General features: G+C 44.6%; 2 protein-coding genes and 1 long non-coding RNA gene across 3 annotated transcripts; 2 read left to right on the top strand and 1 right to left on the bottom strand.

Annotated features, from left to right (window-relative positions):
- Positions 1 to 25,229: 25,229 nt before the first annotated feature.
- Spats1 (spermatogenesis associated serine rich 1) lies at positions 25,230 to 49,308 on the top strand. The gene is made up of 9 exons (XM_048445232.3): positions 25,230 to 25,420; positions 25,718 to 25,852; positions 32,201 to 32,348; positions 34,230 to 34,372; positions 37,430 to 37,591; positions 40,477 to 40,597; positions 41,904 to 41,966; positions 46,268 to 46,383; positions 46,618 to 49,308. The coding sequence occupies exons 1-9, from the start codon at positions 25,405 to 25,407 to the stop codon at positions 46,644 to 46,646; spliced, it is 933 nt and encodes a 310-aa protein (XP_048301189.2). The 5' UTR covers positions 25,230 to 25,404; the 3' UTR covers positions 46,647 to 49,308.
- Positions 49,309 to 52,581: 3,273 nt separating this feature from the next.
- Positions 52,582 to 59,776, bottom strand: LOC125407597 (uncharacterized). Its single transcript, XR_015735433.1, has 2 exons — positions 59,300 to 59,776; positions 52,582 to 57,100 (listed from the first exon to the last, which is right to left on the bottom strand). It is a non-coding gene; the product is annotated as an uncharacterized LOC125407597 (long non-coding RNA).
- Positions 59,777 to 60,008: 232 nt separating this feature from the next.
- On the top strand, positions 60,009 to 98,073 carry Cdc5l (cell division cycle 5 like). The gene is made up of 16 exons (XM_048445228.3): positions 60,009 to 60,194; positions 63,323 to 63,426; positions 64,924 to 65,085; positions 65,620 to 65,747; positions 67,543 to 67,642; positions 71,906 to 72,124; positions 75,491 to 75,635; positions 76,650 to 76,838; positions 77,840 to 77,988; positions 79,077 to 79,239; positions 80,167 to 80,331; positions 82,847 to 82,927; positions 83,232 to 83,474; positions 86,315 to 86,512; positions 96,758 to 96,970; positions 97,648 to 98,073. The coding sequence occupies exons 1-16, from the start codon at positions 60,150 to 60,152 to the stop codon at positions 97,750 to 97,752; spliced, it is 2,409 nt and encodes an 802-aa protein (XP_048301185.1). The 5' UTR covers positions 60,009 to 60,149; the 3' UTR covers positions 97,753 to 98,073.
- The last annotated feature ends 46,106 nt before the right edge of the window (positions 98,074 to 144,179 follow it).

Raw genomic sequence — 144,179 nt, forward strand, 5'->3', positions numbered from 1 at the left:
GAGAGCCCTGATTGTCTTGGAACTCACTCTGTAGCCCAGACTGGCCTCAAACTCACGGAGATCCACCTTTTTCTGCCTCCCAAGTACTAGGATTAAAGGTGTGCGCCACCATGCCCAGCATCATGTATCATAATAATGTGGGCATACGTTTGCTGCCGAGTGAGTCTAGCAGTCAAAGGATAACTTGCAAGAGTCAGTTCTCTCCTCCCGCTATGTGGGGTTCAGGTATCAGATTGTCAGGGTTGGCAGCACGCACCCTTACCCCCCGGGCCGTTTCCCCAGACCGGGGTCTTGTGATTTCTAGCAGGTTTTCGAGGATGCTGTTGCTGTCTTCTAGACTCCACCTTAAACAACAAGGGTAAAGCAGGGGGTTTGAGTCTAGACACAGGTCTATTTGGGGCCTAATATTTGGATGAGTCTAGGTTATCTTTTCTCTTGGGAATCATGTTCCATGCTTTTTCTGAGCAGCTGGGTGGAGCCCAGAGCTAGTCCTATGGTTGTGCTTGCCTGATAACTCTTTTTCTCCCGTTGCTTAGAGACAGAAAGATGTAGCTGGCAGCCCTGCAGAGGAAAGGCAAGGCATGAGACACTCTGTGCAGCTGACCAGGAGGAACCACCAGGGATTGGGAGCTCAGGAGTAGTGGACCCCCCCAAAGGTCAAGCATCTAATGCTACAGATATCCTTAGGGTTAAAAAGTTTAAATGATTATATAATTGCATGTATAATATCCTCAGTTTTGCCACCTAGCCTGAAAAACCTGGACCTTTTAAAAGTTACTCAGTTAACTATTAACAGTGAGTTAAAAGAAAATAAATAAAAGTTTCTCAGTCTGTCACGCCAGGCGGTAGTGGCACATGCCTTTAATCCAGTCCTCGGAGGATCTCTGTAAATTCTAGGCCAACCTGGTCTACATAGTGAGTTCTAGGTCAGCTAGGAATACATAGTGAGACCCTGTCTCAAAAACAAAACAAGCCAAAATAAAACAAACAAAAATAATTTAGACATCATGTAGAAACTCAAGCAAACCAAATGTATACAGCTTAATATTTAGAAAGTCAATGTCTTCGGCTGGGATATAGCACACAGGTTGGAGAGATGGCTCAGCAGTTAAGAGCACTGGTTGCTCTTCCAGAGGTCCTGAGTTTAATTCCCAGCACCCACATGGCAGCTCACAATCTGATGCCTTCTTCTGGGCTGCAGGCACACATAAGACAAAGCACCTATATACATTAAAAATTAAATCCAGTATCGTGGGCTGGGGTAGCACACAGGGAGAGCGTGTGCCGAGTATCTATGAGGCCTTGGGCTTGGTTCTCCAGCTTGCAAACAAAATAAAAATAAACAAAAATCCCTCACATAAAATAAATCAGGATTTCTCTCTGCATCTTGGATGTGGAATAGAACTTGGCAGTTACCCTGGGGGCTTTCTGTGTCTTTGCCTCAACCCCAAGCCACTTTCCTCCTCCCAAAGGCACCCAACACCCTGACACTCCTAGTTGTTACTACTTTGTAGTAATAATACTTGGTCCTTTATTAGCATATGCTAATTGTACAAAATAATGTGCTTCATTATGACATTTTGATACATGTATATCATGGACCTTCATATTCACATTCAGTCTGCACTTTTTTTGAGACGAGGTCTCAGGTAGTGCAGACTGCTAGTGCTCCCACTTTGCCATGTAGCTGTGTATGACTTTGAACTACTGATCTTGCCTTGTTTCCTGAGTGCTGGGATTATAGGCGCAAGCCACCATGCCTGGCTTATGTTAGGGATGGAACCAGGGTCTTGTGCATGTTAGGCAAATACTTTACCAAAGAAGCTACAACCTCCATCCCTGGTTTGTTTATCCCTTATCAGTCAGATGTGCATTTTTTAACTCTTATAATATCCCGTCATCCCCTCATATTTTTAAACAGGGTCCTATTATGCCCGAGATGGTCTCAAACTCTTCTCATTCTAATTTTATTTTATTTTTTTTTAAAATATTTATTTATTTACTTATTATGTATACAATATTCTGTCTGCAGACCAGAAGAGGGCACCAGATCTTATTACAGGTGGTTGTGAGCCACCATGTGGTTGCTGGGAATTGAACTCAGGACCTTTAGAAGAGCAGGCAATGCTCTTAACCGCTGAGCCATCTCTCCAGCCCTCATTCTAATTTTATATATATAACTTTCATATAGATTTCTCATTCTAACTTTATGAATATGTATATGACTGCATGTATGTGGTGCCTGGGGAGGCCAGGAGAGGTTGTTGGACCTCTTGGAACTGGTCCTGAGCCACCATCTATGGGCTGGGAACAAACCAAACCTGGGTCCTCTGCTAGACCAGTGAATGCTCTTAACCACCGAGTTGCCTCTCCAGTCTAGATCTCAAACTCCTTTTGTGTTTGTTTGTTTTGTTGTGTTTTTTTTTTTCCAAGACGGTGTAGCCCTTTGTAGACCAGGCTGGCCTTGAACTCAGAAATCTGCCTGCCTCTGCCTCCTGAGTGCTGAGATTAAAGGTGTGCGCCACCACTGCTGGTCTCTAGATCTCAACTCTTGCTCTGAAGTGGTCCTTGCTGCTCAGTCCCTCTAGCATTCCTGGGATTGTTGGCCTGGAACACCACAGCCGGCCTGATGATTTAGTGTGAGTTATGTCTTTCCATCCAGGGGCTTCTGCTTCATCCTCTTCCTCCTAGGAACACCCGCGCAGAGCCAGGCACGTCTGAGCTGCGCTATTTTTCAGTCTGCGTGTTTGTTGACTGTATTCAGCATTCAGTTGATGTTCCTGTCTTCTCTGTTCCATGCAAATTAGCACTTGGCTGTGGAGATCTCTTAGGTGCAGGTTTGGGTCCCTTGGGGAAGACTAAAGATACTTTTTGTTTTGCTTTTGAATGTGTGTCATGCGTGTGTGTACATTAACATTGTGTATACCTGTCTGTGGAGGCTTGAGGCTGACCTTGGGAATCTTTTTTTTTTTTTCTTTTTCTCTTTTTGTTTTTTTTGAGAAAAGCTTTCTTTGCGAAATGGTCTTGGCTGTCCTGGAACTCGCTCTGTAGAGCAGACTGGCCTCGAACTCACAGAGATCCGTCTGCCTCTGCCTCCCGAGTGCTGGGATTGAAGGCATGTGCCACCACTGCCTGGCTGGGAATCTTGCTCTATTGTTCTTCACCCTATTCTTTGAGGCAGGGTTTCCCACTTGAATCAGGGCTCACTGAAATGACGAGTCTGGCTAAATAGCTTGCTCTGGGGAACTCTACCCTTTGAGTCCTGGAATTCCAGGTGGGCTACCACCCCTGCCTGGTATTTATGTGGGTACTGGAGCTTCCAACTCTGGTCCTTATACTTGCTCAGTGTGCATTTTACTGACTCATTTCCACAGTCCCCTGTAGATGCTCTTATCCCAAACAGGGCATGCAGACGTGGATGTCTGTCTTCGTGTCCCCTTATGGACATCCATAGCATCCTGCCTGTTCCAATTAATTTGCTAGAAGTGGCAACATGACCAATTCTAGCTCTTTATCCTCACTGCTGTCGTTCAGCTGGAGTCTTGTTATGAGGAGACTCTTCCCCTGACCTGCTGGCCAGCCAGTCGCGTAGTCAACATAGAAAAGGGCAAATGTTTTGTTTCTCTCTTTGTGTGGCAGTCAGAAGATGGTGTCAGGAGTTGGGCCTTATTTGAAAACAGGCCTCTTCTTTACTGCTGCACATGCAAGCTAGCTGGCCCACAAACTTCAGGGGATGCTCCTGTCTGTCTCCCGTCTCCATGTAAGAGTGCTGTGATTACAGATGTGCCCAGCTGCATCTGGTTAAATGTGGGTTCCGGAGGTCTAAGTGCTCACACTTGTGTGGCAAGTGTTTTATCCTTGGGCCATTTCCCCAACACCCTGGGTCCTTATGAATGATTAGTAATCTAGTCGAATTATTACTACTGTTGGTTTCAATTAGTAGTAGATTAAAAAAAAAAACTCTGTTATCCTGATACTTTTTTTTACTTTTGTGTGTGTGTGTGTGTTTAATGAGATGGATCTCTTGTTGCTCAGGTTGGCCTCCAGCTGACTGTGTAGCTGAGGCTGTCCTTGAACTCTTGGTCTTCATGCCTCTATATCCCATGTACTAGGATTACAGGAGCTTGGGTATTTTTCTATATTTCTTGTCTTAGACCTGGAATCAGCCACTTCTAAGAGTCCCAGGCTCAAATGTTCTTTGTTTCTTCCTTTCCCTCCCCCTACCCCTCTTTTCAGTTTTTCTTTCTTTCTTTTATAATTTATTTTTATTTTACATACATTGGTATTTTGCCTGCATGCATGTCTGTATGAATGCATTGCATCCCTTGGAACAGGAGTTACAGACAGTTGTGAGCTGACATGTGGGTGCTGGTAACTGAACCCAGGTCCTCTGGAAGACCAGCCAGTGCTCTTAACCACTGAGCCATCTCTCCAGTCCCTCTTTTTTGTTTTTTTCAAGATAGGGTTACTCTGTGTATCCCTGGTTGTCCTGGAATTTGCTCTATAGAACAGGCTGGCCTTGAATTCAGAGATTCCCATCTGCCTCTGCCTCTGAGTGCTGGGATTAAAAGTGTGTGCCACCACCGCCCAGCTCAAAATGCTATTTCAAAACTATAATTTAAACTGGGATTGCTGATACACACCCACAATCCTAGTTAGTACATAGGAGGTAGAGATCAGAGGGTTGCCTTAACTTGAGGCCAACCTTACTTATGAGTTCCAGACTGGTCTGGACTACATGGTTATAGTCTATCTTGAAATCACAGTAAAGTGAAATAAAAATAAAGTAACACAGACAGAGGGGATGCTTTCCAATACTGTGTTGGCTGCTTTTAAATTTCTATTTTATTTTATTATCAGTTTCTTTTATATTTTAGAGTGTTCTGCTCAGTACAAGCAAGCCTGCATGCTGCTTTCTTCCAGAGAAATGGGCATACTCCTTGAGGGAAGTCTGGGAGAAAGTCATTCTGTTGTAGCATTATGAACAGACATGCAAAAGTGAAGAAAAGCGTGCTGCTGATGCGGTGGGCGCAGCCACTGCGTGCTAAGGCAAGCATCTTTGCGCCTGCTGTGTAGTGGGGACAACGGCTTCTGGACTGGGAAGGGGTGGGGCTAGGCTTCCTCTGGAAGATTTTTTATAGGTATTTTTTTTTTGCGTGTATGTATGTATCTGTGCATACGTGTGTAGAATGCATACACATGGGGTCCAGAGGTTGACATCTGTGTCTTTCTCAGTTGTTTTCCACCGTTTGTTTTGCAGACAGGGCCTCTCACTGGATCTGGACAGTCTGGCTACACTGGCACCGGCTTTTACAAAGTCTGGATCTTGTGATTGCATGGCAAACGTTTTACAAGCTGTGCCGTCTCTCCTGCCCTGCTTCTGTAGCTTCCCGGTTTGTAAACCTGGCAATTGCTTTCTTGTTCCAAATTAGGTGAAGCACAAGAACAAAGAATCAGAAGCAGCGTTTGTTTACTCATTTCCCAAGAAAGTTAATCATCAGATTCCTCCCCCTTTACAGATATCTGGCTGGGCCCCTTTCCCGAAGGTGGGATTTGGGGTATGAAAAGAGCTACACTTTGGAACACATGCTACTGCAGAAAGTATCATGAGATGCCTGTGGCTTCTGACACTCAGATGGGCTCATCTCTCCAGGACCTGATGTCCCTGTCGCTTCCTTCTTTGTCCCTTAAGCTGTCATGACTGGAGGCAGTCGCTACGGTTTTGATTTAGAAAGCTCTCTCATAAAAAAAAATATTTAATAAATCAGAACACAGGGTTCCATTATCCCATCTTGAAACGGGGCCGCTGTCTGTCTGTTAGGACGTCTGGAGAGCAGAAATGTAAACACAGAATTGAAGATCTCACCAAAGTGCAGTTTAATTTGCTATCAGCTTACCCCATTACCCTTCGAGACGTCATTAAAAATGCATTCAGGATGTGAGCGAGATGGGGCATATCAAAATACAAGTTGATTTTAATTGGCGGTGGCACTCCATTTCCCTGGCCCTTCAGCTTCCAGTGGCTTCCAGCCATCTGGGACACAACCCAGAGCGGAACAGGAGCATGGAGAAAGGGCCTCCCAGCACTGGTAAGTGCCGCCATAGCCTAGGAGGCCCCGCTCCAGGGGGCCGTCGTCACTTGGGACCTGGGACTCAGCAGAGGACGTGTGTTCCTAACAACAGCTGCTTTTTACCCAGCACCTGGGGTGTGTCAGGTGTGTGTTTTTCTTCCCCTCCCTGCTAGGTAAGTTCTCCATCACTGAGTGTGCAGACCCAGTCTCTGGTGACGTGCTTTTCATGTAGTAGCCTCTCACGCTAAGCTGTCAGTAACCACCTTTTACAGATGAGAGTGGTTGAGTGATGTGTTTAATAACATGCAGGCCACAAGTGGTAGAGAAGGGATTTGAACTTAACGGCCTGGCTAACATACACACTGTTAACTCTCTCTTTCTTTGTGTGTGCAATACACGCAATTCCAAAAGCCCATGTATCCTCGATGCTAATTCTCAGAGGGTCACTTGAAAGCCCACTCTTCACAGTAAAGACTTTATCGAAGACCATGGCGGTTGAATTTTTTTTGCTGCCAGGCACAGGCAGGTAGCTTTGAGTTGTCCCTTGATGGGATCAGAAACAATCTGTTCCAGGTCATACAAACTCTGTCTGCCTTCTGTTCCTCGTAGGCGGAGACACAGACCTACAGGTTGGCTCGATGGGAAGGGCCACATCTGGCCGTGTCATAGAAAAAGGATGGAAAGACCTGCGTCTCTGACCCTGCTCAGTCCCAGACTGTATTGCTATGGGTGGGGTGAGAAGAATAGCCTTTCTTGTCTGAATCGTCTAAGACTCTATCCGTGCAGCCAGATTTGCAAATTGGTGGAAGCACTCACTGTAGGTGGCAAAAGACAGATTAGGATATGTTTGCCCCATTTTGGAAGCAAGCCAGAAAAATATTTAAAGCAAGTTAGAGCAAGTGCAGTCTCCCATGGAGTTCTAAGGATCGGCAGGGGCACCTCAATGATTCAGACACGTCCTTGGAAAATTCTTCAATGACAGCGGAAGAGGGAGGGCTGGATTCTATTTGGTTGAGAGGATTAAGAATATACTTAAGTTTTTTCTGAAAAGCCACTGACAATGACACTGGGACTTGTTTCCTCTGCATATACTGGATTTTTGGGATCCAGTCTGTTCGGATACTCACCTTCCGGGACCTGGAAGGAGCGGGGAGGAACTTGAACTTCCCACAGGGCTGGAAGCCCTGACTGCTCTTAGGGATGGAGAGGGAGGAGAAGGGGGAGGGGGGGAGTGGGAGGGTGTTGGGAGGAGGGGCGGAAATGGAAACTTTCATAATTTAATAAACTTTGAAAAATAATAGAAAAAAAAGAATATACTTAAGTTTTATTCAGTTCTGCAGATGTGTGAAGTGACTACTGTATGCTCAGCAAGGCTGATGAAGTCCATGCCCCTAGGGAGCTGTGCATGCGTGTATGTGCGTGCGTGTGTGCGTGTGTATGCATGTGCGTGTGTGTGTGGTGTTCCAGGAAAATGCGGTGGAGAACAATTGATTCCAAAGATTTGGACTGCAATGCGCCTGGTTTATCTCAAGCTCACATTAAAGACGATGCTGGACACATTATTGTCTCTGAGGGCACCAGTGTCCACCCACTGAGCTTTACAGAACCTATCCACAGTTTTGTCTGCCTGTAGCTCTGGGAAGCAGGTGGAGAAACAGGCCCGGGCCAGGACCCTGGCACAAGGTGACCGCACTCAGGTCAAGCCAGACCCTTACCTTGGTTGTAGAGAACGCAGCCAAAGAATGAGCATGCAAGTGGAGATGAACAGAGGTCAGTGATTGTGGAGCACACAGTGTGACTCTGATCTGGGGTCCAAGCTGCTCCTTGTGGGCAGCTGGTAGAGTATGAATGAAGCCCTGGGCTGGATCTCCAGCACCCCCTGAAGCAGATGTGATGGTACGCACCTGTAATCCCTGCACTTGGGTGGCAGACACAGATCTGTGCATCCCTTTCTCTGTCATAGCCAGGAGGATCAGAAGTCCAAAGTTGGGCTGGAGAGATGGCTCAGTGGTTAAGAGCACTGACTGCTCTTCCAGAGGACCCCGGTTCAATTCCCAGCACCCACATGGCAGCTCACAACTGTCTGAAGATCCAGTTCCAGGGGATCTGACACCTTCACACCAATGCATATAAAATAAAATTAAATAAACCGTAAAAAATATTTTAAAAAAAAGAAGTGCAAAGTTATTCTCAGCTATATAGTTACATAGGCTATGTTAGGCTAACCTGGGCTATGTTAGACCTGATATTGAAGAAAAAGAAGATTCTGGTGGCATTCAAACTTCTGTGCTGGGCCTCGGGGAGCTTCTTTGCTAGGTGATACAGAAATTCTCTTAAATAAAGTCTTGTTTCTGTTCTACAGAAGGGAAGCCAGAGGGCTCCACTGTCTAGAGAAATATACGCGGCCACAGAAACTTCCATCTTGTGTTCCTCAGTTTCCCTTTTGTTCCAAGGTCCTCCCACCTGGAGGTAGATTCTTGCAGACTTAAGGTGTCCGTATGGCTCTTGGTTGGTAGGTGTCTCCTCCAGCGGCTCTCTGGGCAGCAGAAGATCATTCATCTCTACTTTCTTCCTCCATCCTTTTTAAAAAGACAAGGTGGGCTGGAGAGATGGCTCAAAGGCTAAGTACACTGATTATTCTTCCAGAGGTCCTGAGTTCAATTCCCGGCAACCACATGGTGGCTCATAACCATCTGTGAAGAAATCTGGTGCCCTCTTCTGTCCTGCAGGCACACATGCAGACAGAACACTGTAAACAAAATAAATAAATAAATCTAAAAAAAATTTAAAAAATTAAAAAAATTAAAAGACAAAGTCTCATGTTCGAAACCAGGGCTTCCTTCTCTCCTCTCCTCTCCCTCCCTTTCTTCCCCCCTCCATCCCTTCCTTTCTTTTAAGTGGCCTGGAACTCACTATATAGACCAGGCTGGCCTCAACTCAGAGCTTCCCTCGCCTCTGTGTCACCTGAGGGCTGGGATTAAAGGCGAGCGCCACCATGTCCAGTGGTACTGAAGTTTCTATGTTGGCAAAAATGACTCTGAATTTCTGATCCTTCCTGCTTCCTGCTGTCAAGTCTGGGACTACAGTATGCACCCTCAAATCCAGTTTCCTCCCTCATCCTTAGGAAGTGGTAAGGGGGGGGGGGGCTCGGGGGACAGAGACACTCAGACAGCCGTGCCTGCAGTGACAGGAGATAGATGCCAAGTTAAAAACCCTGGCTGTCAGGCCTGTGGATGATGATGTTGCCCTTCCACCAGCAGGGGCCGCAGGGAATGATAAATTGAAGGTATTAAATGGCACTTGGGAAGCTGGAAAAAAACAGAAAAGCCAGAAATGAATTACTTTGGAACAGTCTCGCGGAGACATCGATGCCTGCAAGACACTTGACATTTTCTCTCCTTCAGACGCTGAACTCAGGAAGAGTCTGGATGCTGGCAGCTGGGAAGAAGGAGGTGAAACAGGGAAAGGCGAGAACAGCGTCAGCTCAGCCAGGCGAGCGCTTTCCCGCAGAGCTGGCTTTCCTGGAGTCTCAGGCGACCTCACCGTACCTCTCTGTAGTCTTCAGAGATAAGAGCTGAGCTGATTTGGACCGAGCTTTAAGTCAAAGCCAAATCCAGCAGCGGATGGTCATGAGCTTAAAACCTGTCTATAGTTTTATTTTCAGGAAAATTGCTTTCCTTTATATAAAATAATGTAAATACACATGCATGTACATACGCATGTACACACAGATGTACATACACATGTGTGCACGTATCCACTTGGCTTTCTCTTTTATTTTTCACAGTGCTAGGAATGGAACCTGAGCTTTCCGTTGCCAAGTAAACATTTTTGTTTGTTTGTTTGTTTGGTTGGTTTGTTTGTTTGTTGTTTTTTTTGTTTTTCGAGACAGAGTTTCTCTGTAGTTTTAGATCCTGTCCTGGAGCCTGCCGCCAAGACTAATGACTTGAGATGTCCCCTGACACCCGTGATAGAAGGAAAGAATTGACCCCTTCAAGTTGTCCTCTGTAGACCAGGCTGGCCTCGAACTCACAGAGATCTGCCTGCCTCTGCATCCCGAGTGCTAGGACTAAAGGCGTGCGCCACCACTGCCCACTGCCAAGTAACCATTCTAATGGTAAGTTACATCCCCCGCCCTCATTTGACTTAAATTCTTTTTAGGCTTTAAACATTTATTTATTTGTGTGTGTGTGTGTGTGTGAAAGAGATGTGTGGAGATCAGAGGACACCTTGAAGGGGTCAATTCCTTCCTTTTACCATGGGTGTCAGGGAACATCCCAGGCTGTGTGTCTTGGCAGCAGGTGTCTTTCTTTACCTGCCGAGATATCTTGAAGGCCCTAATTTGACTTTCAATAAAAAAATTTTTTCAGAATTACTTTTCATGCAAAACTTTGTGAGCAGATTTAAAAATTTATTCTACAACATAGTAAATAACATAGCAAGATGAAAACCCTTGTATATGGCCAAAATTAAAATCTAACTTCTCTGCATGAGAAATCCTGCAGTTTATCCCCAGGGAACTGACATGGTTCTCCTTGATATAATAAGTATATTGGTAAGTATATTGAGCCATCAATATTTAGTATATTATATCCAGTACTTGGATTTTTTAAATCTATTTTTCCTCCACAATAAGTATACTCAATTCCTGATGTTCATAAACATCATATAGAAAATTAAATTCCTAACATGGTCCCCAGGGCCCGGAGAGGGCCAAGCCCTGCCTTTCCCGCCTCTGATTCCTATACAGTCAGCTTCCCTTTCTTCTTAGAGCTTAGTTCTTCTCCTCATCCCCAGGTTTCTTTCTCTGTCCTGTAAGCAAGGCCGGCAGGGCTGGGAAGATGCTTAATTGGTAAAGTGCTTGCTGCCTACACATGAGGCCAGAGTGCAGCGCTACAGTACCCACATGAGAAGCAGGGCACGGGTGTGTGTGTGCTTGTATCTCACTGCTGGGTAGGGAGTGGGGACAGAGATGGGAGGATCCTTGGGGCTTGCTGACTGCCAGCTTAGCCATAAGAAAATGGCAGGGCCTGGGGAGGTCGGCCGGTGGATGAGCCACTTGCTGTGGTGAGGACCAGAGTTCAGATCTTCAGAACCTACGTGAAAGTCAGGGAGCCTGGACCTTCCTGCAAGCCCAGCAGTGGGAGGCACGGTGGGGCGGGGATTCGGCGGTGGAGGGTGGTGTGGGGGATTCCTCGGACAAGGTGACTAACAAGACTAACAAGAGCAGCAGGAGACCCTGCTTCGATAAAATGGAGGGCAGTTGAAGAAGACATGGAACAGCAGCTTCAGGCTTCCACAGGTACACACAGGCCTATCTATGCACTCAACACATGCAAGCACAGTGTAACATGCACCCCCACACACCTACACACGCTCGAGCATGTACACATACTCGCTCCAAAGAGAGTGAACACACTAACACACACACATATAGTGATGCCCATGTCAGCGAGAGCATGTCTCAAAGGCATAAGGCAGAAATTGAGAGAGGAAGGCCTCCATCTTCCTCTGGCTTCTCCAGACCTATGCATGGGCACCCCGCCACCCCCACCCCAGTTGCCACCAAAGTATAATGTGCCTACATGGACCCTTGGGTGGATTTCCTAGTGATCACGAACTTTTAAAGCTAAAATTATTTATGTATTATTTTCACTTTTTTTTTTTGAGACAAGGCTTCTGGTTAGTCTAAAAAACTGACTACTTAGACTAGGCTGGCCCTGAACTTTATTGATCCTCCTACCTTTTGAGTGCTGGGATTATAAGCATTGGCCATCACTTCCAACATTATTGGAACTACTACTACTATTATTATTATTAAGACTTTGTTATTTTGAGGGACAGTTTCAAATAGGCCAGGCTGACCTTGAACTCTATGTACCTGAACCAAATCATCCCAGAACCTCTGAGTGCTGGGGTTGTCCGATTTATGAAGTGTACTGGTATTGAACCTAGGGCTTTGTGCTTTTTGTTTGTTTTTGCAAGACAGGGCTTCTCTGTGTAGCCCTGACTGTCCTGGAACTTGCTTTGTAGACCAGGTTGGCCTTGAACTCACAGAGATCCACCAGCCTATGCCTCCTGAGTGCTAATATTAAAGGTGTGCACCACCACACACCTGGCTTAAAATTGAAACTGTGTACTTGTGCGTCTGTGTGCATGCAGACGTGAATGCTGGTGATCAAAGAAGCCCGCAGAGGGCATCAGATCCCCTGGAACTGGAGTTGTAGGCTGTAGTTTCAGGTGAGCTACCTCACCGGGGTGCTGGGAACCAAACTCAGTTCTCTCCAAGAACAGCAAGTGCTCTTAACTCTTGGCCCATCATCTCTCCAGCCCCCATTTGATCACTTTAAAATGTCCACTCACATTATCACTGTCACCCTTTTCCATCTCCACACCGAGGCTCTGTGCCCTCTGAACACGCCCCAGTCCCTGACAGCCACTAGTCCATTTTCTGTCTCTTTCAGCGTGGCTGTTACCCTGAACACCAGGCACCACACAGCTCTGGTTTCTTTATCTTTGGTGTAAGCTAATTAGTGTTCAGCTGTGTGATGCCAGTCCGCAGCCAGCCGTGGCGCCTTCATGGCCGTTCCTGTGGATTTTTCTCTCATTACCTGTCACCACTGGGAGAAGCTGCTGTCCACTAGTATTCAGACGCCCACCATGGTCCCTAGCATGTGTAATAGGAACTGCCAACTTCATAGCGAACTTTCTGCTGGTTATAGCAGTGAGCGGACAGCGTGGGGTGGGGTGCAGGTGGGGCCGCTCAGTGAGGACGGAATCTCAGGCACGAAAGCTGTTTGGAGCTGCTGCATCTGCAGGGATGGTTTCGGAGTCTTTCAGAGTCTTTGTTTTTGTCACCTGCTCTGGAAGATCTCTCTCTCTCTCTCTCTCTCTCTCTCTCTCTCTCTCTCTCTCTCTCTGCCACAGCATGTATATCAAAGGCAGCTGACAACTGTCTGGAGCATTTTCTTTCCTTCCACCATATAGGGTTCTGGCAATCGAACTCCAGTTATCAGGCATCTTTACTGCTTAACCATCTCGTTGGCCCTTCTCTGAAAGATTTCTTTCCAGATTGGTAGGCCTTCTACCCAAACATGTGCTTAGGAAAAAAATAAGTGTTGGGGGCTGGAGAGATGGCTCAGTGGTTAAGAGTGATTACTGCTCATACAGAGGGCCACAGTTCAGTTCCCAGCACCACATTGTGTGTGTGTGTGTGTGTATGTGTGTGTGTGTGTGAGAGAGAGAGAGAGAGAGAGAGAGAGAGAGATGCATATGTGTGATTAGGCCAGAAGAGGGTGCCAGATCAGATCACAGGGAGCTGGAGTTACAGATGGTTGTAAGTGTGTGTGTGTGTGTACACACACACACAGACACAGAGAAGCATGCATGCACACTAAATAAAATAACTCTTACCTTAAAAATTAACGTTGAGGGTTGGAGAGATGGCTCAGAGGTTAAGAGCACTGACTGTTTTTTCTGAGGTCCTGAGTTCAATTCCCAGCAGCCACATGGTGGCTCACAGCCATCAGTAATGAGGTCTGATGCCCTTTTCTGGCCAGCAAGCATACAGCAGACAGAACACTGTATACATAATAAATAAATAAATAAATCTTAAAAACAAACAAACAAACAAAACTAATGTCAAATAGGCCGGCCTCTTTCTCTTTTGCCCTCTCTAGCCTACATCTGAAGTCGGTTCTGCTGGTCAGGATCGCTGTGACTTTCCCTGGTTCACGTCTTCATGTGGATGATGCGGCACATCTGATTTGAGGCTTTCCTGGGAGATGAAGAAGCGGAATAAACTCCGAGGAGACCTAAGTGTGTGCGGAGAATGTGTTCCTGTCTGTTCCAGAGCACAGGAGTCTTGACGATGCTGGCTCTGAAGTACTTATTACCCCAAAGCCCTGCAGAGGGAGCCATGCAGCAGTCATGAATGTGGACCCTAAGTTCCTTCCTGGGAGTTGCAGAAGGCAGAAGAGGGGGAGGCTTTTCTCTTTTTGCACACTGACAAGAACCTGTTACTCGCCCGGACAAACTTGGGGTGCTCTGCTGAGAAGGGAAATCTCACTGAATTACCATTGTTAACTCGTTACGTGAGAGCTGGACAGCTGCTCTCCAGGTCACGTGACCTTTGCATGTTCTCCTGCTTGTGAATGTGCAGCAGCCATGGGGACACATACTGCTCCACACGGTATCTGTTGCCCCCAGCAACCTAAGGAGCTCCTTTGTCCTTTAGAGTCCTTCACTCAGGTAAAGCTGGACCCTTTACCAAAAAAGAATTTCAAGGTGAGCCAATACGAACCAGGCGTTTATTGAAAGACCTTTAAAAACGGGGCTTAATGGAAAGAGGAGCTTGGAGCAAGAGTGGGGCGCCCCTGAGAGCTGGGGTGGGCTTCTTGAAAGTGTCACGCGCTGCTGTCTTCACAATAACAGCAGACACAGTTCTGGTGAGCTTTGAAACTATTATCTCCAGAGGGTTATTAAGGAGTCTGTGTACACAGTATGGCTCCTGACGGTGTGATGGATAGGGCAACAGGCTCGGACGGATGTCTTCACTCTGCTCAAAAGCTAACAGCCTTGTTTGTGGGATACTCAGAGAACTCTGCTAAGGAGGGAGGCCACACTTGAGACTGTACACACTCGGGCTTTGCTCCTGATTTGTGGGTTTTTTTCTTTTCGGGACGGGGTTTCTCTGTGGCTTTGGAGCCTGTCCTGAAACTAGCTCTTGTAGACCAGGCTGGCCTCGAACTCACAAAGTTCTGCCTGCCTCTGCCTCCCGAGTGCTGGGATTAAAGGCGTGCACCACCACCGCCCAGGCGATTGATTTGTGGTTATTTATACATTCTTAAAAAGATACTGCTATACCAGGAATGATGGCACATTCCTTTAATCCCAGCACTCCGGAGGCAGAGGCAGGTGGATCTCTGAGTTCGAGGCCAGCCTGGTCTACAGAGCGAGTTCCAGGACAGCAAGGGCTACACAGAGAAATCCTGTCTCAAAAATAAAACAAACAAACATAAAACATCAAAAAGTCCCTTTGACTGGAAAGATGGTTTTTAACTGGAGTTTTTTTCTCCCACCCTCCGGTTCCTGAATAACCACTCTGAGGCTTAATAGTAATTACAAGCTGTTAGGCCGATGGCTTAGGCTTCTTACTGGCTTGCTCTACATATAAATTAACCCATTTCTAAGAATCTGTGTGTCACCATGTGCCCTGTGACTTACTGGTAATACTCTGGCCTCTTACTTCTCCAGTGGCTGCTAGCATCCCTCTGACTCCGCCTTCTCTCTCTCTCTCTCTCTCTCTCTCTCTCTCTCTCTCTCTCTCTCTCCCTCTCTCTGAATTTCCTGGATAGCTCTATTCTGCCCTGCCATAGGCCAAAGCAGCTTCCTTTTTAACCAATGGTAATAAAACACATTCACAGCTTTGAGAGGGGCCTCCTCTGTAGCCATGGCTCAGTGGTTCTAAGTGCTTATTGCTCTTCCAGAGGACAGGAGTTCTGTTCCAAGCATCCATATGGGGATGGGGATTGAGAAATGGCTCACAATTGCCTGTAGCTCCAGTGCCAGGGGATCTGGTGCCCCGTTTGGACTCTTATGAGTGCAGACACACACATGCACTTGCACATATAATGAATTGATTAAACAATGAAGACACACTGTCTCTATGTCACAGCAAATGTTGCTGGAGTCGATTTCCAGCCTGTGAGAGGCTTCATCCAGACTCCTTTCCCCTTCCCATAGCCCCTTAATTTTCTTTTTTTCTGCCCTGTCAGATGGGATTTATGTTCTCAACTCCCCAACTTGGTCTCTTCTCGTGTGACTCTGAGTAACAGCCTAGAGGGAAGTGACGATGTGCCATTTTCAGAAAGTTGAATCACTAGGCATTCTGTTTCGCTCACCTTCTGCCCCTGCCATCCGACATGAGTATACCCTTCCTTGGGCGGCTGATGTTCCCAGGAGAATGAACAAATCCAGGGAGCAATCCTGAATCTGAGCTGCGCCCAGCATCCAGGCTGCCATTAGCCCATTGGTCTTTACTGTCTCCAGACTCAGGAATGGGAAATTTTTTTGCTTGCTGTCGTAGGCAGTTGAGTTTGGGAATATTTGTTATGCAACATCATTGTGGTCAGAGCTGACTAATACACAGAAAAAGTGAGAGGGTAAGTGAAGTCGATGCTGGTCTGGGAAGCAAACAGGAAGTGGTGGCTGATGCTGCAGCTCCTTCAGGGGCTAAGCAGCAGGGACAGGGCACCATCATTTGTGAACACGGCACCTGTCTGGTGTCTTTGACCAGTATTGCCAATATCAGAGGTTTCCAAAGAGGGGAAGTTTGATTCCTATGATGGTCCAGATTTCTCCTTAAAGATAACAGAGAGGAGGAGATGCTGGTTTTTCTCTGCTTAGGCATTGAACATAAACAAAAGTCTAATGTAATGGGCTGCAGCCTAGTCTGGGCTCATCAGCGCAGCCCCATTTTGTTCCCTCAGTGTCTCATTCTCAGGGAAACCGTCTACTCTTACGTTTGTGTAGGAGAAGGTGGAGTTGGCCCTGGGGGCTGGACTGCAGAGGTCAGCAGGCCATCCCATCCTACCACCAGCGTGGGCTGTGGGCACAGTCTCTTACACTATTCTTACGTGTGTAGAAGAAGGTGGAGTTGGCCCTGGGATTGGCCCACAGAGCTTGGCAGGGCATCCCATCCTACCACCAGTGTGGGCTGTGGGCACAGTCTCTTACGCTCTTTCTGGGCACGCTTATGCACAGACACGTCACTGCACTCGTGTCTGGGACCTTCAGTCACAGCCCAGACTGGAGCAGTTTTAACTGGACTGATGCCTTCACGCTAGCGTGTTGCTTCTCCTCTCTTGAGCTTCGCACGGGTTCAGCTTTGCACTCTTTAGGTTGAGGCTATCCCACACTGAGGTCCCTGTCCAGCCCACTTTGCATTTTTTTTCTCAGCGTCTGTGTGCAGAAACCCACCTGTCCTAAGAAGGAATGTTCCTCACCTCCTCTGTAAAGCCAACGCAAAGCTCAGCAGAGAGGCAAAAGGGCTGGATTAGGGAGTTTTCTCTTTACTGTGACACAATATCTGACAAGAGGTGACTTTTAAAGAGGAGGGATTTATTTTAGATACAGGCTGAAGGGATTTCATCTGCCATGGCAGGGGAAGACATGATGTCAGTGTGGCAGGCTGAGACAATACAAAGGTCCCTCCATCTTGTATTCTTGCAGAGGCCATACTAAGTTTAACTAGGATTTGATCTCCTTGATGGGAAGCCCCGTGGAAAATTTCCCACCTCTGTTCTATGAGCATGAGATCAAGATGCCCCATCTAATTCGTCTTAGCTTCTGCTAAACTGCTTGTTTGTGCAAGCCTCTCCATGCAGCTGCTGAGCGAGATGCCAGGATGTGGTTTTTGTTTTGTTTTGTTTTGCCTTAAAAAAAAAACTCCTCACTCTTTTGTGGCATAATCTTTTTGTACACTGTGAAGATAAGCCACTTGAATTGGTTTAATAAAAAGCTGAATGGCCAATAGCTATGCAGGATTTTTGGGGTAGAGAGGACACTGGGAAGAAGAAAGGGAGATGACAGGGGATGCAGAGAGCAAGTAGGAGGGGCAAAATGGAGATGAAGTAATAGAGCCATGAGGCAGAGAGTAAGTGAATAGAAATGGGTTGATTTAAGTTATAAGAACCAGTTAGAAACAAGCCTAAACTATCAGCTCCGCTTTCATAATTAATAAGAAGTCTCTGTGTCACTGGGGAGCTGATGATTCCACTGAAAAAGTCTAACTACAAATGGCATTCAATATGGGGGCTTGAATTTCCAAACATAGGACTTGAGAAAGCAAAAGAAAAAAATAAATAAATAAAATAAAAAAATAAAAAAATTCTGGCCGGGTGGTTGTGGCACACTTTTAATCCCAGCCCTCAGGAGACAGAGGCAGGTGGATCTCTGTGAGTTTGAGGCCAATCTGGTCCACAAGAGCTAGCTCCAGGACAGGCTCCAAAGCTACAGAAAAACCCTGTCTTGAAAATCAAACAAACAAAAAATTCTGGACAAACAGCCAGGTGTAACTTTTAATCCTGCAGTCTCTCAGGTGGTCTGGTGCTCGGCAGCTGCCTGTGGGCTGGAGCCAGCTGACAGCGCCGGGTGCTAAGCTAAGCTGTGTGGCGGTTTAAGTCTCACTTATACAGACAGAAAAGGTTACAGATATGTAGTAAAGACAGATCCAGATTGGAAAAAATAAACCTCTAAAAGGTTAAAAAAAATGTGCGTAGGCTTAAAAAAAGGAAAGAAAATGGGTGTAGACAGACATAGAGAAAATAGTTTATAAATAATAGCATAAAGTCTTTCAAGAGAAAATTAAGCAATATAAAAAGGATAAGGCACGTAGAGATGGGAAATACACGGGGAGTCTGCATCCTGTGTGGTGTTGTATTAACTTTAATTTTTTTGATTGCTGTTGAGTGAACAGTAGCTGCTGAGATACACTGGATTATGAAGACTACTAAATTAAACCAACTTACATATTTTTTTAAAAAATGTCTTAACTTCAAAATAGAAGTTAAAAAAATGTTATTTTGGGGAAGAAGCTGTGCTTTTGTTTTCTCCAGAAACTAAAGGCTGTGGATTCACTGAAGGTTGATAGAGATCAGATTTGATTGGGAGAGACCCCCTAAAATTCCTGGCTACAGACATAAAGAAATAAACCTAGAAAAACTACAAGACAGGTAACATATGTTTTACCTGCTCAAACATAGAACAAAAAAGTAATCTTTGGCTGGCTGTGTACAACTCACAGTCCATGCTTGTGTTAATGCAGATATGTATGTTACCTTTGAAAGTTTATGTGTTTTCAGAGCAAGGGGACCAGGCACCAATGAAACGGATGGCCCAGGTGATCCAGCCTCTCAGACGCCTCTGCTGCACTTTCCTCAAGAGTTCTGCATCCAGAACAGCTTCACGGCTGCTGGCTGAGAGGGTCCAGCCTCACAGACTAGTCTAGTCAGGGCTTGACCATTATCCTAATTTTCTAAGGGTCCCCCAAAGATTCCAGCACCCTCAGACAACAGGAAGCAGTCGAGAGAACACAATGCCCACATCTCAAGAGATGGGATGAGTGGTTTTGGATGTTCTGTGGGTTATGGGCATTTGTAATCATTTAGGGGTTGTTACTGGTCATAGTTTGGAAGAAATCTACACAAAGGAGATTAGACTCAAGGACCTCTTTCCGCAGGGAAAGGGGGATATAATATAGAAATGATGAGATAAAAGGGTGAATTGTTGAGTCTACTTTTGAATAACCACTAGTCTCGAATATTTTACATTGGTATGGATTTTTGAGTATTGATACAAATTTAAGGTTATTTTGTTATACTGTATATATATATATTTCTATCCTTGTTTAATAGATTGTACTTATACAGCTCATTTAAAAAATGTATTGTAAAGTTTTAATCCTTGAAAACTATTTGGGATAATAAATAAATACAGGTTAATAGTTAATCATCTTTAACAAACACTTCAGAGACTTACAAAATATGACACTTAAGATGTTTTATTAACATAGGGCTTTTTATGACAGCAAGACATGTCTGCTCCTGGCTGCACCAGTTTACTTCACAAAAGGATGATGGGCATCAAAGAACCCCCATATGAAGTTGATTTTTTTCCTTTTTCCTTTTTTGTTTTTTTGAGGCAGGGTTTCCCTCTGTGTAGCCTTGGCTGTCCTGAAACTCATTCTTTAGACCAGGCTGGCATTGAGCTCATAGAGCCTCTGCCTCCCGAGTGCTAGGATTAAAGGTGTACACCACCACTGCCTAGTTTGGTCAATAAATCTCTCTCTATTACCTAGCTACATACCTATCTACCTACCTACTATCTATCTGTCTGTCTGTCTATCTATTTATCTATCTATCATCTTCCTATCTACCTATCATCTATCTATCTACCTACCTATCATCTATCTACCTACCTACCTACCTACTTATCATCTATCTATCTATCTATCTATCTATCTATCTATCTATCTTTCTATCTATCATTTATCTATCTGTCATCTATTATCTCTCTCTCTCTCTCTCTCTCTCTCTCTCTCTCTCTCTCTCTCTCTGTGGGGACAGGGCCTCTGACAGAAACTGTGGCCTCAAGGAGGGGACATGGACAAGACAGACAAGGGAGCTGGGGGAAGAAGCACCCCAACTTTGCTTTCCTCCTCTTCGTCCTTGCCTCTGTAGGAGCTGGGGTTTGGAGATGCACAGTCCATACAGGTCTCCCAGGCTGGGGGGAGTGGATTGTGGATTCAGAGGGGCAGAAGGAGGACCATGATGTGCACGGGTTTCCTTGTTTGTTGGTCGTTCCTCAGATGGCACAAGAAGGGCTTTCTATTCTATTGGGTTAATCCTAGAATTCAAGAAACTCCATAGCAGCTGGAGGTGGCTCACTCCTTTAATCCCAGCACTCAGGAGGCAGAAGTAGGCGGATCTTTGTGAGTGTGAGGTCAGCCTGGTCTACAAGAGCTAGTTCCAGGACTGGCTCCAAAACTACAGAGAAACTTGTCTCGAAAAAAAAAAAAAATTCTCCATAGCAACCCTGCCCACTTCACCCTTCTCCCTACCTATCCCAAAGAGCATCGACTCTGCACTTGTCGGAGTGGATACCCTGACCTGCTTTACACACTGCACACATTAATAAGCTTTAGTAAAATAAATGTGCTTTATCAGCTTGGGTTTTGGTTTACATTACCCTGAAATCCTAGAGAAAAGGTACTTTCTCTTTCTTTCTTTCTTTCTTTCTTTCTTTCTTTCTTTCTTTCTTCCTTCCTTCCTTCCTTCCTTTCTTTCCTTCCTTCTTTCTTTCTTTTCTTCCTTCCTTTCCTCCTTCCTCTTTCTTTCTTTCTTTCTTCCCTTCCCTTCCTTCCTCCTTTCCCTCCCCTTCCCTTCCCTCTTTCTTTCCTTCCTTCCTTCCTTCCTTCCTTCCTTCCTTCCTTCCTTCCTTCCTCCCTTTCCTCCCCTTCCTCTTTTCCTCCCTCCATCCCTCCCTCCCTCCCTTCCTTCCCCTTTCCTTTCTTCCCTCCCTTTCTTTCTTGGTACTTCTGGGAATACTCCTCATCTCAGATCTCAGCTCTCTCTCCTGGGCAGCTGTCAGTCAGTAATGGGAGTGCTGATGGCCTGGTTGGTACCAAGATGACGAGTGGACCCCTCATTGCAGAGAGCACAGGCGTGAAGGCCTGGGACTGTGTGGGACCGTGTGAGACGGAAGCAACGACCCAGGCTCACTATGAAAATGAGCAAGGAAGATGAGTTCTAATGTTCAGGTACTAACTGGACTGGCCACCCTACTGTGCCCCCTCCCTGTCTGTCTCTTTCTGAAGTGAGAAGATAAAGGTCTGGCTCTTTTACGTGGGTCCTGGGAATTGAACGTGGGTCCTTATGCGTAGGGAATATGCACTTTACTGCCTGAATCATCACACCAGCTCCCCAAGACTGTGTTTTACTCACCTTTGGGTCTCTGCTCTGAGAACTGTTCTTGGAAGCATAAGGTATGGGATTATACCTGACCTGAGTTGACAGTAAATCTGGAGGTATGTCTGGAGACTGGATCTGGGGGCAGTCATACTCTCTCACCCCCTTTTTGTAACAGCCTGCCACTGAAGGTTCATCAGACTGTGTCAGTGGTCGTTCATCTCTGATTTCTCAGCTGCCTTCTACTGAGACACCCCTCCCAGCCTGCGCACCCCGTCACCTTTTCCGTGAGGCTGTGGTAGCAGAGCTGGCCGCTTCTTCCCCATACCTGGGTTTACACTGCCCTCTGATGGACATTGATGGTACAAACGGGTACACTGATGATTTGCCGTGGGTGACCTTTTACTGACATTGAGAAAAAAGGCTTCCTCAATGTAGGGGTTTGGGGAATGCAGCTGTGCCTCCAAACCCCGGTTTAGCTTGCAGCTCTTGGGCCTGAACAAATACAGGGGCTTCTTACAAAAGTATGCGACTCCTCAGCCATCAGATAATGCCCGACTCAAGCTTCTTTTCACAGCATCACTTCCTGTTTGCCAAGATCCGTGAGAGAAGAGGAAGAGTTTATCTGATACCTCTCCTTGGCTGCCGGCTTTCTCTTATCCCTAGACACCTAATTCTTACTGCTGCCCCGGCTTCTCTCAACTGCGGGGTTGCAGGAGGTGTGCGAAACAAAAGATCAGCAGCGGCTGTCCCGTCCAGGGTCTGGAGCTGTACACGTGGCCCGCAGCTCCTGCATTCCCGCCTGGAGCCAAACTCCAGGTCACTGAACTAAGGAAGCTAGGCCCCACAGAGTGAAGGCCAAGGACGCAGACTTAAGTCAGTTCCTCTCTGTGTTCCCTATCAGATGGCAGGAGCCCCGTAGGAATCACAGAATATTGGGGACAGTATCTTCTAGCCATGGCAGACGGAGCAGAGTGCCCAAGTCCCAGAGGTTTAGAGTTCTAAGTCCTTTAGAAGTCAGAGACTCCCAGCTCTCAGGCTGGAGGCTTAGGTTTAGCGTCAATGGTCAGCACTCGGCAGTTTCGGAACCCTCCGCTTCTGATAGGAGGAGAGCAGACGGCAGGGAGCAGCGGCGGATGCACCTTCTGGGGTTGCCGTCCTTGTACAGGTCTTAGGTTCTGGGACACTTACTCACGCAGTAACTCGTGCCGTGCGCGTTGTGTTAGAAAGTTGGAATCTTAGCTCTCCCCAGCTCTCTGGAAACGTGACTCTTAAGGCTTGGAAGCCCTCTGGAATTCTCCAGCCTTCCTTCTGAATTTATGGCTGCTGGCTCCATTGCTGCCTGCGTCGCCGTCCGAGTCTTTCTTCTCTCAGTCACCGGATGAGTTCACTCTGCTAAGGGAGGACCTCGAGAGATGGCTCCGTGTGCGAGGAGCTCACAAGCCTGAGCCTGACCCTCAGAACCCATCTCAAAAAGCATGGAGAAATGTGCCTGTAATCCCAGCACTAGGGGGGCAGAGATGAATGGATCCCTGGGGTTTTGATGGTCAGATAATCTAGCTGAATAGGTAAACTATTCAGTGGGAGACCCTCGATCAAAAAAGTAAAGTGGAAAGATGGGCAGTGATGGTACACACTCGGGAGGCAGAGGCAGGCGGCCAGCCTGGTCTACAGAGTGAGTTCTAGGATAGGCCCCAAAGTTACAGAGAAACCCTGTCTGGAAAAAGCAAAACCAAGAGAAAATAAGGTTGAGAGTGACTGCAGAAAGCATTTGCGATCGACCACCGTCTCCACATGTATGTATACATGTGTGAGCATGTGCATGTGCCCATATGCATAGAAATGCCCACACACACATGCACATGTGCATACATAGGAAAAGATCACTTGAGAGAAGCCTTTGTATTGGGCTTACCATTGCAATCCCAAGAGGCAGTCTTCTACCTATCTGTTCCCAAAGGGAGCTGTTCTCTGAGCTTACACAGCCAGAAACAGGATGTGCATACCAATCACAGCCAACTCTCATGCACATGAAGGGCTATGCTCGCACTGGCTACAGGTGTTCTGCTGGGCTGCCGGCGAAGCGTTTCTCTTCTGGTCTGGGTGGGAGAGGCAAGATCATTTAGCTTTTCCCAGAGCTTTTGATGACAGTGAGTTCTATGCAAGCTGTTTGGAGCGGTCATGAGTGGGGTTGCACCTCCAAGAGCCAGAGAGCTTCGGCAGCAACTACGGTAGTTGCTGGGCAGCGGTGTAGCTTCTTCAAGACCTTGGCGTGTCAGTGGCTGCTGTCCGCAGAAGGCCAGTCCGCCTGACTGTGGATGGCTAACAGTCCTATCAGGCAGTCAGGGCTCTTGGAGAGATCCAACACATGTCAGTGGGGAGGCAAATGACTTCAGCTCAGCACTTGGGACACAGTTTGAGGCCAGTCTGGTCTACATTGCGAGTTCCAGGCTAACTGGGGCTACTGTGAGACCCTGCCACAATAAAACAAGAATCAAGCTACCCTGGTCCCCAAAAGGGATGCTTACAATAAAGACTTACCATTAACGTGAAAAGTCCTTCTGCTGTGTAACAATTCTCTAACAATGCTTTGCTTCTGCCCCAGGGAGAGCTTCTAATCTGTCTCATGCCCTTGACCCTGTTGGGGACCCTGCTAGGAGTTCTAACATTTTATTAAAACCCACTCCTGTGAAACTGACTCCATTCAACCACATTTGACCTCACAGGTGGCCCTTCAGTCTTTTTCATAACCCCAGCCCCTATGAACTACTGGATAGCTCCTCAATAAGGGGCGTGTACCCTGGAGAGCACCTCCCCCATCTATGCAAATTTCGGCTGGCTCAGGATCAAGATTTCCAGTCTTGTTTCTTTTACAATCAATAATTATTTACAATTATTAAAAATGAAACCACTCTGTGGAGATGGTTCAGGGGGTAAGGTGCTTGCTGCACCTAGGACTCCTGGCCAGCCTGGCTGTAACATGAGTGAGCTCCAAGAAAAGCCCTGTTTCAAACACTAAGGTGGAGAGCAATGGAGGATGACCCGTGACACTGACCTCCGGCCACGGCATGCACGTGCATAGGCTAGTGTGCCTCACACACGTGCACACACATGCATACAACACACACACACAAATATGAGTATTTATATTAATTAAAGCACTCGTATTTTTCCCACTTAACCATAGGAGAAACTAAGTATCAATATAAATTTAGAGACTCAGTTTGAGTTGGAGAAAAAAAAATACAAAACCCAACAATTTTCCATGCAAGATTTACTAGGGAAAGGGTTGGAAAGATACATCTCAGTCTATACCATAGAAAGAATAATAGGTTCGTAAGGGTGAAACTTGGGTGTGAATCCGTTTTCTGGGTGACCTTGAATGAGCCTTTGCTCAGAGTCAGTTTTCTATTTTGAAAAACGCAGCTGGCTGTTGAAGGAAGATAGCATCCAACAGGGAGCCTGGCCCAGAAAAAGGCGCTCTAAGTGGTGGGTGAGTTCTGCCTAATCAGGGCCAATTCTAAACCTGCATCTGCAAGCTTTGTGAGCGGCATCGTTCAGGGCCACTGGAGGTTACAGGAGTGGCAGTGACAGCTGCTTGGAAAAGAGCCAGAAGCTCAAACAAAATCCTGAGGTTCTTCAGCCCTTACACCTGAGACCCCCATCTTCAACCCAGGCCAGAGCATCAGGTTCTGAGAGAGAGGCGCATCAGGACTAGCGCGCCAGCCGGCAGGAAGTGGCAGGTTGTCCTGGCAACCCTGGACCGAGCCTTGCAGGCGGTGGTAGGCGCCCTTTCTTTCGCTTTGCATCCTTGGCATTCGGCAGTTCCGTTGCCAGTTGGTGCGTTCATCCGGCCAATAAACTCCATGGAGTCGTCCAAGGGTAGATCAAGGGCTTCCCCCACCCCCTAGGGAAGTGGGTGTAGGACTCAGAAGTTTCAGGAGACTCTGGGGTGGGTTAGGAGAGTATCTGGAGCCCTGAGTCGGGAGGGAGGGCAGGTGGTGGCGGCTGGGGGTTGGGTGGGGCGAGGGGAGTTGCCATTCAAACCCAGGAACATCACAAAGAGACCCCAGCTCTGCCTCTTGCCTTTCAAAGGCTTATGGTTTTGAAAGACAGACTTTCTAACAAGACCCTTTGTTTATCTCCGTTTTCTTCCATTTAAAATCTCTGCGTGCACAGGTGAGCCCATGAGTACTGGAAACGGCAAACCCAGCTGCCAACTTCCTTCCATTTCAAGAGCGGCCTGTACTAGAGAGCTGGAGAAGGTTCCAGAGAACAGTGACTTGGGCATGACCAAGGTGGACAGGAGATACAGTTGAGTTCTGGGTGGGCTTATAACCTCTTGGCTTGTGGCTTTATAGTATTTTTTTTTTTTTTAAGATTGAACACCACTGCTACTTCCTTATGTAGCCTAAGCTTGCCTGAAATTCTCCATCCTCCTGCCTCAAGTCCCCAAGTGCTGGAATCATCACAAGCCTCTGTTGTTGCGGGTTTGGCTCATGGTTTTAGTTTCTGTCCATGGTCCTGTTGCTTTGAACTTCTGGTGACATATTTTAGTGACGTCATATGTCGGATCAAAGCATCTCCACTTTGGTCAAGAAACGATGATTGTTTTTTAAAGATTATATTTTGTGGGTTTTTTTTTTTTTGAGACAGAGTTTCTTTGTATCTGCAGCCTATCTTGGAACTTGCTCTGTAGCCCAGGCTGGCCTCAAATTCACCTGTCTCTGCCTCTCCAGTACTGGGATAGGATTAAAGGCGAGTGCCACCACCTCCCGTCTAAAGATAGTCTTTATCTTATGTGCATGTTTTGCCTGTATGTTTGCATGCATCTGTGCTGTTTATGTGCCTGGCACCAGCAGAAGTTAGAAGAGGGTCCCCTGGAACTGAAGTTGAACCACCATGTGGGTACTGGGAATAGAAGTCCAGTCCTCTGCAAGAGCAGCCAGTGTTTGACTGCTGAGCCACCTCTCCTCTTCCACCATCTCCCAACAGTGTGACCGACTAGGAACTAAGTCTTCAAAACATGGGTTTTGGGAGAGCATTCCAGATCCGAGCTATGCAGGAGCTGGTTGGGGACATACACAATGAAGTCATGTCTATATTCAAGATCTGATTGGCAGAGAATACCGTCAAAAGGAGGAGCTAAAACTGGCATGCACATACCTGCAATGCCCACACTCGGGAGGTGGAGGCAGGAGGATCAATTCAAAGTCATCCTCAGTTGACCAGCAACTTTGAGGTCAGTCTCCGCTGCAGGAGATCCTGTCTCAACAACAAAGACAAAGCAGAGACTAAAATATGTTATTGACTGGAACTCCAGACAGCTGGGAAGTATATTCCAAATGAGCAAAGGGGCCAGAGGTTTGAGCTTTGGTTAATAAATATTGAAGCTGGTTTTTGGTCTGCTTCTGCCTGCCTGTCTGCATCCATTTTTTTTCTTGCTCAGATATTAGTCGATATATGGTACTGCTTCTCGGCTGGGGCACTTCAGGTGGAAATTGTGAGCACTCTAAGGCAGGTTTAAATTAAACAATGGCTAGTGCTCTTACTCCATAATTGGCTCTTAAGGTGGAAGAAGAAGGACGGAAGCAAAACACAGTTCTCTTGAGGGCACAGAGTCCAGAGGACAGCCACAGTTTCCCAAAAACCTGTTCAAATCCAGGCTCAAGTGTCATGATTGTAGGTCAGTAGTAGCCAGTGTGCTGCAAAAGGAACTGGAGAAGTCTCATCTTTTCCCAGCTGAACCTTGTCCCCAGTCTCCTAGGTCCCATGTCTTCATATCTGATTCTCCTTCATAACTTAGAGAGAGGAGTGAGGGGTCTGAGGCCTCAGCTGTAAACTGACCAATTTAAGTTTCCGGAGGACTTTGAACCATCAACTGCCCAACATGGCTAGGATATCAAGGAGGAAATGGTGTTGGGATCCCACCTTTACTCCTCCAACCCTGTTTCCTCCTTCCTTCCCAGTCCCATGTAGTTCATATTAACCTAAACTTACTATGCGGCAGAGGGTTACCTAGAACTCCTACCCCCCTCACCTCCTGAGTCTGGGATTACAGGCCTGCATCACCATATCTGGTCCTATGCAGTGCTGGGGTTGAACCCAGAGCTTTACTGAGCTACATGTCCAATCCCTGGGAATATAACTTTAAGCTTCCAGAACTTTCTGGGTTTTTTTTTTCATTTTGGTTTGGAATAAGGAGAAAAACCACTTCAGGGGTGAGCTAGGGAGGACCCATACTATTTAACTGGGTGGTCTATTCTCAATACATCCTCTCAGGAGACACATCTAAGGTTCATCTTAACAGGGAGTTCAGGTCTTGTGGGATGAAGGGGCCAAGCTAGGACCTTGTATACTGTGTGGGTACGTGCTTTTTCCAGCAGAGAGGGCCCATTACTTCCTTACGGTTGTAGGTACCCACCCTAGATCTTTAGCTTGCTTGTTGAGCAGAAAAAGCAGGAATAGGGAACTGAGTTTTTTTCTTATTGAAAACACTCCATATTAAGCCAACATAGTTTGCTGAATTATCCTTCCCCTTGCCAGACAGAGGGGGTTTGCATTAGCCAAGACGACAAGTGTGAGAACACACTTCGTTGATGGAAGGTGTTGTTCCTGCCCAAAGACGTGAAAATCTCCTGGAGTTTTACAGATTGCACCAAAGACATAGACTTTCTTCCAGACCCCCTTTCTCCATGAATTCCTTTCTGGTTTCCAGAACCTTCCTTTGGTCTTAAAAAAAAAAAGTCCATTGAAAAAGTGAATGTGGCTTGGCTGGGCAGTGGTGGCACCCACCTTTAATCCCAGCAGTTAGAAGGCAGAGGCAGGTGGATCTCTGATTCGAGGCCAGCCTGGTCTATAGAGCAAGTTCCAGAATAGCCAGAATAGCTATTCAAGACACAGAGAAAACCTTGTCTTGAAAACCAAACCAGACCAATCAAAAAAAGTCTATGTGTGTGGATATGTACACATGAATATAGTCACCCATGGAGGCCAGAAGAGGGAGCTGGAGTTACAGGTGGTTGTGAGGCTCCTAAAGAGAGTGCTGGAAAATGAACTCAGGTCCTCTTTAACCCCTGGGCGAGTTCTCCAATCCCCACTTTGGTTTTTTTTTTTTTGAGACTGTCATTCTTTCTCATTCGACAGTGTTTTAGAGAGGCATAGCTTACCTGGCATCCATTAGAGCAGGTTCCTGATGGATGGTGAACTTTCAGAGCAGAGACTGTATCCTGAGCTCATCACTCCTCACCACAGCTTTTGAGCTAGACAGCAACAGGTGGTGGGAGCTGGGAGAGGGGTAACTGAGTTCCCCAGAGCACTGTCACTATTAGTTCAGAAGGCACTCTTCCTGTGCCTGGGCAGGGCAGTATAACGTGATTAGTAAACACTCAGAGACAAATATTGGGGTTCAACCTGAAGATCAGAAAAGCAAAAGCAGCCAAGCCACTAGAGAGCTCTTACCTCTTTGAAATCTTCACACTGAAATGAAGCAAGTTCCTGTCTCATCTCTTCCTTCTATCCTCTCTAGTGCTGGGATTAAAGGTGTGCACCCCCACCGCCCAGCCTCTGTGGCTGACCAGTGTGCCTGCTGTGCACTGACCTTCAGGAAAGCTTTAGTTATTAAAATACAAATGAAATATCAATACAGGGGATACATTTTGAGGCCCTATACTCAGTGAAATATAGTATTTGCATTTAAGAAGCCAAGTTTCTAATTACTGTTTTAGTTGAATCCCACAGGCTTAGGTGTGTAAGACCTAAGTTCATTGAACGTTAATGTGATTTCCATTATGTTGTGTCTTTTTTTTTTTTTGATGAATTATTCAGCAGTGTGGTTTGAGCTCCCAAGCTTATGCTGGGGTTCTCACTTGGGGCTGTCTTTATTATTGATTTCTAATTACGTTGCGTTGAGGTCTGAGTGGAGTCGTCTATATGCGATTTTTTGGCTCTTTTGTGGCCTCGTATAAAGATGGTTCCTTCTCTGGTTGCTGGGACTGTCCTGCCCTCCTCACAGCTCTCTCCCTTTTCTGTCCGTTTCCCTGGCCTTGACTTTATGGCGGCTGCTCCTACCTCTGGCAACCACTGGCCTCGTTGTACCCAAGGTCACCCTGGGTTCTGGCTCCCAGAGTTCTGGGAGTCTATCGCAGTCACAGGCCTCAGTCCTGTGCCACATTCCAGAAAACCTGAAAATGGGGTGGAAAATTTTTAAGAGAGGAAGTAGTTTGGCTAACCTTTGAAGTTTGTAATCAAAAACATAATCCCGAGAAGGCTGTGGTGTGAGTCCACTCCTTCCACTTTTCCTCCCTTCCCCTCCCTTCCCATCTCCTCCTGCCTCCCTCCCTCCCTCCCTTTCTCCCTCCCTCCCTCCCTCCCCTCCTTCCTTCCTTTTCTTTCTTTCTTGATTTTTCAAGACAGGATTTCTCTGTGTAGCTTTGACTGTTCCAGAACTCAATCTGTAGACCAGACTGGTGTCAAAATCACCCGTCTCTGCCTCCTGAGTGCTGGAATTAAAGGTATGCACCACCACACCTGTATAAATTTCTTATCACAAACAATTTCATTGTGTTTATTGAGCTTCTGTGCTCTCTGAAGTTATGCACAAAGAAATGCAGTGTTCATTCATCTGGCCTTTAAAAGAAGTAATTGGAGGAGTGGAGAGGAGAGGAGGCTCAGCCAGTAAGAGAACTTGCTTCTCTTGCGGAAGCGTTAAGTTCCCAGCATCCACATCAGATGGCTCACAACAATCTGTAACTCCAGTTCCATGGGATCCGATGCCCTCTTCTGGCCTCCATGAGCACATGCATACATGTAGCCATGCAGCCATGCACACTTACACATAATTAACAACAACAACAATAAATCTTAAGAAAGTAATTTCATAGGGCACATGATAATGTAAAATGATAAAGAACAGACTGACTTTTATAAGATATAAATCATACAGCAAACTAAAAAAAGAATGATTCACGGGGCAGTGGTGGCACACGCCCTTAATCCCAGCAGTCAGGAGGCAGAGGCAGGCGGACCTCTGTGAGTTTGAGGCCAGCCTGGTCTACAAGAGCTAGTGCCAGGAAAGGCTCCAAAGCTACACAGAGAAACCCTGTCCTGAAAAACCAAAAACCAAACAAATAAACAAAACCACATTTCTGGGGCTGGAGAGATGGCTCAGTGGTTAAGAGCACTGACTGCCCTTCCAGAGGTCCTGGGTTTAATTCCCAGCACCTACATGGCAGCTCACAACTGTCTGAAGATCCAGTTCCAGAGGATCTGACACCTTCACGCCAATGCACATAAAATAAAGTTAAATAAACCATAATATATATATATATATATATATATATATATATATATATATATATATATATATGAATGATTCATCTCTCCATATGATAGCCACAGACGTAAAGGACTCTTTTGCCATTACAGGTGGCTGGGAGGGTTAGAATTATTTCCTTCTTTTTCCTTTTTCTCTTCCTTGAACTCTTTATGTAGCTGAGGGTAACCTTGAACTTCTGATTTTCCTGCCCCTACCTCCCAAGTGCTGGTATCACAGGCATGGGCCATCCTGCCTGCTTTCTTCAGTGCTTCCTGTACACCGTGCAAGCATGCTGCCAATTAAGCTAAGCTACATATAATTCTTCACATTTATTTATTCAAGTGCTGTTTGAAATCTGAGTCATGCCAGGTGCTATTTTTTAAAATATTTACTTATTTACTATGTATACAATATTCTGTCTGTGTGCATGCCTGCAGGCCAGAAGAGGGCACCAGACCTCATTACAGATGGTTGCGAGACACCATGTGGTTGCTGGGAATTGAACTCAGAACCTTTGGAAGAGTAAGCAATGCTCTTAACCTCTGAGCCATCTCTCCAGCCCCATGCCAAGTGCTATTTTAGATATCATTGATGGCAAAGTTATGTTTGTGAATGAGTGGCTCAATAATAGCAGGTATGGAAGTTTTTGAAGGCACTTCTTCAGGCCAGCTGCGTTCATTCACCCTGTCACGAGATGGAGAATTCTCTGGAGAATTGTGCCACGGTGTCCATACAGTGAACAGCGACACCTAGCTGCTCCAGAGATCTCTCTCCACGCAGTTTGGACCAGGTGAGCTGTGGGGAGACACAAGCAGTCCAGATTAGTGGCTGTGATTCAGACTCTGGCACCACAATATTGTCAACAAACTTGGGCCTGGATGTTTAGTTTTTTCCCTGAATATAGATAGGCAAGGGCATAGCCTTCTGAACCTGTTTTCTCATTGTGCGTGCATATGTGCGTGCATGTGTGTGTGTTAACACGACCCTCAGGACACAGTAAATACTAAGTATTAGTTGCTTTCAAATTTTACTTATTGGGTGTGAGTAGAGGTGTGCTTTGCCACGGTGCCCATGTGGAGGTTAGAGGGCAGCCCTCAGAATGAAAGATACAGAATGAGCTAAGAGATGCTGTCAAGAGTATGATCACTTGGGCTGGAGAGATGACTCTCTTGCCACCTGTGAGATCTGGGGATTGAACTCAGGTTGACAGGCTTGGCAGCCAGTCCCTTTACCCACCGAGCCATCTCACCAGACCCCTTCCCCCATTTTAAAAATATAATGTAGGAAATAAAATAGGCTGTCAGATATTTCAGTAATATACTTAACCGGTAACATCTGTGTTGCAGATGCCAAGCACAGTGACATTCTAGAGTCCAAGGGTTCCTTGGCCAGCAGGATGGCCTCTGACAGAAGGACCAGTCTTTCGTCTTCTGATGAAGTAGGTCGGAGAGTCACTGAGCCTCCAGGACCCCCTGGAGTGTTGATTCACTCTGAGTAAGTGTGTGTGTGTGTGTGTGTGTGAGTGTGCGTGTGTGCACACGCCCTGCTAGGCAAGAACTTTAGGGCTAGGCTACCTAGGTTCAAATCCCAACTCCTCCAATGATGATCTGTGTGAATTCGAGCAAATTGTATTTTTCTGTTTTTAACGTTTATTTATTATTTATTTACCCCCATGTGTGTGCACGCATTTCATTATGAACAAGTGGAGATCAAAAGATAACCTGAGAGAGTTACACACACACACACACACACACACACACACATACACAAAAGAATGAAAGAAAATAAAGAACACGCATCCTAAGAGATACTGTCAAGAGTATGATTACCTGGGCTGGAGAGATGGTTCAGCGGTTAAGAGCACCAGCTGCTCTTCCAGAGGACCTGGGCTCAATTCCCAGCACCCACATGGTGGCTCACAACTATCTGTATTGGGATCTGATGGTTTCTTCTGGAATACATGCAGATAGAGCACTCACATACAGAAAATAAATAAATCAATCTTAAACAAACAAAAATAACAACAAACTTCTTTTTAATTTTTTTTTAAATTTTTTCCATTCAATTATTTACACTTCCTTCCCTCCTCCCAATCCCCTCCCATTCCCCTATATCCCCTCCTCCCTCTTCCACCCTGCTTGAGAGAGGGCAGGGAACCCTGCCCTGTGAGAAGTCCAAGGCCCTCCCCCCTACATCCAGGTCTAGGGAGCTGTGCATCCATATAGACTAGGGTCCCAAAAAGCCAGAACATGCCGTAAAAACAAGTCCCAATGCCTTTATCAATGGCTTCTCAGTCAGCCCCCATTGTCAGCCACAATCAGAGAGTCCGGTTTGATCACATGCTCATTCAGACCCGGTCCAGCTGGGTTTGGTGAGCTCCCATTAGAACAGGTACACTGCCTTAGTGGGTGGACCAATCCCTCGCAGTCCTGACTTCCATGCTTGTCTTCTCCCTCCTTCTGCCTTTCAACTGGGCCTTGGGGGATCCCAGGTTTCCACGGGGATGTCCCCAGCTAGGTCCTTGTACAGCAGAGCAGAGGGTGCCTGAACTGACCTTGCCCCACTATCACGCTGATGATTATCTCGAATATCACCATAGAATCTTCATCGGCGACGGATGGAGATAGAGACAGAGACCCTCATTATAGCAACGGACTGGGATTCTAACAACAAACTTCTTAAGGCTGAGAATGTAGCTCAGCATAGAACACTTACTTATTATGTATACAATATTCTTTCTGTGTGTATGCCTGCAGGCCAGAAGAGGGCACCAGACCTCATTATAGATGGTTGTGAGCCATCCACAATGAACTCAGGACCTTTGGAAGGACCTTTGGAAGAGCAGGCAATGCTCTTAAGAGCAGCGGCTCTTAAACCGCTGAGCCATCTCTCCAGCCCTCTATCTGGTCTTTCAAGATAGGGTTTCTCTGTAGACCAGGCTGGTCTCTAACCTAGAGATCCACCTGCTTCTGCCAGTGCTGGGATTAAAGGCATGTACCACCACCTGGCTAACCTGGGTTTTTTTTTTTTTTCCCTCAAGACATGATTTCTCTTTATGGAACTTTGACTGTTCTGGAACTCAGTCTGTAGACCAGGCTGGCTTTGAACTCACAGAGATCTGCCTGCCTCTGGGATTGAAGGCATGCACCACTACTGCCCAGCTAACTTGATTGTTTTAAAGCATGGATCTTTTGAGTAAGTTTTAGTACCATCAAGTTGTGAGTCAGTAAACTACACACTTTATAGATACTTTATAGGGACTTTATAGAAAGCGAGGCTAGTCCTGTTGCTGAGAACGTGTGTACCGCTAGTTCACGATCTGTGTGATTGCCAGTTTGAGCACAGGTGAATCTAAGCCTGCCATTTGCCTTCCAGCACAGCGGCAGAGATGGGTCAGAAGTCTTCCTCTTCCTCCTCCTCTTCCTCCACACGGTCTAGTCGCTCCTCTCAAGTTTCACTGCCTGTGTTCCAGAAGGAAAAATACCCTGAGGAACTCAGCCTGCTTAAGTTACAGACAGGTGAGTAGACCCTAGGCCTTTCTCCTGAGGCATCTGCTCCTGGGGCCTTTCCAGAAATCTGTCCTATTATGGGCCAAGTCCCGGAAGACCTCCCCTGCCCAGTGTCAGACATTTAGCACGCTTCCTCTTGGGTCCTCATGATGGCTTTGTGGGAGATATGTATGGCATATGGTTTTCATAAATGAGAGGAAAGTGTAAGTGCCATAAAATAGATCAAACAACACAGAAGTGTTACAGACAGAAGCCCTCTCACTCAATACTCTCCAACAATATTCTTCCCCACAGCTGTGAAGAGCTGAATTTTGAAATATGTGCACCTGTGTATGTATGTCCATACATACATAGAAAAGCAGTCATCTGTTATATAATGCAGCTCTGGCTAACAGTGGCCTGCATATATGACAGTGGTTCAACTGAAACATGATGTGGTGAAAGCCTCCCACTGCCCGTGATGTCATAACTTTGCTAATATCTAACATACATGTGACTGTGTCTGTGGTGATGCTGGTGGCCAGTTATAGAAAAGCATAGCACATACATCATATCTGATAATGATAAGTCACTATACCACTGGTTTAGATATTTAGCATGCTACACTATACCATCATTACGAAGTGTACTCTCTCTATTTATTACAAGAAGTTAAGGGGGCTGGGCAAGGCAGTTTAGCAGGCAAAGGACCTTGTGCCTAAGTCTGAGTTTTGATCCCCAGGATGCACATGGTGGAAGGAAAGAACTGACTCTTGGAAGTTGTTTGCCCTTTGGCCTGCACCATGATGGTGCAACACACATGAATGCATGCATGTGCGCACGAAACACATAGTTAACCATACAACAGTATGCTTGGCTATACTGTGGCCTCACACATTGTGTTTAGGACATCTCTTGATATCATCAAGAAAGATATCATCAAGGAGTGAACAACTGTACGAATTACTTTTCACCCCTGTGAAGAAACAACTTAACAAAGGGTACATTTTGACCCAGCAGTCCACGTGGCGGCGGCAGGAGTGGGAGGCGGCTGCTCACTGTGTCCAGTCAGGAAGGAGAGGGGTGGTGGTGGCAACAGCTGGTGTTCAGCTTGCTTCTCCTTTTCACTCAGCCCAGGATTCAGCCCACACCCCAGCCTTCCTACCTCAGCTAATCCAATCCAGAAACTCCCACAGACATGCAGAGATGTGTCTCCTAGGTGACTCCGGACCCCATCAAGCTGACACTGACCTCTTTGTGTAGGTCTGTGCAAGCACACTGTGGTATTCAGAGAAGAACGAAGCAGCCCTAATGACCCATTTCTCAAGTCATCAAGTGACAGACACAGAATAACTGCGTTGTAGTATACAATGTATCAATGTATTTTCCCTCAATAGCTGCATAGATCACAGACCTCTTCCTGCAGCAATGCTTTAGGTCCATGTGACTGTTTGTTTTAGTTCTTTTCCTAAAAGATTTATTATTTTATGTATGTGAGTGTTTGTTTGCATGGATGCATGAGCACCTGGCCTGTGTCTGGTACCCATGGAAGCCAGAAGTGGGCATCAGATTCCCTGGAGCTGGAGTTACAGATGGTTGGAGGCCATCATGTGGGTGCCAAGAACTGAACCTGGGTCCTCTGGAAGAGCAGTTACTGCTGTTAACCACTGAGCCATCTCTCCAGCCCCAAGATTAGTTATGTTTTGTTGCTATGATAAAATACCATGACCAAAAACAACTAAGGGAGAAAGATTTATCATAGCTTACAGTTCCAGAGGGGCAGACTCGAGAATGGCGGGGAAAGAGCATGAAGGGGGAGGCAAGGAGCCGGAGGCTGGGAGGTCACAGTTCACCCAGACATAGGAAGCAGTGGTGTGGAGACAGGAAGCAGGACAAAGTCATAACCCCCAGTAATGCACTTCCTTCATTGGGGTGGGGGTGGGCTGGAGGGCTGGGGGTGCTGAGAAGATGGCAAGGTGCTTGCCACACAAGCATGAGGACCTGAGTTTAGATCCCAGCACCCATGTGAAAAAGCTGAGTGTGCGAGCCTGTGCCTGTAATCCCAGCAGGAAGGCAAGGGGCAGGAGGTTCCAGTTAGTCAAATGGGTAGAAACTTCCATCCAGAGAGAGACCCTGTTTCAAAAAGTAAGATGGAAAAGGCTGGGGGGCTGGAGAGATGGCTCAGCAATTAAGAGCATTGCCTGCTCTTCCAGAGGTCCTGAGTTCAATTCCCAGCAACCACATGGTGGCTCACAACCATCTGTAATGGGGTCTGGTGCCCTCTTCTGGCCTGCAGGCATACACACAGACAGAATATTGTATATAATAGAAAAATAAATATTTTTTAAAAAGATGAAAAGGCTTCAGAGATGACTTGGCTGTTAAGAATGCTGCCTGCTCTTCCAGAGGACCTAAGTTCAATCCCCAGGACCCACATGGAGGCCAACATCTCTAACTCCAGTTCCAGGAGAGTCAATGCCCTCCTCTGACTCCCATGGGCACCAGGCATGCACGTGGTACACGGACATACCAACAGGCAAAATACCTATACACATAAAAGCAAAAATAAATATAAACGAGATAAAAAACCAATCGAGGAAGACATAGATGTTGACCTCTGGTACATAAACACACACCTACATCCACACGTCTACCTACATGAACATACATGTACACACACAGACACACATATAGACCCCACAAAAGAGTTCAAGTCAGCCTGGACTACATAGTGATATTGTCTCTAACAGCCAAAGGAGTGTGAGGACCAGAGGGAAGGTTCAATGGTTAACAGCACTGGCTGCTCTTCAGAGGACCTGGATTTGGTTCCTGACACTCACATGGTGGCTGACAATTGCCTGTAACTCCAGTTCCAGGAAGATCCCAGGCCCTCTGGCCTCTGTGGACACTGCATGCCTGTGGCGAACATGCATATTTGCAGACAAACACTCTTACACACATGTTTTTGAGAGTGCATGTATGAGAAGGCTGTAGGACAAACAGAGCCCAGGAGTTTTTACATCTTGTCATCTCATTGTCTTGTGGGCAGGGAGCAGGGCTAACGGGAAGGTTTCTGATATCTTGCAGAAGATGGGCAGCGTCCTGAGTGGACATTTTATCCGAGGTTTAGCAGCAATATCCACACCTACCACGTTGGAAAGCAGTGCTTCTTCAGTGGGGTCTTCCGGGGCAACAGGAGGTCTGAGGCCGAGAGGACACTGGACAAGAGCCTCGGGAAGAAGAAGTATGGTAATGTGTCTCATTCCATCAAAGATGAAACACACAAACGGAAGCCCTTAGTTGTGGCTCCATGGGCTCTGCCTTCTCGCCTGGGGACAGCTTTGCAGGGTCACCCTGTTGCCCACAGAGTAGTCAGGAAGACAGGAAGACAGAGAATCCAGTGCACGGGTGACAACTTTTGATGAAGGACTTGGAATGCACGTGGATCCACACTTACGTCTTTCTCTAGCTCTCAGAAAATGCTAATGTGACATTTAAGTCACCAAGTGAGTCATTTCACATCATTATAGTAGACGCCTCATTGAAGCCCAAAGACAATCATGGATGTTTCAGTTAGATGCCACCTGTCATGCACATTTAAAGTAAGCCTTAGCATGAAGTATAAAGTGTTATTTTTGGTTTAATTAAAGGCAACTAAGGTGAAATGTTGCACACATACCATATCTAAATCCATGTGTCACCTTGGTTTGTAACCTGGCGAGTTCTCTGTCCCAACTCACTCAGAATAACTTGTCAAGAGATCCTAAGAGGTTGCTGAGCACCAGAGGGCCATTTATGGCCCTTTCCTATAGAAATACCCACGTAGGAGGAGGCAGCCAACGCCTCAGTGATGAATAAGGTTTTTGCAGAAGCTGTGCAGAGAGAAATAACTAGCAACTTCTCTTGTAAAACTCATGAAAAGGACAAATGGATTTTCAAATTGAGGCTTGGACTTATCTGGATAAAGAGCTATCCCAGAGAAGCTGCAAGCATGGCCTCCGATGTAGGATCCTTATAGGAGTCCCATGCCTTGCCCAGATCCTAAACTTCCTATTCATCAAGAGGAAATGAAGGGCTGCAGAGACATCTCAGTGGTTAAGAGCCCTGGCTGCTCTTGTAGAGGACCTGGTTCTATTTCCAGCACCATAAGGTGGCTCACAGCTGCCTGTAATTCCAGTTCTAGGGGATCCGATGCTTTCTTCTGGTCTCTGTGGCCACCAGACAAACATGTAGTACATACACATACCGGCAGGCAAAACATTCATACAGATAAAAATTAAAAAAACAATCAGAGGAAGTGCAGGCTGGGGTGATGGCTACTGCACAAGCATAAGGACCCGAGTTCAGATCCCCAGCACCTACACAAAAGCCAGCTGCGGTGGTTGTCCCCTGTAACCCCGGAACTGGGGAGCTGAAACAGACCGATACTTGGAGCTCACTGGCCAGCCTCTAAGCCAAATGAGTTCAGTGAGAGACTGAGTCAAAAAATAAGGTAGAGGGCAATTGAGGAAAACATCTAGCATCGACCTTTGGCATCCACATGTAAGATCACACATGCACCTTGCACACCCATGTGCACACACACAAACATGTATGTACATATACCACATACCCAAATACATTTAAAAATGGGAGTGCATGACATTTAATTGAGATACAGAATGTATCAAATATCTCACTCTCTTTGTTATTTAGAGTGGAAGCGAGAGTGGTACACACAAGGACCACCATAATAAATGAACAGAACTGAACGAAGTTAATAAGCTTAGCAAATTCAATACCTGATGATAATCACTTTTCTGTTTTTAGTTTTAAAAATATAAACCATGGAATAAAATGGTGCTCAGTTGGTAGAGTGCTTGCCTAGCATGAACAAAGCCTGGCTCCATCCCCTGCACACATTAGATGTGACAGCATACATCTGTCATCCCAGCAGGGGGGAGATGGCTCAGGAGGATCAGGCATTAGAGGCTATCCTTAGCTACATAGTGAGCTCAAGGGCAGCCTGGACTACATGAAACCCCGTCCCAACAAATTCAGAGTTCCGCCCAGAACTTCAGATCACACCATGGCTCAGTCCTCATCAGAGAAGTTCTTGAAGTATACAGTAATTAGCACACAGACCACGGCTGGAGAACGCAGAGTGAGAGACTGGAGTGCTCAGGCCTAAGTGGGATGCCTCCATCATACTCCTCCTCTTGAGGTTAGGAAGAAGATGTGATGGGAGGGGGCCCAAGAGGATGGGAGGTGGGGAGTGAGGTGAGGGTATGATCAAGATACATTTATTTATTTATTATGTATACAATATTCTGTCTGTGTGTACGCCTGCAGGCCAGAAGAGGGCACCATACCTCATTACAGATGGTTGTGAGCCACCATGTGGTTGCTGGGAATTGAAGTCAGGACCTTTGGAAGAGCAGGCAATGCTTTTAGCCTCTGAGCCATCTCTCCAGCCCCCCCTTTTTTAATTTAGGTAGTGGCACATGCCTTTAATCCCAGCACTTGGGAGGCAGAAGCAGGTGGATCTCTGTGAGTTTGAGGCCAACCTGATCTACGAGTGAGTTCAGGACAGCCAGGACTACATAGAGAAACTCTGTCTTGAAAAAAAAATTTTTTTTTAACCTTCAACTGGGGCTGAAATTGAAGGTTATGTGAGGTCATCCATGGATGTGGAGAACTTTCTGGGCCCCTACTCTTAAATAAAGATGACTCTCCCTCCCCATGCAGCTATCAACTGCTAATAGATTCTCAGCTCTATGCCTCAGAAGCTGCCCCCAATCTATGTGAAATTTAATTGGCTTGACCTTGTGCAAATCTTGCACAGATGCTGTGAGTGTATGTGTGCAACAGCCATGCCACGTCCAGAGGAGGGTATTTCACAACACTCACCCACCCTCTGGCTCCTACCTTCTCTCTCTTTCTCAACCCTCCAGGTTTTAAAATAATCCTATCTGACAGCATGGTGTAGGAAAAATGTCACCATCGACTTGGATTTCCTAAGGCAGGCAACAGAACTTCATCTCACTCTAAGCACGAAGAGGCTTGATCTTCACTGTCACGTGAATACTTTGCTGCTCAGTGAACAGGGCATTGGTTTCAGCCTTATGTGTCATGTTTCCAAACGTTTCCCACAGATATTGATCCCAGAAATGGAATCCCAAAGTTAACACCAGGGGATAACCCATATATGTTCCCAGAGCAGAGTAAGGAGTTCTTCAAAGCAGGGGCAACTCTGCCACCAGTCAACTTTTCACTGTGAGTGCGCGCTCATTCCAGGGGAATTTTATTAACTGTAAAGGAATCGAGTCTCTTCTGCTGTATGTAAATACTTAATTTATCATTTATTTTAGTTATGTATCTTGGGGTGTGTGTGTGTGTGTGTGATAAGCACCTGTATGTGTAAGTGCACACTTATGTATGTGCATGTGGAGGCCAGAGGAGGACTCTGAGGCTTTTCTTCTGTTGTTCTCCACCTTATGCTTCACTGGATCTCTCTGGCTGAACCCAAAGCTCGATATTTTGGCCAGGCCAGCTGGCCACTGAGCTCCTGGGATCTGCCTGTCTGTCCCCTAGTGCTGAAGTTACAAGTACAGACAGTTGTGCCTGGCTTTTATGTGGGTTCTGGGGATTTGAAAACTCAGGTTCTATTGCTTTCATAGCAAGTCTTATACCTACTGACCCATTTCCCTAGTCCTTGTATAGAAATTATTTTTTAAAGGGATGGACAGCAATAAGATATGATGGAGTGACAAATTCCTTTGAAAGTTCATATTTAGTTAATTTGTGCCTATATACACCGTGGAATTGAAATAATAAAAAACACAAGAGGGGCTCGGGATAGAGCTTCTTGGTGATGCAGACGTAGGCAAGGCCTTAATTTCAACCTCAATACAACAAAAAACCCACTATATTTTCAAGAAACATGTGCACACACACACGCATATATACACATATGTATATATACATATATGTTATATACAGTGCATCACTGGGGGGAAACAATTTGGGGGAAGGAAGAGGAACAGTGGGGAGGGAGTATGAGAGGGCGATGAAGGGTTGACTATGAGCCATATGAGCCATATGACTATGAGCCAGCTGCAATGATACACATGTATAGAAGTCATGAATCCCATTATATTGTACTTTTAAAAGCTGATAGACAAACAAAGAAGTGGTTGTTTGTTGGTCTGATTTCTATTACCGCATACTCGAAGGCTTCGGCGCTTCCATGCCCAGTCTGATTGCTAGTGACTAGTATATGGGTTGTATTAAATGTGGAGTCGAAGTTGTGGAAATACGATCAGAGAGAAGAGTCATTCAACGAAGAGGAAAACAGCTGTCGTATTATATTGAAAATGGTTAGAAAACCAGTCACGTGAGAGTCAATGATTTTGATGAAACACAACAAAAAACTAAACACTATTCCCTGTACAGTTCTGAAGCCCACATTTGAGATCTGACACCAGGAGGTAGGGGTGATTGTGGAAAGGATGATGTGTTGCTCTCCATGCTTGAAGAGGTCATTGCAATCTTATGGTTGTTTTTACTGTTTTTTTTTCAGGGTTCCTTATGAAAAAAAATTTGATACATTTATTCCACTGGAGCCACTTCCCCAAATCCCCAAGTGAGTTTTCTCACCAAGTTTTCTATGGTCTGATCTCTGAGAAAATGACACCCTTTCCTCCCATGGAGGAGCCTGCAGTCACTCAAACCATGGGGACTGTTTGTGTCCCAGCACCTGGGTCAGCGCAGTATATAGGGTGGGCGGTTGGAGAGACACACAGCGGTCAAGGGTCTGTGGCCTCTGGCAATGGAGGGGGACAAAGTCTACATATGACACCGGCTAACTGACAGACGCAAAGGTGTGCTTGGGTATGCACAGGAGGGGCATTTGCATGGAGCAAAAAGACTAATATCACCGTGTTCTCAAGAGCCTATCACATTAGAGTATTCTGGGAAAGACAAGCGCATGTTTAATGACTGCAGCTGGGGAACTTGGTTGGAGCTTCAAAACCAAAGAGAAAGTCAATAGAACATGTGTATTGGAGGGAAGGACTATTCTTGTTTTTATACTAAGATTAAAAAAAAAAAAGATGTGTGCATGGAGGCGCGCATGCTGTGTGTTAGGAATTGGTTCTCTCCTATTCTGGGCGTCTCAAGGACTAAGTTCAGGTTTTCATACTTGGCAGCAGGAGTCGTTGCTAATTGAGCCATCTCAGTGCTCCTAATTCCATGCTTATAGAATTAAATAGTTTTAAATAAAAAATTATATGTGTGGGTACTTTGCCTGCATGTATATCTGTATACCGTGTGTATGACCAATATACGGAGTCACCAGAAGAGGGTTTTGGATTCCCTGGAACTGAATTTACAAATGGTTTCAAGCTACCATGTGGATGCTGGGAATCAAACCAGGGTCTTCTGCAAGAGCAGCCAGTGCTTTTAACTGCTACGGAGCTATCTCTCCAGCCCCCCGATTTCACACTTTTGCTCTGGCCGTCTGAACCTCATGCATTTATTTACCTCTCCTCTCTATTTTTGAATACAGTCTCCTGTAAGTATGGTGAGGTGGGTGCATGTTCCTGAGTCTCACACACTGGGATTCAGTGGGAGTGGCAAACCTCAGAGCTCGGGGGGAATAAAAGCCTTTTATTTCACTTGGCACCTCTCATGCCTTCATTATGCGTCATTATTCCCTACAACGTATAATTAGGCTTCTCATGCCTGGACTTTTTTTTATAAACACTATTCTAGAATTAAAATACCAACAACCATCTAATCTTTGCATTCCACCCAACTGTTTGAGTTTTTGTAAATATATTTGTATGTATAAACCATAAAATACCAAGCAGTATGGTTTTTCTAACATATTATATTATATTATATTATTTTTTGGCTTTTCAAGACAAGGTTTCCCTATGTAGCTCTGGCTGTCCCAGAACTTGCCCTGTAGACCAGGCTGGCCTCGAACTCTGCTTGCCTCTGCTTCCCAAGTGCTGGGATTGTATTTTTTAAAGAAGAAGCACTACAGACTAGGTTGTTCTTTTGTACTGGGGCCAATCTATGAATCAGGAGACTTGGGCTTTCTTCATGACAATTTGACCTGGAAGTCATCTGCCCAACTGATGGTGTCAGGAGACCTTAGGGCTCCAGTTTCAGGAGCTGGATCCACTACTTACTGCTTCTTAGATTTAGCTCCCATTCCCTCGGTACACGGTTGTTGAAAAATCTTATCTGGAGACTATTTATTTTTTTACTTCTTTGACAGGGTCTCATGTAGATCAGGTTGACCTCAAACTCACGACATAGTCAAGGGAGACCTATGCAGCGTCATGCCTGGTTTATGTGGTGCTGGGGATTAAGCCACAGCTTCCTGCTTGCTTCAAAAGCACTCTACCGAGCTACACCTCCAGCTGGCACTAGTACTTTTTTTTGTTGTTGTTTTTTTGTTTTTTTGAGACAGGGTTTCACTGTAGTTTTAGAGCCTGTCCTGGAACTAGCTCCTGTAGACCAGGCTGGCCTCGAACTCACAAGAGATCCGCCTGCCTCTGCCTCCTGAGTGCTGGGATTAAAGGCGTGTGCCACCACCGCCCGGCTACTTTTTTTTTTTTTCTAAAACAGGGTTTCTCTGTGTAGCCCTGGCTGTCCTGGAACACTTTTTGTAGACCAGGATGGTCTCAAACTCACAGAGATCCACCTGACTCTGCCTCCTGAATGCTGGAATTATGCACCACCATGTCTGGCTTAATATTTTTAATTTCTAGAAGTTTCATGTGACTTTTTACATTGATGTATTTATTGTGGTTAGGCATGTGTGCATGTGTATGTGTGTGAGTAAACCACTTTTGGGAGGTGTCCCTCACTCCATCCTGTGGGTCCTGGGGACGGAACCTGGGCTGTCACATTTGTTGGCAAGGGCCCTTATCGACTGAGCTATCTGGCTGATCCCTCATCTGATTTTGTAACATGAGGGCCAGCTTGTTGGGGTATCTGTTCCCACCCGGTACCCCACAACCGGCAAGTCCCAGAGAAAATCAATCACACAGAGATCTCTGTAAGTTATAATGCTGATTGGTGCATTAGGTCAGGCTTCTTGTTAACTCTTATAACTTATGTTACCCCATTATCCTTATCTACATTAGCCACATGGCTCCGTACCTTTCTCAGCTGGGCAAGTTACATAATGCCTCTTCGGTGGTCTGCACAGGAGTGACAGAGGGAGCTTCCTGTGTCCCAGAATACTCCCAGTCTCTTTGCTCCACCCCTACTTCCTGTCTGACTTTCCCGCCTATACTGCCTGCCTGGCCAATCAGTGTTTTATTAAAATATGATTAACAGAATACAGACAATTCTCCCACACCATGTTTTTTTTTTAAAATCTATTATTGATTCCCTCATTTTCCTTAACTACTTCAGCATAGTTATCATAGCTGTGTTAGTGTTTTTGTTTGCTGAAAAATTTCTGCCATTTCTGGGTCTGTTGTTACTGACTGATTCTTTTCATCTGATTATTGATCACAGTTTCCTAATTCTTGGCAAGACTAGTAATTTCTGTTTGTCAAACAGAGATATATTTTAGAAAGATGGGTTTCAAACACTTAAGAGACCTATAGAATATGACATTAAAGATGTTTTAATAACAATGTTTTTCATGACAGTGAGACACATATACTCTTGGCAGCACCAATTTACTTCAAAAAAAGATGACAGGCATCAAAGAACCTCCATATGGAGTTTGTCTTCAATGTGGCAAGGCTAGTCATTTGGGCAAAAAACTGTCCTTACCTTGACTGCTGACAATATGGTGCCCAAATTGGATGAGCAGGACACAAAAGGTAACTGCCAAACTTTGCCAAGACAAAGTAGGACAGTCCCTCAAAATTCCTGCCTCATAAGAAAGTCTGTCAGATATTCTAGGCCTGTAGGCTCAATATGGATGCCCCAACATTACAGAGGAACCTTGGGTGATAGTCCAGGCAGCCAGATGTCTGTCATTTATATAGTTTTAGAAATTGCTTATTTTGCACCTCCTGTTTACTGAGGTAATATATCCTTTTTGGGTCTCTGATGGGGATTGAAGGCTAGATGGTATACAGTTTTCTTTGTTGACAAATTCAGAAAACAACTTACATAAGAGATATAGTTTATAAGGTTGAGCAACATAGAAGCTTAAGCTATTTATCCAAGAAGTTTTTAAGTCTAAAAAAAAAACATTTTTAGGATGGCAATACAAGTTATGATAGAAAATGGTTTAGGTATAAAACTTTGAACCCACTAAGATAGGATAGATAATAGAGTATTTTCTCTGAATTTGCCAAATCCAAATGAGCTAGACATTGTGAATGTAATTCTTACTTGAAAATTGTTCTTATTGTATAAAGTTTTACTGGGTTAGAGTTAAAACCTTTTCTTTTTATTTAGACAAAAGGTGGAAATATTGTGGGGATATTTATGCACTGTGTGAAGATATACTGCTGTTGATTGGTTTAATAAAGAGCCGAATGGCCAGTAGCTAGGGAGGAGGTACAGGTGGGACTTCTGGGCAGAGGAAAGGAGGAGATAATCAAGGCATGAGGAGATGCCAGTGAGACATGGAGGGAGTCACACATACAGAATGAAAGAAAGACAGAAAGCCACACGGTAAAACATGGACTAATAAAAGCAGGTTAGTTTAGGTTATAAGAGCTAATGGAACAAGCCTAAGCTAAGGCTGAGCTTTTGGAATTAACATCAAGTCTCCATGTCATTATTTGTGAGCTGACGGCCCAAAGGAAAGTCCTACTACTTTACTCACTGAGCTACCTCCACAGCCCCGAGGTGGAGGCCTCCTTCATTTTGTGGTGTGCAGTGCCTTATCCATCAGTGGTGTTTGTAAAGTTAACATGGCATACATTCAAACTCAGCAGGGTTGTGTTCTTCCTCCAGCTTGCCTTTCTGGGAGAAGGAAAAGGCCAACAACTTGAAGAATGAGATAAAAGAAGTCCAGGAGTTGGATGACTGGCAGGCACCGCCTCCCTTCCTACACAGTGTTTTCTTCTCTGGTAGGTTCAAGAAATCTCAAAAAAATATAAAACCTGGAGTTCAGAAGAGCAGTCTTTTGGGGGGCTTCATGTGGTGTTCAGAGATGGCAGAGCCTCTCCTGGAGTGGGTGTGTCTTCTGCTCCAAGGGTCCTCGGGCAGAGGTCTTCACCATGCATTGAGCATTGCATGTGTTGGTTGAGAGCTGTTGGATTTGTAAGGGAACATACTCTTTAATGCTGTACCTCTGTCCACAGGTGCTTTCAACTTCTCAAGACATCCCTGAGCAGAAATAAACCCCAGCATGCACTGACTGACCTCCAGCCAGCCTCTGCCATTGCTGGGTTTTTCCTATTCTTTGTTTTTGACATTAATTTGACTCTAATGAAGAGTCATCATGATTTGCTTTGTTTAACTCTCAACTGTGAAAACTTTGAAAATGTATAGAGAAGTTGCACAAATCATAAAGTAGACATCATCATATCTTTCATCTAGATTTTACCATTGACAGCGTTTATCCCAGTTCTCGCTCTCTCTCATGTTTTTGGCCCACTTGAGAGCTAGTGAAACACATCATAATCCTTTCCACCTCAGACCTCAAGCATATGTCTCTTAAGTGGTGGGTACTTTGTACCCAGTGTATGCAAGTTTCCCGTGTGAGATATTTAGCACTGACAGCAATTACAGCTCACATTTATTCTGAAGAATGTCTGTAGGTCATTGCTAACAGGCAGACTCCTGGGAAAGGAGAGGGGGAGGGGGAGGGGAAGGGAGAGGGAGAGAGGTTGTTCATCTGGAATTCTCATTTTTATTTCATCTGTGACCCCAGCCCATGGGATGATACTGCTCACATGCAGGGTGGGTTTTTCTTCTCCATTAAATGTCTCTGGAAACACCCTCAGAGACACAATCTTCTAAATCTATTCTCACAGTAAGGCCAATCACCACAGGGACCAAGCCATATCCAAACTATAGCAATACTAAACTTCACAAATCCATAAAAGATTTATGGATATTCAGTAGCATTCCACAGTACTTTCCAAATTTATGGTGTGAGAGATTAGTTTGGTAGGACTGTTTCCTTTTGATCTTGAACATTTGGCTTCCAAAAGTTAGGTGGGTTGTGGCATTGTTTCAGAATTTGACATTGCCATGTATTTAGTTCTACTCTCAGGTCACGCAGCAGCTCTATGGACAATCAAGACAGTATTATCTAAACACGTGAACACCTTCACCCTGACTGAGGAATGTGCCAGACATGGGTGGGGCACTTTTTAGTGACCTGTATGGGACAGCTTCCCAGTGGACTTGGAAAAGGACAGGGAACTCACGAGATGGCTGGTTCCTTCCAAAGCAGGGTGATGGTCTGATCTCGCACTAAGTATCTGGGAGGCTACTTCTGCCTTGAATGCGTGTACGCTGAGTCTCCTTCCCCTGAATCTGTATGTGAAAGGCACACCTTTCTGGGAGTGATCAAGGAGTCCAGCCTGTGAGCCTCTCAAATCAGGAACCAGAAAGCTCAATGCCTCATTTTCTGAGTAAAAATGTCTGTCTCCAATAACTGTGGCATGCGTTCAGGGAGCAACAGATAGCTCAACCCCAGTTGTGAAGTGTGAATATGGCATGATGGCATGATTGTTTGGCTACAAATGTGAATAGACTGGAGTAAAAAGAGACTTCTGCTAGAAAACGAGGACAGAATGGATGGCCAGGGCTTAGTTGTACTAAAATGAGTTCTTCTTTAATGGGATTTCAAACAGAACTCAAAATTCTGCATCCTTATCCAGATTCAGCAGCTTCCTGAAGGGAAAGGGACACAGGAGCTGTAGGGACTAGGGAGCCTTTGGGATGATGTAGCTGTGGATGAGGGGAGGAACAAAGTGGCCATAGGGAGATAGGGCCCCTTGTAGCCCATATGGCACCATGTATAATCAGGAAACAAAACACACTTCCCTCTCAATGGGCACAAATGGAAGATGTGCAAGTGAACTATTTGTAAACCAAATTTCAACTCCTACTTGCCCATTATTCAGTAAACTTCCTATATTCCCACACGTATCAATCTGGTACTGTTTCCTCAAATACGAAATTCATGTGGAACTACAGGTTTTCCAGGAGGAGGCCACTATCTGTAGTTGGATTTTTCTTTGGGTCGCTAACCAGATTCCAAAGAAACACACAGAAACTTACTAATTCTGAGTGCTTGGCCTTAGCTTAGCCTGCCCCACTAGCTCTTTTAACTTAATTTAACCTGTTTCTCTTCATCCATGTTTTGCCTCCAGGCCTTTTGCCTTTCTTTCATTCTGTATTTCCTACTTTCCTGTTTTCTCAGCATCTGTCTTGGCCCTTGGCATCTTCCTGGTGTCCTTTTTCTTTCTCCCCCTGAGCCTAAATTCCTCTTTGTATTTATTCTCCCTGCCAGGAATTTCTGCCTACACCACTTCCCTTGCTATTGGCCATTCAGCTTTTATTAGACCAATCAGGTGCCTTAGGCAGACAAGGTAAAACAGCAACACATCTTTATATAATTGGACAAATGTTTTGCAACAGATATCAGGAAAACTGGCTTTAGATGCCTGTGACACATACTGATGAAAGAGCCTGTGATGTATTTGGCATAGAAGTCTGGGGTATAGGCACATGCATGTGAAAAAGAAAATCTCTGAGACATGTGGACTCAGGGTCTAATTTTAATGACCAGATTGGGATACTGGTCCCAAACAGAGCAGCGAATTCAAATGACTCTTGAGTTCCTGGGGCCCGAGGAAAAGCAAATGCTCCTTGGGAACACTGTCCCACCTCAGGGCATAGGTAACTCTCTAGAAACGAGACCCACGAAGATGAATTCCTGAGAAAAAAATTAAAAACCACAATTGGATCCACCACAAAAGAAGTGCTGGCAACTGAAACTCAAAACAGATTAGGTGACTAAGACTGTTTTGCAGGGACTGGGGAGATGGCTCCACGGTTAAGGTTGCTTGCTGCTCTTCCAGGAGAAACAAGTTCAGTTCACAGCACCCAAGTCGGGAGGCTCACAACTCCCTGTAACTCCGGCATCAGGGGCTCTGACACCTTCTTCTGGCCTCATCGGATATCCTCACATGTGTTGCATACACGTTCACGCACACATACACATAAATAAATAAATAAATCTTAAAGAATGTTTTGCAATATGGTATTAATTACTATGGCAGGGTGCATGCGATTCATTTTGTAGTAAAGATACCAGAACACCAGTTTTCCCAGTGATGGCTAATGAACAAATGAGAAGAGGGGTCTAGGAATGCCAATCTGGGGGTTGAGGGGGAGCTAGAGAGCTTGTCTTAAATTGAGTACATTAATTTGAGGGAGATTATGAGGACTATGGGTGGTAACTAATACTCTTCCCAACTATACCTTGATGTTGCTGTTGACTTTCATCCCTAATTTTAGCCTTTTTCTGTGTAGTCCCTTGGTGTTAAAAGATAGGTGAGAGCTGACAACATGGTTCAACATTAAAACCACTTACTGCACAAGCCCAGTGACATGAATTTGATCTCTGGGAGACATGGTGGAAGGGAAGAACCAACTCGTGGAAGTTCCCTTCTGACCTCCACATGTATGCTGTGGCTTGCAACACTCCTCCTCAGTAATAAATACAAATGAAAATAGTAAAAAAACAAAGTGGGTGAGACAGAAATTGATATTTTAAGTATTTTCCTCATGTAAGCAAATGTCAATTCAGTCAGATCCAGTTCCAGAAGGTGATTATGGTGGCAAAATGGAGAATGATATAGCCTAAACTTCCCTCTGTAAGTTAGGTAGACCACTACTGTCTTTCTGGAGTCAGACTCTTCCAAATTATGTGTTTTGCATGTCAATCGGTATTATGTGAAAAAAAGGGGTTCTATGTCAGAGCAACCTGGAACTTCTTAAAAAAACAAAGAGGGGCTAAGGAGATGGCTCAGCAGTTAAGAGTGTATACTGTTCCTATAGAGGACCCGTGTTTGTGAACTACAACCACTTGTAATTCAGTTTCGGGGCATCCAATACGCCTGCAAATCATCTATCTGCATCAAATAAAAAAAAGTATAAATCTAAAAATGAAAAAGTGCATTATCTTTAAGTTGCCATTACATAAAAAAAGTGGATTCTGGGCTGGAGAAATGGTTCAGCTGTTACAAGCACTGACGTATCTTCTGGAGGATCCAGGTTCGGGTCCCAGCACCCACATGGTGGCTCACAACAGTGTGCAGCTTCAGTTCTGGGGATCCAAAGCTGTCATCTGGCCTTCTCGGGTACTGCAGAAACGTGCACAGACATACACGCAAGCAAAACACCCATAAATGCTAAAAAAAAAATTTTTTTTGAAAAAAGAGAAATGGATTCTCTCCTGACTTCAGAAGCAGGAATCAGAAAACAAGCTGTTTACAGGGTTGGGTCCTTCTTGGACCAGCTCTTCAGGGGAGAGAGCATTTCCTTACTCTCTCACTGATAGTGCAGCAGTTCTCAACCTGTGGGTCACCACCCTTTGGGGGTCACCTAAGACCATAGAAGACAGATATTTACATTACGATTCCTAACAGTAAAATTATAGTTATGAAGAAGCAACAGAAACAATATTATGTTTGGGGGTCACCACAACATTGAGGAACTGTGTTAAAGTGCCACAGCCTCAGGAAGGTTGAGAACCACTGCTCTATTGTTTGCTGGAAAAACTAGGTGCTCTCTTTGTCTCTGAACCATCATCCTCCACTGCTGCCTCATTCTTCACGTACTGTTTATGCGGTAACCCACGCCACCTCCTTTTCTCTTTTATCAAGCAATATCTGAATATTGCCTTTAACATTTGTAGGAACTCATTTTGTAAGATTCCTTTCAGTCTATCAGCTATTTCCAGCAAATGATTATCATAACACATGCATCATTCTTGGGCCAGCAGCATGAAAGAGTAGAAAACTCAAGATTACAGCTATGTATTAGCTTAATCTGTAAAAGTTGATCATATGGGCTGGACATGGTGGTACACACTTTAATCCCAGTATTTGGGAGGCAGAGGCAGGAGGACCTCTGTGAATTGGAGGCCAGTGTGGTCCACATAGCAAGTTCCAGGACAGTCAGGACTACATAAAAACCCAGTCTCAAAAACAACACCTCCCCCGCTCCCGCCAAACTAAAACCAAACCAAACAACAACAAAAAAGTTGATTACACGGGAAATTCAAGGTAAGTAAAGTTGGCTTTTACATTGTTCTCTTAGAGGCAGAGTAAACAAATAGGCTGAGCACATAGTAGGACAGCAGTCTCAAGTGATCTCAAGGTGTATTACTAACTCTGGCTGTGAGGTCCAGCAAAAGCTCCATTCTCTTAGAATATAAGAGCTATTTTTATCAATGTATTGCCACAGTTCCTCCTTTTTATTTTATTAAAGAAAAAACATGTTGATTTAGATGGTCACTGGTTGGTCAAGGCATGATGTGTTGTAGGGCCAGCCTGAATCTGCACCACTCCCTTCACGGTTCCTTTTGAAACGTTAGCAAAGGCACGGTAAGACTTTGAGAAGGAAGACAATCAGAATGGCTGCTACCTCTGTAAAAGATCACACCTTAAGATTTAGTCCTTGTGTATTCATAGTCACGGTTCTCTAGAGTCAGAGAGCTCATGGAATGAATCTCACTCTAGAGGGGATTTATTAGAATGACTTACAGGCTGCAGTCCAGCTACTCCAACAATGACTAGCTGTGAACAGACAGGCCAAATTCAGTAGTTGCTCAGTCCTACAAGGTTGTGTGTCTCAGCTGGTCTTCTGCATATGCTGGAATCCCAAAGAAGTATGCTCCAATGCCAGTGAGAGAACGGATGGGCTAGGCGAGGGTAGCGGGCAAATAAAAGCTGCCTTCCTTTATGTCCTTCTATAGACTTCCAGAAGAAGGTGTGGCCCAGATTAAAGGTGTGCCTTCCCACCTCAAGATCTGGAACAGAGGTGGATTCCTACCTCAAAGGTTTGGATGCAAAGTGTACTCATCTACTTCAAACTAAGCAGAAAATCTCTCACAGGTGTGCCTTCCACTTCAAGATTGTAGTTCATTCCATATATAGTCAAGTTGACAACCAAGAATAGCCATTACAAGTCCACCTCTTGTTAACTTGACATGCAATCATAGCTTCTTATGTCATGATTAATTTCCAAATGAAAACAACCATACATGTCATAATATGACCAATCATTATAACTATCTCATGTACAATCACAAACATATTTATTATATATTTAACCAGGTCATAATTACACCTAACATGATATAACTATCCCTCATATAATACAAACACATTATAAATTTAAAATATGTGGCAAGGTCCCTTGGGGGACATCCTAATAGTGTTCTTTTAATTGATGTTACAACATATAAGCAATTGAAAGAAAACACAAATATCTGTACACGTGTTAACAAAATACAGCAGAAATACTCATGTCAACTATAATCCTCCTGTTTTGCCACTGGTCACGTGGCCTTGGCTGGTATTTATAACTACCTTCCTCTCCTACCCATTCTGTATTTCCTCCACCCTTGGCAAGCACATTAGCAAGTTTTGGTTCTTTTTCTGGAGGAGAGACCCATACCTTCATTCCTGATGTGTCTGTATCCCTTGTCATTCTGCCTGGATTAGGCTGTTGTAAGTTTCCCACTGACTTTAATCACAGGACATGGTGGCACCAAAAGATGCCTTAATGGATCTCCTGTACTTCAGATAGAATCCTTCTTACTTCCATTATAGAGAGGTAATCCAATTTTCCTTTGGTAATTTGGATCAATCACCCTCCTAACACTGTTACCCCTTTCTTAGCCTGTTAGTTTAAGGGAATTAGAAGCACAAAGTGACCAGAGGGAAGTTGAGCTTCCAATACAATGGAATGTCTGTTATGGCTCCTGGCAGGAGTACTCTTCCCTCTGGAACCCAAACTTCTAGGTCAGCAGAACTTAGGGTAACGGGAAAGGAAGCAAATTTTTTCCTAGTGGGTCACTAGGGGTGATACTAAGTGGAATTATTCCCTTTTCTACCTCTTGATCCCTAGATCCATGGATCCTCGCTACGGGAGAAACTGTACCATATATTAGATGTTGATTCAAAGCATGTATCGCCTTTTGGAGAACCCTGCCCCAGTCCTCCAGGCTGTTGCCACCTAATTGGCACTGTAACTGTGTTTTCAAAAGGTTATTCCATCTATCAGGCCAGTTGTTTCAGGATGGTGGGGAACACGCTAAGACAGTGGATTCCTGATTGTGGGCCCACTGTTGCATTTCTCTGGCTGTGAAGTGAGTTCCCTGGTGAAGCAATACTGTGTGGACTACCATGTTGGTGGATCAGGCATTTTCTAAGTCCACAAATGGTATTTTGGCAGAAGCATTATGTGCAGGAAAGGCAAAGTCATAACCAGAATAAGTATTTACTCCAGTGAGGGCAAAGCGTTGTCCTTTCCACAAAAGTGGTCCAATGTAGTCAACCTATCACCAGGTGGCTGGTTGGTCATCCTGGGGAATGGAGCCATATCTGGGGCTCAGTGTTGGTCTCTGTTATTGGCATATCTGGCACTCAGCAGCAGCTGTAGCCAGGTCAGCTTTGGTGCGTGGAAGTCCATGTTGAGCCCATGTACAACTCCCATCTCTGCCATCATGGCTGCTTGGTTCATGGGCCCACTGGGCAATGGCAGGAATGGCTGGGGAAAGAGGCTAACTATCCAGAGAATGGGTCTTACTACTTACTTGATTACTGAAGTCACCTTTTGGTGAGCACTTACATGATAACTCATACCTGTCTTCCGCACTGGCCAGATAGGAGGGTTAAATGAAGATGGTGGGAACTACCACACCTGTATTTTTCACATCCTTGATGGTGGCACTAGTTTCTGCAGTTCCTCCAGGGATGTGTTACTGTTTCTGATTCACTATTTTCTTTGGCTGTTGCCTCTGCAATTCTAAAGGCTTCCATTTAGTCTTTCTAACCATAATAGCCCTCACGCCATAGGTCAGGAAACCAATGTGAGTTTTGTACCAACTTCTAAGTATATCTATCACAATTACACGTTCTGGTACTGGGGAAATAACTAGAAGATGAGTTTGGGGACCTACTGTGAGTTGGACTTCAGCCAAAATGCCATTAATCACCTGGCCTCTATTAACCCCTACTTTAACTGGAGGGCCAGTGTTTCTTGGGATCTCCTGGAATCAACATCAATTCAGGACCAGCATCGAATAGACCCTGGAAAGTCTGATTGTTTCCTTTCTCTCAGTGTACAGTTGCCCTTGTAAAAGGCCGTAGGTCCCTTGCAGGGAAGCCTGGAGAAAGACTAACTGTAAAGCTTTTAGCTATCTTATCAGGGTCTTTCCTTAGGGGAACCTGGCCATCCCTTTATTTAAGAAGTTTTCAGTCTGCAAACTGACTCAAGTCTGGAAATTGATTCACTGGCCAAGACTGTCTTTTGTCAAGGTCCAGTATAGCCTTTCTTTCATTTGTTTGAGAATTTTTCTGCTTATACAGATCAGAGAGAAATGCAGTAGGCTTCTTATTGATGTCATGCCTGGAAAAACCATGATTGATTAGTCAGTACCAAAGGTCCATACAAGTCATGCCAAAATAAAATTCATTTTGTCCGTGCTGACCATCTGGTTAGGCCATTATGAACATTGTTTTTTCTATGCTGCTGATATGATAATCATGATCATCGAGTCTTGGGCAATTCAGTGCTGCCACCTGGTCCCTGCTACTTTGGGGTTCAATTAAACCCATTGCATTTAATTCATCCAACTGAGCAGCAGCATCTCCAATCCTAAGGTTTGGCACGAGGAACAGGGCGACCACAAAGCTTTTCAAATGTGCTGGTGCCCCTCTCACCATTTTGCGCCTTATAGGACTAGTGAAGGGCATGTCTTCTGGACCCTCCCATTGAGAAGGTTTAGATTTTACACAATACACCCACTCTAGCATTGCAATTTCCCTGAGCCTTAAAATCCCTTCATCAACACTAAGCCAGGAGAGATCAGGCATCTCCAACTCCTTTTCAGTAGGCCATCTTTTGATAAATGCTTCGACCAACCATTCAAACAAACTTTTGATCCCCTTTTTAACTGTGCGAGCTTCCATATTAAATCGACAATCTCTACTCAGAGGGCCCATGTCAATAAACTCAGCCTGATCTAGTTTTATGTTCCTTCCACCATTATCCCACACCCTTAAAACCCATTCCCACACATATTCCCCAGACTTCTGCTTAAATGAATTAGCAAACACGTTAAGCTCCTTAGTAGTGTAGTGCACCTCCTCACGGACTACACGTTCTACCTCCCCTCTAGGAGCCTGCTTTGCTTTGGGTCCAGTTATACATCTAGAGGCAACTATTGGTGGGCTCTGAGGGACATCAGTATTGCCTTGACTGGCATCTCCTTCAGAGAAAGTCACTGCTGGTTTAGCCGTCAATGATGGATTAATTTCCTCAGTGAAAGGTGAAGAAGGCAATATTTCAAGGGGTGGGGCGGAGGGTACTATTTCCTGAGGTGAGATAAGCCCTTGAGAATCTGAGGGTTCAAAGTTCTCAGCTTTAATAGGGTCCTCCCACACATCCCCATCCCAAGTTACAGGATCCCACTCTTTACCAACTAGTGCCCTTACTTTAACTGCTGACACCTTCTGAGGCTGTGACGTAGATTTTCGCTGTAGTTCAGCCAATCTTATAATGAGGGCTTCAGTTTGATTTTCCACAACTCGAGCTCTGTGGCTGCTGGCAAGAAAATTCTCTTCCAGGGCACACTTAGAAACCTTTAGACTATTTATTCGCATCTGGAGCTGGTCATTTTTGTCACTAAGTTCTTTGTTATCCTTCTTCATTTTCTGAAGTTGGTTAATTTTATCACGGAGCTCATTCCTATCCTTTATCAGTTTATCCAGAGATAGTAAGAGAAACCAACCAGCAGCATTATTTTCCTTATTTTCCCCCAAACTGTCAAAAGTTGCATATACAAGGTTGTCAAATCCACTGTCACTTACAATTGGTGAATCAGGAAAATCAAATGATTCTATCTCTTTAAGTTTGTAATATAGTTCACACCATGGGCTTTCAGCATTCTCCAAGATCCCAGGAGAGGGAATGGCTGTAGCTGAAGGTGCTGGTAAATTGAAAAGCCTATTCCAGATACTTAAGAGATTCATCTTTACACTTCTCTTTCTCTAGAACTACTGCTGGCACTAAAATCTGTACTAGTCAGGGTTCTCTAGAGTCTCAGAACTTACAGAATGAATCTCTCTCTCTCTGAATGACTTACAGGCTGCAGTCCAGCTACTTCAACAATGACTAGCTGTGAACAGAGAGTCCAAATTCAGTAGTTGCTCAGTCCAACAAGGCTTCTGCATCCGTTGGAATCCCAAAGAAGTATGCTCCAATGCCAGTGAGCGAACGGAGGGGCTAGGCGAGGGTAAGCGGGCAAATAGCAAAAGCTTCCTTCTTCTATGTCTTATATAGACTTCCAGCAGAAGTGGCCCAGATTAAAGGTGTGCCTTCCCACCTCAAGATCTGAATTAAAGGCCTGTGTCTTCCAGCCTCAAGATCCAGATCAAAGGTGTGTTTCTTCCTACCTCAAAGGCCTGGACTAGAAGTAGATTCATTCATTTCAAATCAAGTAGAAAATCTCTCATAGGTGCGTCCTCCATTTCTGGATTGTAGTTCATTCCAGATACAGTCAAGTTGATAACCAAGAATAGCTATCAAGTCCTGAAAATCACAGAAGGGTTCAGTCAGTTACTAAACACCATCTTAAAGTGTTTATTCTGAAAATAGAAATTTACAGTTGCTATGGTTTGGCTAGAAGTTAAGGCCACTGGAACAACTGGAGTGGTAACTGTGGCAGCTTTGATAGCTGCAAGAATCATTCCAATGAACTTCTTCATATGTGCATGTTCTGGTGCAGAACTAAATTGTATTTTTTTTTTTGAGACAGGTTTTCTTTGTGTAACAGCCTTAAGCTATCCTGGAACTAGCTCTGTAGACCAGGCTGGCCTTGAACTCACAGAGATCCACCTACCTCTATATCCTGAGTGCTGGGATTGTGTACACCACCACTGCCTGGCATAAGTAAATTGTTTTAGAGCAGATTCCTCCATGCCACTTAAAAAAACCATAAAAATCACAATGTAGTAAGAGGAAGTTTGGTGAATGGGGTAAGAATTAGACATGTACAGGCCTTTTCTGGTGAGGACTCTGATCACTGGCTAGAGTTAGGTCCACACCAATATGATCTCATCTTAACTTGATCACATGTGTGAAGACTATAGTATTTCCAAATGAAATGTACATGCTAACATGTACAGCTTTTGTTATTGGCTTTAATTTTGGTAAAGTGGAGGATGGGGAATGCTGGGTTGTTTTTTTTTTTTTTTAAAGTGAAATCCTGAAACATATTTATGGAGTTTTCCATGTGACTGATATTCTGAGGGACATTTGAGGAAAAGTATGTTGGATAAGACGTGGAGCCGTTCTCTTTCGTCTCTCTTTAGAAGTGGCCGCTTACTCTGCTGAAGGTTCACAGTGATAACAGTTTGGCTACTTGATGGTGACAGTCCCAGTGCTGGAGGAATCCTTTTTTGGGATCTCGTTCTGACTGATGAGGCTGGAGCAGTACTGTGAGGAGAGCAGATTTATGTGTGGTGTCTCTGGATGTGGGGCTCTGATCTCAGGGGCTCCAAACTTTCCATCTATGGACTCCTGAGGGGGCACAGAATCTATGTGTTCACAGGTGTTCAAAGACAGCTGGCAGGGCTGCTGTGCTCAGAAGGGGCAAGCATATCACTGGGAGGCCCAGCTCACACAATAAAAGGGGCAGTGTTGGTGCATCTGACTCAGATTCTCACCACAGACATGGTAGATCTGGTTGCAGAACAGTGTCTTGTTCTCAAAACACCAATCCTCTGAGACAACTGACTAGCAGGTGATAGTAACATGTCTTATGGGAGAGGCATCCTTTTCAAGTTGTCAGAAAGATGACCCATGATATGGAGGTGGTCCTGAGCGAAAGAAGCCATCACCATGGATCTCTGGAACATTCTACTCCAGTGTTCTGGGAGAGGACTGGCCCAACTGTGGATTTATTAAGGGATCTTGCTTGCAAATATTGGATACCTAACTCCAGCGGTCGAATCCAAAAGGGGACGGTGGAAGCAGCTACAACTTGAGAACGGCCTCGATCCAGGGGACCATGCTGAGGCCAGAACCTACTTTTAAGTCTTTAGAGTTTGTGTTTTGATTTTCACTGTATCTGTCATGCCCTTTCTTCCCATCGTTGTCTCTATAGTTCAAAACACAGGCAGTCGACAATCTCTAATGGGAGGTTAGAGATTCATAGGCCAGCAGGCACACTGACCTCTTTTGGATCCTGGTGTAAAAATTCCCAGGGAGGTGTCTTTAGCTTTGCTTTGATCTGGTCAGCCAACTGGTGTGCATATGTGCATGCATGCGTGCCTTTGGGTGTGGTAATAACTGAGAGATATGTTGCTGGCACGGTGGGCAGGAGCGAAGGGTTACACATCTCTACAAGGAAGCGTTGCAAAGAGAGTCCCAGAGGCAGAAAACCAGCTTCTCACCCGCCATACTGCCAGTTGACAGAGTTGAGTGAAATGGGACTGTAGCTGGCTAAACCCATGTGCATCCTAATACATTACCCCCTTCCAACAGAAAGCAATGCTTTTTTTTTATTGATACAATTTCTTATTTCAAGGAAAAAAATAAATCGAATCAAGAAATTCGTCATGTCTTCTCGAAGAGGCAAACGGAAGCACAAACAACAACCAAAACCAAAACTACTATTTTTCCCTAGCTACCTGGGGTGGCGTCAAATAACTGCTCTGGAATAGTGAAGGAGTCCGCGTGGGAAACAGGGAGAGGAGACGGCAGAGGGTTTGACAATGTACACCTTACCGAGGTTTTGCTGACTCGCAGCCGGGCTCTGAATTTACGAACAAGCGAGTCCTTCGTCACACTCTTCCGCCGCCGCCGACCCAGACTGCAGGGGCAAGAGTCGGGCAACTGACTGAGGTTGCTCCACAGAGCCCCAACGGCGAGCGACGAGTGAAAGACGCCGGCGTGACATTTCCGTGGGGTTCTAGGCCATGTTCTTGAGCCCCTTGGGGGCTGCGCTGGAGTTTGCGTAGCCCTTCCAGGAAGAGCGAGGGGTGTCTTGGCGGAGCAGTCACGCCGCTCAGATGGACGATCTCACGGAAGCAAGCGGTCCCGCACCCAGCGCTCGGCCCTACTGGCTGTGCTTCCCCGAGGATCCCGCAAAGGACCCGTGAGGATCGCCGAGACGCCCGGCACGGCCCGCGCTCCGTTAAACAACTTAAGCCACGCTCTCTTCGGATCCACCCGGGGTGGAAACGCCACGCCCCTGACATTTCCACTGACCACCCCCGCGTGAGGCCAGGACCAATCCCGTCACTGCGCTCCCAGTCAAGTTCCACCTCTGTCATCTCGCGAGAGTTTTGTTTTCCTCCAACCTGTCTCGGACCTGCGCGCGACGTCGGACGCTTTGGCCCCAGCGGTTTGATGATTTTCTGTCAGTCTTAAGGTTCTAAACAAGCCGCGTCTTTTCCCTTCGGCCATTGAGATCTCGCGAGATTTACCGGGCTGCCCCAGCCGCGCCTGCGCAGACCTCTTCAAAGCCGAAGGTCGCTCTTGGAGGAAGTGGCCTCTTTGCGTCCCGTGACCAAAGCGCCGTTACTACTTTCTCGGAGCTCCTCTCGGCCGGTTGTCCGGACACTCCACCGCCAAGATGCCTCGGATTATGATCAAAGGAGGCGTATGGAGGAATACCGAGGTAAGGCAGCTTTTCCCGCCGTCCGCTGCCCTCAGCCGGGTCCGGTAGCGTGTGCGCACGCGCGGGGAGGTCCGGGGCTCCGTGGCTGTCCCGCGGGGTCTCCGTGGGGCACCGCAACTGTGCGGGCCCCCGGGGATGCTTGCCTTGCGTGGGTGCGGCCGCCCCTCACCTGCGCACCTGGGCGGGGGGGGGGGCGAGGTCGCGACTTGTCTCCCGGCGCTCGCCGCCTGGCATCTGCTAGGCCCTTGGACACTTATTTGGTCAGTTAGGGACGCGCCCCCTCACTCTCCCCTGGGATCCTGTAGCTGCCTAGACTGGACCTTTGCGGGAGCGTAGTTTTTCTCCAGCTCCTTTCTTTCTTGGCTGGTACCCAGTGCTTCGCTCTGATAGAAGTCGCTTTGGCCGCAACTTTTGTTTTTCATTGACTTCCTTACAGTGGGGCAGGCGGCGCGATTACGCCTGCACCTCTCTGCTTCTCTGATACAGGGGCGTATCTGTCCGCTCTGCAGATCCCAAGGTCTTGTCTCTTACCTTGCACCGCCCTTGCCGGGATAGGAGCCAGTTAGGACAAACTACGTATTTCCAGAAATGTAGTAGATCATGCCACGGGTGAGCGGAACGGGAGAAGAAAGGAAGTAAAATAGAAATTAAGTTTTCGTGTATTTTATCAAATGCTCTGAATGTATGAATACCCTATGTCTGTGCCTTTTTGAGATATCCTCCTATTGCTTGCCATCTTTCTGACCATCCTTCAAACTTAGCTCAGAACACTTCTTTTGAGTCTTTGCCCTGTTAAGAGTTAGATGTCTCCGGGCAGTGGTGGCACACACCTTTACTCCCAGCACTTGGGAGGCAGGGGCAGGCAAATCTTTGTGAGTTCGAGGCCAGCCTGGTCTACAAGAGCTAGTTACAGGCACCCATTTTCATTTGCTATACCTTACTTTGTTTTTGCAAGCATTTCAGTGGAGTTTAGCTTCTTTAAGTCTCAGTTTACACAATTTTTTTTCTTCAGTACGGAGTTTCTCTGTGTTAACTGCCCTAACTGTCCTGGAACTAGCTCTTGTAGACCAGGCTGGTCTCAAACTCACAGAGATCCACCTGCCTCTGCCTCCCAAATGCTGGGATTAAAGGCATGCGCGCCACCAACTCCTGGCCCCAGTTTACTCATTTTTTTTTAATAAATCAAATAACACTGTTTATATCTTGCAGAGAGTTAGTGATTTGAAATATTGAGAGCACAGCTTGGCCCATTAGTAGACTTTCAGTAAAAACGAGTTATTGTTGTCCTCATCAGACATCTTTGCAAGAGGACCAGACTTTGGTATTGTAGAATTAGTATGAAGGAGGTTGCTTGGTGATGTTTGGGAATATAGGTACCTCCCGTATATACGTTGGTTGACGTATAGAAAAACTTCATTAAAGTCACAAATGAAGGCACTGAGAAGGGACTTGCTTGCATTGAGTCTGTTTAAATTAAAGAAGAGATGACTTCTGAGGTAGAAGCAGAATGACCAAGTCAAGTAGCAACAGGATTCCTCTGTGTTGGTCATTCCTGTGTTTTGGAGATAGGTCTCAAGGAGTCCATGGGCTTTGAACTTGGTATGTAGATGAGGAGAACCCTTTTAACTTCTGATCCTCCTGCCTCTACCTCCAGTGCTACGATTACAAGTGTGTACCACCATGCATAGTCTCTTGGGACTCTAACCCAGGACTTCATGCATACCAGGTGAGCCCTCTCCCAACTAGTAATGAGAAGATGAAGTGGAGAGGCTCAAGGACAAGGCTTGCAGTTCAAGTTCCTTGTGGAAAAACCTGACAGTAAAGTGCTCAGCAGCATTCATTATGACTGTGTGAGCTCTGGTGTCTGAGTTTGCCTGGCAGATTGTCCTGGTTTGGGATGTATTTTGGGTACCCTGGTGAAAGAGCATTTGGAGATTGGAGTATGCAGGGAGAACTGACTGAGGTAGAGGGAGCCGTGCATTCCTGGGCTGTTGTGGTAAGTAGGGTACTGGAGAGGAACCAGTCTAGGTTGCTTCTTGAGGCCTGGATAGGACATCTTTGGTTCTCTTTTCCAGAGTACTCAAAACCTTGTTCAAGGTAGATATTCAGAAAACTTTTTTCTTTCTTTCTTTTTTTTTTGAGTAAATATATATATGCGAACTTTACCTCTGTGAAGAAAATGACGGGTGCACACTGATAGGTAATCTCTGTGAGTATGTCATAAGGTAGTGTTTTCAGCATTGACTTTCCCTACTTCCAATTTATTGAGGAAGCAAGTAAAATGTTCTTAAAAGGATTTTTTTTTCTTCTTAAAAACAGATTGTTGGGGACCAACTCTGACAAAAATACCTCTCGCCAGGATAGAGGTGTGGGGATTTAGAAATATAGTAAAGAATATAAAGACGCGAATGAACATAATAAAGTGAAAAATCATATAGGATAGAATCAGGAGGAAATTCCAATGAGTACTGAAATTTGCCCGTGTTTAATTTCCACTTGCTTTAAATACCCTGACCCCAAAAGAGTACCTTTTGGTTCAGGTGGAAATAGGCTCACATTTTCAGGCACCCACAAAAGATTATTTTCATTTTTTTAAAAAAGTGTGTCTCGGGTTGGAGAGATGGCTCAGTGGTTAAGAGCACTGACTGCTCTTCCAGAGGTCCTGAGTTCAATTCCCAGCAACATAGTGGCTCACAACCATCTATAATGAGATCTGGTGCCCTCTTTTGGCCTGCAGGCACACATGGAAGGAATGTTGTATACATAATAAGTAAATAAATCTTTTTTTTTTTAAAAGTGTGTGTCTGTGTATGGGCATGTTCACATGAGTACAGCTGCCTTCAGGAGCTCGAGGCTTTGGGTCCTCGCAGCTGGAGCTGGTAAGGTGCCTGACGTCAGGTCTCCTGCAAAGAACAGTGCATGCTCTTAACTACTGAGCTAGCTCTCCAGTCATCTCCTTCTGATTCTTTTATGCTATTTATCATTAACTGTTAATGAAGTTTTCACATACCCCCTTTCTAAATGATTGTGTGTATCTTTATAGGAAATCTGGAGGAGTTAATTTAATTTTTGTCTTTTCTCATTTGGAGGCTTGTGACTAAATGTACTCTCTTTGGCAACTCTTTTAGGATGAAATTCTGAAAGCAGCGGTAATGAAATATGGGAAAAACCAGTGGTCTAGGATTGCCTCGTTGCTGCATAGGAAATCAGCAAAACAGTGCAAAGCCAGATGGTATGTACCAGCCCGTAAGTGGAACACAACAGGATTCTGAGTGTGAGGAATGAAAGGTCTCTTTGAAACATCCCTGAGAAGAGCAAGAACTGTGATAGAGAAGGAAGTATGGAGAGAGATGGGCTTCCTATGTGGTCTTAAACAAACCATTTTTTTTCTCCCTTTTACCTTGTCTGTTTTCTCACAGTTTAGCATAGTAATACTTAGAACTAACTGATGGGTTGTGAAGCCCTGTCTAAGCGAGTTTGTGTATTTATTTGAGAATGCCTTGTGAGACAAAATACAAAATCTTATAAAAGAGATAGCTGAACCTTAGCTCAGTGAATGAGTTGTGTTCTGAAAGTTTATAAATTGGTTGTTTTAGGACTTGCTTTCCCAAAGAAATAATACTAGACAATGCTTGATTTTCTAGGTCAGGTCGTGATTGGTTTCCTTGTAGTAGGGTTGCAATATTGCATATTTGCTACACTAAATGCAACAGATGCCAGCATTCCATTTGTGGTGTCACCTTATTAAGTCACAGAGTAGTGGACACCAGTTTGTGTTCTGGACTTGAATGAATAGGCCCCAGCTGCATTCTTCAAGGAATGTAGTTTGGGTTGCATGAAGTGACCCCATTTCTCAGGCTTCTGGATGGTGGGAAGGGTCAGGTGCAGAGCAGAAGGAAAGTGGTTCTCAGGTTGCAGTAGTTTGATTTCCTTTTCTCAGTGACTTTAAGCTCCATTCCATCTCCAGCCCCAGTGGTGAAGAGGACTTAGAAACTTGGATAGACTCTCATCCAGCTAACCACGTGATAGACAAGGCAGGTGGAGCAAACAGTAGAAGACAGATGTAGTAGTTTTACTTTAAATTTAAAAGTCTAGCAGATGAAAGCATACAGTGCTGAAACATAGACTGTTGAAACCAGACGCTTAGAGAAGTAGTCAGGGTATTGTGAGACTCAGACATAGAAAGTACAGTGAGGTTGTAATATAGAAAATAGAAGGTACTGCTTGTTTCTAGATAATTTCAGAACTTCCGGAAAAGAACAAATGCAGGGTGTGGCAGTGGAAGCCATTAATCCTAATGTGGGAGGCAGAGGCAGGCAGACCTTGAGTTCAAAACCAGCCTGGTCTACAGAGTGAGTTTCAGGGCAGCTGGGGCTACACAGAGAAACCGTGTCTGCCACCCCCCCCCAAAAAAAAACCCAAAAAGTAAACAGGAGAAAGTTAAGAATAAATAAAAAGAAGTACTAGTTGGAAAAGAAGATGTATGATTGCATTTCAACCAAATTAGATTTTTAAGTATTACTAATTTTACATATGTAAAATACACTGTAATGTGAGGGGGAGGATGAGTAAGCTTATCTTTACAGTGAATATTCTCCTATCAGAAAGACTAGTGTTAGTAACTGAAGGATGAGAGCATGTGATTTTAACAGTCAGTACATCTAATGTGTAAACTGGAGATTTAGTCTGGGTAACCGACTAATTGAGTTTGAAATGTTGTCTCTAATAGGTATGAATGGCTGGACCCAAGTATTAAAAAAACTGAATGGTCTAGAGAAGAGGAGGAAAAACTCCTGCACTTGGCCAAGCTGATGCCAACGCAGTGGCGGACCATCGCGCCCATTATTGGAAGAACAGCAGCCCAGTGCTTGGAGCACTATGAGTTCCTTCTGTAAGTGGACATCTTAGAGCATCTTGAAGAATATGTACATGTGTTATTGTGTTGAACAAACTTAACAGCACTCCAGCTTAATTATGACTGTGATTAAAGCCAGAGAAACTAAAGCCATTGAATTCTGTGTTCCAAATGTCACATGGTTGAGGATAGTAAGGATAATTTACAAAAGTATTCAAGCCACCTCATCTCAGAAAAGTGAGAGAATGAGTGAGGTCATAGGGTCACCTGGCACCAACTCTGCTGAGGATTTGTTAGGATGTTTTTGTTCTGTTCCAGTAATGTCTTTTTGTCTGAATGTTCTGCATTTGTAAGGGCTGCTTGTTTTCATAATGAATTTCACTGAAATTAGAGAATTTTAATGCTACTTTATTCACGTGAAGCATTAGTAAAGATACTTGCTTTTCATAAAGCTCATCTATTGGTTATTTTAGCAAAGAAAGAGTACCAGAGCTAGGTACCTTGGTAATTCTCATACCAAATGGCGTGATATGGTGATTAACTCATTTGATCCCCCCCACCCCCGCCCAGGGACAAAACTGCCCAAAGGGACAATGAAGAAGAAACAATAGATGACCCCCGGAAACTAAAACCTGGAGAGATCGATCCAAATCCAGAAACAAAACCAGCTCGGCCCGATCCGATTGACATGGATGAGGGTAAGTGAATGTTTGGAAGCACTTCTTTAGCTGTAGATGACTCAGGCCTACCTTCTTCTTTGTAGTTCCTGCTTGAACTTCTGACTTTTTAGAATCCCAGTTTTATCAGAGGTTATTATTCTAAGTTTCTCCCTATTTATGTCTGACCCTCCCTTTTTTTCTAAAATTGCAGAGTAACTGTGGGTTTTTTGGCTGATACTATTTTTCATTTCTTTATTTCATTTGATGAATTGAGTTGTGTGGTAGGCAGATGTCCCAGAGATGAGTGGTGAGCTTTCAGGATCCTGTTTCTCATTCTCTTTCTAGAGAGAGACAACAAACTAGCGTATTGGACCTCAGTGTTTCTTTGACTTTAGGCTAATTTCTTCTCCACTTAAGGACTGCACTGCAAGACATTGCTGGAGGTGCACTGCGGTTCTACGAGTTAGTGAGTCAGGAGTAGAGGATCTGCCTTTACTGTTTACTATATGTTTGACCTCAGCCAGTCACACAGGGTCTCTGAGCTTGATTCGCCGCTGTTGCGGGTGGAAAGTAGTTATCTACTTGACCTTTATGCAGGCATACAGTAGTTTTTCAGATTTAAAAGTCTGAATGCAGCAGTTCCCAAGGGTAACTAGTCAGTGACTAGGCTGTAGACATCCTTGTGACTTAGGAAATCTTTAAGCTGTAGGCACCAGGCCCTCCCGTGTTCTTACTGAGGGAAGAGTAGAGGAGGACAGTGATGTGGGTGGAATCTTAAGTCTTGTTCTGTGTCGGGGACCCGCTTCACAAAAATACCTCTTGTCAGGGTAGAGGCGTGGGGCTTTAGGAATATGGTAAAAAATATGAAAATAATAAGACGGAGAAACATCTAGGGTAGTATTGGGAGGGAAATCCAGTAAGTACTGAAATTCACCTGTGTTTAATTTCCAATTGCTTTAAATGCCCCTGACCCTATAAGGTAGGAGTAAGACAAAAAACTTGATTAACACGATGCTAGGAAATGAACATGCCAATTGAAGGTCTCAGGCTCATCCACAGTTAATCCTGAGAGAGCAGAACTCTGATCTAAATCTAGGTGGGACCTTTGAGATAGAAACACAATAACCTTGAAGGAACTAGAGGTAAGTTCCAACTCTTTGACCTTTGGTCTAGGTGGAAATAGGCTCACATTTTCAGTCCTCCACAGTCTTGTTGCATGGATGGCTGTCAGAGCCCCATGAATAGTTATTACAGGGATTCTCTATTTGTTACATGCAGTTTGCTGATGATAAGGATGTTATAGTAGAGCTTCCAGTGAGTGTGAATACCTGCTACATGCTCGATAGCTTCATATTCTTTAGCTCTTCTCAGTATCTCTGAAATAGGATGCCTTATTCTTTTTCTTTTAATACATTTATTTATTTATTTATTTATTTATTATGTATACAATATTCTGTGTGTGTGCCTGCAGGCCAGAAGAGGGCATCAGACCCCATTACAGATGGTTGTGAGCCACCATGTGGTTGCTGGGAATTGAACTCAGGACCTTTGGAAGAGCAGGCAATGCTCTCAACCACTGAGCCATCTCTCCAGCCCCCTTATTCTTTTTTTTTAAAAGGAAACATTCACAGAGTAAATATGGAACCAGGCTTACATAGCTAGCAAGTTAGTGATGGGATGATCTGTAACCTGTCTTTCTTTGATTTCACAAGTTTTCTTTATCTTTACCAGTGGTGAGGGCATTTGTGTTCTTGTCGGTCGTTGTAAGCACTCAGGTGTGCTTGACTGCTGATGTTGGAGAGGAATTTATGTTTCCTTGTCTTTACTTTTGCAGATGAACTTGAGATGCTTTCTGAGGCTCGAGCCCGCCTAGCTAACACTCAAGGAAAGAAGGCTAAGAGGAAAGCAAGAGAGAAGCAGCTGGAAGAAGCAAGGCATGTTTTTTCATTCCATGTCCAAGAATTAATTGTGCATCCTCAGGAAAACTGCATGATTGTCAGCTCTGGTGGTGACTCTCTGAACTGCCAATTCTATTTTGCTATTAATTCTTCAGTTTATTTATTGTTCTGGAACAAACAAGAACAACTTCTGCATATTTTCCCTAAGCATTTCAGAGTAGTTATAGGAAGAATACACTTAAAAAAAACTTTACAAAGCATGGCATTTGACCTAGCGTATTGTGTTTGATCTATTGTAGCATTTTGGCATTAGGTGGCTTTTACATGACTGTCAATTACCTGTTCCTCACCCTCCTTGATAAGTGTTGCATAGGTACTGGGTGTGAGGCAGGAATCCCAGCTGAGCAGAGTGGGAGTAAATGAGCCTTGAGCCAAATTCTAGGCTCTCAAAAACTTTCATTTAAAAACTGTGTGAACTACACTAGGCATCGTCTTTTATTCGGCTTTTCCCTACCTTTTTCTTGCTTCCTTCTGGTTAAATTTATAATTAATATCATTCTGTTGCCCAGAAACCAAGATAAATTTGGTTACTATACCATTGTTATCATGTGCAGCTTGTTAGCTTGTGTGATTTGGTTATTGGACTAATTCCTCACCCTACAGTCTACGCAGGGCCTTTTTTGGCTCCTGGGCTGTCTAGAAATTACTTCTTGACTTGGTGGGTAGTAAAAACGTGTTTATATTTACAGTGTCTGAAGCTTGGGGTGGTAGATGCTTTTTGGCATAGCTGATCATTTCTTAACTGTAATCAGATTGATGGGAGTGTGACTCACACGGAGAATGAACAGAAACCAAGGGGAGGCACTCTATTTCCAGCTACCTCCCTATTCTGTATACTGTTGAGGGTTAAGTAATGTAAGATAGGAAAGCTACTTTTCCATATTTGTTTAAGGCTATTTGGGAACTCAGTTTTTTGAAAGCCTTTTTCTCATGTGAATTGGCAAAGAGTACAGTAAATGTATCTGTGAAAGGCTTTTGAGTTTGGTTAGGATTGGTTGAAGTACATCTGTGCAGATTTTAATTTACTCTACCATTTCTTGTAGCATCTGTGTGTTTATGTAAACTGTGTACTGCATATATCCTGCAACAGGTAGGACTGACCTGTGTGTGAAGTGTGGTACAAGAGTACTCCAGATGTTAGAATTGCTTATCTGTTTCTTACAGCTTAAAATCACTTTCACGAGTATGCTTTTCTTTCTACTTCTGTTAATCTTTTCATCTTAGGATGTGGTTGATACAGTAGCATATGCTCTTGTTAGATTTTATTTAATATGATGTTGGGAATGTTCTCTAATGTGTTTAGTCTTTGTTTCTGTCATTTAAAGAATGCAATTTACTTTTTTAAATACATCCTTCAAGACTTTTATTTCATTGTAGATGTCTGTAAACCCATTAACATGTATACTTAATTGGATCATTCCTTAGACACATCTTATATATAGTCATTTGTTAATCTTACTGGGGTTCCCCTGTAACTGTCTGATTTCTTCACAAGTCTCATATTTTCTTAAAAATTCATGTTTTATATATGGTAACTTTATAATATTGTGGGTACTGTACCCCTTTCCCATCCAGTTTATTGTTAATTGTTTATTTGTTTTGTGACCAGCTTCATTACTTTAGTGAAACCTGTTCTTTTGCTGTCCTCGAGAGATGAGCAAGCTCTGCTGTTGTTGTTCATGCTCAGGGAAGGGGAGTCTTGGATACCCCAGTCTCTGGGAAGGCTTCTTGTTAATACCTTTTCCTGACGGCACCCAGCTGTCTGCTGTGGTGCTTCAGCAGTGTCCTGGGGTTATGAATTGTACTGATGATGGATCTGATCTAGTTTGGGGGTCCTTTGAAGAGATAGTTCTGAGATCAGCCTTTGAGGTTTTTTATGACTTTAGGAGAGCTCTATCCTCCCTTTCAGTCTCTATCAAGCGGGGGCCCACAGTCTACATGGTTCTGTTCTCTTTCCCGGTTGCTGTTTGCCATAGCTTCCTCTGCTTTTGAAAGATTCTCCTTTAACTGAAGTTCATGTTGAAGAAAAAGTCAGTGCTTTTAGGTATTGCCTCTTCTCCAGGGCTCTGACGGTGTACACTTCTGGTTGACACTCTTGCTTAAGGAGCTGATTGTGCTGGGGAGCAGGGGCAGTAGGCAGTCCTTGACACTCTCCTAGGGTGGAATCTTCATTCTAGAGCTGGAGCAGAAAGAGCTCTCAGGGCTGTTTTTCCAGCTAGTGTGCCCAGGGAAGAACTCTTGTTTGAGTGGAAGAGACCTCTGCAGCTGGGTGTCTGGCAGGGTGAGAAATGCTGATGTCCATCCTGTTCTGGCTCTTCTGGGCTGACAGCCTATGGCTGCTAGCTGTCAGGGAGAGAGCCATGCTATTGGCTATGCCACTGTGGAGTCTCCTAGGAGCTGATGGGTAGAAGGGAGATGATCTCAACTGCTTGTCTTTCTCACCAAGTTTAGGTAGATTTTCTTGAATGTTTATATATTTGCCATGACCTTCTTTTCCTCAGGAGTGTGTTTATTGAGTTCCTTGTGCTTTAATATTGGTAGTCACTCTTGTGTATATGCTGCTTTGTGAATATTTTTCTCATTAACTCACTGAAATTATAGCATCATTGGGAAATACAAAGGAAAAACTGAATCAAATGGAATTTTACCCTCCATTGACTGCCACTGTTCATATTTCTGTCTTTGACTTCTTCACAGTGACTGATGGAAATGCATATAACTTTTTGCATGCTTCTATATTTGTCCATCTATCTTGGCTCTGCTGTAGACCTCTTTCTGTGTAAGAGTGAATTTTTGTATAAAATGCTTTCTCAAGATTATACAGAAGTTACATACTCCAGAAGTTATGTAAAGACTTGCTTTACATCTTTTGTAAATTTAATTAATTTTTATTGGTGAATTAGATTGTGGCCAGTGTCAGCAAAACAGTTTCTGATTAAGTCCTTGCTTGTGTTGATTTATTTTCTTGATTGAAGTCAGAGAAGTGACTTAAAAAATATGAAAAATATTATGTTTTTAATGTATATATTTTTTTTCTTTTTGTTTTTTCGAGACAGGATTTCTCTGTGTAACAGCTCTAGCTGCCCTGAAACTAGCTCTATAGACCAGGCTGGCCTCAAACTCACAGAGATCTGCTTGCCTCTGCCTTCTGATTGTTGGGATTAAAGGCGTATACCACCTGGCTTAATGTATCTTTCTAAATTCTGATTTTGCCTTTTTTTTTTTTTCCCAAAATAATGTTTCTCTGTGTAGCCATTGCTGTTCTAGAACTTGCTCTGTTGACCAGGGTGGCTTCAAACTCAGAAATTTGCCTGTCTCTGCTTTCTGAGTTCTGACGTTAAAGGTGTGCATTAAAGGTGTGCTCTACTACCTGCTGGCTCTAAATTTGTTTTGAAGAAAACCATTTGATTTTCTCATACCTTTGCTGGAGACTGTTGTCTCCCTGTGACACCTCCCTCCTTTTTTGAGAGGGACTCATTGTCCTTTCAGAGGCCCACAGTTCTGTTCCCAGCTCACAATCACTTGTTCTAACACCCTTTTTGGCCTCCTTGGGCACTGTGTGCATGTAGTATCCACTCACATAGGCATACATACACATAAATAAACATAATAAGCCAGGTGGTGGTGGTACACGCCATTAATCTCAGCACTTGGGCGGCAGAGGCAGGTAGATCTCTGTGAGTTTGAGGCCAACCTGGCTTACAAGAGCTAGTTTCAGGACAGGCTCCATAGCTACAGAGAAACCCTCTCTTGGGGAAAAAATTTTTTTAAAAGTTTACATAAATTTTAAAAATAGTATTTTATTAGTTCTTTGAGAATTTCATACACTGTATTTTGATTGTATTCACCTTCAATTCCTCCCAGGTCCACCTTGTACACAAACTATGTTAATCAATTTTGATTAGTAGCGAGTATTTTTTAATTTTAATTTTGTTTCATGAATTTTTTGTGATGCAGTTACAAAATTTAAATCTCAACATTTGCTACTTGACTTATTAGTAACTATATTCTTATTCAAAGAGAGGGAACGTGCACATTCACTCACAGTTTCTCTGCTTTCCCTTTCTGCCTTGTTGTGTTTTTAAATCAGAGCTGGAATTTAGCAAATAGTTTGAGCGATTGATTTGAGTAAATATTTCTTTTTCAAATAACCAGATGGCTTTCTTAACACTGTTGGATTAACCCATCCCTGCCTGGCAGTGTTGATTTTCAAAGTGATTCTGCATTTTTTTTCTCCAGGCGCCTTGCTGCCCTCCAGAAAAGACGAGAGCTTCGAGCAGCTGGCATAGAAATTCAGAAAAAAAGGAAAAAGAAGAGAGGAGTTGATTATAATGCTGAAATTCCTTTTGAAAAAAAGCCTGCTCTTGGCTTTTATGATACTTCTGAGGAGAATTACCAGGCCCTTGATGCAGATTTCAGAAAATTACGGCAGCAGGATCTTGATGGGGAACTAAGATCGTAAGTCCCTTTGAGTTTGGAAATAGGAGCAGTGGGGCTTTGGGAAGGCCTTTACTTCATCAGCCGGGTTTTTAAGCATTAAAGTGATGGGGCTTCCTGATGCTCTTACTTGTTTAATGGATTTACCTTCGTGAGAAAGTTAGTGAACCTAGGCTCTCATGGTTTTAGTATACAATGTGATATGCAGTTATTTAACAAAAACCATTTTATCTATTGTATTTGTGTATGTGTTTTGTATGTATCTATCTGGCATGTATGTCATGGCACTCATGGAGAGGTCAGAAGACAATTGTTGTTTCTCTCCTACTATGTGGGTCATGGGGTTGTCAGGTTTGGGAGGCAGGTAGCTTTACCTGCTGCTAAATCATCTCACTTACCTGATGTATATTTCTTGAATTAGTACTCATTTTTTAGTAGATTGTTTACTTCCTGATGACATTTTTTTTGAGTTTGCATGGGTATTTTGCCTGTATGCGTGTGTACCTCTTATGTGCCTGGTGCTCATGGAGACCAGAAGAGGACACTGAATCCCCTGGAACTGTAGTTACAGATGTTTATGAACCACTAAATGAGTGCTGGAAATTAAACTAGGGTCCTCTGGAAGGGCAGCCAATGCCCTTGACCACTGAACCATCTCTCTAGCCTGATTACCATTACTAATGACATCTTTAATTGTTTGTTTATTTACCTTTTTTTTGAGACAGTATCTCACCAGGTAGCCCTGGATGTTCTGAAATCACTATGTAGATCAGGTAGACCAGGTTGTTCTCAGACTCAGAGATCTGCCTTCCTAGTGTTGTGATTAAACACCAATATTATTATTATTATTATTATTATTATTATTATTATTATTATTATTATTACTACTACTAATGACATCTTACTATTTTTGTACATTGGTAAACAAGTTAGATGTTTTGCTAATGTCCTGAAGAAATCGTACCAAAATCTAGTCTGGCTTTTTTTTTTTAAATTATCATTTGTATTTGTTCCAGTGTGGGTGTGTGTTTGTGTTGATGGGTGCATGTGAGTGTGTGCTTGTGTATTTAGAGATGAGATCAACTATGAGTGCTGTTCCTTAGCATCTGTTTTCTTCGTATCCTCCCCGCTCCCGCCCCATACTAGGTAAGAGCTCTATTATCAAGTTATAATCTCAGTCTTACCTTGTTTCTTAAGATGAGGTTTCTCATTGGCCTGGAGCTCACCAATTTTTGGTCTTTGAGCTCCAGGGATCCGCCTGACTCCATTTCTTTAGCTCTAGGAGTTCAAGTTTGTGGGTGTGTTCATTCTTGAGTATGTGTGGCTGTCACAGTCAAGATACTCTCTGGTGGGATTGTTTCTCTCCTTCACCTCTGTATGAATTCTGGCAATCAGTTCAGGTTATTGAGCTTATGTGGCAAATGCCTTTGTGTTGAGCCATCTCATTGGCCTAACCTTTATTTTTTATTTTATTTTTATTTTTATTTTTTTTTTAGTTTTTGGATTTTCGAGACAAGGTTTCTCTGTAGTTTTAGTGCCTGTCCTGGAACTTGCTCTTGTACACCAGGCTGGCCTCGAACTCACAGATATCCACCTGCCTCTGCCTCCCGAGTGCTGGGATTAGAGGCATGTTCTGCTATCGCCCGGCCTTTATTTATTTATTTTTTTTAAAGTAAAAACATTTGCTTGCCAGGTGGTGGCTCACACCTGATTGGGGTAGGGAAGAAAACAGGTAGAACTTTAAATACTGCCTGAGGCAGGTGTAGGCTTTTCAGCAACCTTCGGGTGGCATTTGTTATTATGAACATACTCATAACAGTTTTTTCTTTAGTTGGGCAGCAAGATGGCCCAGCAGGTAAAGGGACCTACTTACTGTCAAACCTAATGACCTGAGTTCGCTATATGGGGACTCAGCGTGGTGGAAGGAGAGAGTCGGTGCCTGCCATTTGTCCTCGGAATTCCACACCTGCATTATTGCACATGAGTGCGTTCCCAACCTCCAAAATAAAATGTTACAAAATTTTATATGAACTTTTAAAATCAAAATAACTTAATAACTGGCAATTCAAATATTTGTGATGTGTTTTAATTGTCTCCTTCATTTATCTTTTTCTTCATCATTTTCTTACGTTCACATGTTTTTCTATATGAATATAAACATAGTAGAGTTGTTGTACTTTTATTTTTATTTTGGTTTTTCAAGACAGGGTTTCTCTATGTAACAGCCCTGACTGTTCTAGAACTCACTCTGTAGACCAGGCCTTGAACTCACAGAGATCTTCCTGCCTCTACCTCCTGAGTGCTGGGATTAAAGGTGTTCTGTAGAGGCATTTCATTTGAATTTTAATAAATAGATTGCCTGAAGGGCAGAGTAAAACAGCCACACTGGCCAGCCATACAGACCAGGCAGCAATGATTACCTTTAATCCCGGTAGCAATGCTAGCTTGCCATAGAAACCAGGCAGTAGTAGTGCATACCCTTCATCCCAGAATTAGAGAGGAATAAAAGACAGGAGACAGCTCTCAGTCTCACTTTCATTCTGAGATTCCTGGAGACATGATCGCCTTGCACTCCTGTGCAAGGGTGGCATACAAATTCATGATCCATTCCATATTTAAAAAAAGAAAACATGAAGCTGGGTGGGTAGGCAGGGTGGAGTAGATCTGGGAGAAACTCGGGTGTTAAATATGTTGAGAAAACATTGTGTGGAAATTTGAAAGAATTAATAACAATACTAAAACACTAAAGTACAGAAACATAACTATTGTGGCCAGTTGTTTATAAGTTGTTTGTAAGAGCCAGTGGCTGTTTTGCTTTTCTGATCTTTAGGTTGAACCCCAGTTTCTATCTCTGGGGTTGTATTAACGTATTATAGCATGCACCACCACTGCCTGGTGAGGTGTTGTATTTTTGACGTAGTGTTTTATTATCTTTCTAGCTTTAGGTTTTGTTTTATTTTTTTTAATATTTATTTATTTATTATGTATACAATATTCTGTCTGTGTGTATGTCTACAGGCCAGAAGAGGGCACCAGACCTCATTACAGATGGTTGTGAGCCTCCATGTGGTTGCTGGGAATTGAACTCAGGACCTCTGGAAGAGCAGGCAATGCTCTTAACCACTGAGCCATCTCTCCAGCCCCTAGCTTTAGTTTTTAAATTTTAATATTTAAGTTAGTAACCTTTGTTAATAATTCTGTTAAGTTTGTATTCTTCTCAGATATCTAAATCAGTTATAATGTCAGGACAGCCTAACATTGATTTTGTATTTAAAAAATTATTTTCTTAGAAATGAAATTGTTTAAAGTCTTAATATTTATGAAACTCTTGATATTGTTGCCTACATGTAACTCAAAATCTTTTTTCTGTCTTCGTCTATGGTGAAGTGAGAAAGAAGGAAGAGATAGAAAAAAAGACAAACAGCATTTGAAAAGAAAAAAAGAATCTGATTTGCCATCAGCTATTCTTCAAACTAGTGGTGTCTCTGAATTTACTAAAAAGAGAAGCAAGTTGGTGCTACCTGCCCCTCAGGTAACTGGATAAGCCTATGGTTGTATGACTTTACATGTGTATGTCATATTGAGCAAATATTGGTGGGCTGCTGTTTTAGACCTGTGCTTAATGCCTAAGAAACCCAGTCTGATGGAGACGCCACACAGAGACAGTCCATCAATGAGGCCTAAAGAGTTTGTCACAGTACAGGCTTCTGTTTCTATTAGTGATAGTTCTTAATTGAAAATTTCCTTAGTATTCCTTAGAATATCTTTTTTTAAAATAAAATTACAGAAATAGCACTTTCAGATTTTCTTAGAAACCTTGTGGTTCAGTGGACTATGTGTGGTGGTCGATTTCCAGTAGCATTTTCTTCTCATTAGTTTTGTACAAGTACTATGTTCTTCGTGCAAGCAGTCTTTTAATATATTAGTGTAAAACAGTTTAAGTATGGTGAGCACATACAATACAAAGATTAACATGACTCCTGTGCAAGGGTGGCATACAAATTCATGATCCATTCCATATTTAAAAAAAGAAAACATGAAGCTGGGTGGGTAGGCAGGGTGGAGTAGATCTGGGAGAAACTCGGGTGTTAAATATGTTGAGAAAACATTGTGTGGAAATTTGAAAGAATTAATAACAATACTAAAACACTAAAGTACAGAAACATAACTATTGTGGCCAGTTGTTTATAATATATAATTATATTGTGAAATATAATGTGAAATTTTTTCCCCCGTAGTAAAAGAGGGGCTTAATTTTTTTTTTTTTTCCCTGAGACAGGGTTTTGCTGTAGTTTTGGAGCCTGTTCTGGAACTAGATCTTGTAGATCAGGCTGGCCTCGAACTCACAGACCCGCCTGCCTCTGCCTCCCGAGTGCAGGGATTAAAGTCTTGCGCCACCACCGCCCAGCTATTTTAGAAATTTTAAAGCCAGGCAAAGTTCAGTGGTACAGTGAGGTCTGCCCTTGTCCCAGCTCCACAAATCATCCTTCTGAAACATGGTGCTTTGTTCTCTGTTGAAGATTTACCAGGCTGCTGTGTCCTTTAGATTTCAGATGCAGAACTCCAGGAAGTTGTCAAGGTAGGTCAGGCCAGTGAAGTTGCTCGGCAGACTGCAGAGGAGTCTGGAATCACAAACTCTGCTTCCAGCACTCTCCTGTCTGAGTACAATGTCACAAACAACAGCATCGCTCTGAGAACACCACGGACACCGGCCTCCCAAGACAGAATTCTGCAGGTATGCTGGCATATCGTACAGTGAGCCTTTCACGTTGTTGATCTTTTTTAATAGTGTCACTGTGGAGGACAGCACATGGTTTGGCTGTATGTGGGTAAGACCCATTTGAACCAGTCTTTTGATCCCAGAACACTTCTATAGCACAGAAGCTGAACTAGCAGGCCTGCTCCGTGATGACTGTTTATTCACAGCATTTTGGAGCTGGCCTGACCCTCTTTCTTCATTTTGTCCTTGTCAAGAAGGTGCAGGTCTTACAGTGTCATGCTTATAAATTTTGTGTGTATAGATGTTTTGTCTGCATGTGTATATGTGCACCATTTATGTGTGATCCCTGCATAGGTCAGAAGAGGGCGGTGGATCCTTGGAACTTGAGTGCAGACAGTTGTGAGCTGCCTTATGGGTACTGGGGATTGAACCTGGGTCTTCTTCAAGAGCAGCCAGTGCTCTTGTTCTTTGAGCCATCTCTCCAGCTCTCCCCTCCAATTGTTGACTCTTGTTGGCCACTGTATCTGAAACTTTGAGAAGCTGCTGCTGTTGGTCCCCAGGGCTGGCTCAGAACACTGGACATGGAGCAGAGCAGTGTAAGGATCTGCGTATGTCAGCACCTCCCACAAATGGCAGCTGCTCCCTCTTAGTGCATTCTTACCTTCATTTTGCTTTTGATGAACTATAGGGGAGGGAGCTTGTGGGACGATTGCAGTATGCAGAATATACAGATTGTCTGCTTCTCCATCCTAGGTGCTGGGATTATGGGCAGGTGGCATCCGCACCTGGTGACAATAGCTTATCTTGACACGTAAACTGTATTCAGAACTCATGATGTGATGTGTTAGGTTGACAAAGGAATGAAAATGCTGAAATCCATTATGGAAGAGTATTCACTTTCTTGGTTTTCACTGATAGGATGTGTACAAATTCTGTCTGTGTCAGGGTTTGTGTAATAGAACCAGAGGGAAGGCTCTGCTAGCCTTTCTGAACTATTTTGTGCTCTTTTTCTTCAGGAAGCTCAGAACCTCATGGCCTTGACCAATGTGGACACTCCATTGAAAGGTGGGCTTAATACCCCACTGCATGAGAGTGACTTCTCTGGTGTGACTCCACAGCGGCAGGTTGTGCAGACTCCAAACACGGTTCTGTCTACCCCTTTCAGGTATTGTGAATATAGCATGTTTTTTGTTTGTTTGTTTGTTTTGAGTAATGTTGACAATTAAATGGATTAAATAGTGTTCAACTTGTCTTTCTGATGTTTCCTAATTGGGTGTGCCTGGTGTCTTTGGAGGCCGGGAGAGGGTAATGGATCCCATAGAACTGGAACTAAAGATGGTTGTGAGCCACCATGTGGGTGCTAGAAATTGAACCTGGTTTCGTCTGCAGGAACCATCTCTCCAGCCCTGGTATTTATTTTTAGGTGGTAGCTCTGCCCTTTATGGGTTATTTAGGAAAGAAATCCCCACAGTTCATTAGACTTTTAAATGACAGCAGACTCAAGATTCTAAATGACAACAGACTCAAGAAGCATTGGAAGCTAGTCTTTGTATAATATTTATTGCTTCCTGTGAGGCTAGAGAGAGCCTAATCTCTATTTTCCTGTGTATATCTTGTCTCTCAAATAGATTGTAAGCTCCTTGGGGGCAGGGACCATGTCTTAAATGATAACACCGCACCTGTTGGGAACAGCTGTCTGGCAGTATCATCAGTCTGGAACACAGCCAAGATACAGGAAGTAAGCACCCAAAACCAGAAAGGCCTTGATTTATAAGTTGCTCCTGGACTTTATTGTTAAGAGACTCTAAACTCAGAGCCTGTTCATACTTAGATGTGACTCTAAAAATGTGGTGTTTGTTTTCCAAACAAAATATAAAGGCCTAAACACTTAAAGTGCACATTTGTTGGGAATGAATATGACAGGAAAGCTAAAGACTTAAGGGAGGCAATAAATGATGAGTGTGCTAAACTGAGTGAATCATGGGTTCTTAGTGCCCGGGGCCAGCCTCCCTGCCAGCTCCCTGGTCTCAGTTACCCTGATGCATTAGTTGAAAAGTGTTTGGTGGATCTAATACAGGAAGGCAAATACTGGCTATTAAGTTAGAAGCCGGTATAGTACATGTCAATTTGCTATGTTCACTAGACCAAACTTCTATCTCAATCTAGAAAATGTACTGAAAGCAAGATAGAGGTTTTGGTGTTTATATTCCTTATTTTATGCATTTATCATGACTTAGATTTCTGTTTGTCTAGGACTCCTTCTAATGGAGCTGAAGGGCTGACTCCCCGAAGTGGAACAACCCCCAAACCAGTCACTAATGCCACCCCAGGTAGAACACCACTTAGAGACAAGTTAAACATTAATCCCGAAGATGGAATGGCAGACTACAGTGATCCCTCTTATGTGAAGCAGATGGTAAGTGTCAATTCTATTTTATATTTATATATTCAGTGCTAGGCATTGAACCCAGGGACCTTCAATCTGCTAAGCAGGTGCTCTGCACTGAGAGTCATTTTCAGCCCTGAATTTTAAATTTTAATTTTTTATTTTTATGTGCGTTAGTGTTTTGCCTACGTGTTTATCTATGTTGAGGGTATTGGATCCCCTGGAGCTGGAGTTTGAGACAGTTGTGAACTGCCACATGGGTGCTCAAAATTGAACCCAGGTTCTCTGGAAGAGCAGCCAGTGCTCTTAACCGCTGAGCCATCTCTTCGGGCACCCCCACCCCCTTTTGTATTATCTAATCAAATGTAGATCCTAACAACTTTTTTTCTCTGTCCCTGGATAGTTAGTTTTGATACATTTTGAAACAGAAAATACACAGTTAAGATTTTGTTTGATCTTGTTTAGGAAGATAAGAGAATAAACAAAACATTTCTGACGTTGACGTTGGGGTCATTTTTCTAGAGTCATTACTACTTTGTTTTATTTTTATACATTTGAACATTTACAAATTATTTTCTTATTTAGTGTGTATTCCTGTGGCATATGTGGTGCGCATATACTGTGTATGTATATATGGGTCAGAGGGATGACTTACAGAAGTTGGTTCTCTCCTCCCACTGTGTGCATCCTCTGAATCAGGCTCAGATGATCTATTTTGGCAGCAAGCACTTTTACTGGCTGAGCCATCTTACTAGCCCAAGCCACTTGTTTCAGAAACTTTTTTGTTTTGTTTTTGAGATCCAAGCTGGTTTTGTGTTTGTGGCAATCCTTCTGTCTCAGCCTTCTGAGTTTTGTAATTATAGGCATGTGTCACCATACCCTGGTGTTCTGTATATTCTTACAGAATGTTAGTCAATACTTATGGTGTGAATTGAGAAGGATCAATTATTCCTACAGGAAAGAGAATCTCGTGAACATCTCCGTCTAGGGTTGTTGGGCCTCCCTGCGCCTAAGAATGATTTTGAAATTGTACTACCAGAAAATGCTGAGAAAGAGTTGGAAGAACGTGAAATAGATGATACTTACATTGAAGATGCTGCTGATGTGGATGCCCGAAAGCAGGTGAGACTCCTTAGAAAGCATCATCAGTGTGGCCATGTGGTATGTTGGTAGGCATGAGACCAGTGGTTCTCAACCTGTGGGTCTTGACCCCTCTGGGAGTCCCATATCAGATATTTACATTACTATTTATAACAGTAGCAAAACTACATTATGAAGTAACAATGAAATAATTTTATGGTTAGGGGTTCCAACCACAAAATGAGGAACTGTATTAAAGGGTCATAGCATTGGGAAAGGTGAGAACCACTGCTTTAGAGGGAGGAATGTTTGTTTCCAGGTTGCTACTTTGATTTTTTCTTATATCTTAACAAAATTCTTCAAAATATGTCATTTAACAATAATATGCTCACATGTATGAATGTTTGTGTACTCAGAATACCTTAATGGGTTTTTTTTTCCTTACTGGGTTTTTTAAAAAATGTTTGTGCACATGTGTGTATGTTTAAACACTGACATTCATTATGCTTTTCTAAGTAACACACAGATTAGCCTTTTAAACATTGCTTCAATCTAGTGAAGAAAGAATGTTAAAGACAAAAACTGGATTCATTTTGAGTAGTAGTAGATCAATATAGACTGATAAAAATTGGGTTTGGAAATTGGGAGTGTGTCAGAAAATATTACCACCCTCTTACACTAATACAGCGTACAATTGCTTGCTCATCCATTCATGGTATAGTTGAATGCAGGTTTTACCTGGAATTTGAAAGGAGAAAATGACTTTGAGTTAGTTGTTTTTTGGTTTTTTTTCCCCCCAGAGGTTGCATGGCCCCTCTCAGCTGAGTTCTGTCACGTTCTGTCTCAGGACAGCTGTGAGGATAGCAGCACTGCAGACCGTGCTTTGTTTCTTCTGTAACGTGCTGTAGTGTTTCCTGCAGCAGGCAGACGTGAGGGTGCAGTGTTTGAGGACTAAACTGTTGGGTAAAGCTTTAGTACAGAAACTGCCATGATGAATGAACTGACCCTTTTGTTAGCTTTGGTACATGGTAAACATCAGACTCCTACCTGCTCAGGCATGAAATTTGTGGAAAACGTTAGCTCCCACACCTGTTTCTCTACAGGTGAAAGAAACACCGACATTGTGATGAACTGATAGGATGGTTAACCAAACTTAATTGGCATTCCTTTGAGGGTTACCCTTACTAAAAAACAAAGTGCTTTTTAATGCATATTTCTTTTAATCTCTGCTGCCGTGTCAGAAATAGGATTGCCAGGTGGTGCCTGCGTGTTCCAGCATTTCATGGAACTGTAGTCAAGGCTTCCTCTGAAGAATACTGAAAACTTGCACTTTGACCAGTGGCTAAAACTTCCAGGACATTCAGTTAGTTTGCCTTTTCTGTTATTGTAATGTAAGCCATGTACATTGACATTCACATTAATTGCAGTATGTATTTGAGCAAAACATATTACTAGTTCTTAAGTCTAGTTGCAGTCATTGCCAGGCTGCTTGCATTATCTCTTTCCTTCCGTTCTTGAAAGGGCCAAGCGAAAAAGGAAAATGAACCAAAGCAGAGACTCCAGTACTACTGCAGTAGGCTGATCTGGAGAGATGAAGTCTCCTAAGGTTCATAATGGCACCTGATAGTTTTTTTTTTTATAACTGTTTTCTTTCAAGTAAAACTGCTCTGTTGTTGCCTGGTTTATACCCAAGAGCTGGTCATCAGAGCTACTTACTCAACCTGTGAATTTCTTTTAAATGGCATCTTTAGATGTGGCCTTTAGATGGTGTACTTTTAGAAGCCTAGAATATAAATACTTCTTCTGTCTTATTAGACTTGTTGGTGCCCATATAGCATTATACAGAGTATTCTGTCAGTCAGTGGTAGCACTTTCACAAAAAAATGTGTAGGGGGTCCTCTCCATTGTCACAGATTTCACCTACCAAGATCTACATGCTTCCTCTGATTATTTGCTTGTATATTATCATTTAAAAGGAAGAGAACAACTTTTTAAAATTTCCTCTTGTGTTGATTTGAAACTTTGTCATCCCTGGTTATAACCCCAAATGCTTCAGTGCCTGTGGGCTATAGCTGAGGTGACGATTGCTCCTTAACTTTACAGAAAACTGTGTGAATGTGGGGAGCAGAGGTAGACACTTTTTGTGTTTGATTGTTTTGTTCTTGCACCTACTTCAGTTACATTTACTTTACTTTCTCAGAAGTGGCATGAAATATTCATGTAGCGTTAAGGAACATTGGATGGCTCTAGCTTTGGGTGAAAGTGAATAGTTGGGTTGTGGGAAATCTCTTCTCTATTTATGACTCCATTTAGACAAGAAAGGTAGTTACGGTGGGCAGAGCCAGGGAAATCTGGAGAACACTCTAGTGTACTTCAGGTGTCTTAGTGTCTGAGTCTAATGAGAATGAATAAGTTGATTTCCTGGGCCTCGGCATTACCTCTTTACATCCTTACACAGATTTCAATAGCTTTTGAAGCTATTAAAAATAATAAGTTTTTGAAAATAGTTGTTGTTAGATGCTGTATAGCTCTAGTAATGGATAAATTCCCTTTTCAGGCCTTACGAGATGCTGAGCGTGTGAAGGAAATGAAGCGAATGCACAAAGCTGTTCAGAAGGATCTACCAAGACCATCTGAAGTAAGTGATGAAATCTCTGATTTAGGAAGTTAGTTTCTTTATATGGTATTAGTGCTTATTTATCTCAAATCATAAAGACTATCACAAAGTTTTATCTACTTTCTGGAATATAGTACACAGTAGTTCTCAAAACCAGTCTTGAAAATACTGCACTAATACCGCTTTGAATTTAGAAGTGGGAGGAATGTAGAAGTAAGGAGAAATCACTCTTGAAAATATGAAATTGCTATTTAGTTCATGCTATTAAAGCAGGCACAGTATATTATAGATAAATCTGATAATTTTACTTGTTTTAAAATTTTAGGTAAATGAAACTATTTTAAGACCTTTAAATGTAGAACCACCTCTAACAGATTTACAGAAAAGCGAAGAACTGATCAAAAAAGAAATGATTACAATGCTTCATTATGACCTTCTACATCACCCCTATGAGCCATCTGGAAATAAAAAAGGAAAAACTGCTGGATTTGCTACCAACAATTCTGAGCACATTACCTATCTTGAGCATAGCCCTTATGAGAAGTTCTCCAAAGAAGAACTGAAAAAGGTAGGGTTGAACAGGAACATCTACATGGTGAGATTTAATCACTTGTTAGATGCTGTGTTTCACAAAGTCAGAACTTACATGTCTACATTGCTGCATCTCAGAAACAAAGGTAGTATGGCTAGTGGGTAAATGTCATGTGAAATCTTTGAAAAGGATTTGTTGTTTTTTTTTTTTTTTGTCTCTGTGTGGTATGTGTTTGTGTGTGGGTGCCTGAGCCTGTGTTCATGTGCAGAGGTCAGAGGAGGTGTCATCCTCTGTAGCTCTCTACCTTATTTTTGAGACAGGATCTACCTTACCAGACTTGAGGCTTGCCATTTTGGGGTTACAGGGGTACACTATTGCATCCAGCTTACTGTGTGCTGAAGTTCAGACTCAGTACCTTGTGCTTGTACAACAAGCATTTTGCCTACTGAGCTGCTTTCCTAGCCTCCAAGATATGTTTTAAACACCCTCTGTGCTATTAGTTTTAGAAGCTTTGGTAGCAAAGTAGTTTTGATTCATGGGTGTTACTAGCATGGTTGACAGGTTTTTTTTTTTTTTTTAATTATCATGTTCCTGTGCTAAAATCTGCCTTGAATTCCTTTAATACTTAAGTGTTATTTAGACTAATACCAAAGGCATGAATTTCTATTTTATATAAAAAGTAATCAGTTTCTAGTTGGAAGCAGTAATGGTTTGATTATCCCTTCTACAACTCCTGTTGAGATTACCATTGTAGCAGTATTGAGATGTGGGGCTTCAAGAGGTGATTAGTTCTCGAGGGCTCCATCTTCATGAATGGGCTAGTTGTTCCTGGAGCGAGCTAGTTCTTTCGTCAGTGATGCTCTCTGCCACTTTGTGATTCAGTCAGAAGGTTCTCACTGGATGTGATCCTTGATCTTGTACTGCCTGTGTTAGCAGATTTCTTCTTTCCTTCTCCAGACAGGCTTTCTCTGTGTGGCCCTGGCTGTCTTGACTCACTCTGTAGACCAGGCTGGCCTTGAACTCACAGTTCTGCCTGCCTCTGCCTCTTGAGTGCTGGGATTAAAGGCGTTCGCCACCATGCCTGGCTTTTTTTTTTCCTAAGATTTACTTTTTATATGTATGAGTGTTTTGCCTGCATGTGTGTCTGTAAACCACATGTGTGCAGTGCCTGTAGAAGCCAGAAGAGGTTATGGGATCCCTTGGAACTAGAGTTGAAGATGGTTGTGAGCCACCCTGAGGGTGAAGCCTCATCTCTAAAAAATCAAGGATTAAATAAACATATTTTATTATGTTAAAATTGGCTGGTTTCCATTGTTTTTCTTAAGAGGAATTACTAAAAAATATCCAGTCTTTAACTCTGTAGTTATGATTTTTCAGTTTTTACTGATCTTTTTGGTTTGTCAGTTAATTGCTTTGAACTTTATATAACTTTGATTGTTTACTTTCAGTATTAGTAGAAAGACTGAAGAAACACATAGGTTGTGAGTTTTTTGTGAGCCATGGAAAGGACTGGACCAGGTTTTTGATATGCTCACAGAACTCTATCTGGGCTTGGGCTAGGCATTTCATGTCTGCCGTCCATTTACCTAAGGTCAGTCTTTACAGGTGTTGGGCATTAGCCCATTTGAGAATTGGGCTCAGAGGAGTTAAGCACTGTAGGCAGCTGCTTTTAAACAGGAAAGCTGTGATTGAACCTGGCCTGTCCAGTTCCTTCTCTCTCATTCTGCCACCTTAAACTATTTCTTTAGTAGAAAAATCAAACTGATGTAGTTCCATTATCTTCTTATGCCTTCAGTCGTACTCTTTGGATACAGGGGTGTTCCAGAATGAGAAGAAGGCTTGTGTCAAAGATGCTTGGGTTCCCTTCATCTTGGGATGGAGTGCCTGTAAGGCAGCGTTTGATGCCCTTGACTTAGATTCCACCTCATCTGATTACTTGTGGTATGGTCTTAGACAAGAGTCCTAGTTTCATCAGCTTTAAACTAAAGTCAATATTTAGACTGTAGACCAGACTGGCTTTGAACTCCCAGAGATTCACCTGCTTCACACCTGGCATGGTGAAGACATTTGGAGGTAATTAAAGTTGTACTTTTGAACTGAGTTTCTGGCCCATAGTGACTGGAACATACCTAAGATGTGCTGCTGTTATGTCGAGTAACAATAGATGTTTCACTCTTGGAGAACCTTGCTTGACTTTTGAAAATCAGTTTGCATCTTAGAGCCCTTAGAGTCTTTTCTGTGTGTGATTATATGTGTTTGTTGTATGTGTATGTGCCCATGCGCATGTCTACAGAAGACATGAAGTGTCTTTCTCCACCATTCTCTGCCCCATATCCCTGAGACATAGGATATATCCTGTATTGTCTTTCACTGAACCAGGAACTTTCTGTTTTGGCTGGGCTGCCTGGCAGAAGGTACAGACACATATGGTTATGTCTGATCTTTTCTTCAAAAAACAAAACAAAGCAAACCTGGGTTGGAGATGATAACTCAGTGGTTATATGCATTGGCCATTCTTCCCAAAGTCCTGGTTCAATAACTGGCACCCACTTACGAGTGTCTGTAACACCAATCCCAGGGGATCCTATGATCTCTTCTGGCCTCTGAAGGCACTGTATGCGTGTGGTTCACCTGAAAAGAACAAAAAGCTTCTCAAAACATGGGTATTAGGGATTTGAACTCAGGCCTTAAAGCTTACAAAGCAGGTACTCTTACCACTGAGACATCTCCCTAGTCCCTACTTAGATGCTTAGCTTAGGTATTGTCCATCTCGTTCTAGAAAATGACCAACTAAACCTTGCCGTTGGTTTAAGGAAGGATTAAGCTTTGTGGTGATGGAAATTGTATGCTTCAACTTAGATTATTACTGTAAACAGGCCCAGGATGTTCTGGTACAAGAGATGGAAGTGGTAAAACAAGGAATGAGCCACGGAGAACTCTCCAGTGAAGCTTACAACCAGGTGTGGGAAGAATGCTACAGTCAAGTCCTGTATCTTCCTGGTCAGAGCCGCTACACAAGGGCTAATCTTGCTAGCAAAAAGGACAGAATAGAATCTCTTGAAAAGAGACTAGAGGTTGGTATCCATTTATTTATATATTTAATATTTTATTATTATTGTGTGTATATGTGCATGATATGTATGTGGGTGCTCAAGCTTCAGTGGAGGGCAAAGGAAAGCTTTGTGGAGTAAGTTTTCTCATTCCCTTCTAAGTGGGGTCTGCCTTGAGTTCAGGTTGCCATGGTTGCACTGAAAGCCATTCCATTGCTTCTAGTATCCCTTTAAAAGTCTAGATGTACCTAAATTGAAATTGTGAACTAAGTAATACCTGTGGTGACTTCAGTAAACTTGGCCTAGGCAGCTGATTGCTTTGATATTCTTGAAAACTTCACTGTCAGACCTTTTACACAGGGAGAAGAAGTTACTAAAGTGATGCTGGTTGCTGAAGACAGTGTAGGTCAGTGAGACCTCAGCAGTGGGAGTTTGAGCCTGTAGCCCAGAGAGCATTTACGGACCTTCAGTAGATCTTTGTATATCCTGATATCCAGAGTTAGAGTGGAGCTGTTTTATAGACAGTGGCTTCTGTGATCTCCTATGTCTGTAAAACATGAAGCCTTTTAACAGCAGTTCATGGCATGTGGTTTCTTAATATAATGTGCATATTTTGAATTCCAGAATATCTGTAGATATTTTACAGTGGCATGTAAACTGTGGTTCACAGCCCACCAGGCTGCTTTGTGGGGGTCTTTTTTTATTATTATTTTTTAATGTCGAGACAGGGTCTTACTATGTAACTTTGACTGACCCTAGAACTTACTGTGTAGACCAGACTGGGCTGAAACTCAGACATTTACCTGTGTCTGCCTCCCAAGTGTTGGGATTGAAGATGTGTACCGTACCATTATACCCTGCACGCCTTGTGGGTTCTTAATGGTAGTTTTTAGAGATCTCTCTGAAGCCATGATGGGATGGGGAAGGAAAAGTGGATTTTTTTTAGATCACTGGATGCAGAAAATGGCCTCAGATTTCTCTTTCATGTGATTGTTAGTTTTTCTTTACAGAAAGCAAATTTGAGAGTATTTTTGTTAAGGCCTAGATCCAGATACTAGAATTACTTGGGGTGGTTGGGACTGTGTGGAACCAGAGGAACGAACAGGAAAAAACAGTATCTTTTAATATGAACATCCTTATTTAACCTCTGCAACCACATGTATAAGACACGTATGGTCATGCCTGTTGAGTTAGGAAGTGAGTCTTTCTAAAGTAATTCCTGCAATGCCACGGCCATTGAGTGTTGTAGTTTTATAGCTTCCAGCAGGTGGTACTGTTGCTCTGTTTTAATTCATAGTTAAAAATTCTTGGAGACAGAACATGAGCGGTTAAATTGTAGGTTATACTTTGTTGTGCAGGCTTTAGTTTCTTGTAAATGATAGGTAGTGTAATCCTGATCTAAAGGCCAGCTTTGTAATTGATTGGTAGGCTGTTTGGAATGCTTCCTTGTAACATTTATATATAAATACTTCAATCTCTCACTTAGTTTGAAAATCTTCTCATTTGAGGTGGGTAAACTTTTTCTGCTGCAAATGACAAGGACATTTTGTACTGTTTAGAAAAAAATTTTCCCCCTGAATCTCATTTACTCTGTTGAGGTACCACCAACCTTTGCGACAGCAAATAAATGTTCCAGAGTGAGTGGTGCTTTAAAGTACCGTAATTCTTACTTCGCTGTCAAGTCAGTCTATTGAATTCTGAAGGGAAAAGTACAGAAAGAGCCTCTGCTAACTCTGTTGGAGATTTATTTGGGTCGTTTATGAGCAGTCATTAAAAACATGTGGTTCTCTTTGTTCAGTTCAGTACCAGGAACTGAAATCTTCCGTTGAACTATTTTTGTTGAAGGGTTGGTGATTTTGGAAGAATATTAGTAAAACAGCCTGAGTAATTTTTCTTTACTCCTGGTTAACTTGGCTCGTTGTTAGCCCAGCTAGTTACTTTTAAGGAATATTTAATATAAATCCTTCAATTGGTAAACTCTTATTATTTCAAAAGAGAGTTTATTAAATCTTCAGGAAGAAGTAACTCAGAGATCCAAATAAACAAAGCTTCCATCTTTTACATCCTTCGGTAATTCACAGATTTCTCAAAGCTTCGGAAGACACAGTTGTACTGGTTTGAAATCCATAAGTATTTTATTTTAGTTGTGTGGTGATTCATCTTCTAAATTGATTGCTAAATTATAAACATTGTTCAGAATTTGTCATGGAAGGGATGGTGTGGTTAAATGGTGTAAACTAACTGATAAGCCTTCACTGAGACTCAGGGAGGTGGGCTTTCTGTGGCCGCTAGTGTTTGACTTTTGCAGCCTGGAACTTTGGAATAGTGATTCCAAATTGTTACCCCATCTCAAGCCCATCAGGCAAGATGACATCAAAAGTTATCATGGCTGGTATTTTCTAAATATACTCAAAAATAAGTTCTAAAGTTTATACTGTGGGTAGTTTTTGAGCCACACTCATGATTAATATTTGGATCTTAGCATTTAAATAAAAAAAATTAGTAAGACACTTAAAACTAATAGAACCATCTTACTTGATCCGGAATGTAGTTGGGTGTGTTGGTGCACTGCAGGGCCTGTTTGTTAAACAAACAAACAGATCAGAAGTGGTAAGTTGATTGTAACCAAATGCAGGGATTCCATTCTGTTTTGGAGGCAGAAATAACTAGAACCTCGTTAGACATTTGTTTGTAAAGGCGCAAGCAGAAATGAGAGCCCAGGAAAGTTGTGCAAGCCCAGCTTACAGAGGGTATTTTAGCATGCAACAGAAAGCCTGGGCCTGGGCCGCTATACACTCCTTTCTAGTGATTCCCCCAGAGTAACTGAGCGGCCGAGTTTCTGTTACGAGCATAACTCTTAGAAAACAAGGGATGGCTGTCATTCGTTGTAGGAAAAACTTCATCAGACTGTTAAAAATAAAATAATTTTCCTTATTTACTCACATATTTAGTGAGTATTACCAGATACCACTGTGTTCAAGTCACTGCTCTAGGCTGAACACAGCAGGGACAAGACAGACAAGCGCTTCACTCTGTGGGCTTCAGTTATCTGGAAAATGCTAGAAGAGGGCCTCATTTTTGGATGATGCTAGGCACTGAGTCATTTCTGTATTCGGGAAGTGCAAAGAGAATCTGAAGTGTTCTAATTTGTTTCCACTTCAGGTGGAAATAGGAAATCATCTGAAGACGTAATTAGTTTGAGTGAAGCAATTTCCAGTAGGTGCAGAAGCAAAATGAAAAGTCCGAATTTAGGCCCTGCCATTAAGTTTAATAGTATTTGAGATCATAACTAAACTGCTGTATTGAGGAAGCTTGGCTGAAAAGTAAATTTTGTCATGTTAGTTATAAAAATGGAAAGGCTTTTCTCAGAGGTAGAAACCGGGCCCAGTGGGGACACTGTTCTCCATATGTTATTGGCACAGTCAACGTAGTCAAGAAATATTATGTAATGTTGACTTCTTGAAAATAAGGGGTTTAAAGAACATAGATAGCAATTTAAAGGCATTTCTCAGTGTATTTGTAAAACTCTGCCAAGGACCCCGACTTTCATGAGGGTTATATTTCAGCAGAACTGGCTGTACCGTGAATCCCATCTTTCAGTGCTTTTCATTATAAAGGTAGGTATTTTAACACAGGGAAAAATGGGCTTCATACTTCAGAGTCAAAGCTTAGGCTAAGGATTAAGTTGGTGGGCAGTGCTGGATGGAGAAATCTGTGCTGGAAATACCTCTGTAGCTGTTTCTGTTCTCCTTAGGCTGGGACAGCTGGAATAGGTGGCATGAGGTACAGAGAAGGGCTCTTCAGTCCTTCGTAATTCTCTTTCCCATATTCTGCTGTCATGCCCCTTTGGGGCACAGGCAGATTTTTTAGTTGCCTCCCTGATAAGAACTCAGATCAGAGCTGGACGCCTCAGGTCAGAGATTGAGCCGCAGAGCCGTTTTAGTTCTCCTCGGCATGAACTGAGTTCACACAGGTTGTGTTTCACTTCCTATCTATGCAGGTGCAAACATGTTCTGTGTTGCTCTACCAGGTGAGCCTTGTGGTTAGCTTGCTTCATTGGAATGTAGTCTGATGCCTGCTAAGTCTGATGGATGCTGACTGTAATCATTTACTTGGACCTGCATATCCATCAGTAGAAGGGAGGATCGCTGGCAAAACTTGATGTTAGTCAGGAGTATGGTGATGGGAGGAGAGGCACTCTTGACTTGTCTGTGAGTGTTGTGACTGAACTGCATCCTCACTGTGACAGGATCATCTAGCTGAGTGATAGACTGGGTAGTGAACTGCCATCCGCTGTGTGTTTATTTTGGGTGTCCCTAAATCTCTTTTTATATAAGGTTATATTCTGGCCCTTAAGCAAGTTTCAGTGAAGGATGCCCTGAATGCCTCTGAACCTCACTGGAATGGACTTAAACTGCAGACAGTACTGGAGACCCAAGGAGAATATGTTTATTTTGGAATTACTTAAGCTTAGTAACTTTAACAAACTCAGTGAGCTTGAAAGTAACAATTACACTTTTATAAGTCCCATACAGCTCCCTTTGTAATGACCCGAGGAAACACTTATGGTCCACTGATTCATCTCCTGGGGACCATCAGTTTTCCATTGGTCTCTGGCCAGTCTTTTTTAGACAGTTTCTCTTCTATGCACTTAAAAAATAACACTTCTAGACGTTTTTCTAAAAATAATACCTGTGCTTCGTAGAAAATTTGGGAGAATTAGAAAAACTACAGAAGAAACTTACTATTCATAAGCCAACTCTCTAGATGTAGTCACCTAAGACTTTGTACAGTACACATGTGTGCACACATACACTTTTCTTATGTTTAAAAAAAATTTATTTTATGGTTTGTGTGCAAGCATGCACATGTGGGTGCATGCACATCCGCCTGATTGTTTGCATATATGTGTGCCATGTGTGTGCCTCGTGGCCCTGCAGACTAGAAGAGGGTGTTTAATCCCTGGGAATTGGAGTTACAGATGGTTGTTAGCTTACCTGTAGATGCTGGGAACCAAACTGGGGTCTTCTGCAAGAGCAGTTCTGTCTCTCCAGTCGCACCTGCAACCTTTCAGTGTGTAAACTCAGTATGCAAAGGAAAGGAAAGTTTTAAAACTAAGTTGAAATTATGTATCATGTTTTTCATAGTGCAGATAAAAATTTCACCATTTAAACTCTACGGGAAAGTGTAGCTTTTGTAACATTTAGATAAACTATTTATGTTTGCTGCTGCTTAAAAGGTTGTGAAATATAACCATTTAATCCTGTGAATACATCTCAGGTATTTTCTATAGTTTTATAACTTGTTTAGAATAAAAGAATTAGAAATATTAATAGCTTCATTCAAGCGTTGAAATCTTGTTATGTTATGTGGGGGACATACAAGTTCATGTCTTGTTTATGTGTCTGGAATTTTTTTTTTTATTTATTTTTTAAGGGAATTGTCTGGTGGCATCAAGCCACTCACTTTCTCAGTGTGAATTTCTTCAGGGATGTTTGTATTTCAGCCCAGGGAGGACATCTGGTTTATTAACATTGTGCTCAAGTATAGGCCAGTTAGATAGTGAGACTGCTGAGGGGGCAGGCTGCATAGAGGGTAGGCTATTCATATACGTCTTCCTGCTGTTGGTACTGGGGATTGATTAAACCTTAGGCATGCTAGGCAGATGCTCTGCCACAGCTACATCTCCAGCCTGCCTTTTACTTTTTGAGACAGGGTCTCTCTGAATTACTCAGGCTGACTTTAGATTTAGAATACTTTCCTGAAGATTAATGGGTCTGCACTCCATGTTTATGGTTCTAGGGAGCCTGCGTGGTGGTTTGTGTAGAGGAGTGTACCTTCTCACAGGTGGAGGAAGCCTGGCCCACCTGCACATGTGATCCTAATTGACTATATAAGATACAGACCTCAAGGACAAAGATCATTATTTACTTGGGCTTTCTTGTCTTGAGTAATTTGTACACGTACAGTTTCTGACATATATCCGTTAGACAGGCTGGGCAGCTGCCAAAAAGCCCGCCACCAAATTCAGAACTCAGGTGAAAGAAAACGGACTTCACTTGAGTTCTGGAGATAGAGCATGAAGTTAAAAAGCGAGGCATCAATAGAGTGCTTCTTCCCTGCTCCTGCTGCACGCCGGCTGAGTGCCCCTTATCCACGACTGTTAAGAACCTGCAGAGTGTGGAGTCTCTGAATGTGCATAGTGAGAAGCCTTGGGATGGCTTCAGTGTATTTCTTATATTTCTTATGCAAATAGCATGAAGGTAATTTTAAGTTTTAAATTTTTATAATAATGGCATTTTAAATAATTTTATGATCTGTCAAATGAGGTTAAATGTATCCACTTGAGGTAAATGTCAGTGCTCAGTACTTGTTAGATTTTAGGACATTTTATATTTCATATTTTCAGATAGAAGATGTTTATCCTTTAAAAATAATTAAATAGTACTAAAACATTTATTTGTTTGTTTGCTTATTTATTTTGGTTTTCTCGGACAGAGTTTCTCTGTGTAACCCTGGCTGTTCTGGAACTTCTTCTGTATACCAGGCTGGCTGCAAACTGTAAGCTTGGTCTGCTTCTGCCTCCCGAGTGCTGGTATTAAAGGCAAAGGTGTAAAGGTGTGCACCACCACTGCCTGTCAGCTTTTGTATTTTTATATATGTGTCAGTGTATAAGTGCATGTATGGGTGCCCACAGAGGCCAGAATAGAGTTGCAGGTAGACGTGAGCCCCTAAGTGGATGCTGAGAACCAAACTCAGGTGCTCTGAATCTGAAGCATCATCAATAGCTTTTTAACTGTTGAGCCATCTTTTCAGCCCCCTTGGATGGCAGGTTTTGAAAGATGTTGATAAGTATGAGTGGGCTTTTTTTTTTTTTAATAAATATAGTGACTCACTGTGTAGGCCTGGCTGGCTTAGAACACTGACTATGTCCTTAAAATCCCAAATATCCACCTGCTTCTGTGTGCCATCACATTTGGCAGTATAAATCATCTTTAAGATGTAATTAATGATTTGGCTGGGCGGTGAGTTCGAGGCCTGCCTGGTCTACAAGAGCTAGTTCTGGGACAGGCTCCAGAGAAACCCTGTCTTGAAAAACCAAAAAAAAAAAAAAAAAAAAAAAAAAGATGTAGTGGTTTGAAAGCCTACTCCCCTTCCCCGTTTAGAAGAACATGGTAAATCAGCTACAGGAGGGTGTATTATTTCCTTAAGCCAGTATTCTGTCATTCAAAATAAATTTCATTAAGTCTAATTAAAAAAAATTAACTTAGCATCCAGAGTAGTGAACTTTATTATGACAATTATACACATATGTCAGTGTATATAATAATTAGATAACAGGTGTCTGATAGCTATCTTTCATTTTTATGTCTGATGACTATATTTATAGTTAGTAACAATAATTTTTTTCTTGTGTTTCAGTTTATTTTATCTAAACCTGTAGTTAAGCCAGAAGATTTTTATAAAACTTGAGGTGAATGAAGTGTAATTGTTGGCAATAACTGGAAACTAACAACTTTGAAGTTTTAAAGTCTCTGGTGGTTTGGGAATAATAAACAGCTGAACTATATGAGTGAGGTAATTCCCAGAGACAGGGGACTCAGTGCTAAATGTACCACGATGGCTAATTAAATGGTTTCTGCACATAGGTATTAAGCTGTTAACCAAGCTGGAAACTGAATATCGATGGAGTGTGGTCAATGTAAAGCTAATTGAAATATCTTAACCAATGAAAATGTTAATTTGTATAACTAATTTTTAAGACACACCATATTAACTTGAAATTCGATGCTTTTAAGGATTTTTGGGTGTGTATTGAAACCCACGTGTGAGTGAAGTCTAATATGGGTATTAGATCGTGTTGCATTACACATAGTACAGACCTTGATGTAGCTGTGCTGTTCACTTCTCAGCTCCTGTGGAAGGAGGACTGTCTAGTAGGTGTGGCTGAGAAGACAGTTGATACTAGTTCTCTGCTGGTCCCAGCTGGATTCATTTTCCATCTTGGCTACTCATTAGAACTTTCTGGGGACTTGGGAGACAGTGGTCTGAGATCATTGAATCTCCAGAATCTGGAGCTGGTCAGTTTGAAAAGCTTCACAAATAATTAGAAGTTTAGTCATGGTCGAAACCACTAGTTTAAAAAAGATCTGCTCCAAGAATGTTTGATGTGGGAGAAAAGAAGTGTAAAATACTGTCTCTCTCCTTGACTGTGTTGAGAGACAAAATTACGAGAAGCTTTAATTTTTTTTTTAAATTTTTGATTCTGTGTGTGGGTATGTGCACTTGAGTGCAGGTGCCTAGAGGAGCCAGAGGCATTGGGTATCCAGAGTTGGGATTAGAGGAGGTTGTGAGCTCACTTGGGTGCTGGGTCCTTTGCTCCAGGCCCATGAGGATGGATGGCTATATATAAATAATCTTTCTTTAATGGGAAGATTCTTCTGTTATATGGAGAAGAACTAATGGCGAGGGTTGTTTCTCACTTGGGAATAATCTTTCCACTGTTAGGACACTCTTTAAGATGTAAATCTCACAGCCCAGATAGCTTCCTGAGGGCAGACAGATGGCTGTTTCTCCTGTATTCACAGAGCTGTGTAGATGCCACTACAGTTACCTTTAGGACGTTTTCCTCCCCCCAGGAGAAACCTTGTACCCGTGGCAGTCCCTCCGTCTTCTTAACCTGTGCAGCTGTAGACAGCACCAGTTGCTTTTCATGCTGTAGATTTATCCAGTCTTGGTACTTCATGGAAGTGAAATCATGTAATGTGTTGGCATTTGTGATTGACTGCTTTTGCTAAACATTGAGTCTTGCAAGTTCATTGAGTTGTAGCATATTCTAGTACTTCCTTGCTCTTTATGGCTGGGTGCTGCTCTGTAGTGTAGGTAATAGCTCATTTTGTTTGCCCATGTACAGTAGGTAGGTGATGGGGTTCTGAATAGTGTTATGAACATGGTGTATACGTTTTTGCCATGGCATGTCTTCACTTGGGTATATGCCGGGAAGAAAATTGCTGATTCAGTGTACTCAGGAACCCTTCACCTCGTTTGAACTTCATGGTTAGAAAACCTTCTCATCAAGTCAAAGAAGTACCAAGGTTCCATGTTCTGATAACACTGCATTGTAGGACAGAGGTCCAGTATATGGCATTTGATATGGTGGTTTGCAGAAGGTACGTTGCCCACTTAAAGAAAACACAAATGTTCTCTGCTTTTTTCCTCAGGACATCCACATTGTCTTTTGTTGAAGTTGGAATTTAAAGTTTTTTAAGTTGTTCCCTCATACCTTTAATGATTAGAAAGGAATGAAATGATTGGACTCTTCATATCTATAAAGCAATCATTGTGATTAGAGCTCACAGTTGTTGATTGCTTATTCTCTGCCAGGTTCTGGGTGTTTGAGAGCATTTACATACATTATCCACTTTAAGTTTCATAGTTAACTAACTGTCAGCAGTGACTGCCATTTTACTAAGCTGATGGGAAAATGGAGGCAAAGAGTCCTGATAGTTTGCTCCATCCATCACAACAGATGGATGTCATGCTGGGTAGTCCCAGTGGTTCTTACCCACATCCATGCTGCCTGCCCCACCAGTAGTTGGTCCTCTTGGCAGATGTCATGCTGTGGAACGTACTTGATTTACTACCCACAAGAGTAAAATAAGGAACAACAGCAGTTTACATGGGTTCAGGTCAGTTAGTTGCAGAAGCATAAAAACTTGTATAAAACGTTGAAAGAATGATGGGTTTAAAGGAGCTTCATTTAAAGTAATTTTAGCTCCATCTCATGTTCCAAGGTACATACATGTACCTGCCCCAGTGACTTACTTGACTCTTGACTTCCAATAAAATAAGCTGGGGGTAACTGGGTATAAAAATACTTTTCCAGTGGGCCTTCTGTACATGAGTGGAATATTATTTAGTATAAAAGGTGGACAGATGTGTGGTTCTGAAGTGAATTTTGAGACGTAAGAGAAGACGATGGCCAGGTGGCAGTCTAGAGTGACTGGATGAGTGGTCAAAGACATCATGCACAAGGTAGACAGCATTTCCCTTGCTCCAAAACTAGTCTGCTTTGGGATTAAATTGTGGGTGAAGTTACCGTGTGTTTGGGTGTAAGGTAATTCCTGTTGAGGCCAATTTTGTGTTATATATCAGTGAAGTGAGAGGAGCCCTGGTGTGTTTTGCTTTTGTTACTCTGCCCTGTTATTTAATAATCTGCCTTTTTCATGTATATTGATGTGTTTCTCCACTCCCTCCCCAATTCCCCAGATAAACAGAGGTCATATGACAACAGAAGCCAAGAGAGCTGCAAAGATGGAAAAGAAGATGAAAATTTTGCTTGGCGGTTACCAGTCTCGTGCTATGGGGCTCATGAAACAGTTGAATGACTTATGGGACCAAATTGAACAGGCTCACTTGGAGCTACGCACTTTTGAAGAACTCAAGAAACATGAAGACTCTGCTATTCCCCGGAGGCTAGAGGTAACTCTATGTGTTGCCTCATTGCTCAGAAGGAGAGCTGTGGAGAGTTGCTCAGCCTCCCCTTTTTCCTCCTCCTAGCAGGATATCTCTTAAGTTGGTCCTGCAAGCGCTGGGTTACTCTGTAATCTGGACCTGTCTGTGTGTAGATGGTAACAAACAAATGACTGCTGTTGGAAAGGCTTTTCTCATTCTGTTTTGTTTTCAAGGATAGATAAGTAAATCTTGTAACTAGTTCCCCTGAAACTTAGTGACTTGCTATTTATGTGGCTTTGGGGAAACTAAAGCAGCTTCCTTTAATTTTGGGATTGAAGATGCTGAGAGCCTAGTGCTCATTCCAGGACATCAGATCCTTTGGCCACATTGGGTTTAGATTGAACTCCCTTGTGTGCACTCTTGCCCTTGCCCCTTTCAGGGCAGTCAGGGCTGTCTGTAGTGTATTGAGTATTGAGAAGGCTGTAGTGACTTGTTTATTGGGATAACAGCAGTGGTTTTGTAAGATGGTACTCACATGACCAGAGCAAAGAATGACTGCGGTATTTGTTTCATAGCAAAGATATCAACCGTTTCTCTGGGAAACGTATCCTTTCTGAGAACTGTGAGCTAACCAGCTGTTTGTAAGATAGACGAACATAAGTAGATTAGGTTTGATGTAACTGGAATCTTGTTTTCTCTTTAAGTGTCTAAAAGAAGACGTGCAGCGGCAACAGGAGCGAGAGAAAGAGCTTCAGCAGAGATACGCAGATTTGCTGATGGAGAAAGAGACTTTACAGGCAAAGTTCTGAAGCACAGCTGATGCTCTGCCACAGAAGAACTAGTTGCTGGTTTCATACTCTGCAAGCCTGAAACTTACGTTTCTCTTCATTGACAAATTTACCCAGCACCTGTGGTTTCTCAGTTGTTTGTTTTGAATGATACCGATCTTGCGCGTTCCGTGTTACAGACTTGGACTCTAGGATAATGAGGGTTTAAATTATCCAGACGCTCATTCTTTGCCAGTGTCATATTTGCAAAATTTCGTAGTTTAGGCCTTTAATTTAAAAAGCCTGACTTTAAATACTGCCTGTGAGTAAACCCTTGAATAAAAAGAACATGTGAAAAACTGAGAGCGTAGCCTTTGCTTGAAGTAATTAGATACTTAGGGTGCCCACAAGCCTCCAGCTGTACTTACTATGTGCCATACTTAATGAGCACCTCTGGGTAAACTGAATGATGATCGACTTGGTGTAAGTCCTTAGGAGGCAATCCTTTGTGGTTCTCTCTCGACACTGGCAAGATGGACAGGCTTGTTAAAACCTAACATTTTCCCCCCAAGTATCACGTTAGGGAATGTTTCTTTTCTGCTGGTTACTGACATGAAAATTTGTGGATTATAACTTGAAAGATTTGCTTTTTTTCTTCTAATATTTTACATAAATTTAAAAAAGACATTTAAAGACTAATTTCAACAAGGCCATCAAGCTTTATCTAAAGCTTTGCATTTAGCTTACTATGTCATTTCCATAAGTTTGGAGCTCAGAGGGTGGGTAGGTGTTGGGAAACCTAACTATAATAATTCCTAATTTCTATAAAGAGACTTAGTAGTAGAGTGTACAGGCTTTTGACCCTAACACCTCGGGGTGGGGGGAAGGGGAGGAGAAATGGGGGGGCTGCTTCAACAATAACAGACAAAAAACTAACAACCAAAAACAACAATGTAGGCCAACAATGTATGGGACTTAGTAGAAATGTTTGCCTAACTGTAGACTGTTAGGGACTAGAGGAAGAAGGAAGCATTCATTCATTGACCAGGATTTGTTAAGTTCCTAATCCTGTGCTTGAGTCTTGGAGCTAAAACAATGGATAAAAGAGGCTCTGTCCTGTTTTCTCGAGTGTAACAACCAGTCTCTTGAGTACGATACAACCTTTTTGTTTTTTTGAGACAAGGTCTTACTCTGTAGTCCTGGCTGGTTTGGAATATGATTCTCCTGCCTCAACCTGAGTGCTGGGATTTCGGATGTGAGCTGCCATGCACCTGTGACAGGTGGCTAAAATGGAGTGTTGGAGAGGAGCGTTAGTTATAGCAGCGCTCTTGCTGCTGACGCTAGTCAGGAGATATGGACGTGCACAGAGGAAGAAGCTTCTCGAATCTCAGATTCTGGGAGGAAACTAAGGTGACATGAGTGTGATGAAAGAGGTTGCCATTTTAGAAAGCCAGGGCCCTGTGAGATCCAGGGAAAGAACATCCTGCCGTAGTGGATTGCCAGCCCCATGCTGCCACCATGTAATGGGGGAGCAAAAGGAGGCTAGTGTGGCTTGATTGTCAGGAATGGCATTAATGCAGGGCCTGACCATGTGGACCCATGAGGGAAGAAACTGGGCTTTATTTTAAATATTAAAAGCCATGAGAATACTCTAGGCAGAGGAATGACAGGTCAGCTGTGGGTTTGATTCATTTTGTGGCCATATTGTGAATTGTGTCACCTAGGTGGAGGTCAGGAAGCCACCGCAGGAGCCAGATGCAGTAATCTAGACAATGCTGGGAGGCTGCCTGTCAAGATGGGATGCAGATCCACAGGGGACGTAACAGTTTGCCTCAGGATTAGACCATGAGTTCAGAGTTTTTGTATTTAGTCACGTAGTTTTTACATGTGCATTTTATACGGTAATTGGTCATGTGTGTGTGTAACTCACTTTATAGGTCAGGCTGGCCTTGAACTGACAGATTGCCTGCCTGTGCCTCCCTAATGCTGGATTTGAAGGTGTGTGTCACCACGCCTGATTTGGTTTTGATCACTGTTATGTTGTTACGTGTATGTTTAAATGATCACATCTAGTGCTTTACTAGAGGTTTTTTTTTTTTTTTTTTTTTTTTTTTTGGAAACAAAGTTTCTCTGTATAACTCTCGCTGTCCTAGAACTTGCTCTGTAGACTGGGCTGGTCTCAAACTCAGAGATCTACCTGCCTCTGCTTCCTGAATGCTGGGATTAAAGGTGTGCACCACCACTGCTTAGCTCTCATGATTTTTTTATTTAGGGAATATTTGATACCATCTTTGAATAGTGATACTATTTTTTAATTTTATTGCATGTTTTGTTGGCTCAGATGTCTATGTTAAGATGCCTATGTCTAAGTTAAGTCACGGTAGTCTTGTTCTGTTTCTGGTTTTAATGGGGCTGTCCACTGTTTCACCTTTAAGCTGGCTCTTTTGACATAGATGCTATTTAAACAAGTAACTTTCTTTTGCTCTTAGTTTTTTAGAAGGTTGAATTAGGAAGAAGGTTGTGGAATCCTGTCGGAGGGAGCTCTTCAATCTCTGTTAAGGTGGCCTTGCTGTACATAGCTCGGCGATGGTGGCAGCCTGATTCATAGAGTAAGTTCCAAGACAGTCAGGGCTTGTTCAGAAAACAAAACAAAACAAACAAAACCAACCCCCAAAATACAACAAGAGAAAAATCCAAACAAACAAACAACAGCAACAAAAAAGCTGGAAAGATGGCCTTGCCGTCTTCTCACCCAGTGCTGTTTTGACGCTAGTAGGTCATCCAATACGAAACTCTCTCTACTTTTGGAATCAGATTCATATGAAACAGGAAGACTCATAGTTCATTGTGTTTTCTGTAGACTTTAAAGTACATGGGCTAAATAGTCACTCTGTTAATAAATATACAATATCTTTAAAATTTGGTCGGATGCATCTACTTAAAGTCTAAAAAGAATCACAGCTCACCTGATTGGCCTGGGTTCGATGGGCTTTTCTTTCAGAAAGCTGGTGTTTTGTTTTATTGTGGCTTTGTTTTAAAATATATTTCTTAATGTTACTTTGTTTCCTGTTTTTGTTTTTTTGTTCTTTTTGTATGAACTGCTATGTTGAAGGCTTTGAGTTTTCTCTGAATAGTGTGAACGTTCTGGTCATTTTTGTGTGCTTTTGTTTTCTAAATAGCTTACCGCTGTGTTTTAAAAATTGGTTCAACAATTGAGAATATTTAAATATTTCTGTGTGGTAAAGAAAATAATGGCTTATGTAATTTTTGCTTGTTTAGAACTTACTGAGATTTTGGGACCTAGAATCTTTGAGTGGTATTCTGTGGATGGTTTATCTAAAACATTTTTTTATTGTGTGTGTGTGAGCATACACATAACACATGTAAAGGTCAGAGGACAGCTTGTGAGAGTGTCATCTTTCCTTTTACCACTTGGGTTCTGGAACTTGAACTCGGGGCTTCAGGCTTGGCAGCAAGTGCCTTTCCCTGCTGAGCCATCTCATTGGCCCCTGTGGATGCTTTAAATGAAGGTATGTTCAGTTTACACAAGATGGGTGAGCATGAGATTTTTCAATTTATCAAAATTTGATTTAATATTTGAAAGATTATGCACATAATAGTACAATTTTAAGATCTCCTATTATAGTTATTTCTGTTTGTCTAGCTAGAGCTTGTGCTCTGTTTATCTTTTTTTTATTAAAAATTTCCTCCATCTCCCATCCCCCCCCCCCCCCCCTTTCCAGTCCAAAGAGCAGTCAGGATTCCCTGCCCTGTGGGAAGTCCAAAGTCCTCCTCCCTCCATCCAGGTCTAGGAAGGTGAGCATCCAAACAGACTAGGCTCCCACAAAGCCAGTCCATGCAGTAGAATCAAAACCCAGTGCCATTGTTCTTGGCTTCTCAGTCAACCCTCATTGTCTGCCACGTTCAGAGAGTCCGGTTTGATCACATGCTCCATCAGTCCCAGTCCAGCTGGCCTTGGTGAGCTCTCATTAGATCAGCCCTGCTGTCTCGGTGGGCATGCCCCTCCCGTCCTGACTTTCTTGCTCATGTTCTCCTCCTTCTGCTCCTCATTTGGACATTGGGAGCTCAGTCCAGTGCTCCAATGTGGGTCTCTGTCTCTATCTCCATCCATCGCCAGATGAAGGTTCTATGATGATATGCAAGATGAGACATTCATCAGTGTGGCTATAGGATGGGTCAATTCAGGTGCCCTGTCCTCAGCTGTCCAAGAAACAAGCTGGGGACATCTCCTTGGACACCTGGGAACCCCTCTAGAGTCAAGTCTCTTGCCAACCCTAAAATAGCTCCCTTAATTAAGATATATACTTCCCTGCTCCCGTATCCACCCTTCCTCCATCCCAACTGTCCCATTCCCCCAAACTCTTCCCATCCTCCCCTTCTCCCTTATCTCTTCCCTCTCCCCTTACCCCATCCCACCTCCCACCCCTAATCTCCCAATCTTACACCTGTCAGAATGGCTAAAATAAAAAACACCAGTGATAGTCTTTGCTGGAGAGAATGTGGAGTGAGTCTACAGAAAACAAATGAGCTATGAGTCTTTCTGTTTCGTGTGAATCTGATTCCACTCCTCCATTGCTGGTGGGAATGCAAACTTGTGCGCTGTGAATCTTGATACTGCTCTGTGCATTATCCTTTTGCTTTGAATTTTACTTTGATACTAGAGTTTCTCATGTTTATGATGGCTTGTCTAATTGTCCTCTTTAACTTTCATATAACATTTCAGTTTTTAGGATTGACTTGAGTCTGTTGCCCTCCCTTTTTGGAAGCCTGTGGGTCGTTCTGCAGGCCGGTGGGGGTCGGTGACAGACGTACGGAACTATTTGTGCTAGGCCAGGAATCAAACTCTGGTCCTTGGGCGGAGCGGTCGGGCGCTCTACCCCCTGAGCCGTCTCTCTGGCTGCCCTCCCTTTTTGGTTTTCTACCTCTCTCTAATTCTTTGGAGGCTCAAGAAACCCTTCTGTTCCAGACCAGAGTGACCGCTGACTGACCAGGACCCTACCCATACACGGACTTTCTGCCATTGCCTCCCTTACCCGTTTTGTTTTGATTCTTTTAGGGTAGAGATTTAAGATGGGAGTTTGTCTTCTTTGGGTTTGCTCCTTTTTTTCTCCCCATTTTTGTTCTCCAAGATTGAGAAGGGTGGCATGAACACCTCGGCCAAAGGACAGTGTCTTAAAGACTTGAGAACCTGTGCTTTCTTAGGGTCTGTCTGAGCTGATTGCTTTCTGGCCATTGTTGACTGGTCCTCTGTGATGTGTGCCTTCTCACCAGCTTCCCTGTTTCTTAAATGAACTCTAATTTCCTGGCTTTAATTTTCTTGTGATTTAGGAAACAATGCATCCTCTTTAAACTTCTCAAATAATTATTCAGGCATTGTTCAGGATTTAAGATCCATTCAGGACCTGGAAACCACAGAGGGAATTTGAGGACCAGCTGGTGTGAAGGATTGCTAACAGAGAGTTAACTTCTAAGGAGGGCAAAGCCAGTTCTGAAGATTGCAGCAATAGCAGACGGACAGTGGGAGAGTACGAAGAGCCCCCCCTTCACTGAAATTTACATCTCATTGGAGAGGATGGGCAGGTGGAGGAGCCTGCTGGGGTGATGGCCTGCAGAACTGTGAGGGGCCTTACTTCAATGCAGAGAAAAGCTGTATGTGGACAGTGATTTGGTTAGCTATGAGAAAAGTGCTAGAATTGGGAGAAGTGAAGCCTTCTCCACTAGGAGTATTCCTCTGTGCATGACATCCTTGGTGCTGTGGTGTGTTTCCCAGTTAGGGTTTGGCAGTGAAATTACTTTTGGAACAGTGTTGATAGGCTTTTCAACTTTGCCTTCATGCACACATTCATGCTGCTAGGAAGGGAGTGATAAGAATGGGCTCAGGATAAGAACGGGTTTGTCCTGTGTGTGTGCTTTCTGGACCTTTAGCCTCTTGCTGTGAGATGGCCAGCAAGATAATGTGACCCTGGAGGTGACCATTTGACCTTGAACCTTAGGCCTTCAGAACTGTAAGAAATGAACTTTTCTTTGTACACTATGCAGTTTCAGGTAGCTGTTGCGGTCCCATGGAACAGAGAGATCTTTGGCAAAGTAGGAATGCTTCTGAGTTAGGCTTTGGAGACCAAGCAAGGCAAAAGGGTAGGTGAAGATGACATCGTTCCCAGAGGTGATGATCCCCTTAATGAGGTCTACAGTCACCTGGGAGGTGGGCCTGTGGGGGATTTATCTTGATTAGATTAATTGAGATGCAGAGACCCTCCCATGGTGGGTGGCACCGTTCCCTAGTTAGGGATCCTGGAGAGTATAAGGAGGAGAAAAGACTGGAGATAATTTGTCTCTGCTTCCTGACTGACTGCAGTCTGCCCAGTTGCTGCCAGCTCCTGCTGCTGTTTCTTAGCCCATCACACTGGGCTGAGCCCTGGACAGTGAGCCCAGATCAGCTGTGGTAGTTTAAGAGAAAATGGCCGCCACAGAGAGTGGCACTATTACGAGGTGTGGCCAGTGGAGGAAGTATAAACATAATGTGATATAGATGGCATAAACCACTGTGGGCCAAGGCTGGCATGTCTCTTGTGTCTGTGTAGGGAAGGCAGGCGGAGCCGAGCACTACCCTGAGTGACAGCCTAAAGACCACCGGATGCCAGAGTAGCCAGAGGTGCTCATGGTCATTGTGGACCCATGTGAGAACTGTGGCTGAAAACATGGGGTTTGCCCTCTCTAACAGTGCGTGAGAAAAGAGAGTTTGAAGACAGGCTAGCAACATCCATTGGTGGAATGACTTTGTCAGGGAGGCTTAACTTTCAAAAGTTAACAGGACTGTTAGGTCATAAGGTAAGATTTTTTTCCCCTTTGAGGAAAGATACAGTAACAATATACTAATAGGTGAGGATTAAGGTGACTGTAACATGTTAGTTTACTGTATAGAATTGTGCTGTCCAGCCAGCTGATACAGCTAGTAGTGCTTGAGCAGGGCTGCTCCAAATGGAAACGCACTGTTAACTGTCAAATATCGGATTTTGGAGACTTGGCATGAAAAAGGATTTGTTAAGCTGAATCACAGGCTCAGCAATTTCTTTCCCCTTTTGTGGGTGGTAGAACATTTTAAAATGATGTTTGCAGCTTGCATTCTGTATCTACTGTACCACACTATTCTAATATTTTGTTACTGAGTTCTGATTGCATTATGGTTTGAGAATATTCCTTATGTGATTGTACATGATTTCAGTCCTTTTATTTTTTAAAATAATTTTTTTGATTTAAATTTTATGCATATAAGTATTTTGCCTACATGTATGTATTGTGCACCACCTGCATACAATACATATGGAGGCCAGGAGAGTGTCCAGTCCTCTGGAATCGGAGTTGCATACGGTTCTGAGCTGCTATGTAAGTACTGGGAATTGAACTTGGGTCCTCTGGAAGAGCAGCAAGTTCTTTTTAACCATTGAGTCTTCTTTCTAGCCTCCTGGTTTATTTTATTTTATTTTTATTTGAGAAAGGATTTCCAGATCTCCAGGCTGGACTAGAACGTACCGTCCAGGTTTATGTCTTAACTCATAACAATCTTCTTGTCTCATACTCCTGAATCCTTCAGTGCCTTTAAATGATCAAAACTTCTATGGTCTGGGATATGTTCTATCTTGGTGACGCAGTCCACTTGGAAATAATGTCTGTTTTGTAGGCTTCAGTGTTCTTTAAATAGAATAAGGTCAAAGTCAAATTGATGGGTAGAGTTTGAGTTTTTGGTAATTGGCTTTTCCTGTCTGTTTACTCTGTGAGTTGCCAAGAGACTGTTATGTATTTGCACATGTGCCGTTCTCTCAGGGTTTCTCAGATGGCTTGAAGCTTCAAAGTCTATGTGATTTTGTCATATTGATCAGTCATTTTTGTGATTAGCATTTGTCCAGTGTGGCTTTTCCATTCTCCTAACTACTCACCTTTTAAAGAAGTGGAGTTGGGGCCCTAGAACCACTCTGCTGTACTCAGCCCTTCTCTGTGAAACTTCTAATTCCGATAGAGGGTGCTTAACATAGAGACCCACAACTGATCAAGATGCAGAGAAAGAATGCAAAATGCTTAGCACTAAATGGAACATATAGACTGTGGCTCCTCCTCCCAAGGCTCAGGGATCATTTTAGAAGAGGGGGCAGAAAGTGTAAAAGCTGGAGCCAATGGATGGCTACAAGGAAGTCTTCGAGACACAACAGGATAGCTACATATATGGGTTTATGGTGGTTGCCATAGCATGCACAAGCCTTGTACAAGCAAGCCCCTGCCAGACCAAATTCCAGCATGAAGATGGGAGTTGGGCCCAAATCCACCCCTAACCATGGAGCTATGGGCAATTAATTGTTACCTGTTAAGAAGGAACATCAGTTTTTGTTTTGTTTTTTTCTTCCCCTGAGAGTGTAGCCTCTGGTAAGTTGACCATACTCTAATGGAAGAGGGCAAATCCAAAAATGTTTGGGTAGCATAAATTGGTCTTTATGGGTTTTTTTAAAAAAAAAAAAGATACAAAGTTGTGAAGTTGGGTGGATAGGGAAAGGAGTGGATCTGGGCTGGAAAGAATTGAAGGAGAGTGAGCATCAAAATATATTGTTTGAAACTCAAAGAATTTACATTTTTTTATGATTTTAAAAGTTTTTTTTTTAAGTTGAAGTTGGCTTAACTATTTAACAGACTGATGTCCTACAGGTACATCACTGAGATTTGTTCCTTAAAAAGTATTCATTTCCCTTTTTCATTCTGTGTACATTCCATTGTAGGTTTTGAGTTTTGGTGTATTTGGAGATAGGGTCTTTCTATGTAGTTGTAGTTGGCCTGAACTTACCATGTAGACCAGGCTGGCCTTGAACTTGCAAAGATATTCCTGCCTCTGCTTCCCAAGTGCTGGGGATAAAGTTATGCCCTACCACATGACTTCTTTGTAGTTGAATTTCAAGTTCCCTGAATCTCCCTGTAGCACCTTCCCCGCCTCCCCCAGGTAGGTTTCTCTGTGTAGCTCTGACTATCTTGAAACTCACCACTCACCAGACTGGCCTTGAGCTTGGAGATCACCTGCCTTTGCCTCCCTGGTGCTGGGATTGAAGGTGTGCATCTCCACCGCCCAGCCTTCTAGCCTCCTTTTCATACTCTCTCCTTGTCTGTCTCTGAGGCTCTTCAATTTGAGTAAGTGGTAGAAGTAGCCAGCTAGATTTTGGTTTGATTTACTCATTTTTCTGTCTTGGTTCTGGACTGGTATGCACAGACTCAGGGGGAACCCTAAGCAATTGATAATAAGAAAGTTTTTATTTTTATTTTTATTTATTTATATTTTGCAGGTTAAAGTGATGCATGTATCTTAATAGGGAGGGTATTCAAGGACAGTAGCATTGGTAAATGAGTCATTGGCAGATTTGAGAGATAAGCTGATGTGACCAATGTGGGGAGAATTAAGGTAGGCAGCATTGACCTTGCCACCTTGGTGTCTACAGAACATGGGAAACAGAAGATTGTAATCTGTCTGTCTGTCTGTCTGTCTGTCTCTGTGCTTCTTGTACTTGGAAGTTGTGGTGGCTTGAGTAAGAATGGCCTTCATAGGCTCATAGATTTGAATGCTTGATCACCAGGGAATAGCACAATTTGAAAGGACTTGTAAGTGTGGTCTTGTTGGAGAAAATGTGTCATTGGGGGTGGGCTCTGAGGTTTTCAGAGGTCCAATCCAGGCTCAGTGGCTCACTCTCTTCCTGTTGCTTGTGGATCTGGATGTAGAACTCTCAGCTCCTTCTCCAGCACCATGTCTGCTTGCTGATCATCCTGAATGATGGGCAAGTTCCAACTTAATGCTTTCCTTCATAAAAGCTTCTGTGGTCCACATGCAGAGGTAGGCATGACATTCTGTGCACAGGCCACCATTTGCCCTGCTCTGTGTGACTGTTCTGGTTGGCTTCTGCCTGTGGCTTAGGGCTTCCAGGCCCTGCTATATCCCGCTGAGACTAGTGAGTCCACTCCATGCCCCACCCCAGTATCTGCACACAGGCTTGCAAGTGTCCTTGGAGGCCAGGAGAGGAGTCAGATACCTGGAGTCATAGGTGGTTATGAGATGCATGTTGTGGGTGCTGGAAACCAAACTTTGGTCCTAAGTGTTCTTAACTATGAAATCATCCCTCCAGCCCTGGATCCTGTATTTTAATACAAGTCTACACGAGTGTGCATATGTGATATGCATATTAAAATTTGGAAATTTTAGGAGCTGCAGCACTTGTAGAAAAGAAGTATGTGTTTGTTCTGGTTGCCCCTCACTTTTGATTAATATTCTCTTCCCCATGGTAGCTCTTCCTGCTCCTGCTCTGCCCTTTCTTCGATCACGCCTATTAACAATTTGTCTCTTCTTTGGAACCAGTGAAAAAGCCTTCTGCAAACATGCCCTGCAGCTCACGGGCAGATGTGATAACTTAAACCAACCTGATACTTATTTAATTTCCCTGGGTCGTCCACTCCAAAGCGTTTTTAAAAAGTCATTTCTGAAACGTTGGATAGGCCATTTGTTGGTCTCTAAGACCTTCTCCCCAGAGAGGTTGGTAATTATACCTGGAATGAGAAAGCTCTGTTATTAGAAATAATATTTGGCCTTGGAAAATTCTAGGTACATTGGATGGAAGAGGACTGAAAGCAGGGAGACAAGCTGTGCCCACAGTCCCCACTACTGTGCTTTGACAAAGAGGCCAAGAGACCCAGTGGGAAAGACAGATCCAAGAAGCTGCCGGCTCTTGGGAAGTGTGTTCTCCAACAGGGTAGCTGCTAGCTATGTGCAGCTTAGAGGGGCATCTAATTTAAGTAGCATCAAATGTCCAGTTTCGCCCTAGCCGCCTCTCTACCATTACCATCACGGAAAGTTCTGTTGGATTGTGTTCTCTGGAAAGTCATTTAGTGGCCATGTTCCTATTGTGGTGACAGAATTCCAGAAACAACTTGAAACAAGAAGAGGTTTAATTCAGTTCTTCATTTCTAACGTTTAGCCCATAGTCTTTGGCCCTGTGGCTTTTTGGCCTGTGGTGGGGCAGAATGTCGTGGAGGCCACAGAAGCATGTGGCAGAAGCAGGGATGGAAAGGCGAAGACTCAATTCCCAAGGACATGCCCCCTGTTACCCACTTACAGCAAGGCCCCGTTTTCTGAGGTTTCTAGAATCTTCCCCAAATAACACCTGTTGCAGCATATTTGATCATACTGTGAACCCTGAGATTGCATTATTTAAATAAAAATCAACCATAGGTCAAGAGGTGGAGCAAGAAATCAGTTGAGTCGAAGCAACCATAGAGAGTGAGGGGAAGTCAAGAGGTCAGAGAGAGAGAGAGAAGGAGGAGGAGGGAGGGATGTTTTGTTGGAGTTTTGTTTCAGATGGTGTAGGAGAGAACTCTCTGGGGCAGCCACAGAGGAGGAAGGTGTCAGCCAGCTGCTTTCTTTGCTTCTCTGAGCTAGCAGGTTTTCACCCCAGCATCTGACTCCTGAGTCTATTGGTCAAAGAAGATATTCAACCAAAACCAACATTTGCTTCCTTGTGTGGAGGCAGCAGTAGAGGTGTTGGCAGTGAGGCGAAGGCTTCCCCGGCTGCATCTTCAGCTGCAAGGTGGCAGCAGCGATGGAGTTATATAGTCAGCAGTGAAAGCAGCAGTGGGTTCAGGTGCAGCCGCTGTGCTACCAGTAAAACATCAGGCACCCTTCCTGGGGTACAAGCTTCTGATATTATATCCATACCAGGTTGTGATACAGGGTACTAGATTATTTTCTCAATTGAGGCTTCCTCCTCTCAAGTGACTTTAGTTTGTGTCCACTTGACATAGAACCTTCTGTAGTTCCTTGTGTTATATGAAGGGTTTACACAGAGAAAATGTGCATATAGTTTCTTGCTGAAAGTCAGTGCACATGTTAGTAGTTTTCCTCGGTGTATCAACAGGAGAAAGGCCTCCATCTGTCCAGGTACACTGGCTAGCCTGTAGGCTGCCTGTCTGCGTGCAGGTAAGTATCCTGGCACTGATTCACATGTTTTTGGCATTGATCTTTGAAAGTGTATTCCAGTGTGATTCAGCCTCAGTTGATCTCTTGTGCCGTAGCTACTGTGCCGACACAGGGACAGCTGAGACGCGGATAGGACAGTGCAGCACAGGCTAGCTCTGTCTGATGCCACACGGTCTCAGTAGTGTCTGTCTGGGAACATGCAGGTTTTGGTTACAGCATCCTCAGGTGTTGCCTAATCTTGGTGATTGACCACATCTGGGACCAACTAAAACCTAAGCTGCTGGCTACTTCCGTGAGGAATTTTCTTCCACAGATTACCAGAAGCAGAAACACCCACCCTGAATCTGCTACCTTCTGCTGGCAGTCGCTTAAAAGGACGTGGAAGCTTGAAGTCAGGGATGGCGATGCCTCTGAAAGTCCCCTATTGTACAGGATTGTTTTGGCTATCCTGGGATTTTTGTTTTTCCATATGAAGTTGAGTATTATTTCAAGGTTTGTGAAGAATTTTGCTGGGATTTTGCTGGGCATTGCATTGAATCTGTAGATTGCTTTTGGTAAGACTGCTGTGTTGATTCTACCTACCCAAGAGCATTTAAAGGCTTTCCATTTTCTGATATCTTCTTCAGTTTCCTTCTTCAAATACTTAAATTTCTTGTCATACAGTTCTTTCAGTTGTTTGGTTAGAGTTACCCTGAGATATTTTATATTGTTTGTGGTTATTGTAAAGGGGAATGCTTCCTTGATTTCTTTCTCAGCCCATTTATTATCTGTATATAGGAGGGGTACTGATTATTTTGAGTTATTCTCGTATCCTGTCATATTACTGAAGGTGTTTATCAACTGTAGGAGTTCCCTGGTAGAATTTTTTTGGGTTACTTTATGTATATTATCATATCATCTGCAAATAGTGAAAATTTGACTTCTTCCTTTTCAGTCTGTATTCCCTTGATCTCCTTTTGTTGTCTTACTGCTCTAGCTAGAACTTTGAATGCTATATGGAGTAGATATGGAGAGAGTAGACAGCCTTGTCTTCTTTCTGATTTTAGTGGAATCATTTTGAGTTTTTCTCCATTTAGTTTGATGTTGGCTGTTGGCTTGCTGTATATTGCCTTTATTATGTTTAGGTATGTTCCTTGTATCCCTGATCTCTCCAAGACCTTTATCCTGAAGGGATGTTGGATTTTGTTGAAGGCTTTTTCAACATCTAATGAGATGATCATTTTTTTCTTTTAATTTATTTATATGGTAGATTACACAATGGAGTACTATTCAGTGGTAAAAAAAACAATGACATCTTGAATTTTGCAGGCAAATGGGTAGAACTAGAAAAAAAAAATCCTGAGTGATGTAACCCAGACCTAGAAAGGCAAACACGGTGTGTACTCACTCATAGGTGGATATTAGACATAAAGCAAAGGGTAACCAGCCTACAGTCCACAACCCCAGAGAAGCTAGGTAGCAAGGAGAACCCTAAGAGAGACATAAATGAACATGAATCCCCCATGGGAAGGGGAAATAGACAAGATCTCCTGAGTAAACTGGCGAGGAAACCAGTATTTATCCCTAGTACATGAACTGGCTTTTTGGAGCCCATTCCCTATGGAGAGATACCTTGCTCAGCCTAGGTACAGGGAGGAGGGCCTTCGTCCTGCCTCAAGTGATACGACAGACTTTGATGACTCCCTATGGGAGTCCTCCCCTTCTCTGAGGAGTTGATGGGGAGTGGGGTGAGGGAAGGTGGGGGCAGTAGGAGAAGGGGAGGGGGAAAGAACTGAGATTGATATGTAAAATTTTTTTTTTTAAATAAAAAATACATGGAAGAAGCAAGCTGTGCTTTTTGCCTGTTTTCCCCTATTCTTACTGGCAAGTTCATCTGCCCTGTTGCTGTCGCTGGTATTAAATCTAGCTTCTTCAGGATTCCAGTGGAGGCTGAAGATCAGCAGCTCTCCAGAAACATCTAGGAATCCAGCACCAGAGTGAGTCTGCCAAGAGATCCAGCCTCACGAACAGCTACTAGATTCTTGACTTCCCACTTTCCATGGGGAGACAGCCATTTTTGGACTACCCGGACCACATCTAGTATATAAGTCAATCTAGTATTTCCCTTTTAATATACATACCCACTCTGTTTCTTCTGTTCTGTTCCTTCTGAGGATGGCTAATACGCCTCCTTATACCATTTTAAGCTAACCCCGGAAATAAAACCTGGGCACTTCCCCAAAGCTCATGGTGGGGAGAGAGGGACAGTGGAGAGAGATTGTTTACTTGTCCAGAAGCCCATGGGGAGTTCATTGACCTTGTGTCCCAGTGCTTTTGAAACTGTTAGGGACAAATATGCTGATCTTGATTGCTCTGTTGTTTCTTCAGGTATACAGCCAGGATGCAAATAACTACATTACTGAGTTGCAAAGGACTCTGGTCTGTCTCTGTTCAGTGAAGACAGACATAAACAGGGCAACAGATTCTACCTAGCCTGCAACACAGGGTGTCTCTGAAACACTTAGGGAACACTCTCTGAGTAACTCTATAGCTAGGCCAGTCTAGAGATGTGCCAATACGGGACATCCACATGGAGTATACTATCAGCAAAGGTGGGGAGTAAGCCAAATGTCCACCAGTGAGTTATACTCAGCAGCACCCACAGATGATGGAACACCATGACTCTCCACCTCAAGCCCTCTCCAGCGCTGTGCTCTGTGCCCTCTTACCAGGCCTGCTTCACTGTCTTCCTGTCCCTCGTGCCCCTGACCTACACAGTGCTGCCCACCTAAAGAAAGCTGTGTGAGCCAGGCACAGTGGCACACTTGTTTGGGAGGCTGAGTCAGGAGGATTGCCATGAGTTTGAGGCCATCCATTCTGGATTATAATGTGAGACTCCAATGTCAACAAACAAGCAAACAAAACAACTACAACAAGAAAAAACAAATAACCTGTGGGGAGAGAAGGAGTTTAGGAAGGGGAGGCATTGCCCATTCTCTCTCCTTTTCTGTCAACCACACCGAGGACACCATGAAGACATTTTGGAGAAGACTTAGTTACATAGCTGGCTCCTGACACTTGCCACATCTCCATTTGGACAATAAGTTCATAACTCTTTGAATTCATGCAGGCCTGGGAGCAGTTCTTGCCCCAGACTCTGGGGGAGTCTTCCAAATTTGAAAATTGTCTCAAACCATCATAGCACAGTGACAATTACAAAGAGGAAGATTACCTGGGCCCCGGGGTAGTGAAACATGCCTGGAATCCAAGCACTCAGGAGGCAGAGGCAGAGGCAGGAGGATCAAAAGTTTCAGGTGAGCCTGGCTACACAGTGAGATTCTATCACATTCAGACACATTTTCATAAAAGTGCACTATTTTCAAAATACTATTTTCTGAATTGCTGTTATCTTGTCTTCTAAACTTCCCCCTTGTTATCTTTCACCTTCTTACATCACACCATACTCAGTAACAAATTCCAGTGGTTTTAAAGACTTAACATCAAAAACAAGCCCTGAAACCATTAGAAAAAAATAGCAAACTATTTTTAAGATCTCAGTCAGAGAGGTGTTCTCAAAAGAGAGCCCCACTCATCCCCTGACCACAAAGGACAAGAGTAGTCTGATTGACTTTATTTTCAGGATGGCAAAAGGTAGCATCTGAGGAATGAAAGTCCTTGTAGAGAAAAGGTGAACAGGAAGTTTGCAGAGGAGCAAATCTCAGTGGCTAAGGCACACAGGGAAAGATACTCAGCTGCACCAGTCATTGGAAAAATAAATATTAAGCTAGGTGTGGTAATTCCAGGACTTGGAAGGCTGAGGCAGGAGGATCACTATGGGTTAGAGAGGTCACAGTAGGTTTCAAGACAGTTTAGGCTACAGAATGAAACTCTGTCTCAAAAAACCAACCAACCAGTCAACCAGCCAACCAACCAGCCAGCCAATTAACCAACCAGTTAGTCAACCAGCCAACCAACCAACTGACCAGCCAATCAACCAGCTAATCAACCAACCAACCAACCGACCACCCAATCAACCAACTATCCCATCAGCCTGACCAGCCAATTAATCAACCAACCAACCAGCCAACCAACCAACCTACCAACCAATTAGCCAACCAACCAGCCAGCCAACCACCAGTTAATCAACCAACCAGCCAACCAGCCAATCAAGTAGCCAACTAAACAAGTCAGCCAGCCAGCCAGCCAGCCAGCCAGCCAGCCAGCCAGCCAGCCAGCCAATCAACCAACCAACCAACCAACCAACCAACCAACCAACCAACCAAACAGCAACTAATCAACAAACCAGCTAGCCAACTAACCAGCCAGCCAGTCAACCAAGCAACCAGCCAGCCAGTCAGCCAGCCAACCAACCAACCAGCTGGCCACACAACCATTCAGTCATTCAGCCATTCTGTCAACCAGGCAGCCAAGCAAGCAAACAACCAATAAACTGCCAAAATTAGCAACACACTGAAATGTTATTTTTATTCATCAGACAAAATAAAAGTGTAACAATACCAAGCATCAATAGCATAAAGGGGAAATGGTGGACAGGTACATGACTGAGGGTCATCCATTAGAGTTCTGTGAGATGGGAGATGCTGGTATCTTGTGGCTAACAACTCTGTTTCCATCTTTCCTCCCTAAAGCAACTCTTTAGCTTGTGTTTAGGAGGATCACTCAATGTTAGAAAGAGCCTGGGTGTTCATCAGGAGGGGAAGGATGAATAAGATGTTGAGGAGTGTCAAAAGATTCCTCTAGAATCTAAAATGGCTGAAAGACACTTAAGGAAATGTTCAACATACTTAGTCATCAGAGAAATGCAAATCAAAACAACTCTGAGATTCCATCTTACACTTGTAAGAATGACCAAAATCAAAAACACTGATGACAATTTATACTGGAGAGGTTGTGGGGAAAAGAGAACACTTCTGCATTGGTGGTGGGAATGCAAGCTGGTACAACCCCTTTGGATGTCAGTGTGGTGATTTCTCAGAAAATTAGGAAGCAACCTTCCTCAAGACCCAGTAATATCACTTTTGGGTATATATCCAAAGGATGCTCAATCATGCCACAAGGACACGTGCTCAACTATGTTCATAGCAGCTTTGTTTGTCATAGCCAGAACCTGGAAACAACCTAAATGCCCCTCGATCAAAGAATGGATAAGGAAAGTGTGGTACATTTACACAATGGAGTACTACACAGCAGAAAAAATAATGACATCTTGAAATTTGTAGGCAAATGGATGGAGCTAGAAAGCATATTGAGTGAGGTAACCCGGGCCCAGAAAGACAATTATCACATGTACTCACTCATAAGTGGTTTTAATACATAAAACAAAGAAAACCAACCTTCAAATCTAGGCAGATCTCTGTGAGTTCTAGGACTGCCGAGGCTACACAAAGAAACCTTGTCTCAAAAAATAAATAAAAATTAAAAAGCCTCTGAAAAAGAGGATGCAGAATGACACATTTAACAAGATAATTAAAACTCACTCACATACGACACTTTTTTGTTTTTTGGGCACCACTGAAATGGTTCTAATATTTAACTGAAATGATAATGAAATCACCCAATCACTTTCTTCTTTTTCTCTTTTCATGCTTCCTAAGAATCTTTTTTAAAATCTCATCTGTCATGCACTCCTTTCTACTTTTATGATCTATATACAGACATACACAGATACACTACACTGCACCGCCCCCTAGACACAGAAATAGACACATACAGATATATACACAGACATACACAGAAATACAGACACACATATACACACGGGCACACACACAAATAAATACACACAATACACATATACACACATAGACATACACATAGGTACACAAACACACAGAGAAATACATACACAATACATACAGATATATACACAGACACACACAGAAATGCAGACATACACAAACAAATAGAAACACATATATACTTCCAGACAGAGATATACACAAAATCACACAGAAGCCCAGACACCCATACATATGTGAAAAGTGAGTCTAGGATCTGTGTGTGAGAGAAAGCTTGCAGTATTTCTCTTAAGAATAATTTCTAGGGTACTGAAGAGATGGCTCAACTGAGGTCCTAAGTTCAATTTCCAGCAACTACATGGCATCTCACAACCAACTCTAATGGGATCTGTTGCCCTTTTCTGGCATGCAAGCATATATGCAGACTGAGCACTCATATATAAAACATAAATAAATGAAAAACAATTTTTAAAAAATAGAAGAATTTCCAGGTCCTTCCCTTTCTTGCAGATGTCATTATTTCGCGCCATCTTATGGCTGGATTAAACTGTTGTGTCTCTTTATCTGCCTGCCGGCTGATGGGCATCTGGGCTGCCTCTGCTTCCTGGGCATTGTGAACAGTCCCAGCAGCATGGTAAACCAGTCTAGTGAGTGATTGGCAATGAAAATGTATTCTCCTTTACCCTCTAAGTTGCAGTATATGTTCTTCAGTTAAATCTTACTGTTTCCAAATTCTGTGCTAAGTTTTAGGAATTTTCAGGTGAGCCTTGCCTGCTGTGTCTGGCCCTAGCGAGGTCCTTCAGAGGCTCTGTTTTGAATTCTAAAGATTTCTTCAGAGAAAATGGGGATTAGCTAAAATAGTTTTGAAAGACTCAACAGTATAATATTTGATTATCATATTATAGTTATTTCATTTTATTAATTGATTGACTAATTATTACATTTTTTTTAGAGATGGGGACCAGCTACATAATTCAAATTCAAATGGGCTTCAAATTCACAAATCTTCTGCCTCAGCCTCTCAAGTTCTGGTTTCACTGTGCCTGACTGTGTAGCATTTGGGAAAAAACAGAAACGTAGCAAAAAGTCTTCTAAGGTGTTATTTGCCATTAACAACTAAAAAAAAAAAAAAGATTTAGTTATTTGTTCTTATTTATGTTGTATGTGTGTGTCTGGGTTTCCAGGGAAGCCGGTGGGGACGGAGCCCCTGGAACTGTAGAGGCTGTGAGCTGACATGTGGGCGCTGGGAACTGAACCCGAGTCCTCCCGTCTCTCCAGTCCCTCCTTTTCTTCCTTTTCTCTCCTAAGTGTGCTTTCCCTAATGCCTTGGCTTCCTGCCATCCCTGCCAACCTCTACACCAGCTTGACTCAAATTGCTTGGCCCTTTTCCTTCCTCTTCTCCATCTTCCTCCTTTGGATTAAGAAACCCAAGAGGGAACCTCAATTTTCCAAGTAACACGTTGACTCTGGTGGGACTCCCCGGAATTTCTGCTTAAAAGTGCTTCACCACGTGCCAGCGGGAGGCAGCTATGTGCATCAGGAGTTTGCACACAATCGCCTTTTCCAACTGCCCGGCAGCCTCTGAGCCTTTCTCCGAACAGACCAAGCGGCGGTAGCTTATGCTTTGGGAAGGTGCAGGCCCCGGGGTCGAGTTCCCAGAGCTGAGCTAGCCAACTGGCCCTGGCTGCCGTGGGTGGTGGAGGAAGGGCTCCCTGGTTCCATTGCCTTTCTGTGGCTTGAACAGGAAAGAGACAAAGGTTCCATTTTAGGGCTGAGGAAAAGCATTTGAGGTATTTCCATGGGAAGTGGCAGCCAACAAAAGCCACGCTGGGTGGTGTTCTAGTTAATTGCAGGAAGGCAGGCAGGCAGGCCTCTAGGATATTACCTTTCTCGGCTGGAAAGTGTTTCTTTGAAAAACGTTTTGGTTCAGCCTAGGCCTCCTAAGTTTTAGCAGATCTGCTAGTTCATAACTGTAAGAGAGTCACCAAGTTGGTCCTCAGGGACTGGGAGGGAGGGAGGTGGAGGCAGCATGGGGCTTGAGCAAACCACCCAGATGACAACTCTCTGCTAAATGATGGCTGCAAAACACTGGATTAGATTTCTCAGCCCATGGAAAGTCCTAAAGGGGGCTGCTCCCCCGAGGCCTGCCTCCCCCAGATGGAAACAGAATCTGCGACCCTGAAGGAAATGTCTCCTGCCCCTGCCATGAGGAGAGAGCAGGAAATGAAGCCAGGGTTCTTCTTAAACTTTTTTCCTTTTTAATAATGAAAAAAAAAGAGAAACGTTTACAAAGTTATGGGTACTTGGGTGTTAGGCTTGATGCATTGCTTCCCGGGGTGATTTACAGGATGTTTGCTATTTAAAGCACTGGTGGGTGAGGTGACTGAGGCCACCACCTGAAAAGGGCATTACCTGCCTTACATCTCAGGCCACCCTGCTTAGCAGGAGAGCAGCTGGTTGTGATCCCAGGCCCTGACTGTGTCTTCTAAGCCTACATGAGGTATGTGTGTGTTTACATGCATGTGAAAACCCAAGGTCACATTAGACATCTTCCTCCATTGCTCTCTACCTTACTGTTTGGAGGCATGGTCTCTCACTGAACTGGGTACCAATTCAGCTAGACTGGAGAGCCAACAAGCCCCAGAGATCTGCCTGTCTTCACCTTCCCAGCCCTGGGCTCCCGTGGGTCTGCTGTGTGTTCAGCTCTTTCACATGGCTTCTGTAGATTGACCCAGGTCCTCATGCTTGTTCAGCAGATACGGTACCGGTGGAACCACCTCTCCTGACCCTCCTTGCTGCTTTTAGTTTTCCATGCTGGGGATGGAACCCAAGCCTCCTATGTACCAGACAAGTGCTCTGCCATCCAGCTTCCCCACCAGTTCTGGGGCAGGGCTTCTTGGAGGAGGTGAGAACACGCATCCAGATCACTGAGCCCTACATGGGGCTCTTCCACAGACCTGCTCCCTAAACAGAACACTGCCGTTGCTGAGAGCGGTTTTCACTGGGGCCGTAGGACATGTGGACACACAAGTGTGAGTAAAAGCCCAGTGTCAGTCCCTCCTCACAGCATGGACACTGTCACAGTCGAGCTCCTTGGCATCTGTCCTTAGAACCCTCAAGTCCCCACTCTGCCTAGGCTGCCCCAGTTCCTGCTCCTGCCTCAGCCCTGACGCTGAGAACCCTTACTGCTGCTGTGTGGGTGGGAAATGCCACTGGGACACTGATCCCTCTTCAGGGCTCCCTTTCTCCTCTGCTGGGATCCTGGCTCCTGTTAGTGACCCTCCTACACAGACCTTTCCTCTTACCATTAAGGCTAGTTAAGGCTAGAGATGGTCAGGGACTCCGGTGCTTCGCCTTCCTCCTTCCCTGGCTGGCTTCCTTCACTTCAGCTCTGTAAAGTGTGGGGAGCTGGCTTCCAGGGAGGCAGCTGATAGCCTCCAGGTTCATTCCATTATGCCTATAAGCTGCAAAAATACAGGTTTATGGAGGGAAAAGTTCTATCTGATTGAAGCAGAGAAAAATGACAGTTCTGGGAAAGCCATGGGTTTTGCAGGAAGTTTTGTGGGATATGTTCTTGGGGCTCTGTGGGGTCCTTGAAAAAAATGGGGGCCAAGGTTCCCGCTACTAGTTTGGAGCAGTGGCCAAATATCCTTGCTTCTCCGAGGGTGAAGAGCATCCAGTCACAGGGCCGCTCAGTGGTCCCCCGGGAGCCGCCTCAGGGCTGCCACGCCTATGACCAGCAGGGGTCGCTCCTGCCCAGCGCACGGCGCCCAGGCCGCAGGGACCATGGCGCCCAGGAGGCAGGGAGCTCAGAATATCTTAGGAAATTTTCTTTTCCAACAGATTAAAATCCTGCCCACTCTGCACTTCTGACTAAGAGAACGAGCGAACCCCCTTCCTCGTCTGCCAAAGAAGATATTATGGAGGTCTGCGGGGCTGCGTCCTCACAGTGTGCAGCGGCGAGGGCTCCCAGCGCCTTGTCTGCCAGAGCAAGCTGTCTGGGTATCAGCTACTTTCAGCCCCTCTGCTGTAGGTTACGCTGGTGGTAACATTCTCAGCCAGGCAGTAGGAAGGAAGACTTGACATCTGGAACCAGAACACCGTGTGCCCTTGGGCTGACACTCTGCATGGAGTCCAAAGTGAAGAGACTCACCAGCACTGGCTGTCAAATCAGCCCTGGGCACTTGGTGAGCTGCCCTAGCTGGGTGTTGTTCCAGGGCTGCTGTCAAGCGTGACAGTCCAGCATGTTGGTCCCTGTTGGAAGGACAGCTGACAGATTCTTCAGCGAGTCCCTTCAGTCAGGATTAGTGATGCGTTTATCAAGATGGATGGCCAGGGTGCCAACTCTTCTCCTGTGTCCATATGGTCTGGGCAGGGCCACTACTGCTAAAAATGCCCTCTCTGGATGGGTGCAGCCCTGTGTAGGAGCCTTGCTGGCACCGACTTCCTTAGTTTGACCCATTTACTTCGTGCACAAACCGCACCACAGTACAGGCTGTTCCTACTGACAGTTGCCTTTTGCTATAAAGGAGCCTTAAGCTTTGGGGGAGGATTGATCAGAAAGGAAGGTGAGCTGGAGATGTTCTGACCTGGTGGTACTTTCCCCAGTGAGTGCCCTCTGCACGGAGTGATCAGTACCCTCTGGAGAACACTCAGATGTGTTACTCAGAAGAACAAGGACAGCGTAAGGCCCGGGGTGAAGGAACATACTCACCCATGCACAAGGGTGTTAAACGTTTGAGGCAGATGGAAAATTCAGTGGCGGTACAGACCACAGAAAACAGGGAAGTGGGGCTGGGATGGGTGGGGCTGGCTTCTTGTACTTCTGGCCCAGGGCAGAATGAGCCAGGCCCAAGTGCAAAAGTAGCTATGGAGGCCAGGTGTGGAGGTGACTCCTTCATCTCACAGCCTTTCCTGGAGGTTTCCTCCCATGTGACACCAAGGTTCTTTCTGGAAACTTCCATCAGGAATTTTGAGCTGAGGACTGGAGAGATGTCTCAGTGGTTAAGAGCACTGGCTGCTCTTCCAGAGGACCCAGGTTGAATTCCCAGTGCCCATAGGGCAGCTCATAATTGCCTGTAACTCCAGTTTCAGGGGATCCAACATCCTCACACAGACATACATGCAGGCAAAATATGAATGCACGTGAAATAAAAATAAATAAATTGTGTGTGTGTGTGTGTGTGTGTGTGTGTGTGTGTTCTGAACTGTCTCTTGTCTATTGTTCCAACTCTTCTTTGGAGTCATGGATCCTGAAGTCACAGCTTCATATATGTGCTGAGAAGACTCCTAGGGACAGAGGATTATGACAAGGCTTGGAAGGAACAAGCACCACAATCAGCGTGTGGCCTGGGAGGATGTTAGCCTTGTGCAGGGCCTTTACATCTCTGCTGGGTGTTTGGGTTGACCCTGACCTGGGCCTGGGCCAAGCTCTCCATCCTTTCTTAGTGTCCCCACCCCACCCCCACAGGAGGGCACAGCAGCCTCCAGCCGGAGACTTCAGGTGTAGGTTGCTGGCTCTCTTCCACCTGGTGGGTGAGTCATCTCAAAGACCAAATTCTGCTTTACCCATGTACTGAGGTGTGGCCCTTGGTGTGACCAAGGACTGGAGTCTTTTCTTTTCCTCTGAAGTTCCCACTTCTTTCAGAAGGTGCTGGAAAAGCTGGGAAGGACCTATCGGGCAGGGAGGGCAATATGCAGATGGTGTCTCCGGGGTGTCACCACACAACTGGGCAGTCTACAGGGAGGTCAGTGCCCAGGAGTCGGGAGGTTCACTGCACATGGGGCTATCTATAGGGAGGGCAGTGTGTAAATAAACCCCACACTGGGCTGTTTGCTGCGAGTGCAGGCAGTGATCTGGGGGGGGGTGTCACCCTGCGCTGGGGTGTCCCAACAAGAGCTTGAACTAAACTGAACCATGACCCCAAATTGGAAAATACGGCTCCATTTCACCAAACCCCAAACTGAACCCAAATATTATTACTTTTTGACTGCTCTCTGAATCCCACGAATGTTTTCTCTTAAATACTTACCAAACCAGTTTGAACTAGACACAAACATATGTGTTTTCTAAAACCATTCGCCCTGAACTTCAAAATAATCTCCCACCCGAGGCGATGTGAGACTTTGTGGATTGGGTGTGTCCTGATCACAGCAGCTGTAGAACCCCGTTCATGGCCCGTGTCCTCCTCATGCTCTGAGTACTTAAACTTCACTCCCTAGCTTTAAAAATGGAAATAGAATTTGCATACAGTAGAGTGTACTTAAATGCACAGTTGGATAAATGTTGACTAATACATGTGTGCAAGAATTTGGACCCCTCTATTCAAGATGTAGCACATTTCCATCAGTCTGGAAAATTCTTTGCCCTTTCCCAGGCCTTCTTGCTCCCATACACAATCCTGTTTTGATTTCTGTCTCCTTTGCTTCTCATCTGAAGTGTCTTACCAACCCTCATCCCTACCTTAGAAAAAGAGAGAGCATGCAGACACCCACTTCAGGGACAGGAAAGCAGAAGCTCCCTTATTTCTCGGTAGGTCACAGAGATGGAGCTACCCAGGGTTTTGGCTCCTCAGTTCTGATTCTGGTAATCCATGTTAGCCTTCTGCTAGATTACAGATCCATCCTGGGGTGGTTGCTTCCAGCAGCTCTCTAGGGAGTGGAGCTTGTTTCTGCCTCTACGCACCATGGGACACATTTGCCCCCTAAGCGGGCTATTCTTTCCCCGCTCACTTGTAGAACCTTGTCAACAGAGAGCCAGTGTTCCTGTACATTGCTATCTGCCCTGAGCCACTTAGCACCCAGGGACTTCTGGCGCCCAGCACATCCCTGTGATAGTGTCCCGCGCTGGGCCAGGTCCCCATCTCCAGTCTGCCTGTGTGTGGTGTCAGTTGGAGGCTCTGGCTGCTTGTTGTGTACAAACTGTATGTGACCCCCTGAGAGCAGCGCCTGTCTCTCTGAGCCACCAAGCAGTGAAACATTGAGCAGGCTCCCGGGCCTGGCTTCCTGGGGAGACATTTTCCAGGTCTGCAACAATGTTGAGTTTGATTTGATTTCCCCCTTTGCAGGCGATTGTGTGGTTTGGGGTGTTTTGCTACTAGTTATAATCCCATAAAGCACAGCTGCTGAGATTTTTCCAAGAGGGCTGCTTTCAACCGCCCTCGTTGAAAAGGCTCTAATTTATTTCAGTCGCTTGTGGGAACCCAGCCTGAGCTCAAGACAAAGGCGTCCTGTGTTGATGTAATTGCCTGCCAGTGTCTCCTGGGGGAGGTTTTGCCATCCAGAGCCACCTTGCTGTCTTCCACCCCTCTCAGAGGGACACAGGAGCCCCAAGCCTAGTGGAACTCAGGAGCCAGGACCGGCTTCTTGGCTGACCCATTTCCTGTGATCACAAGCCTCGTTCCTCAGCCAGTCATGTTAGTGTGAATTAATCTCTTTTGGTTTTGTATGGAGCCAAGTCCTGCCCACCGAGGGGTAACACTTTGGGTGAAGAGATTGATTAAGAGGGAATTTCAGCTAAATAGAGCGGGGGTGGACCTGTTGGAACTTTAGAGGGTCTGGGTTCCCAGCTGAACACAGGGATTGCCGATTTGAGTTGTCTACACGGTCAGCTTGCTCTGGGGATCTCTCTCCCTCTCTGCCTCCCAAGCTCTGGGACCCAGACAGGCTGCTATGCCAGCTAGTGTTTACCTGCATGCTGGGGATCTGAATTCCAGTCTGTGAAGCAAGTGCTAAAAGATACTGAGATTGGTCAGTTGCCCTCCCCAACCCCAACTGGCCTCTAAACTCTACAGCCTCAGCCCAGCTCCAGAGACGCTGCTTGTTAGATCACAGATACGTTTCCAGCTGCCTTTCACTGGAGTTGGCTGTCACTGTTTCCCAGTGGGGAAGCCAGGGAGTACTATGAAGGGGACTACGTCCAAGGCCCTGCATCCTGTGACATTTGCAAGGCGATTGCCACAGAGCACAGAGCCACAGGGTTTCATTTCTTTCTGAGTAAGACGAAGTTGCATGAAAGGGAACATCAGCCTAGACGGTGCCTCTCAATCATGGACTCACCTCTGGCCCAACCTTCCCTCAGAGGCACCTAGCAAGGCCCACAGAGTTAGGTGAGCTCCAAGTTGCTCAAGGCAGAAGTCCTCTTCTCACATTTGATTCTTGGAGGTTAGGGGCAGAGCACTGGGATCCTGGAGACCTCTAGGGGTCATGGCTCTTGTCATGTCCTTCTGAGGCGGGGCTCACGAGTCCTTATTTTTATTTAGGCTGGTTGGCCAGTGTGTGTGTGTGTGTGTGTGTGTGTGTGTGTGTGTGTGTGTGTATGCGTGTGTTTGTATGTGTGTGTGTCTCTGTGTGTGTGTGTGTGTGTGTGTATGCGTGTATGAGTGCATGCTTGTTTGTGTACATGTATGTGTTAGTGCATCCGCGGGTGTGCATATTAAGTCAGTCAACCCCACAGCTCATTCCTCAGGAGCTGTCTTTCGAGATGTAGGAATCTTCTCCCTGGGTGACAGCGTATGCCTTCTTGCTCTAAATAAGATGCCACTTTGGCCTTTACTAGAGCCTGTGGCATGTTTTAGCACAGATGAATGCACCCGAAGGGGACGGTGATGTTCAAAACTGTCCCCTTCTGTTTCACAGAAGCAGCTGCTCCCACTCTTCTGGAATCTGAGTTGGAAACTCTCTCAGGACCATGAGATGTCCCCGAGATATCCTGGTTGAGGGGTGTTGGAGACAGTAAGAGCAAGGCACCCCCTTTCTGATAAACTCAGATTCCTCAGTTACACAACCTGCTAATTTCTTCCAGGTTAATAAGATTTAAGACGATTTGAGGAAGCAATGGTTTCTTCTCTGCTCCCAGTTCATCCCTGTATGTCTCATTTTGTCACTGTTAGTAGTTTGGGTTCTAGCCTTCTAGACTTTTCCATGTTTTTATAAACATGCGTGAGAGTTTTCATTTGCCATAGCTGTACTAAGAATCCCATTCTTGCTGTTCTTGACTTGTTGTGATTCCTGGTTTCCGTGGCCCTTCTTCAAATTCACGGTGAGTCTGCGTACAGTCTTTTCCTTGTCACACACTACTCTAGAAAACTCCCCTCTTTGGGCTCAGTGTCTTAGTTAGGGTTTCTATTGCTGGGAGGAGACACCAGGACCATGGCAACCCTTTTTTTTTTTGTATAAAAACACGTGCATCTTTCATTAAGGAAAGAACAGCCTTTCCCTGCCACCGTTTTTAGAACTCACAGTATATGTTTTCCATCTAAGACCGCTGAAAAGTTCTCTTTCACTGGAGAAAATGACACGGTGACCACACAGCTGGACAGAACCTCTGCAATCCTGCAGGACAAAGGTAGAAAATATTTCCAGCATTAGAGATGCCCTCTGTAAGACACCTGGGAACTGCATTCCAGCTCTTGCTAAGCTAAGCTCTCTCTCCTTCCTTCCAAAATATGCCATTGAACTGTCTGTCAACCACGGCGACTCTTATAAGGAAAACATTTAATTGAGGGGCTTGCTTACGGTTTCAGAGGTGGGGAGCATGGCAGTGCGCAGGCAGATGTGCTGAGCTGACAGGCCTACATCTTGCAGGCGACAGGAAGTCAACTGACACACTGGCGGTATCCTGAGCATAAGAACCCCCAGAGCCCGCCCCCACAGTGACACATGGAAATCCAACAAAGCCATACTTACACTAACAAGTCCACACATCCTAATAGTGTCACTCCCTGAGAGATTATGGGGGCTAATTACATTCAAACTACCACACTCAGATAGATGTTTTTCTACTTGTTTTTTTTCTTCCCCCCCCTTTTTTTCTATGTGTGGTATGTGTAGAAGGCCGCAACCACACTCTCCACCATAGATGGCGCTGCACCGCCAGGTGAGCTAGAAAGCTCACACGTGTTGGTAACTTTCCACTACTCCCAAGGCATCACCTGGGACTGGGAGCAGTTGACCAATCCAAGAGTGACACGTTCCGAAGCAGGGTCTGTTTCATATATAAGGGATGGCTTCCTTCATATCTGGGTCTCCGCCATGTGGCTTATGCTCTAGCTCCCAAGAGGATTAAAGCCTTTCTGCAGAAGAATCCTGTGTCCCGCGTGGTTCTTGCAGGCGAGACGGTAGCGCAGGACATCTGGTGCCATACCTGGGAAGAAGAAGAACCAGGAAGACCAGGAAGGATTCAGAACTGCAGGCATGCATGCTTAGAGAGGTACGCTCTAAAGTCCAGAGAGCATATCAGAAACTGAGCAGCAGTGGGAGGTTGTGCGTGCACACCCAGATAAGTTAAAAAGGACCCCCCAGTGATTCTAAGAAAGTAAAAATGGGGGAGAAGGCTAATTTACAAGGTCAAAAGCTTTATGTTATGTTATGTGTGTTGTCTTTTGTGTACTGGATAGGAGAAAGATATTTAAACTTAGAAACTGCTAAGGATATGATGTTTTGGAAAAGAGGTTCTGTTTTCGTCTCCACAGAAAAGGAGAGCCTAAGGGTGTACTTGGGATTTACGTGGTTTGAATCACCGAGACCTCCTGAAATGTTGCAGTGTTTACCCCTAAAATGCAGCGGCCCAATAACAGCAGGAAGCAGCCAGAGAGACTAACGACGCCCAAATTCCCTAAAAGATTAAATGAGGTCCTTTCAATGGTTGCAGAGCAGCAAGCCTGCTTCTCTGAGTTCCGCTTTGCTCCGTACACCGGTTTGGGCTCGGAATGGGTGCAGCTGGGGCTGGAGGGCGGCTGGAGCGGAGCTTTGCTCTATGGCTATGGTGGGGGGCACGTCGCGCCGGCTCAGTTGGTGCCTGGCCTGGAGGGTGTCACGTACCGAGAATGAGAGCGGTGCCACAAGCTGCCAGGCCAGAATTGTACCTAATTGTACCTTGCAATGTACCTAAAACTGTGAGGGTCTCTGAGGCTAAAATGGCTCTGGTTCCATTTGGCTACGCTAAACGATGCTAACTTCAGGCAGGACTGGTCGTAATTATCATAATAAAAGCGCAATTAAGGTTTAGACGCAGTAAACAGGCAGTACCATATTACATCTACATAGTGCGACTTAAGTTTTTAAGAACTGCTTAGCATTTTAAGAACTCAAGTCCTCCTAAAAGATTGCTGTGTATACGCTTGGCTTGTCTGGTGTTTCAGGATCCGCAGGGAGGTGGATGCGAAGGGCCCTTGGATTTTGGGGTGAATGGATCGTTGACTGGATCTTTGAGAGTTTATAGCCGTTTTTGCTATGGCACAGGTGTTGAGAGTTTGCTAGTAGGGAAGCGGCCCTGTTCGCCACCTCTCCCATCGGCCCCTTGAGCCGCAGCGGCTCTGGCACGGACCTTGAGATGTTGCCGGCCTGTGCCGTCTCGGTCTGGGTGTCGGCTCCCGCCACACTCCCCCACCAACACAGTCGCGGAGGACTGGGCTGGCCCTGCGGGGAAGGCGGGGGCGCCTGGGGGTGGAGCCGCCACTTCCTGGCCTGGGACACGGGGAGCCGCGCAGCGAGCAGGCCCAGGGCCGCACACAGCCCTTGGATGGCGGGCAGCCTCTGGAACCCAAGGCCACCGTACCGGCAAGGAATACGGGAGCCAATAAATCTTAAATCTAATATCAACAAACAGGGCCTGGGTTTTTCCTAGGCGCCACTGGGGCAGCACAGCCTATACCATGAAAAACAGAGACCCTCAATCAGTTATCTACCACAGTGGCTACAGTCCTGGATCAGCAGGCTACCATAGATACATCTATTAGAGGTGGAATAATGGTTCTTAATTAAAAAAATGACCTAGTACAAGAACAGGTGGATATCTTATGGCAGCTTACCCAATTGGGCTATAAATGGAAAACTCCAGCCTTATGTGTGACCAGTGCACCATATGAGAACTTTATAAAAGTGGCTAACTTGTCCCGAGAATTGTCTTTGTATCTTGCAGGAGAATTTTGATGATTTGCTGTCCTCCTTGAGACGGTCCATCGTGACAATCAACTCCACGCGAGTGGACATAAGCCTGGCCAAAGGATTCCAGTCCTGGGTCGTGTCCTTCATCCCCTACTTCAAAGAATGGATGGGGGTGGAAATGTTTTGGAACGGTCCTACGCTATGGAATAGTGTTTCTCCTCTGGATGGTCTGCTGACTCAAATCCCAAAGTCTTAGGGACAAAGTGGTTTTTGCACAGCGCTGGCTGCCCTGGAATAGGGAGCCTCTGCTTATGTGTGGTTATCTATGTTAAAGCAGTAAGGTTTAAGCCAACCAGCTCCTGCACCCCTAGGACTGTGGTCCATGGCACAGGGTGGAGTGCTTGGCTTAGCTAGCCCTGAAGGTTGTGGAGCTGAAAAGCATCGCACAGAGAATGGCCCTCTCTGAGAGATAAGTCGCCCTGCATAAGGGTTTCCTGCCGTATATTTCCCTTTCCCATAAAAATGGCAGAGGGCAGGCTGGATAGGTTCCAGGTGTCATGAACCTAGGGGCAGATTCCGTGTAAGCCCATTTTAATGTTTCTATTTTGGGAAGTGCGACCTCTATCTTTACCTGCTGAGGGAGTTGCCTTTCTGCAAAGAAGTAAAATTAGGGGGAGATGTAGAAGGCCGCAACCACACTCTCCACCATAGATGGCGCTGCACCGCCAGGTGAGCTAGAAAGCTCACACGTGTTGGTAACTTTCCACTACTCCCAAGGCATCACCTGGGACTGGGAGCAGTTGACCAATCCAAGAGTGACACGTTCCGAAGCAGGGTCTGTTTCATATATAAGGGATGGCTTCCTTCATATCTGGGTCTCCGCCATGTGGCTTATGCTCTAGCTCCCAAGAGGATTAAAGCCTTTCTGCAGAAGAATCCTGTGTCCCGCGTGGTTCTTGCAGGCGAGACGGTAGCGCAGGACATGTGGTATGCATGGACATGTGTGCATGTTTTTGCATGTGTGAGAAGGTGCATGTGTGTGCATACATGTGGAGGCCTCAATTGCTTTTCCACCTTATTCTTTGAGAATTCTTTGAGACACGGTCTCTCGGTTAAGCCCAGAGCTTGCAGGTATGGCAGCTCTTGCCCTAGCTCTGGGGGGGGGGTCCTCTGTCTCTGCCTTCAGAGATATGAACCTTTACGCTCATCCGGCATTTGCATGTGTTCTGGAGGCCTGAACTCCGTGACAAGCACCGTTAATCACTGAGCCACCGCCTTATCCCTCCACCTCGTTTTAGCACGAGGAGGTCAAGCCCAGTACCCAGATGGAGCACCACTTGGCAAGAGGCTGCTGGGGCATATGGCTCTTAAGGACTGGCTGGGTCCTAGGTTGGTGCACTTTCCACGTACCTCGGTATGTGGGCCTTCACTCTGGGTTTCAGGCCGGGTTGCAGAGTCTGAGGTGGGTCTGAGAGTCTAATTTCTGCTAAGCTCCGAGGGAGCTCAGGGTGATGGTTTGTGCTTTGAGGAGTGAGGCTTTAGTTTGATTAAAAGCATGTATCCCAGGCTTCTTAAGGGCAGAGAGGGGTGGTGAAAGAGGACAATGTCTCTATCTGCCCCTGATTTGGTGAGCATTTTAATCACAGTCATGACAAGCACCCCAGGTAGATGCACTGCTAGCCTTTCCTGGTCCTGAATGGAGAAAGGCCCCACAAGATTGGTCTGTTGAGAAGCCTGGGGTCATAGGGGAGACTGATTTTCCCAAGGTGCCCATGAGCCAGGGTTGAACCAGAGCCTGGGATTCCCAGTCCCATAAAGATCGCCACACATGGGCACTTCTGGGTCCTGGATCAGATCCTTGTCTGGTACCTTCTTCCTGTGTCTCACAACTGAGCCTGCAAGGCGGTGGATGGAGAAGACGGTGGGGCTAGCAGAGTTAGGATGCTGAGCATGGCCCTTCTGTAGGCTGGGCTTCCCCTGGTTTGTGTTCCCTTGTCAGGCTGCATCGCGGAAGGAGGGAGAGGGTGATGTGGGGTGTTCACTGGGCTCAGCAGGCAGCACCTCCACCTTTTCCTGCTAGCTCCTTCCTGCTGCATCCCAGGTACAGGAACCTCCACTCATCCATCCATCTGCTCAGAAGCCATCTCCTGTCAGGCTACGAGATGCCACACGTGGAGTGACAAGTTTTAGATTCCTTTTTCTCTTTCTGTCTTTTTTTTTTTCTGAAACAGGGTATATTTGGAACTTGTTCTATAGACCAGCTGGTCTCAAACTCGGTGCCTCTGACTCCTGAGTGCTAGGATTAAGGTTGTTGCTTCTAAACACACACACACACACACACACACACACACACACACACACACACACATTTTTCAAGACAGGGTTTCTCTGTAGTTTTGGAGCCTGTTCTGGAACTTGCTCTTGTAGACCAGGCTGGCATCAAACTCAGAGATCCACCTGCTTCTGCCTCTCGAGTGCTGGGATTAAAGAGGTGCGCCACCACCGCCTGGCATATTAACAGAAGAGATTTAGTCAAAACCACTAAAACCCATGCCACCATCAGACTCCTCAGATTTGTTCTTTTTTGCTTTCTCCTTCTTTTCCTCAGCTGGGGCAGCAGTGGTGGAGGGGGCAGGACCATCTGCTGGAGCAGGCTCACCAGCCCCTACGTTGCAGAGGAGGCTTTCAATGCTGACTTTGGCCAGGGCTTTTGCAAACAAGCTAGACCAGAAATTTTGAACATGGATACCAGCTGCTTTAATGAGGGCACAGGTTCAAGGAGATGGGGCATGCCTGCTAGAACTTCCCCGAGATGTGAGGAGATGAACATGTCTGCTAGAACATCCCCAAGGTGTGAGGAGATGGAGGCATGTCTGCTAGAACATCTGAGGGGCCTTTCAGCATTCACAGTCTTGACTATGGATTTTGAGGTTGGAAAATTAAAGCTACGTTTGAGGTCTTCCACAAAAGAACTATGTTCTGGTTCCACAGGTGGGTTGCATTCACATAATGCATGCATACATGCACACAGGTCAGGAGGACATGTCAGGAGAGAAGAGGCAGAGAGAAGGGAATACAGATGGCGGCTCATGTAACGAAGGGAAATGTTGTTGAGGAACCCTGGGAAGTGGAAAATGACGGGGTACTCCGTGGGACCGAGGAACAGCAGCACAGTGGAAAACGCAGACAGATGGAGGGGCCAGAAGTGAACAGGGAGAGCAATGGGATGGGCAGAGGAAAAACAGAGCTTTCGGTGTGCCCAGTCAGAAGTGGGTGTGGAGACCTCGTCTCTTCTCCCTCAGGAAGTGACCATGTTCCCCAGATTTAATGGGTTTGCCTCACGTTCATATTTGAAAATGAGCCCTTCTCCTTCATCACTAGGCTCTGGCCAACAAACAGCTCTGGAGCAGAAGGCGGAAGGAAGCCCCTCCCCACTCATCAGACTGTAATGCGGGTGAGCGGGGGCGCTGGAACTACAGGCTGATTGGACATTAGTCATACCACATGCTGCATTTCCTAATGAGAAAATGATCCGAAATTGCCCCAAGGGATGGTTGTGATTGAACTATTTGCCTTGACTTCCTCTGCTATAGTGAACGTGTACACGTGTGTGATCACACAAACATGTGCACACAATCACCCTTCACCACGCACCTCCGACCTGGAACAGCTCCGGGTTCCTGAGTGTTTAGCTCCAGCCTTCACTGCGTGTCTTCCCTACTGTAGCTCGGATGTGGCTGTCCTGAGAGGGGAGAGGGGAATCCCAGGGTTGGGCATAGCAGCCCACCTCAGCCCCTCCCCCTGGGTGTCATAGCCTGCCTGTTGCAGGGAGCTGGGTTTAAATGGCTGAGGGTTTCAGGTTGTCAAATATCTGCCTCTTAAAATGAGACTTGTTTCTTCCCAGGCAAGAATTTGGAGTTCTTTCCGGATCCTTCTATACTCTCTGCTGTGAAACTCCTATTTTATCTGGACATCCTCTGCATGAGGTGGATCAAGTCATTGAGATGCAGTCCCTTTTTGCCATAAGAAGAATTTAAAGCATATTTCAAACCAAAGTGTACTGTTAAATAAATGTGCTTAGGAACTAGAAAGTTCTTATGTAGAATTCATGCGGGCCAAGGAGTCTAAGAGTGCATGGCCTTGATTATAAGGACATTAACATACCACCTCCCTTGCTTCTAAGTCTTAGCCATACTCCCTGGTCTCATGCAATGGTTCCTTCCCTGGGGTGTCCCTCTTGGCCACTGTCTCAGTCATAACTCACCCTCCTAATTCTGTCGTCCACCCCTGTCTCTCTAGTTACTTCCCCAGACATTCGCTGAGCATCCATCAGTCAGCTTTAGCCTGGTTGCTAGCAAGCTCCTCTAACAACTCTGGCTGAGACACTGTGCACGCTTTCTGGGCTCTGGACTGAGGCGTAGCCCTCACCTCTTACCCGGGACATGCTGTTCCCAAGGCAGAGGGGATTGTGTGAGTCTGCATGGCTCAAAAGTCTCTGCTCAGATGCGACACACGTGGCTACCCATCCAGCCGCCCAAAGCAGGTTACATGGATGAAGGGCGGATGGGAGGAATAAAGCTCTTACCTAAAGCTCTATTACATGTGCCTCCATGGGTGCATGCCATTCATGTGTCCTGAGCACCCTTGTGCCCTGAGTATCCATGTGTCCTGAGCACCCTTGTGCCCTGAGCATTCATGTGTCCTGAGCACCCGTGTGTCCTGAGCACCCATGTGTCCCGAGCACCCGTGTGTCCTGAGCACCCATGTGTCCCGAGCACCCGTGTGTTCTGAGCACCCGTGTGTCCTGAGCATCCATGTGTCCTGAGCACCTATGTGTCCCGAGCACCTATGTGTCCCGAGCGCCCGTGTGTCCTGAGCACCCATGCTTAGACTCAGGGCTGTTGGGTTCCCCATTTAGAGCAGTTCAATGTCTGCTCTTAGCCTGGATTCAAATCTTCTTCCTGTAACCAATAGAGGATTTTGATTACCTTGCCTATGCTCCATGTACTGCCTGGTTTTGTGTGTCAACTTGACACAAGCTAGAGTTACCAGAGAGGAAGGAGCCTCAGTTGAGGAAATGCCTCCATGAGATCTGACTGTAAGGCATTTTCTCAATCAGTGATCAATGAGGGAGTAACCAGTCTATGGTGGGTGGTGCCATTCCTGGGCTGCTGGTCCTAAGAGAGAGCAAACTGAGCAAGTCACGGTAAGCCAGCCAGTAAGCAGCACTCCTCCATGGCCTCTGCATCAGCTCCTGCCTCCAGAATCCTGCCCTGTTTGAGTTCCTGTCCTGACTTCCTCCAGCAATGAATAGTGATATGGAAGGGGAAGTCAAATCAATCCTTTCCTCCACAGCTGGATTTTTGGTCATGGTGTTTTCGTCAGAGCAAGAGAAACCCTAACAAGGACAGCTACCTAACTGGTTTCCACCCCCCAAATCTTGCAGTCTCTCCTCTCTTCTCTTCTCTTCACGTGCAAAGCAAAGGGTATGGGGGGACTCACTCACTGGTACAGAATTGCACTCCGTGAGCTGAAGTTTTGGCCGTGTGAGAATGCTTCACATGACTGACAGTGGCTAGAATTTGAAGTCCTGTGAGTGTGTTCTCACCTTTTCACAGTCTTCAGTGGTTTCCCTTTGCTCTCAAAAGAAAATCTAATTCCTCACTGTGCTCTCTAGGACTTCACTGAGTGTCCTGTGGTCCCTCCTCCAGCCCTCCTTTCTTTTCTTTTGTTTCTGTTTTTAAAATTTATTTTACATACCAACCACAGCTTTACCTCCCTCCTTGCCTCCCGCTTCCCATCCCTTCTCCAGCCTCCCTTCTACCCCCCCATCCACTCCTCCTCCCTTCAGAAGGGGTAAGGCCTCCATGGGAGTCAGCAAAGCCACAGCCCTCCTTTCTTGCTTGGTCATCATTGCTCATTCTTACCTTGAGAATCTTTATATATATATATATATATAATCTTTATATTTCTACTTGTGCATTAAAATTCTTTATATATTTATTATTTTGTGTGTGTGCGTATATGTGTGCACGTGGTGTGTATGTGGGCATGTGTGTATCATGGTGTGCACAGGGAAGTCAGAGGACGACTTGGGGAGTCAATGAGTTCCCTTCCAGTTCTCCAGGTTCAGTCAGCAGTGCCTTTACTTGCTGAGCCAACTCACTGATCCCTACAACAGTGTTTTCCCCCCATAATTAAAGAATTAAAGAGATTGACTATACTCTCTCTGGACTGTGCCCTTCCTCGAGTCCCACCTGCCACACTGCGTTTTTTTTCTGAGAGTCAACTCCAGCCCTGACAGATTTTTTTTAAACCCCAGAGCTTTTCTTTCTGCTTTCAGGAAAAACTCTGTTCCGGTGACATGGGCATCATTCACTCCCTGCTTCTGCCCATCCATCGTCTCTGATTTGTGTGCTTTCTAGGCCTGTCTTGTTCCCACAGCTCTAGATGTTTCTCTCAGTATTCTCCCTCACTGTGTCCAAGGTGGCATTGACAACATCTGGATCATCAAGGACTTTTTCCTTTAAGACAATGACATTTACCAAGATATCCAAGTCTTTACTTCTCCCCTTTCTCACTCAATCTAGTCTTTCTAGAGCATAGAAAGAATAAAAATGCACACAAGGCGTAGACATGTTGGAGGTAATCACTGGAGTCGACAAGATGGCAGGGAAGCAGAAGCCATGGCTTTCCATGACAGTCTCATCATACCAAAGGACATCTGCATGGAAATACGTTTTGTCACAGGTAGCCTCCCCAGGTGCTGGTGTCTACTTACCACATGCTCATTTGGCATTAGCCACTAACTTTGTTTAACAGGTAGGGAAACTGAGGTTCAGACAGAAAAGGTGATACACCCACATATAGCGATATATATATATATATATATACACACACACATATATAATTTGTATATATAGTACACCCACATTGAATATATATTATATACACACATAATATATACAATACATATATAATATACATATAGTGTGTAACATATATAAAGGTTATATATATTGTGGTACGTGTATTTGTGTGTGTAATGCTGGGGATTGAGCCTATTGCTTTGCACATGCTAGGCAAGTACCTACTTGCTACTACTGAGCTCTATCTATCTATCTATCTATCTATCAATCTCTATCTCTCTGTCTATCTATCTATCTATCTATCTATCTATCTATCTATCCATCTATCTATCTTCTGCCTGCCTGTCTATCATTATCTATTATCTATCTATCTATCTTGCATTTGTGTATCTATGTATCTCTCTGTCTACCTATCTATCCACTTACCTATATACCATAGATCTCGTTAAGATATTTGAGAAAGGATTCTGGGCAGCCTAGGCTAGTCTTGATCTCTGTATAACCAAAGATGACCTTGAACTTCTGTTCCTCCTCCTTCCACCTTCTTAAAGCTGGGATTTACAGGCATTCAACGCCATGTCTGGTTTTATGTTGTGCTGCGGATCTAACTCAGGGCCTTGTGCTTGCTAGGCAAGTTCTCTATCGACTAGGCTACATCCTCCGTTCCTTCTTTGTGTCTTTAAGTTTTGAGGCCAAGTATCACTAAGTTTCTTAGGCTGGCCTTCGGCTTGTGGTCCCTCTGCATAGCTGGAATTGTAGTTCTGTGCATCCAGGTTCCTGGTGGAAAGTTAATATTTAATAGAGAAACTTTGAAATACTGCAGGCCTATGGAGAGGCATGTCCATCTCATGGAGAAGGCTGTGCTCTCGGGGCTGAGAGATGCGATTGGTTGACAGTCAGGTTGTCACCACGACGCCTAGCAGCTTGCAGCTTGCCACAGGGCAAAGAACCATTCCACTTGATGATTGAAACCATGATGGATCAATACAAAACAAACACCATTGATTGCCACCCAGAACCACCCAGAAGTGAACCGCTTCCCTGGTTTCCCCTCCTCACTCTCGTTCTCAAAGGGACCCAGCACCTGTGTTTCCGTGTCTCCCAGTATGGTGATGCTGTTTGCCTGAAGCTGGGAGGAAATGGGATGTGGCCTTCGCTCCTGCTCCACCTTGTCACACAAGCCCAAAGGTGGACAGTGTACCTAGGAGAGGAACTGGCTAGTGTCATGAATCCATTGCACAGACACATAGACTTGCCTGGGTAGAGGCGTGCCTGTGGGTAGGAGTGAGGAGCAGGCTTGCTGGTGATGTGGGATGGCAATCACTGTCTGCCCTAACCAGGGCTTGATTGTGGCAGCAGTGAGCGCACGTGTGAGCTCTTCCACACAGAACCTCCCTCTGACCTGTGGAAGGTTGCTTTGCCGTGCATCTTCCTAATAAATCCCTGCTCTCCCGGAGAAAGCCGCTGTGAACGTCATGCAAGGAGAGCTTGTCAAGTGACCCTCCGTTTAAGGCCTGAGTCAAAGTGTTTTCGTAACCAGAAGGCTATGTGTTTCTTAGCTACTGGTCAGACTGGATGAGACTGCCAAAGGGCCTTCAGGGAATTTCCTCACCATGTAACAAATTTATGAGTCATATGAAAAGCTGGGAAACCCTTCAACCAGCTGCCTCTCATTGACTCAGAGGCCACTTTACAGCACCTTGGTGCTGGAGCCTTGGATGGAGCCAGTCGAAAGGTTTATTATATCTACAAATGGCCTGCTATAACCAGGGAGGAGGCCAGGAGGAACTGCCCTTCTCCTGTCTCTGGAAGACAGCGTAGCAGCTCCATAGAGCTGTTGAGCCTCCACAGGGAAAGCTGATAAGGGCATCTGTAGAGTCCTCGCTACATCCTCTCCTAAAGGGGCAGCCCTTGGGCAGATGGTGGAAGGTGGTTTTCAGCTTTATTCTCCACTTCTATTTAAATAAGCAGTGGGTGGGGGTGGGGGCTGGAGGAATGGCTCAGAGCTTAAGAGCACAGGCTGCCCTTCCAGAGGACCTGGGTTTGATTTCCAACACCCACATGCGGGCTCACAATCATCTGTAACTCCATTTCAAGGGGGATCCAACACATCTTCTGGCCTCCTTGGGCACTAGGCACATGTGTGGCTCACATGCATCCAAGAAGGCAAAACACCCACACACATGAAAGAAATGGTTAATCTTCATTGTTAATTTGGAGGGACTTAGGGTCACTACAGAAACATATGTTTGAATATGTCTACGTTAGGTGTTTCCAGAAAAGATTAACTGAGGAGGGAAGACCCAGCCTGAGTGTGGGAGGACAGAGGCTCAATTGAGGGGAAAGGAGAAGGTGAACCAAATCCCTGTGTATCACTTCCCTCTGCTCCCCGACTGCAGTTGCCTGCGCTCCTCCCGTGTCTTCCCACTCTCAGACTGAGAGCGCGCAAACAAACCACTGCCACATAAGAGGTATTTCTGTCCAGGGACCACCCTGAAGGGACTCCCAGGTTCATGCAGAGAGGGCTGGGGATTGAGATGTTCGGAGGGACAGAAGACCTGATATAAAGAAGCAGGGTGGCTTCTTGGAAGCAGAAGGTCGTTCTCAGCCTATCTGGCTCACCCCGTATGTAGCCCAGCTTTTTCCTACTTTCCTTTGCGCGTTGCAAACTAAACAGCACAGTAAAGGGCTGTGAGATCACTGAGTTTGAGCGGTAGAGACGGACTCTGAGGTCCTCAGAGTCTTCCTGGGCCCAGGAGGCCATGGAGGCTTTCTGCCCTGTTGGCGCAGATGTTCTGAAAGAATGGGGGTGCAGCACCTGGCAATCGCTGGCACTGGGAACTCCTCTGCTTGGCTTTCCCTTCTTTCTGCTCCCATGCTCTCCCGCTGTCTGCCTTCGTTCTTAGCCTTCCCTGGAGGATGCAGGCCCCTTGTTCGACCCTTGTCACTGTAACTTTTCTCAGGCTCGGGTCCCCCCACCTTGGCTCCATCTACCAACTCTCAAGTCTGTACTGCCCCCAGGTCCTGAGAAGGGCTCATCTTGGAAGGAACCACTCCTGCCTCACAGGACTCTGCCCTGTCCTGGGACCTGAGTAGAATAATGGTTCCTAGTTCCTTGTGTGCATGAGTGTCCCTAGAGGGATGGCAAACAGTCCTTGACATAAAACAAATTGCAGTGGGGTCCCGGAGCCATCAAGTCAGGGGGGATGGGGCCTGGAAATGCACATTTCCCACAAGTTCTTAGGCCATGCTTCCGTGCCAGCCCAGGGCGCACCCCCTGAGAACCACCGCCCTAGAGAACTGCAGAGTGCCCTGAAATTGGTGTGGAATTTATTCTCTCGGCTTTCTGGACTGTTGTGTTGGCTGCTTGTGAGGTTCTCTTTGTGCTCCTGAGCCCAGAGACACCGTCTGGCTTATGACACTTGGCAGACCCTCAGAGCCTCAGGAGAGCCGGAGCTTCTAACATACAGCGCACAGGTGCCTATGCGCAGGTGGTTTTTACTGCACACCTGGGACAGGATACACGTGGAAGACCCGTTCCCCTATTTGCTGTAAAGCATGGAAATAAAGTGAGGCAGCTGTGACCTTTTCTCTGGATGATGCTGTCAGGGAACGGGCTCTCTGAAAATGTTGGTGCTGGAAGAGGAAGGTGAGTGCCCTGCAGGCTGCTCAGTGTCTTCATGGACAGACTCTGCGCACTCTTTTTCTCTCTTTCTACCCTTTACTTTTGGGTGGTCCACACAGGGAATGGTCCTTAGGCTGTACCCAGTTGGATTGACTCATGGGTGCTGTGCCCCCTTTTCCCAGTCCAGGGTATCAACTCATGGGATGGTGTGACCCACATCGCGGGTGAGTCTTCCTCCTTAATTGTGTCTCTCTGGAAATGCCCTCACAGGTGTGCCAAGAGATACACTCCTTAGACAATTCTAAATCCAGCCAAGTTATGAATGAAGAGTAACCCTCATATCCTGGGTGGGCCCCCTCCACTCTACTCCTAGTGAGAACCTGGGAGGCCCTGAGTCCTGGTATCTAGCTGGGGGCATGGATTCTATTAGGGAATGTGGGTCCTTTCTTCTGGCCTGAATCTTGCACTGCCCTCTCATGCCAACAATGCCATGGCAGATTTGTGTCACCCAGTGTACGTGGTACCCTAAACCAGGTTCTCACCTACAGGACTGAAGGTGAACAGGGAAACTAGGAACGCAGATGTGTGTCCCCAGGAGTCTTTGTTATATCTTACAGTTACAGTCTGTCAGAGTGGCTGCCCTGGGCACTGAGGAACACTTGGTCAGGGCTGGCATATTCTCTTTCCTGACACAGGCACCAGGCAGTTTGAGGTTGTGAGTGACCCAATCCCCAAGCATCACCTAGCTCTCTGGGGGGAGGGAACAAGAACAAGCAGGTGTAGACTGTTCCCCTTCATTCTCTTTGGACATCCAGTTATGGCTTTCCTGTTTTGCTGACCTCACCTGTTCCTGCCCAAGTTCTCTAGAATTTGGACCTATGTTCTGTTTGTTTTCTCTAGGATCTTTTAGACCTTTTGCCGTTTGCACAGCATGGCATCTCAGCTTGGATGCCCAGTCTTCTTGGGTTTTCCCCTGCAGGTTTCCAGGTATCCATAGAAACAGGCATGAAGGTGGCTGTTGCCCTAGCTGAGCAGGAATGCAAGATGCACTCAGCTGTAAAATGAGTGGAGATTCAGAAGCCAGAGCCTAAGGGAAAGCCCCATTTGGGATGCTAGATGTCAAGTTCCTGGTGAACAGACGGCCTGGCCAACCTGGCCATGGCTTCTCCCATGGTCAGTCAGTCATGGCTAATTGTAGGAGCATGTAACAGAGACATGAACTTGGACCTAGTTTGAAAAGTATGGCTGTGTCCACCCTGAGTAACAGTTCCAGTAAGCTACCAAGGGGTCTCTACAGTACTCTGGGAACATTCATTGCATCTTAGGTCTTAGTTGTGGGTAGAGTACAAAGCCATTCCACACTCTGCTCTATAGGAAAATAGCATCCGTAACACCACATGAACTCACTTGTTTTCACTTACTTTAAGCCCAGAGCTTTGGTCCTCCAGCCAAGACTCTTTCCTCTTTGGATTTAGCTTCTCATCTACAGGGAGAGGAGGCTAATCCTGCTGATCTCTAAGATCCCTTCAAGTCAACAGAACTCACCAGCTGGGGCAGCTTAACAGCTCCCTCCCCCATTTCAGGATTGAAAGACTCCTGGCTGGGTCTCAAATCGTGTATGTGAGTGTGTGAATACTCACAAGTATGTACATGTGCATATACACTCCGGAGGGATCACACACACACACACACACATGCATGCACACACATGCACACGCACACACATGAACACACACATGCACATGCACACACACGTACACACGCACACATGCATACACATGCACACACACGCACACACATGCACACATACACATGCGTGTGTGCACACACACACGTACACACACATGCGTGCGCGCGCGCACACACACACACACACACACACACACACACGGCACCTTCCTTCCTTCTTTCAGCAGGGTTGGGGACTGAAGCCACAAATCTGTGCATGCTAGCCAATGCTCTCCCACCGCACTACAGTCTCCTCTGGCGTCATCTAAACTGTTGTGGCAATGTCTGTTCAATAAGATGGGCTGGCCCAGTCCCCTAACTCCGCACTGGGGTGGTTCTGTAGTGTGTAGAAATCACCTGACTGGGTTTTTAAATATTCCAAAAAGGAAATTCAATGGTTAGTGTGTCTCTCTTCACGATGTATATAATTGTTGGTGTAATTAAAGAAATGGAATTTAGAGACACTTGCAGGGTTTGCCTGGGAGGAACCATATTAGGATTGGGGATGAGATGCATGTAACCGGAGACTGTTCGTTTATTTCCTGGCCGCCCACACCCAAATAATCACACAGAAATTCTATGCCTGGGAGGAACCATATTAGGATTGGGGATGAGATGCATGTAACCGGAGACTGTTCGTTTATTTCCTGGCCGCCCACACCCAAATAATCACACAGAAATTCTATTAATTACAACACTGCTTGGCCAATGGCTTAAGTGTATTCCTACCTAGCTCTTATATCTTAAATTAACCCATTTCTATTAATCTGTATATCACCATGAGGCTATAGGTTCTGGCGTCTTTCTCCTTTGGCAGCTACATGACTCCACCTACTCTATCTCCATTAGGATTTCCTGCTTGGCTATATTCTGTCCTGCCATAGGCCAAAGCAGCTTCTTTATTAACCAATGGTGATGAAACACATTCACAGCATACAGAGGGGCGTCCCTCATAAGATGGGGTAATTGGATGGAGGGCCAGACATGGTCAGGATGAACACAAAGGCCCTGAAATGGTCATTTGATTCATGTACTTAGATGAAGAAAATGAAGAAATCTTGTAGGAGCCATTCACTTGCTGACACTTGGAAACACTCAGCTCAGCCTTGTGATTGATCTTGGGCTGGGGATGGTGAGGGGAAGCGGGGTGAGGAATGTGCTCATGGGGAGGACCCATCTGGAAAACATTTGTCACCAAATCCTCAAACTTGGTTCTCATCTTCAAGGTAAATGTCACTATATTCTCAAATATGTCCCAATTTAATTTCCATCTTCAAAGTTAATTGCAGCTCACAGATGGGCTCAAATCTTCCAGCCTTAGGACCCGAGGTCAGGCTTGTGCAGAAGACAGCTGGAAGCAGCCAACCGAGCTCAGGTCCCCACCCTACGGGCAGGTCACAGTCTTCTCTGTGGCGAAGAGTTCTTTACCATGTTGTCTGCGGCAGAGAAAGGTATACCACCACTACATAACCCAGCTCCAGTTAGCACCCTGTCCTTTTTGCCACCAGACAGAATCTTCACCAGAACTCTGAAGAGAATTCCTGTTGGCCTCACTTAACCAGTGAATTAAACGGGTCAAATGCCACCCTCAAACCATCAGCTGTCAAAGAGCATTGATGGCCACTTCAGTTCAGTCAATGCCTGCTTCATTCCTTTGGGCAGAGGCCAGTCAGGAAGGCCTTCCCCAACTCTTTGGGCACGCATTAGATGTGTGTACTCCCACAGGGTATGCACGATGGGAACAGCTGGGTAGAGGGGCTGCTATTGCTAGTGACACTGGCTATAGCTCCTGCCATTTCATCTATTCTTGGGTTTATGAATAACCTTCCTTCAAAGCAGCCTGTGTGTGTGTGTGTGTGTGTGTGTGTAAAACTGTGTGTATATGTGTACACCTGTGTGATTATGCATGTGACTGTGCATATGTGCATATGTATATGCATGTACAAGTGTGTATATAAGTATATATGTATACATGTACAGATATGTGTTCCTGTGCATATGCGTATGGGTGTAATACATGTGCATATGTGTATATATGTGTGTGCATGTGCATGTGTATGTATGACCGTGTGCATTTATATATTTATGTGTATGCATGTGCACATGTGCATGCATGCATGCATGCATGTATGCATATATGTGTATACATATAAACATGTTCATGTATAATGTATGTGTATATGTGCGCACATGTGTGTATGCATAAATGTTTGTGTACGTGTGTGAATGCATAAATGTGTGTGTACATATGTGCATGTATAAATGTATGTGTTTATGTATATGTGCACGCACATATGTATGTGTGTACATGCATGTGTACATATCTCTGCGTGTACACGCACACCATATATAAACATATAATGTGCACGTGTGCACATATATCTACATATGTGTATACGTGTATGCATATGCATGTGCATAAATATGTGTGTATTGCGTACATGTGTGTATGTACATATGTGTGTGTGTATGACTGTAATAGACACAGAAACAGAGTTTTGATAGGAGAGTCATGATCTAAGGCTTATAACATTCCTTCCTTAATTAGACTTGCGGAAATGGACTCTTTTTGCCTTAAAAGGGGCATAATGAAGACGGATTATAGTTCAGGGTCTGATTGGAAAGAGGCAGGAACCAAGACTCACAGGCAAAGGTCTGTGATTCATTTTCAAGGCCGACTTTACTCAGCTTCCTGAAATCCATGTGGGATAACTTTAGATTCTGACTGAGCATTTCAGGCAAGGTGGTGTGGAAGCCTTGGCGTTGGCTGTGGGGAGAGGTGCTTGCTCTAAGGCTCGCAGGGCAGTTTGGTTGTGTCATGGTCCTATCCGGATGTCTGTGGATGCCACCTGAAGCTAAGCTGACCTCTGCCACTCCCACCAGGCACTGTTTTCACAGTCTTTCCAGACCACACTTAGCAGATGTGGGGGTGTGAGGTTTGAGGGTGGTTTGTAATCCTGCAATCTGTTTAAAGACTCCTACAATTCCACTGAACCTTTTTGTTTTGTTTTTAATTAGAGATTCGAATTCTTGAGGATTTTCCTAAACAGAAGGGGAGCTTTAGTCCAGCCTGTGGACTGTGTGTGCAGGCCCGTGCTGGTTGGAGGGTAGCAACAATGCACAAATCATTGGTAGCAGTCAGAGACTGCACACCTAGGGATTTATTATTATTATAATTATGATGACGATGATGAGACAAGATCTTACTAGGCAATCTAGGCTGTAATCCTAGAACCAGTAATCCTCCTGCCTCAGCTTCCCAAGTCTGTCTAATTACACCCAGCCCAGCTTTTCCTTTCCTCCCTCACATTTTTATCTCCTTTGTACCCAGGGACCAGCTGTCATCTCCTTGGTAAATCCATCAATCTGGGATAAAAGTTAAACTACTCATGTGGGCTCTCAGCTCTCCCCTGAGTCCTGGGCTTCACATACAGTGGCTTTGTGTGAGTTCCTTAGGCAAATGTGACAATCTCCCATTTGGAGCCCTGGCAGAGTGTTTCCCATGCCTGCAACACATTCCCAAGTGTCCTTGCTTTCCTTATGCCTCTGACTTCTAGGTCTTGGTTTATATTACTTCCTCATGATGTAATATTTCTTGATTCTCTTGAATATTTCCCTTTTTAAGATAGCTTCTCCAGGGTGATAGTGAATCTTTTTTGTCAACTTAACTCTATTTAGAATCACCTGGGAAACACACCTCTGGGTGTCTGTGGGTGAGTTTGCAGAGAGGTTTAACTGAGTAGGGCAGATCCATGCAGGTATATGGCATACCACCCCATTCAATATGGGTGGCACCAACACGCAGAATGAGTTAAAAGAGAAAATGGAGGGGCTGAGTGGCAGCAGCCACCACTCTCTGCTTCTCAACTGTGGACCAGCACCTCACATCCCCACTGCCCACCATGCCTGAGAAGTTTCTGCACCTTGATAGGCATCTCCACCAGCGCAGCGATCCAAATCAAACCAAATCAAACTGAATTAGAAAAAGCCCAAGTTTAGCGGGTAAAAACACTCCCGGATGATTTTCCAGCCCCCCAAAGAGGAGATGGAAAAGGAAGACCAGAAAACCACATGTCTGTTTTCCGGGGGCAGTTTAAGTACCTTGTGGGAGTGGTCTTGAGCATCTCTTGCAGAGGGGTCATCATTTGGCGGGTTTTTAGAGATGCAGCAGGGTTTGGAGAGAGATGGGGGAGGGGGATTGGGATGGAGCTTCCACCTGAACAAAGCCTTTCTGTCACGATGGACTGCATCCCCTGAACTGTGAATCAAATGAACCTTTTTTTCTCTTAAGTTGATTCTTGCTAGTCATTTGGTCTTAGCAATGTCAGAATTACTGCGGCTTGCTTGGGGCTTCCTTAACACAACCTGCTGTGGTTGTAACTATGTATGTGAAGATGTTTTTGGCCTGTCTCCCTGATGGAAAGTGGCCAGGGTCTTCCAGTGTGCTTACAGGGTCTGGGCAGGTTTCCTGGGGGTACCTATTAGCGGCCACTCCCCTGACCAGGTTAGATGGGTCTTTGGATCTTTCAAAGGCTCCAGTCTCTGGTGACATCTCAATAAATAGTTACTGATTGGTTAATTAAAAGGACTCAGCTTCAGAGAAAGAATCT

This window comes from Myodes glareolus, chromosome 18 (genome assembly GCF_982192425.1).
Source record: "Myodes glareolus chromosome 18, mMyoGla1.1, whole genome shotgun sequence".
Lineage (NCBI taxonomy): Eukaryota > Metazoa > Chordata > Mammalia > Rodentia > Cricetidae > Myodes > Myodes glareolus.

Excerpts from the sequence above, each read along its gene's own strand:
- Spats1 (XM_048445232.3), top strand. Across the intron at positions 25,853-32,200 it reads CAAGGTGGACAGGAGATACA|ATGCCAAGCACAGTGACATT; the intron begins GTTGAGTTCTGG and ends TCTGTGTTGCAG. Across the intron at positions 40,598-41,903 it reads CCACCAGTCAACTTTTCACT|GGTTCCTTATGAAAAAAAAT; the intron begins GTGAGTGCGCGC and ends TTTTTTTTTCAG.
- Cdc5l (XM_048445228.3), top strand. The coding sequence starts at position 60,150 with ATGCCTCGGATTATGATCAAAGGAGGCGTATGGAGGAATACCGAG. Across the intron at positions 80,332-82,846 it reads ATGTGGATGCCCGAAAGCAG|GCCTTACGAGATGCTGAGCG; the intron begins GTGAGACTCCTT and ends TTCCCTTTTCAG. Across the intron at positions 82,928-83,231 it reads ATCTACCAAGACCATCTGAA|GTAAATGAAACTATTTTAAG; the intron begins GTAAGTGATGAA and ends TTAAAATTTTAG.